Source organism: Bidens hawaiensis, unplaced genomic scaffold (genome assembly GCF_021521415.1).
Source record: "Bidens hawaiensis isolate Kalapana, Puna unplaced genomic scaffold, B.hawaiensis_p1.1 tig00025700_1, whole genome shotgun sequence".
Taxonomy (NCBI): domain Eukaryota; kingdom Viridiplantae; phylum Streptophyta; class Magnoliopsida; order Asterales; family Asteraceae; genus Bidens; species Bidens hawaiensis.
Window position 1 is genome coordinate 105913 of NW_027494109.1, and position 142652 is coordinate 248564.

At 35.8% G+C, this 142652-nt stretch overlaps 13 protein-coding genes, 1 non-coding gene and 6 pseudogenes across 15 annotated transcripts; 14 read left to right on the plus strand and 6 right to left on the minus strand.

The window, feature by feature from the left end:
• The first annotated feature begins 1061 nt into the window (after positions 1-1061).
• Positions 1062-2344, plus strand: LOC143572015 (pentatricopeptide repeat-containing protein At5g56310 pseudogene; annotated as a pseudogene).
• Positions 2345-3901: 1557 nt separating this feature from the next.
• On the plus strand, positions 3902-7904 carry LOC143572037 (uncharacterized). Its single transcript, XM_077057307.1, has 9 exons — positions 3902-4147; positions 5063-5178; positions 6102-6155; positions 6254-6278; positions 6361-6483; positions 6732-6898; positions 7014-7083; positions 7455-7553; positions 7663-7904. Exons 1-9 carry the CDS (start codon positions 3944-3946, stop codon positions 7717-7719), a joined length of 915 nt encoding a protein of 304 aa, XP_076913422.1. The 5' UTR covers positions 3902-3943; the 3' UTR covers positions 7720-7904.
• Positions 7905-8788: 884 nt separating this feature from the next.
• On the plus strand, positions 8789-10467 carry LOC143572036 (ribonucleoside-diphosphate reductase small chain-like). Its single transcript, XM_077057306.1, has 2 exons — positions 8789-9304; positions 9970-10467. Exons 1-2 carry the CDS (start codon positions 8800-8802, stop codon positions 10452-10454), a joined length of 990 nt encoding a protein of 329 aa, XP_076913421.1. The 5' UTR covers positions 8789-8799; the 3' UTR covers positions 10455-10467.
• A 990-nt stretch (positions 10468-11457) lies between these two features.
• Positions 11458-11538, plus strand: TRNAL-AAG (transfer RNA leucine (anticodon AAG)). The gene has a single exon. It is a non-coding gene; the product is annotated as a tRNA-Leu (tRNA).
• Positions 11539-24743: 13205 nt separating this feature from the next.
• Positions 24744-25988, minus strand: LOC143572017 (arabinogalactan O-methyltransferase 1 pseudogene; annotated as a pseudogene).
• Positions 25989-28744: 2756 nt separating this feature from the next.
• Positions 28745-30574, plus strand: LOC143572016 (large ribosomal subunit protein bL27c-like). The gene is made up of 4 exons (XM_077057287.1): positions 28745-28770; positions 28853-29147; positions 29917-30018; positions 30113-30574. Exons 2-4 carry the CDS (start codon positions 28857-28859, stop codon positions 30299-30301), a joined length of 582 nt encoding a protein of 193 aa, XP_076913402.1. The 5' UTR covers positions 28745-28770; positions 28853-28856; the 3' UTR covers positions 30302-30574.
• Positions 30575-31285: 711 nt separating this feature from the next.
• Positions 31286-32570, minus strand: LOC143572018 (protein transport protein Sec61 subunit gamma-like). Its single transcript, XM_077057289.1, has 3 exons — positions 32412-32570; positions 32198-32315; positions 31286-31450 (listed from the first exon to the last, which is right to left on the minus strand). Exons 1-2 carry the CDS (start codon positions 32503-32505, stop codon positions 32200-32202), a joined length of 210 nt encoding a protein of 69 aa, XP_076913404.1. The 5' UTR covers positions 32506-32570; the 3' UTR covers positions 31286-31450; positions 32198-32199.
• Positions 32571-37933: 5363 nt separating this feature from the next.
• On the minus strand, positions 37934-41772 carry LOC143572019 (uncharacterized). The gene is made up of 4 exons (XM_077057290.1): positions 41589-41772; positions 39956-40017; positions 38755-38953; positions 37934-38630 (listed from the first exon to the last, which is right to left on the minus strand). The coding sequence occupies exons 1-4, from the start codon at positions 41724-41726 to the stop codon at positions 38262-38264; spliced, it is 768 nt and encodes a 255-aa protein (XP_076913405.1). The 5' UTR covers positions 41727-41772; the 3' UTR covers positions 37934-38261.
• A 2203-nt stretch (positions 41773-43975) lies between these two features.
• On the minus strand, positions 43976-45530 carry LOC143572020 (UDP-glycosyltransferase 89B2 pseudogene; annotated as a pseudogene).
• Positions 45531-56109: 10579 nt separating this feature from the next.
• On the plus strand, positions 56110-58820 carry LOC143572021 (nuclear transport factor 2B-like). Its single transcript, XM_077057291.1, has 2 exons — positions 56110-56459; positions 58490-58820. The coding sequence occupies exons 1-2, from the start codon at positions 56163-56165 to the stop codon at positions 58562-58564; spliced, it is 372 nt and encodes a 123-aa protein (XP_076913406.1). The 5' UTR covers positions 56110-56162; the 3' UTR covers positions 58565-58820.
• Positions 58821-59629: 809 nt separating this feature from the next.
• LOC143572022 (uncharacterized) lies at positions 59630-60121 on the plus strand. The gene has a single exon (XM_077057292.1). It carries the CDS (start codon positions 59893-59895, stop codon positions 60100-60102), a length of 210 nt encoding a protein of 69 aa, XP_076913407.1. The 5' UTR covers positions 59630-59892; the 3' UTR covers positions 60103-60121.
• A 4765-nt stretch (positions 60122-64886) lies between these two features.
• On the plus strand, positions 64887-65663 carry LOC143572023 (uncharacterized). The gene has a single exon (XM_077057293.1). It carries the CDS (start codon positions 65429-65431, stop codon positions 65636-65638), a length of 210 nt encoding a protein of 69 aa, XP_076913408.1. The 5' UTR covers positions 64887-65428; the 3' UTR covers positions 65639-65663.
• A 2241-nt stretch (positions 65664-67904) lies between these two features.
• LOC143572024 (transcription factor TCP20 pseudogene) lies at positions 67905-68906 on the plus strand (annotated as a pseudogene).
• On the plus strand, positions 68880-70688 carry LOC143572040 (transcription factor TCP20-like; annotated as a pseudogene).
• A 4333-nt stretch (positions 70689-75021) lies between these two features.
• Positions 75022-80706, plus strand: LOC143572026 (actin-related protein 2-like). The gene is made up of 15 exons (XM_077057294.1): positions 75022-75063; positions 76116-76226; positions 76363-76497; positions 76566-76637; positions 76731-76809; positions 76906-76955; positions 77080-77183; positions 77281-77349; positions 77438-77501; positions 77599-77667; positions 77970-78053; positions 78236-78294; positions 78585-78651; positions 79118-79201; positions 80538-80706. Exons 1-15 carry the CDS (start codon positions 75022-75024, stop codon positions 80610-80612), a joined length of 1164 nt encoding a protein of 387 aa, XP_076913409.1. The 3' UTR covers positions 80613-80706.
• Positions 80707-81088: 382 nt separating this feature from the next.
• LOC143572027 (membrane-anchored ubiquitin-fold protein 4-like) lies at positions 81089-84023 on the minus strand. Its single transcript, XM_077057295.1, has 4 exons — positions 83957-84023; positions 83634-83782; positions 81860-82030; positions 81089-81319 (listed from the first exon to the last, which is right to left on the minus strand). Exons 2-4 carry the CDS (start codon positions 83761-83763, stop codon positions 81267-81269), a joined length of 354 nt encoding a protein of 117 aa, XP_076913410.1. The 5' UTR covers positions 83764-83782; positions 83957-84023; the 3' UTR covers positions 81089-81266.
• A 5071-nt stretch (positions 84024-89094) lies between these two features.
• LOC143572038 (uncharacterized) lies at positions 89095-94295 on the minus strand (annotated as a pseudogene). Its single transcript, XR_013142201.1, has 7 exons — positions 94113-94295; positions 93236-93483; positions 91520-91639; positions 91272-91422; positions 90259-90398; positions 90132-90167; positions 89095-90015 (listed from the first exon to the last, which is right to left on the minus strand). The product of XR_013142201.1 is annotated as an uncharacterized LOC143572038 (transcript).
• Positions 94296-107607: 13312 nt separating this feature from the next.
• Positions 107608-110173, plus strand: LOC143572028 (glycerophosphodiester phosphodiesterase GDPD1, chloroplastic-like). Its single transcript, XM_077057296.1, has 7 exons — positions 107608-107762; positions 107962-108122; positions 108633-108692; positions 108797-109075; positions 109166-109261; positions 109557-109753; positions 109835-110173. The coding sequence occupies exons 1-7, from the start codon at positions 107663-107665 to the stop codon at positions 110028-110030; spliced, it is 1089 nt and encodes a 362-aa protein (XP_076913411.1). The 5' UTR covers positions 107608-107662; the 3' UTR covers positions 110031-110173.
• An 11002-nt stretch (positions 110174-121175) lies between these two features.
• Positions 121176-124952, plus strand: LOC143572039 (uncharacterized protein At2g33490-like). The gene is made up of 10 exons (XM_077057308.1): positions 121176-121316; positions 122192-122264; positions 122388-122462; positions 122551-122612; positions 122696-122764; positions 122909-122937; positions 123019-123226; positions 123443-123664; positions 123797-123850; positions 124009-124952. The coding sequence occupies exons 1-10, from the start codon at positions 121197-121199 to the stop codon at positions 124675-124677; spliced, it is 1581 nt and encodes a 526-aa protein (XP_076913423.1). The 5' UTR covers positions 121176-121196; the 3' UTR covers positions 124678-124952.
• Positions 124953-132960: 8008 nt separating this feature from the next.
• On the plus strand, positions 132961-140659 carry LOC143572029 (putative inactive shikimate kinase like 1, chloroplastic). Its single transcript, XM_077057298.1, has 11 exons — positions 132961-133191; positions 134286-134332; positions 134481-134535; positions 134619-134691; positions 134766-134853; positions 135596-135678; positions 135783-135909; positions 136346-136424; positions 137149-137213; positions 137322-137512; positions 140624-140659. The coding sequence occupies exons 1-10, from the start codon at positions 132981-132983 to the stop codon at positions 137388-137390; spliced, it is 897 nt and encodes a 298-aa protein (XP_076913413.1). The 5' UTR covers positions 132961-132980; the 3' UTR covers positions 137391-137512; positions 140624-140659.
• The last annotated feature ends 1993 nt before the right edge of the window (positions 140660-142652 follow it).

Genomic DNA, 142652 nt, shown 5'->3' on the forward strand with positions numbered 1-142652 from the left:
TTAAATCGATCAGTTGGAAGGTCGGTTGAGATATGTAGTAAGTGTTGTTGAAATTGCTAGACACTAGTCGAACAATTTGCTAGACCAGTGATTAATGTATTTTTGAACGGCCAACAAAGCCCGGCTATTGGGTACACCTATTGACAAAAGGTCACCCACGCCTACGATCGCAAACAACACTGGTGACCCGCCCGGTCACCAATTCCGGGGAATATCACCGCCCAAAGGTCTACTATGGTAAAACCCCTGGCTCACGCATGAGACTTTGTCACAAGTAATACTCAAACCCACAACCTTCTATATATATAAAAAAAAACCATAAGACTACCATTAAACCGACTATTCTTGGGAAATTTCTCAAAATAGGTACTTTCATAAACTAATTTCTAGTTTTACATACTTTTCCTATTATATTCCAAAAAAATGTATTTAAAACTAGTCGAGACAAGTAGTATGTGTAACCGAACGAGTAGTTTACGAAACACCATTTTAAATGCACCACGAGCCATAAACCAACCGAAACGAGCAGGTTGCATACTCGTTTAGTCGCCACGAGCAAAGAAGGTGGATGTTTGGAAATAACGCCCACGACTAGTTTACGAAAAACCATTTAAATTACACCATGTGGCCATAAATCAACTAAAACGAGCACATTCCATACTCGTTTAGTCGCAATAGCAAAGAAAATGCATGCCTCGAAAATAACGCCCACAACTACTACATAAATGCTTTCATCAATACAATATTTAATGATCTACTCGTCTTGGAAAAAGTTGCCAAATCTAGTTATTAAAACAACATTCTAAAAATACAATCAAATCATTTACAGAGAAATACATCTCAAACATGACCCTTTTTTGTATTCAGACTTTCATCAAGCACCTTGTTTGTAGTGATGAACATTTTCGGTACTGATACGATACCGTTATTTCTTGAATTTTACGCGAAATACCGCCCGTACAGATCCCAATACCATCACGAGCTCATACTTACCTCTACCCGTATGCATCCTCAACTACTCACTCACCACTCCGAACACAACCCCATGGACCATAGAGAGCAGCCTTTATCACACTCTCCTCAACATGTTCCGGCGACTAGTCACCGGAAAACACCAACTTCCGTCATCACACACCTCCGTCAGACCAAACCACACACACCCACACTTATCTCTACTCGCAGACAAATGCAATTCAATCCGCCAAATCCAACAAATCCACGCTCAAATGCTCATCACCGCCACCATCCACGACAACTTCGCCGCTAGCCGATTAATATCCTTCACCTCTCTTTCCATCAACGGTGATTTAACCTACGCTTACAAACTATTAAACAGTATTCAACAACCAAATATGTTTATGTGGAACACCCTAATTAGAGGCCTAGCAATAAGCCCAAACCCACATGAAGCAATATTATTGTATAACAAAATGCGTCGAATTGGTGTTACACCGGGTAAACACACGTACCCGTTTGTTCTCAAGGCGTGTTCTAGTTTACGATCGGTTGAAACGTGTAAACAAGTGCATTCACAGGTTGTGAAAGTGGGTTTGGACTTGGGTTTGAGCAGATGGTTGGTCATGGGTTTGAACCGAACGGTCCGAGCTTGTCGTCTGTGTTGTCGGCTTGTGCGCACTCGGGGTGTTTGGATATCGGAGAAAAGATTCATGGATATGTTACGGATAAAGGACTTGAAAGTGATGTTATTCTTGGGACTGCTTTGGTGAACATGTATGCGAAAAATGGAGCACTTGTGATGGCTGGAAACTGCTTTGATAAAATGCGTGAAAAGAATATTGTAACGTGGAATGCGATGATTTCGGGGTTAGCAGTTCACGGGCATGCAAAGGAAGCACTTAAAGTTTTTCAAGAATTAGAGAAACGTCGGGTGGTGCCAAACGATAGCACGTTTGTTGGAGTTTTATCAGCTTGTTGCCATGCGGGAATGCTTGACTTTGGGAAGAAAATATTTAACTCAATGATGGATGTTTATGGAATTGAGCTGAAAATACAGCATTACGGATGCATGGTTGATCTTTTGGGTCGAGGTGGGATGATTTCGGAGGCTGAAGAGTTGATAAATAGGATGCCGTGGAAAGCTGACTTGAAGATTTTGGGAGCCTTGTTGAGTGCTTGTGGCAGTCATGGAAACATTGAGGTTGCGGAAAGAGTGGTGAAGAAGATGCTTGTGTTGGAGCATGATAACCATGGAGTTTATGTTGTCTTGTCGAATATGTATGCGGATGCAGGGCGATGGGATGATGTTTCGAGGTTGAGAGAGGTTATGAAAGTTGGGAGTTTGAAGAAAACACCAGGATGTAGTCTTGTTGGTGATAAGGATTAAATGATTTTGTATAAATTATTATTCTTTTTTACATGCGTATGCTATGTACATAAAAAACTATCAAGCCGATTGGAATTCTACATTAGTATCTAGTAACCATCGCTCCCCCCTTCACGTGACACGACTGGTGGAAACTGCTTCTAACAAACAATGTACTATTACAGGTAAATCACATTACTGTAAACAAAATTATTGCTCAACAGACACCGCAAACATAGGTTCCCGAAGCTCAAAGTGGACATGAACTCAAAAGTACGTGGGAGTGTAATCGATAAGTAAATTGTGTGTGAACCAGTATGTTATAGGAATGCGCAAACACACAAATATGTCCAGTGACGACATGTTCTTAGTCGTGGCAAACATGCCCAATGACAACATGTTGATGCCCCTGGGTGGCTGGATATGTGATTCTTTAGTGTTGTACAAGGTTAGAGCCTAGAGGTGAGGTACATGGCACTCATTACAAATATTATTGTGATACTAGAAAGAGGAGAATGTAACTTAACAAGATACAGATCCATGTTTCAACAATGGTAAACTTTAGCACTGGATAAGAAACAAATATCTGTCTTTTCGATGATCAATAGACAAGGTTACGTAGAAAACACACACAAAGGCAGAAATTGTGGGTCATTTCTCACGCCTCACGGTGGCTTAGAACATATCGGTTCAATATCAATATAAGGCATTGTAAGCTTAGAGCCTAGAGGTCTACAAATTGGTTAATGGGTCCAAACCAGTTCGGGTTATAAACAAGATCGTTGTAGTCAACAAATGATATAAACAAAATCGTTTTAGTCTAAATTGTTTTAGGAGAAAAAACGAATCACATGAGTACACATTCACATTAAAAAAAGTATATTTACATTTTCTTTATCCTTTTACCTTTTTACGATAATAACTGTCATTTTCGTCTATGTGGTTTGCTCATTTTTGCAATTTCCATCCAATTTTTTTTGCTAACCCAGTTAGTTTTATTTCGTTAAGTGAGGGGCTTATACCTCTCACTTAATCATGAGAGCATAAATTATGGTGGAAGGGGTGCAACCCGCCGGCCCACCAATCCTAGGCCACCACCTTAGCCACTTTCCTTGACAAACCGACGTCACATTACCCGTCCAACCCTCTTCTCCCTCTCTCCCCCACACGCACTGACGCACAAACATGCTCTCTAATCCGGTTTGTACCTGACAGGGAAAATGGAAAAGGTGACAACAGTGTATCCGAAGTAACAAGGGCATTATCTGCCGTCCACCCCACCCCACCCATGTTAAAAAACTGTTTTTGAATGGAAATGAAAATTCAGGTAGGGGAGAACGACCTTTAACCAAATAATTATGGATTATATTCTCAATTGAAACATTAGTTAAAATAAGTGAAAAAAAAAGGTTGTTAAAAAATAAAAGTTAAAAGAAGAGAATGAGCCTTTACTCTTTTTAAAAGATTTTATTTCTAGGATGTAACCCGGATATGCCTTGCAGACAAGGAATAACGGGTTTTGTTTAGTCACCATCAACCACAATTTCAGCATTTCATTTTCAATTTTTGCCTGTATTAACTACAAGCCCTTTCTACTTTCTTCTTCTTGACAACCAAACCATGGCGGGCGTCGCTATGACGCTGCAGATGAAAACAACCACCTGCACCGCCGCAGCACTGCTTCCACTCCGACGGTCTCTAATTCCTTTCACATCCAACGTCGTGTCATTCCAACTATCACAAAACACTAATCGTTTCAGAGTATCCGCTGTTGTTAAAAGAAGCCCTAAACGCCTCAAATACTCTGTTCCTCGTCTTCCCAAGGTAACCTTTATAATCTCTTCTTTTATCCCAATCACTTGTTGAAATTATTATTATTATTATTATTATTATTATTATTATTCTCGATTTTCAACGTTATCGCGTTATGTATACCGTTATATCGCAATTATTTATTTATGAATAGTTGACTGATTTAGTTGACAGTTGTTGAGTATATAAAATCATTAGCCGGAGGAGGTTTGTTCATAGTTTAGGTAGGTATGGATATTTTTATAAAAAGCTAACTAGCCGAGCCGCTCGCGAGCTATTTGAGCTTGCATCGATAACAAACTTGAAATGAGGCGATATTTTTTGAGCTCGAGCTTAGCCCAAGCTACAAATAAAGGTTGTTTAGTTATCGAGCCTTGTATGAGAAGCTCGTTGAGCCTTATCCAGCCTCGTGTACTTTTAAGTTGTACCTCTTTTAGACTTCTATGTATTAATTTTAAACTGCACAGCCGAGCTTAGGCCCGTTTAAGGCTTTTCTCAAAATGTATAAAAATAATTAAAAACATATATATAATTAATTGTTAATATATTATTAAACGACTCGAGCCCGACCTTGAAAAAACAACTCATGAGACGACCTCGAGTTTTAGAAAAATGGCTCGAAACGAGACGGGCTCGGGCTTGGCTTGGCTCGTTTACAACCACCTAAATCTGCTATTGTTGAAGCCCTAATTTTCTGTATGTTTCGGTGTTCATAACTGTTTCACCACAAACAAGAGTGATTATATTTGATGAACAATGGTTATTACTTATTAATATGATAGGATTTGGGGAATCAAGTTTTCAGAAAGTATGTATGTAAATAAGTAGGATGCAGTATATTGAAACTCTATTCGTGATTGTAAAAGGAATTTGTAAACCGTTTTATGCTCTACATGGAACTTACTTATGATATTGTTGAAATATCAGCAGGATGGATTGCTCTATATTGAAGTTGATCCAGAAGGATCAGACACATGGAAACTGGATTCGGCTGTCGAACTCCTTAAATGTGGAGCCGTTGGGGTCATTCCTACTGACACTGTGTAAGTTACAGGTGTATTCATCGATGATTCCACATATGTATTCACTAGTGAATTAAATGGTCCCTAAATATTTAGTAGTTCTTATTTGAGCCTACATGCAGTATATATGTTTAGCACATTCATCTGTGTACATAGGACTCATAGCTATCACATGTTTAGAAGCCGTGCACACATTCTGTTACAATGTTTGTGTTTATCAGTTACTTGCAGTATCTTATCCAAATGGAATGTGTAGGAAATAAGCTTAAGGGCGTGTTCATTTCACAGAATTCGTGGGAATTCAAAGGAATTAGAATTAAAATCCTATGACATGGCGTGTTCGTTTCGCTGGAATTGGAATCTTAATTCCATTTTGGTGTGTTCGGTTCAATGAATTGGAATTCAATTCCTTCAAATTCCTTTAAATACAAGGATTTCAAATCCTTCCAAAATGTGAAGGAATTCAAGGAAATTCATTGGAATCTTATCTTGAGTTGTTTTTTTTAACGAGGACAATGAACAAAACATTTTAGTTTTTTTTTTTACTTTTTTTGTTTTTAATTTATATTTTGAGTTATGAATTTTTTATTATTATTGTTGAATATTTTTTGAGGGGTTTTTTGATCTTAATAGAAAACCCATAAAAAAATTAAAAAAAAAAATAACGCAAAATATAAATAAAAACATAAAATCTAAAAAAACTAAAATGTTTTCGTCGTTATCATTGTTAAAAAAAAAAAAAAACCTTCTTGATTTCTATTCATTTGTCAAACGAACACATTAAGAATGTATTTGGATTTCAATTCCCCTCAATTCCAATTCCTATTCCATTCCATTCCGTAAAACGAACGCGCCCTAAGTTTTAAAGGTTGGAATGCATTCAGTTACATTTTAGAACAAAAGTGAAGTACGCCACTTTTCATGAACTTTTACCCTCTTGATAGGTATGCAATGGTCTGTGATATGACTAACCATGATGCCATTGAACGTCTTCGAAGGTAAATGTTTTTGTAACTCACCCGACCCCTCTTCTCTTTCACGTTACTGAGGAAAAAAATTAGTAACTGTAGTTTCTCTTTTCTATATATTAATGCAGACTAAAAGAAGTAGAAGCTACAAAGGCAAACATTTATTATATCATTCTTTTATTGTTTTCTGCTCATTTTGTTTCTTATGTTTAAGGCCATCTTACCATTTTTTCAGCCTTTTAGCATTTTGTGTCGTTCGCTACATGACATAGACACGTATACAACTGGGTTTCCTCGCGGGAACAGTAATGGCCTTTCAGACTATTTCCGGGCTGTTAAGCATTGTGTGCCTGGACCTGTAAGTATCATTTGATTGTTATTTTGAATATTTTTTATTTACACATAAGTTTATCCTATTTACAAGGCTTAGAGGTGGCAGATGGGTGGGTTGGGCAGGTTATGTAACAAGTCAACACAGGTCTGGGTTGGTTAACCCATTAACACTGTTATTGGTCCATTTATAAAAAAAGTTGTTGTGTTACTTCTCTTCGCAAAAACAATATCTATTAACATAAGTCTCTTTAATGTGTGCTGTTAATGTAACAGTACACATTTATCTTAACTGCAAGCAAAGCATTACCAAAACAATGTGTCAAATACGGGCCTAGCGTTCCAAAATACGCATCCAGAAAAAGTTTGGGTGTCCGTATACCAGACGATGTTGTATGTCAAGCTGTATTGGAGAAGATGGGTGCACCTCTAATTTCCACAAGGTAAGATTTCACTCTCATAATTCCATTTATGATTTATTACATATCTAATATTTTTAGCCGCTTATATCTGGTTGATTTCTATGACAATTTTTAAAAGACTTGCATGTTTAATCAGTGTCAGGTCACCACAGGAAAATCAATGGATAATCGACCCAGTTATAATTGCTGATACATACGGACCAGAGGTAGTTTCTATTTAAAATATCACTCTCATTTTAAAAATAAAGTTGACTATTTGGTCCCATATTTATATTGCGGAATCCATTATTTCATGAGATAGAGGTTGCAATTTCAACCCTTTTACATATGAACGGGTTTACTTTTATCTCAAATCGGTTAGAAGTTTAAAAGATTAAGCTAATGGGTGAACGAGTGAAAAATGAATACTATTATTTCATATAAAAGAATAAAATTTTTACCATATATCTTGTTTCTATGATCATCATTACAGTTTTCAACATTAAATATTAATATATTTAAGTGGACCATATAGTGTTTGTGGGTCAACCAAACTCGGACCAGTTTTGACTCACTAACTTCATCTTGGCAACTCCAGGGGCTTAATTTTGTGATCGATGCTGGTGTTAGAATGGCTAACCCATCTACTGTAGTGGACATGACTCATGTTCCCCCAACCATTATTCGTCAAGGGAAGGTAATTTTGACTAAACTCTGACTAACAATGAAGCATTGGTGTTGACCAGATAGAACAACTTTCGTAAATTTTACTGCAAATCTGACACATTTACGCTAATTGATTTTAGGGTCCTAAGCACCCATGGATGGCTGATCCAAATGACGTCGTTGAAGAAACAGATTAGCATCATCTGCTGCATAGCTAACAGTTAATTCCATGCTATAGTTGTAAAGTTTGAAACTTAGAATCAAAACCACCTCAGCTTTTGATAGGCCACAAATCAATTTTTTTGTTGAATGCTGGTCACTTTTTGTATATTCGGCCCTTAACTTCTAAGTGCAAAATATGGTTCTCATTGCTTAGTCTCTGTCTGGACCTTAACATTTTGCTTTGGTTCTGTTGAGGATCTGAAGAAACACTAGCCAAAATGCTTCCGTTTGACTATTATACATATTTTCAAATTTTCAAAAAAATTAATTGTTTCTACTGAAATTTAAAAGATAATATACCCGATAAAAAAAATATATATATACATTTCAATTTTCAAGTAAATACCAAATATTATACATAACTAATCATAAAATGAAAAATATAATGATAAATATAAATGCTTGCTTCAGTTTGTAGTCTTATAGTGTTGGCTCTAGCCATCTAGGTTTCCAACTCTGAATCGAACTGTTAAACTTGACTTTCTAACAACAAACGCCTTAAAAAGCTCAAACCGGCCAAAATGATCAATTCATTTCGATTCATGTTATTTTATCCGTCTATAAACTCTTAACCACACCTGATTTTCAAAACACTTTCCTTGAACTTATGGATGAGCTAGGTATCAGTATCGACCGCTACCGGTCCTGAATTTCCTAAAAACTTGGTACCAGTACCGTAGGCAGAAAACCGATAAATACCGATACTAATCCCAAATTTCTTGGTTTTATTATAAACTTGACAATCCCCATTTCAATATCAGTATCCGATACCATTTGCTCATACCTATTCAACCACATCTTTAAACAAACATGAAAATCCCTTTAAATTCAAGAGTTCCAATTTAAAAATCCCCATCAAAATAAGCTTCATTTTCAAACTCCCACCAAAACTTCATATCCTAAAACATTTCACCCCCATTTTGCCGCGAAAGCCCCCACCAAATCCCAAAAATCACCCGCTTTTAATTTCAAACACCGGCCTGCAAATGCAAATCCCCATTATATAACCACCTTCCATCAAACCCTAATTCACCAAATCCTCACAACAAATAACCATGCCTTCAATCCCAGAAGAGCCTCTTCTCGCACCAAACCCAGACCGCTTCTGCATGTTCCCAATCCAATACCCACAAATCTGGGAAATGTACAAGAAAGCCGAAGCCTCATTCTGGACAGCCGAAGAAGTCGACTTATCCCAAGACCACCGTCAATGGGAAACCCTAACACCCGACGAACGACACTTCATCACCCACGTACTCGCCTTCTTTGCCGCATCCGACGGCATCGTTCTCGAGAACCTTGCCGGACGCTTCATGAAGGAGGTCCAGATCGCCGAGGCCCGTGCCTTCTACGGGTTTCAGATTGCCATTGAGAATATTCACTCCGAGATGTATAGTTTGCTGCTGGAGTCGTATATTAAGGACCCGACTGAGAAGAGTAGGCTGTTTAGGGCCGTTGAGACCATTCCGTGTATTCAGAAGAAGGCCCAGTGGGCGCTGAGGTGGATCGATGGCTCTGAAACGTTTGCGGAAAGGATTATTGCTTTCGCCTGCGTTGAAGGTATTGTTATTATTGGGAATGTTAAATGTACAAATTAAATTAACGTGTAAATTATGAGAATCGACTAGTTTGATTATGTAATTACATCATAGTGTAATTATATTATGTTGTAATTACGTTATATTATGATTACACTATGTTTTATATATAATTATAATACTTGATTTTTACATGTAGTTGGTTATTTAATATGTATTTTATTTAAATTCTTATTATAAGTTGTTTAAAATTTTTTACATAAAGGTTTATGTTATTTTTTCAAGTTATGGCTTGCTATGTTCATAATATAATATTTGAAGTTAAATAAAATTACACATGTACAAATAGGATGAGCAAATGTATACTGTTACTTGTACTAAGTTTTTAAGAAAATTGGGCATGTGAAATTTGGTATTGTATCGGTATTTATCAAATATTTCCCTACATAATGCATCGAGCTGAGCGTTTTTGGTACCGGTAACAATTTTTTTTGGGAAATTTGGAACTCACAAAAATATTTGGATGACTTGCACTTGAATTTTGTTGGTTTGATTAATTTTATCAATGTGTTATGGTTTTATAGCCTTATAGAATATCATCTGCAATCGGTCATGGTATTTAATAGTTGAATGATATTTGATTGTGTCTATTGGTTATTTAATCCTTTGGTGTTCTGTTTGTACCAGGTATCTTCTTCTCAGGCAGCTTCTGCGCTATATTTTGGCTCAAAAAACGCGGTCTAATGCCCGGTCTCACATTCTCAAATGAATTGATTTCACGAGATGAAGGCTTACACTGTGATTTCGCCTGCTTGATTTACAGTTTGTTGAAAATGAAGCTCAGTGAGGAACGAGTAAATGCAATTGTGTCTGATGCGGTGGAGATTGAGCGTGAGTTTGTGTGTGACGCGTTGCCTTGCGGATTGGTGGGGATGAATGGGAACTTGATGAGTACGTATATTGAGTTTGTGGCGGATAGGCTGTTGAATGCGTTGGGGTATGGGAAAATGTATAATGTGCAGAACCCATTTGATTGGATGGAACTGATTTCGTTGCAGGGGAAGACTAATTTTTTTGAGAAGAGAGTTGGGGAGTATCAGAAGGCGTCGGTGATGTCGAATCTTAATGGGAAGTCTGATGATCATGTGTTCAAGATGGATGATGATTTCTAAATTGGGTTTTATTTAGTGTCACTTACACTTTGGAGTTTTTATTTTTATATGTGTAACCATTTGGTTAAATCAATTTGATCAAGTATAAGTATGTATTAATCTACCAAGACTATATGCTATAAATTTTCATATTACTCTGCATAATGTGAACTAAACAGAACATAGGCTAAAGCAAATATAAACACTCTTTCAATAAGTGGTATAAACTAGAGCTTAATCATGTGTGTATAAACATTAACTAGTGAATGTTTCTACAATACAATATAATTCATACTTACATTAAAAAGTATATAGTTAATTTTAAATAAATAGTGTATATTATGTTGAATGCACTATAATTATTTTTCAATTTATATGTGTTGAGTTCACTTTTTAAGTTTTAAGTACGAGTTTATAAGCTTAAACTCTTAACTGACACAAGGTAAACACAAGTCACAAGTAGTCAAGTACACAACTTTGTTCTGTCTTATCCTTACACCTATTAAGGGTATGTTTGACATGAAGTTTTTAGGAGCTTCAAGCTTTTAAGAAAAAACTAATACTCAATTAAAAGCTCTGTTTGGTTCAAGGAGCTTGAAGCTTTTAGGTCAGGAGAAAAAGCTTAAAGCTTCTACTAGTAGCGTTTAGAAAGAGCTACAAGCTTTTAGTATGATAATTTACTTAAATAACCTTCCAAAATAAATACATTTACTATTATTGATTTTAGTTATGCCCATTTTAGTAATTTTATACGTTTTATTAAAAGCTCCAGCTACTCTGCCAAACATCTAAATATGTCTAAAGAGCTACAGCTTCCAGCTAACAGCCAACAGCTTCCAGCTACAGCTACCAGTTAGTTTTGCCAAACATACCTTAATACTATGTAAGTCTTCTCTTTGATAAGTTAAATAAATATAAAAGTCCCTTTATAACTTACTTCAGTTTAATGTTAAGTATATTAAAAAGCAACATTAAAAAAACTGTAAATAAATAGTAGAAATAATTGTGAGTTAAATGACAACAAGTCGAGATGGCCGAGTTGGTCTAAGGCGCCAGATTAAGGTTCTGGTCCGAAAGGGCGTGGATTCAAATCCCACACTCGACAATATTTTTACTTTCTTTCGCAGTTATTCTGGCTAGCATCAATTTTCATACTATTTTTAGAGAGGAACAGTACATTTACCTCATAACGTTTAGAAATTTGGATCACAAAATTCTGATTGACTGTTTCGTTAAATCTTCATAAACCGACGTTTACAATCATGCTTGTTTCAGATTCAATTCGAGACTCGACAACATTCAAATTACGACGAAAGTTCAATCTGTTAGAATTATTTTACATGAAGTCTGAATCATTCACATTTAAGTGAACTCTATGTCTGGGTTGTTATTAGTTTAGGACTTAAGGTATTTAAACTGATGAGAGTATAATAATATTTTGGTTAAATGATTTATGAGTCACTTGTTTGTCATATTATCTATATAGATAACAAACAGAATGTCGGTGCCACAAAGTGTTGTAATAAGAATAGTTTTTGTTTATATAAGAATAGTTTGTGTTGATTATTAACTTTACCTCTTTGACGGGTTGGACGTTTTGTTAAGCTTAAGCTTTTCTACCGGTTGGGTGGCAGGGTTCGAATCATGTTAGTTGGTTCAAATTAGGCAATTTTCTAAATAAATGTTATTTATATGTATTAAACAACCATGAAGTTGCACACGGCTGACTGATTGGCGGTATTATATTAGAGATGGTGATGTGTGGGTTGGTGTCCGGCGGCACATGTTTTTTCGGTTTTTTCATCAAGCTCTCTCGGTGCTCTTGCATAAATCTGTAAGTAATTTTGGTACTTAATTTGAAGATTCCAAAGTTTAATATGATGATTTTTATACTTGGATTGTTCTTTATTTCAGGTCCATGCCCTAAAATCCATCATCTCAAATAATCTTTTGATAGACCATTTATTATATCTGTTGTAAATGGATTAATTATGGGTATGTTTAATTGTTTTTGCTTCATTTCTAGCTAAACACAAGTGATGGTACAACTCCCCATTTTGTTTCATATAAGCAAATATACATTAACATTTATAGCAAAGCACACATAGTAACAATGATAAGCTGGTAATTGAGAAAAACAAGATTTATTTTACCATGTGACCTAAAAGTCTTAACAATCATGAGAAATTAAGAGCAGCCATTTGCCAAAAACATATTGAAGAAGAATTACAAAGCTAAACAGATTAAGAGAAAACTAATTGGAGATTGCAATAGGTTTAGTCATATGACCTTCGCTATTTTTTCCTGATTTGTATGTGATGTTTAGGAATTAGGATGCAGGTCAATAATTACACACGAATACTTTTAGTGTAGATTTTCACCCATATTTTAATCCTATTTCTAAAGGCAGTTATCTTTACATTTGATGATGATATGTACTCATGTGGATAACCGGCTTCGTTTACCTTTTTTTTGTGGTGGTTGGTTTTTGCAGGTTCTGGTTCGAACAGATTTCTTTCAACGTTCTTTAGTATCCGCCATTGAAGGTATGGCTTTCGGATTTAACCAGTAGGGTCGTGTCAAAGGACTTCTACAATTCTTCAAGATCACGCCTTCGTAAGTGGCATCTTTACCAAGGTAATATTACAACAAAAGAAGCTTCCTTCTCTATAAACTTTATATACCCCACTACTGCATGTCAATCTTACCTAGCCTTTATGGCCTATCATAAAAACAATTTACCTAAAGCATAAATCTGAAATATAAGCAAGCCAAAAGCGCCAAAATCCTTACACCAACCATATCATGTGCTGCCTGCTGAACCCAAATGGGCCACAATATCGGACTATGCAAACGTTATTCCTAAACATATTACCCTTTGTCAAAAACGTGGTCGTAACTTTCTATGTTGGCTGTTGGAGTATTCTTTAACTGTACTGGCCAGAAAATTTAACTATACAAAAGTTATTCCTAAACAGATTAATTGCGTCAAAAAATATGGCGGATTCTTTTATTACTTTAATATATAGCTGGTAATTTTTAATGGATGTTGATGGGTTGGAGTGAATTGAGCAATTTTAAGCCATATAAGCCATGTAAATGGTAATGGTTTTGTAGGGGGTGTTTGGGATTGCTTATTTTCACCAACTTATAACTTATTAACTTTTTGAAAAGGAAAAAGGTGTTTGGAATTGCTTTTGATGTGAGATGAAAAGTTCCATAAGTTACACTTTTGTAACTTATTAACTTATTGAAAAGTTATAAGGAGGTAAATAAGGGAATCCCAAAGACCCTCGTAATGAATAAACATCATGAGTGTAAAGACTATTCAGATGACATCGAATGTAAAAAAAAAGTAGTTTATGTTTGCAAACAAGTTTTCCTTATTGCAATATTGAATCCACTTTTTACTACTATAGTATCTAAATCCTGTTTCCATATTGAATAGAACCTTTGAACTAACAGTTTACTACTTTTAATCCATGATCTGACATGATCCTCTATTGCATATCCATGCAGGTATTGCGTGTCAGTGACTCTTGTAGATGAAAATGTAACAACTGCCCCGGCGCAACGCGCCGGGTGAAAATCTAGTTTAGTTTATTTTTGTGTAGTTTGTTGCTCGCGCAACCCTGCGATTCAAAAGGGGATAGCGGCGCAGCTTGTTGCTCGCTTACCCATTATCCAGATGTAGTTCGGTTTGTTTTTTTTTTTTTTGAATGTTAATGCTTTCCTCCTATTATTTACATTAAACCGCCATTGCCAGGGATCGAACCCTGGACCTCTCACCCAAAGGCCAAAGCCTTTACCATCCCACCAAAGTGGAGATGGCAGTTCGGTTTGTGTTATATATAAAAGGATCAACGTTTATTTTTCATGTCAGAACTCTTCCTAAGTAAACATATGTTGAAGATTATAGCACAATTTAACGGATTTTAGCCTTACAACACAACTGAGAAGTGAGAACAACAACAAAGAATGAACTAAGAACAAAATATGCCAGGGCTTTACTTCACGAATCAAAAGCGAATGCAAGAATATGTATTGCAGTGAACAAAATGAAGGAACGAAGAAGAATAGAAAACTATTCGTTAGCATCATGCCTTTTATCTAACTAACTGGTTAACCAAATGTACACGATCACCCCTTTGAGTTTCAGTGGTTGGCAGAAACAACCTTAAACTTCCCTTGACTTTCTCCGTTGACTCCAGTTTAACACCCAATGACTTGGAATATATAGCCAATAGCACTGAGAAGAAAACAAATTCATCAAACTGAGCTAAATGAAACTCTTAATTAGAATCACCATGCCTTTATCTTCATCACACTTTCAAAAGATTGGAACACTATGAGTTTGCAACACAAATTACATATAGGAGGATTCCAAGAATCACACATAGAGAGGAGCGGATGTTGCGGACCTAAGTCTTGGCAATGGTACGTGGAGCCAAATTGTCGAGGGGTCAAGTGACACCAAAATTTGAATTTTTTTAGAGCGTGTAGATTGAGTACCAAATCGTTGGTTGAACTCATAGTGAAGAAACACTAACCGGACCCCGGACAGATTACTGGTAACCTGGGGGTTAGATAGGTGTTTCCCACGAGGGGTTAGACCCTTGGAAGATGGTTCTTCTGATAACCTGCAAAACAGACACCGTGAGCTCGTCACTGAGAAGGGGGGGTTCCTCCTTGTGACCACCCTCCGGCGTGAAAATCAGACTAGATTGCTCTTTAAATATAAAAGTATATTAAGAGATTGCTAGAGCAGATATCAGGTATAATATGATGATAATGTGATAAGATATGATAAGATGAGATGGTCATACCATTTGTGGTATTTATAGCCGAAGGTAGGTTTCCAAGGAGGTATGGCCGGCTGCAACAGTGTTCCTGTTCCACCAACAGTAGCCTACGCACGTGCCCTGCTGGTAGTTGGTGGGTAGGTAGCGGCTGATAGCGACCAGGCCTGCTGTATACTATTCCTTTTCTACCAACTGCCAGCTACGCACGTGGTATGACAAGAGTTGGTGAGTAGGCAGCGGCTAATAGTGACATACAGTGTAGGAGCATGCTGCTCGCCATACTGTTGTCTATAAGCTGTCGTATCTTTAGTCAGATCTTTTTCCCATACCTCGTCAGGTACAGTACAGAAGATCATCCCGTATCGTACGGACTGGCTTATTTGGGCGGGAGTATTCCCCCTCCCGCCCTTGTGCGGGATTGTTCCCGGCTTCGCTCATTCCTTCAGGTGACACTGAACGATTGAGAGCTAAGTGCCTTGTGCGTGTAGCCTTGCTGCGCGGGTGGCCTTCCCTAATGGCTTGTATCCGAGGCTGCGGGGACAGGCGGAGTCCTTCACCATTGGGAGACATTTCCTGCGGGACCAGCTTGCGTACTGCGCGTAAGGACGTCACGTCTCTGAGCATGGTTGGTCCTGCGGATCCAGTTGGTTTCTGCGCAGACGTCCCTGTTTAAGGTGAGTCTTGCGGGTCCAACTGGGCTCTGCTGGGACCTACCTCTTCAAGTCCCCCTAGTCCAATGTTCTTCTCATGCGTGTTTAATAAAGTGAGGTGAACTTTTGGACTTAAGCAAAGGGTTTTGAAAAGGGTTTTTTAAGGTTTTCCATGGGGATTCTTCCCGCGGAAGTCCTTGTCACTTGCAGAAATTCCCGAGTTTCCTGCTTGGTCTTTGAGTATGATGCGGGTAGGTCTGTAACCTCCTCGCAAGTCAGGAGCGTTGAGTCCCACTTGTGTGGATTCTCCATGAGGTTTTGGTAGTTTTGAACATAGTGATCAATTATGTTAAAACCACCAATTCCATCCTGGAGCTTCAAACAACGTAGTTCTCGACGTTCCCGCTATGCGGGGATGTTATTTCCGCTTCCGCAAGCATTGCCCAGAAGATCCTTCTTGGTTTCAATTCCCAGCGGAGCGCTAGGTATGTGAAGGGTTTTGCCTTAACACTGTACCAGCGCTCGTCTTACGGTTACTTTACTTCCAAGGTATTCCTGGCGTCAATTCCCTGCGGGTGCTAGGTATGTGAAGGGTTTTGCCTTTACACTGTACCCGCACCCGTCTTATAGTTACTTGGTTGCCGAGGAATATTTGGCTTCAATTCCCTGCGGGTGCTAGGTATGTGAAGGGTTTTGCCTTTACACTGTACCCGCATCCGTCTTACGGTTACTTGTTCGCCAAAATTTACTTGGCTTCAATTCCCTGCGGGTGCTAGGTATGTGAAGGGTTTTGCCTTTACACTGTACCCGCATCCGTCTTACAGTTACTTGTTTGCCAAGGTTTTACTTGGCTTCAATTCCCTGCGGGTGCTAGGTACGTGAAGGGTTTTGCCTTTACACTGTACCCGCATCCGTCTTACGGTTACTTGTTTGCCAAGGTTTTACTTGGCTTCAATTCCCTGCGGGTGCTAGGTACGTGAAGGGTTTTGCCTTTACACTGTACCCGCATCCGTCTTACGGTTACTTGTTTGCCAAGGTTTTACTTGGCTTCAATTCCCTGCGGGTGCTAGGTACGTGAAGGGTTTTGCCTTTACACTGTACCCGCATCCGTCTTACGGTTACTTGTTTGCCAAGGTAAGGGGTATTTTCCCGCTTACTTTTTAATATTTTCAAAATTTGAATTTTGAAATTCGAAGGGTTGGTGGAAAGATAGGAACAGTCCAAACCTCTGAAACGTCGTGCGACGGTTTCTTCTGACTGTGTCAGGACGTGCAGGAAGTTATGGTGACGTGACAGTACATGGTCATTCCAGACGCTTTTCAGGCGCGTGGGCGCGATTTTCGGGCGCGTGGCCGCGAAATTACTGGCACACGTCCTTTCAACAGCTGTTTCCAGCTTGCTTTTTGCCACGTGTCATAGTTTCATTGCACCTTCGTTTTCTCTCTCCTCCGCATTAAATTCACCGCATTAATTGCGATTACTATATAAAGGGGGAGAGGGTTCTTTGTAATCCACACTTTCACCCTTCTCTTCTTCTTCTTAGCGATTTCCGGCAAATACTCCCCTTTTCAGGCAAGCATTTTCCCGAAATCGTTTTCTTCTTCCTCTGCAATATGTCTTCCCATGATGCTGAAGCTGTAGCCGACGATAGGAGTACTGCTGGCGAGTGCCAGTGTGCTCTACCTGTCGATCAGTACCAGTACGTCGTCAGGAAATTCATGCTTGAGTCTCTTGAGCCTGAGTTTCCTGAACCCCACCAGACTGTGTACGATGCCCCCAGTGGCAAGATCGGGGTATATGCTGCATTCTTTGTTTATGGGAACATTAGGTTCCCATTGACAAAGTTTGTGTACCGTGTCCTGGAGAGGCACGGTGTGCACCTAACCGAGTTGCATCCGATGGCGATTGCCAAGATCCGGCACTTCGAGTGGGTGTGCCGGATTCTGGGTATTGAGCCCTATGTGGACCGCCTGATGACCTTCTATACTTGGAGGTGCATCCAGGGGTGGTACACCTTGACAACCCGTATTAAGGGTTTGAAGATCTGCGTGACCGAGCGCAGTCTCCGATCGTGGAAGCGGGAGTTCTTCTACGTTTCTGCCCGCGCCATCCCTATTGCCATGAAGTTTAAGAAGGGGCAAGCGCTTCCGAGCCTTCATGCTTCCAGCTACCAGGAGGCGGAATGGTTCGCGAAGATATCCCGGGTCCAATCTCCGGTTTACCGGTTTGCGGAGTCCGGGATGGTGATGCTGGGGATGAGCCGGGTATGGAAGGATGCGTCCCGGTTTCCCATCCTTCTCGAATACGGTTTGAACTCTATTCCTTATGGTATGTCTTGTCTTTCTTGCTGATATGAGTTTGTCTTCTAACTGTTTTTCTTTTCAGAGGGGAACGATTTGGAGTCGCTCCTGTACCCGCGGGAAGCTGACGGTCCTGTGCGGGTGGGTACTCGTGCTCTAGACGAGAATGAGTTGCCCATCCTGGAGTAAACGGCGGATCGGTTTGTGGAGGTCTATCCGCTGGGCCACGAGATCCTGAGCCAACGGCGGCCAGGTAAGGCGATACTCTATCCTCAACCCCTCAATGCTGTACCCGCTGCTGGGATTCCTGACATCCTGTCCTCTTCTGAGGAATCCGCAGATGGTCCTCCGCTGGTGCGGAAGAGGAAGGCTGCCGGTGGGAAAGGGAAGGAGAAGGTGGCCTCCACAGCTGATCCGGTGCTCCTATCTGACACCGAGTCAGATAGTGAAGAGGTGGCGGGGAACCCCGGTGGTGAGAAGACCACTGTTCCGGAGGCTACGACTGTTACCTCCGGAGAACCATTGACGACGACGGTGACCGGCATCAAGAGACCGGCTCCATCGGGCTCGTCCCCGCCCGTCCGTACGTTCAGGCTCAAGAAAACCCGTAAGTACAAACATCCTTGTTTTTGTGGATTTATCATACTTCATAAATTTATTAACACTTATCTTCTTGTGCAGGCGTGGATGTTGACGCATTCCAGGGTGGAGCGCAGAGGAGTACCTCTCCGCCGATGACGGTAGGCTCGGTCAGCCTACCTGAGGCGACGACCCAGGCGCCTGCGCCTGCTTCCGCTGGATCAGTTGCTCAGTCCCTTGAGCCGACTGTTCCAGCCAAGATGACGTCACCGCCGGTGGTAAGTGCGATTTTTACAGCATCTTTTACCGAGCCGGCGGTTACGATTGCTGCGGATTCTGCGGCAGCGACTGCGGCGGCTGCCACCATGCCCCCGCCACCGGCACCGACGGCCGGCCCATCAGGTACGCATGGGAGTACTCGCCAATCTTTGCCACCTTCCCATCTGCCTGACCTTTTGGATGGGTTTCCTTTGGGTTCAGGTGATGGGTTCGGCGGCTATCGGCCTGTTATAGACCCTACAGGTGCGTAGGGTTCCTTTGGCCCTTTTTCACTTTTATTTTTTATCATCTTTTCCTAACTGCTTTTTTGTTTTTGCAGTGTCGGATTCCAATGAAGTGTATGTTCCGCGATGGAACATACGCCGAGGAACAACCCTTCGTACCCCTGTGGAGTGCGTGGAATGGGCTCGCCACGCTGCTCCCCATGGTGCGTTGGGGGAAGCCATGGCTAGCTACCAGGAGGGTAGGCTAACCAATGAGCTTCGGGTTCTCCAGGCCCGGATGCAGCCACGCGTCGAGCTGCTTTGTCGTGAAAACGACAAGTTAAAAGCAGCTCGCGCCAAAGACGTATCTCAAGCGCGGGCTCTTCGGGAGGAGAACCAAAAGTTGGCCGCAGCTGCTGCGGAGAAGGAGAAGGCCTTCAAGGCCCTCGAGGTTGAGGTTCAAGCGCGACTCGAGGCCCGCTCCAAGGCTGCCCAAGCTGTTAACGAACAGCTTCGGCTGGCTAAGGAGACTGCGAGGAACGCAACCGAGAGGGCCACCCAGGCTGAAGCCGTTGCTGAGCCTTTACGCGTGGAGAACGAGGAGCTCAAGGCCAAATTGGAGGCTCTCCAACGTGCTCATGACGCCTTGGCGATGGAGGATGCCAAGAAGCTTCAAGAGATCCTGGACCAGAGGGGCGTGCTTGATCACACCGAGTGGAAGCTTAAGGGCGTTGAAGAGGCTGCTGCAAAGGAAGTGCTACTTGCCAACCTTAACAAAAGCGAAGCCGAACGCGCCCGTACCCAAGCTCAAGCCGCCCTCCAAGAAGCTCTGGTTGCCAAGGAATGGCTTCTTCGAGAAGCGTTGCCTCAGGTATGTTTAGCTTTGCGTCTTCACGCTTTCCTTTGTACATAGAAAAGGTGCTTGACACTTGTATATTTTCTTTGTAGGTTGTGCATCGGGTCTTCTCAGAGACTACTTACGATGATGCCATGAGCGCAGCCCTCAACGCTTCTCACGAGGATGGGGAACGGGCCGGCTTCCTGCTTGGTCTAGGGTTCGTTGAGAAAGGCTTCCCGCCTTCCAACTTCCCTTTGTACAATGTTGATACTGAAGCCATATACGACCAAGCAGTAAATCAATACGCCGCCTTCCCGCATCCAGTGGTGGAGAAGGTGAACCAAGTAGCTGCTGCTGATGATGGGTTAGCTATCCTTAAAGCCTTCCTCGAACCGCCTCGTTCTTCTGATGGAGCGGGTCCAAGTGGAAGCGGCCCTGAAGCTTGATCCTGAAGATCCCTTCCCATTGCTAGGATAGTCTTGTACAGATGTATTTTCTTTTCGTAGGCGGGTAGTTACCCGGCCATTCTTGTAATAATTCGTTTGTGAAATACAAATCTTTTTGCGTATAAGATTGTTATTTCCTTCTTTGGGTTTCTTGCTTTATAAACTTATGACTTGCATACTTAGTTTAAATTAGCAATTTTCCAAGTGTAGAATAAGTTAACCTGTTGAACGTGGTTGATAATGGGTTAAAGTTTTGCTTCCTCTTTCGTGATTGTGCGGGTAGAACCGTCACTTGCACTTAGTAGGATGGCTAAACTTTAACCTTCATCTGACCTGCGTGTAGGTTTTCCTCATCTTTTGAGGATAAGTTAACCTTTGAACGTGGTTGATAATAGGTGTGAAGTTTTGCTTCCTCTTTCGTGATTGTGCGGGTAGTACCGTCACTTGCACTTAGGGCAAAACTTTACCCTTATCTGACCTGCGTGTAGGTCTTCCTTATCCTTTGAGGATAAGTTAACCTTTGAACGTGGTTGATAATAGGTGTGAAGTTTTGCTTCCTCTTTCGTGATTGTGCGGGTGGAACCGTCACTTGCACTTAGTAGGATGACAAAACTTTACCCTTATCTGACCTGCGTGTAGGTTTTCCTCATCCTTTTGAGGATAAGTGAACCTTTGAACGTGGTTGATAATAGGTTATTGTTCAGTTTCCCCATTATGATTCGTGCGGATAGACCGGCACTTTCATTTAATGGGATAATTGAACTCTTCCCCTTCAACTGACCTGCGTGAAGGTTTGACACGTTATTGGGTTTGTGCGGGTAGGACCGCCTTCCCACGCAACGACTTCTCATAATGCCGTCACCAGTGTTGCATAGTTTAACCGTTCGACGCGCGGTTGTTTGATAGGTTATTGTTCAGTTTCCCCATTATGATTCGTGCGGATAGACCGGCACTTTCATTTTTGGGTGCTGAACCTTTCCCCTTCAACTGACCTGCGTGAAGGTTTTTTCGTGTTATTGGGTTTGTGCGGGTAGGACCGCCTTCCCACGCAACGACTTCACGTAATGTGAATGCCGTTACCAGTGTTGCATAGTTTAACCGTTCGACGCGCGGTTGTTGATAGGTTATTGTTCAGTTTCCTCATTATGATTTGTGCGGATAGACCGGCACTTTCATTTTTGGGTGCTGAACCTTTCCCCTTCAACTGACCTGCGTGAAGGTTTTTTCACATTATTGGGTTTGTGCGGGTAGAACCGCCTTCCCACGCAACGACTTCACAATGTGAATATCGTCATATTAGTGTTCAGAAAAGTAAAATCATCAGCTTCGATGTTCTAAAGAGAATCATTTCCATTAGAAGTGGCTCTTGGCCTTTTCTTTACAAATTGGAATTGATTTACATGCGAACTGTGTAAATGAGCTCCCTTCCATGTTGGGATGGGAGTGCCATCGAGCCGATACGCACCTGGTTCGGGATCTCGTTCTTTACGCAGCATGTAGTCTCGACATTGAAGCTGGAATTTTTATTCGTTTTCCCCAGCTGGGGTTCTACACGCACCCGCCTGCTCAGCCTTTATTGCGCCACGAGGTGCGCGAGCGTACCATCTCTGACAAATGCTTCAACCATGTCTTTTACGTCTATGCATTCTTCAGTGTTGTGGCCTTTTGTCTTGTGAAAGTCACAGTATTTGCTCCGATCAGCATCGTGACGTTGTCGGATTATTGGAGGCTTTGGCCACGGGAGCTCTTCAGTGGCGAATATCTCAGTGACGCTTTTGGTGAGTGGCGTCCATCTGGAGTTCCGGTGCGGCTGTACATTATCCCTTCCGCCCAATCGATGTTGCAAGCCGGATAGGGTGTCAAAGTTTACCCTTGACTGCCAAATGCCTAGCTTCCGCTTTTTATTTAGTCGGGCGGTGAGGACGTTGTCTTCTCTCGTCTTTTGAGTGTAGAGGTTTGTGCTCTGTGGGAGATCTCTACCCAGTTGCTTCTCCGTTTCCGCATAGCGTTTTGCTGCTGTCATGATGGCATCCCATGTGGATGGCATGCCATCTTTACCCGTTAGGGTGCGGATGAGCTCTGGGTCATGCGCGCCCTGGATGAAGGCAGCGCGAACAAGATCTTCACTGATATTGCCCAAACTTAGCTTCTTTGAGTTAAAGCGAGTGATGAAGTTTGGCAGAGATTCATCTTCTTCTCGTATGCATTTGAGGATTGTCCATTGCTACTCGGTATACTTCCGTTGCTGGCTGAAGTGTTGGCTAAACTTCTGCTGGAAGTCTGCCCAGTCGTAGATGTGGTTGACCGGTAGACGATCAAACCAAGCTCTAGCAGCCCCAACAAGCGTCATTTGGAACATGTAACACCACGTGGGTTCCGTCCAATTGCTGACGGTTGCCCCCGCTATGAACCTGTTCAAATGATCGTCTGGATCAGATATACCATCATATGTGCCTATGTTAGGCATTTGTTTGGCACTCTTTGGGGCGATTGCTTCCGCAATGTCCCTTGCAAACTTGGACGTTCCTGCATTTGCAATGTTTGGTCTGAACGTTTTGGAGAAGTCTCGTGGACTTCCACCTGTGCTTTTTGGTTTGAAGGCTTGTCCAAAATGCCTTTTCGGTTGGGATTCCATTTCCTTACGCTTCCCTTTTGCCCTATGGCGAGGGTTCGCGTCGGAGTCGGATTCCTCCGAGTCATCCTCCCAGTATTCGAATTCGTCGGCCTGTTGTATGGAACGCAAGCGTTCGTTCAACTCGGCCTGGAATTCTTTTTGTCGTGCCTCCGCCCATGCCTTGACTTCATCGAGAGTTTGGCGGGGGAGTCTTCGTTTCTCAACCTGGGTATCAGTGGATCCCAGTAGGCGATCATTTACTGCACCTGCCCCAGCATGAGTAACTGGGGTAGTGTTCGTAAAATTTACTTCACTTGCCCCGGCTTGGGTAACCGGGGTAGTGTTTGTAAAAACTGTGTTACCGGTATTCCCCCCAGTAGCTGGGGTTGTGGTTACCGGAATTTCTCTAACCATCTTTGTAGAAGTTTGAAAAAACTGGAGAAAAATGAAGTTCTAGCTTTATGCACGGATGGCGCCAATGAAGAAACACTAACCGGACCCCGGACAGATTACTGGTAACCTGGGGGTTAGATAGGTGTTTCCCACGAGGGGTTAGACCCTTGGAAGATGGTTCTTCTGATAACCTGCAAAACAGACACCGTGAGCTCGTCACTGAGAAGGGGGGGTTCCTCCTTGTGACCACCCTCCGGCGTGAGAATCAGACTAGATTGCTCTTTAAATATAAAAGTATATTAAGAGATTGCTAGAGCAGATATCAGGTATAATATGATGATAATGTGATAAGATATGATAAGATGAGATGGTCATACCATTTGTGGTATTTATAGCCGAAGGTAGGTTTCCAAGGAGGTATGGCCGGCTGCAACAGTGTTCCTGTTCCACCAACAGTAGCCTACGCACGTGCCCTGCTGGTAGTTGGTGGGTAGGTAGCGGCTGATAGCGACCAGGCCTGCTGTATACTATTCCTTTTCTACCAACTGCCAGCTACGCACGTGGTATGACAAGAGTTGGTGAGTAGGCAGCGGCTAATAGTGACATACAGTGTAGGAGCATGCTGCTCGCCATACTGTTGTCTATAAGCTGTCGTATCTTTAGTCAGATCTTTTTCCCATACCTCGTCAGGTACAGTACAGAAGATCTTCCCGTATCGTACGGACTGGCTTATTGGGCGGGAGTATTCCCCCTCCCGCCCTTGTGCGGGATTGTTCCCGGCTTCGCTCATTCCTTCAGGTGACACTGAACGATTGAGAGCTAAGTGACTTGTGCGTGTAGCCTTGCTGCGCGGGTGGCCTTCCCTAATGGCTTGTATCCGAGGCTGCGGGGACAGGCGGAGTCCTTCACCATTGGGAGGCATTTCCTGCGGGACCAGCTTGCGTACTGCGCGTAAGGACGTCACGTCTCTGAGCATGGTTGGTCCTGCGGATCCAGTTGGTTTCTGCGCAGACGTCCCTGTTTAAGGTGAGTCTTGCGGGTCCAACTGGACTCTGCTGGGACCTAACTCTTCACATAGTATTGACAATGACCACATAAACAAATATTTGAGAATAAAATTAAAAGAAAGTTTTCATGATATAGTGACTAGCTAGAAGCGTGTTCCATTAGTCAATCACTAGACTGTTTTAAGTTGTCCAACTTGAAACTAAAGGTAAGATAAAATCATCTTATATTTAGCATTTTTTTAACCAAAATTAACTATACTAACATAGCATTCTCATGTTAATAATATTAATAAAAACCTCACCAGACCCAAAAATTCTAACATAGAGTTGATCCAACCAAAATTAGAACAATGATTCCTACAAAAACTTCAAATTCATCTAAAAAAACTCAAAACCGAGTTTTTGATCTTTCTGCATTTGACAAATCCCAAGTACAATAGTTATTCCATTATTTCCACGTCCCCATGCCGCCAGTATGGCCGACATGGGCCCGAAAAAAGCAAAAAGATTTCTGTATATACGGCCAAAGCGCTCAACAATATCCATCTTAGCAAAACGTGAGGCTATCTTTACCCGCTGGCGGTATCTTAAAATGCCAAAGCCTATTCTCGGACGTCACCAAATAATTCTTACACAAAAACTCTAACGCATACTCCTTCTCCACCTTCCTATTAACATCATGCACAAACACATGCGTGTCTCCCGCCCTTTCTCTATTCCGCGCCATCACAGCCGCAGAAAATATGGCCGCCATCCTCCCAGGCGCCTCCCCATAATATCCCTTGGGACCATCAATTATTATAGCGTCCCATTCCCTCTTGTACACCTCCTCTGGCAAGTTGTGCAACGCCAACTTGCACCGCGTGTTTCCTTTCAGGAACACGCGGGGAGGTAAACATTTAGGTGATGTTTTGTAGGAAGTTAAAAGATAATCCGCGTCTGATAATTGCGTCGTGTATGCGATATGGTGCACGCGCAACGAGGGCGCGTCGTTGAGGGTTCTATGCACGGAGTTAAGGTCATCTTCGAGGAATAATGTGGTGCCACGTGGGTTGAGTGAGGCCCACATGACGGATTCGTGGCCGATCCCGAAAACAAGGAGGTTGCATGGGGCTAGGGTTTGGATGACGTCAGCGGCGACTTTGATCTCTGGAAGGGTTTGTTGGGGGGTGGTTTTAGTGGTGGCGTAGTGGAGGATGGCGGAGATGTGAGTGGCGGAGTGTTTGAGTGGTTCGGTGTGGGTTTGGGTTTGAGAATTGACGAATGTGCACAGGATGGAAGTCGGGTTTGCGCTTCCCGTGCGGTGGAGCGTGGTGATGGTGAGGCCCGCGGTTATTATGACGGCGATCAGGATGGAGAAGAATAGTGGCTTTTCGCTGACAATGATGCGGTTTCTCATTGTTTGATTGAGGATTTTGGATTTAGGGTTTGATGTAGAGTAAATAGATGCTAATGATATGTATTTGATAAACAATTATATAACTATTAAATGAAATAATTATTACAACCAAGTAACTAGCAACTTTTGAGTTGGATACTTTATTATATATGCCAGTGTTTTGAAAGTCGGTTTAAATCGGCCGGTTGAATCGGTTAAATCGAATTTCGCATAACTGGCCGGTATTTTGAGCCTCGTATTTTTAGACGGTTTGCTTTAATATCGTGCTGATGGTTTTTTTATAAACTACCGGCTTTCACCGGAAAACCGGTTTAAAATGCGATAAATTTTAAATATTTGCAACCAATATTTTTTTAAAATTAATTTTAACCCAACAATTAACATTTAAACATGTTAACTTTAGGACTATTTTTTTAAAATTGAGTGTTTTTGTATTGCTTTTTTTTATATGAATTAACTTTTGGATTATTTTTTTTGTAATGGAATCATTTACTTTTGGGTTATTTTTGAATTGAATTTTCCTTTATAAGAAATTATAAGATAACCTATTCAACCGGTTGAACCTTCCGGTATAATCCAGTTCAACCGGTTGTACAATTTTTAGCACAATCCGACACAGGTAAAATACCGGTTTTTAAAACATTAATATATGCACTAATTTTTTTAACGGCCAACGAGTCTTTCGAATGAGGTACTTTCGAAATTTATTACATCGGGATACACTCGTCTTTTGATCTGGAAAAAAAACTCACCTAAATGTGGTGAGATAAAACTCGTTCAATTCAAGAATTTAACTAGTGAAAGTCGTCTACTCTTATATACTCTTATCATCACTCTAGTGTCTCTGAAACTAAATAAAGATTAATGATTGTAACTTTTTTTAAAGTTATATTTCCGTTTTGCATTCTCTATTGTCACTCATTTGGACATATGTGAAGAACGACTCCGTTGGCTTTACACTCTTGATCTATATATACGTTAGTCGTTGCATTGCTTTCGGTTTCTTTACTTCATTATCTTCTTAATTCTACATAGGCAAAACCTATAGTACATTATACATATACATATAAAATGTATGTTGTGAAACTTTCTTATGGACCCTAATTTAATTTGCTTCTCTAGCTTTTATTCATAGATGGTTAACCAAACTCGTTTTCTCTCAAGATTCCCCGGGGTTCTTTAAGAACTTCCCTTTGGTAAGGTTAACTTTTTTGGATTTTCAAGATAATTACGATTAATATTATGTACAGGAAGTTGATTTCATAATGCAAGAGTTAGACTTCTTTAAACAGGGGAAACCAATATATTATCATTTATAAATACCTAGAATGGATCCTATGATCAATTTGGGTAAATGCATTAGAGATAGTAAGGTTATCAATGTAAGCATTGAACACCCATCTCTAAATAAAGGTTAGGCTCAGAAGAGTTATGGCAAAATGTTGTTTTCTGTAATGTATGCATATGGTGTGGGATATTGGTCAACAAATACCTAACATGATGCATATGCTAATAAATTAACATGACGATGAATCTAAATATCTATCATTGGTCATTGGTAAACAACAAAAGGATGGTAACGCTAATAAACCTAGTGAAGGATCTATAATGATGGTCACGAACAAAGTGCCATAATGTTGATGGAGAAAATATTGTTATTCCTAATGTTGGCCATGAAGAACAAATAGAGATCGTTAATCAAGATCATGTGGTTGCTAATTTGAGTTTACATGATTTTGATAACATTAATTATACTAAAGATTTTCTTATATATGATACAAATGGAGAAGATGGCGCGTAAAGATAATGAGGAAATGTTTATGTTGATATGGATGGTGATCATTATTGTGTTTGAGAGAGAAAAATTCTTAGATAGGACTAGTGAGGGTTTTGTGCAAGTAGGATGAAAAGATGATAACTAATATGATATTGTGTTGGGAGTAGATTTTTTTTTTGTAGTGTTAAGAGTTAAAAAGAGTATGAATATGAAGATTAGTGGGCTTCAAATGAGCTATCTATACCTATGTAAGGACTAAAATGCTGAAAAAGTTGCATGATAGGTGCAATAGGAAAGGAGCTATCTATACCTATGTAAGTATGAGTTTTAGCCACTTCAAAGGAGTTTGGGACTTGGTTTCTAATGTACTCATTAAATGCTAAAGATACAAAGCTAATAAAATATAGTGTCATGTTAAGAATATTTGAGATATTGAATAACTTATGTGTATAATTTTTCCATGTATTCGAATAAAAATATGATAGTTCATAGTTCAATCCTTAAGTTGAAAAATCAAGGCTTGTTTGATTTTGCTAATTGAGAATAACCAATGTCAACGATTTACATCGGGTATCTAATTTGTGCTGGTATTTTTCTTCATTCATATAATCCATATGTTAATTTTACATATAAATCAAATATATTACTAGTATGTTTATTGCGTTTTATCGTTGCTAATTTTACTTAAAATCTATTTAATAAAATTATAAAAGTCAATAAAAATATTAAAAAAATCATTAATGAACAAACATAAATATAAATAAACAAACATTAACCATCATAAACGAGCGTAAACGAACACAACCTTTCTTTACATTCACGCATCTAGTTAATCGTACGAAATTCCAACCTCATATTTATTTATTTATTTATTAAGCGAACGAACATAAACGAAATTACCACGTATAAACAAAAATTGCAACAAATGTGGCACGATGAGGGTATTTATACGCTCATAGACACATACATACATAGAGGATAAGGCAACATTCGCATTCGCATTCACATTCTCATCCTCCATTGAAGGCAATCATTCATCGTTCTCGCCGAGTAAGAACTTCACACCAAACCCTAACCTTGCGTTTAGTTGAATCAGTAATTGGATACTGAAATCATATTTACTTTGCAGCAGAATAATGGCGGCAGCTGTTAGTTTCAATCTAGTCGGAGCATTCAAAGGCCTCTCATTCGGTTCAAGCTCATCTTCTTCTTTCTTCAAAGGAGAATTCGGATCTGTTCCGTTGGCTCGCAAGGTTTCATTTCAATTACCGGCGAAAACTCCGTTAACTATACAGAATGCGCATAAAAAAGGAGCTGGAAGTACGAAGAACGGCCGTGATTCACGAGGTCAGAGGCTCGGTGTTAAGATTTACGGAGACCAGGTTGCGAAGCCTGGGGCGATTATTATCCGACAGCGAGGAACTAAGGTAATTGAGCTTTGGTTAGCTGAATTGTATTGTAATTTTGTGAATTTAAGTTAGGTTTGAATTTGAGAATTATGCCCTAATTTGAAAGTGCATATTGAAATTGAAATTGAATGAGTCAAACTGCATTATGTAGTGTAATTGGCTGAATTGAATTAGGTTTCCATATGTGATTATAATATTAATAGCAGCTGGTAAGAGTATATTCACAATTTGAGCTGAAATCAGGTTTCTTAGGTTAAAGACACCGAAAAGATGAATAACTTATGTTGTGGCTATAAGGCTATGATAGATGGTTCAGTTGACTGTTCGGATTTAGTTTGCATATTTCATATATTTATGATACAGAATCTACGTGAATTACTCAAATGGATCAAGAACAGTATGGTTTTTATTCAAACAACCTGAAATGAATGACTCGGTCAGCAAGCATCATGGTTTCTCTAAAACACAATCAAGTCAAAACTGAAAACTAAACAACCTTCAGCCCTGACTTATACTAAACGTAAAAGAGATAAACAAGGTAAACATAAAAATAGTAAAGGATAAACTAAAAAAGTTATAGATAACGTCCTCAAAATTAACAAAAAAAAGGGAAGAAGGTTTTCAACCACTCTGACGGGTCAGGTGGGGGTTCGAGTTTGGTTAGAATTTGATTCTCTTGTGATTTACATCACTATATAGTTGCTTGTTGCATGTACAAATTTAGTTGAATGCTTACGGTATGTGTTCTTGGGATGAATATATTTTGATTTCTTGTCAATATTTTCAGGTCCATCCGGGAAAGAACGTAGGGATTGGAAAAGATCACACCATATTTTCACTAATTGATGGACTGGTCAAGTTTGAAAAGTTTGGACCAGACAGGAAGAAGGTAAACTTAAGTTCTGAAACACTAAGGTTAATAGTTATAAGTAGTTATAACCACTTTGATTTGACACAATTTGTAAATGCATACAAAACAACAGGTAAGCGTTTACCCACGTGAAGTGCAGCCTGAAAACCCGAACAGTTACAGGAATAGAAAGAGGGAATCATTCAGGTTGCAACGTGAACGCCGAAAGGCAAGAAAAGAGCTTAGGGAAGGCGGGGTTGCTGAGCCTCTTTTGGTGTTGGCATCAGCTACTGAAGCAGCTGTTGAAAATCCCGATTGCTGATTCCTTTTCACGAATGTTTCATCAACGGGCTAATTAAGATTTTCACAAACATTACTAGTTTTTGTATGTTTATTATTTTTTTGTCAACATGTTGCCTGTAAGTACTGAAGTTCTTCTACCTTGAAGCAAAGCTGGCATATTATAAGTGAGTCTGTCATGTGAACACGATGAATGTGTGGCTTGTTCTAGGCATATTGTATTTTTGTTGTACAATCTTTAATGAGTTATGCTGTTTGATTCTTACTTGAAAAGCTGTAAATAAATCAAATTTTCTTGATAATGAAACAGGTTTGGGACATGCATTGACAATCCCAGTGATTGTAAAATCGTTTCACATACCAGTTAGATAAATGACGGAGTTAGATATTTGGCGGCATTGGGTATGGAGTTTGATATGTGACGGCATTGGGTATGGTGGTATACCTGTTTGTTAGAAAAAACTACCTGATTGGATTAAAAAACCAAATTTTAATGGGTTAGTAAATTGCTATACTATTCAAACAAGAATGTGTTTACGCGTACGGTTTCAGAATGTATGGAGCCAGTATCACCTAATGAAATACTCATCCTATACGGCTATACCTGCTATGTATGTTGATACAGTTGATGGAGCCTGAATCACCAAACAAAATACTCATCCGAACCTGCAATAACATTTAAACCTAACGCTATATCCGATCTACATACAGGATGTTTTGGGGATTACCCGTCAATTTTGGTTGGTTTGCATCCTTAATTATCAGGAGGTAAATTTGTTTGTATTAAAACAAACTGTAAAGATTTTGCTCGTTTATAAGGTATTAATCTTTCTTGAAAACCTTAGCTGCTTTTTCGCAGATCCATTATCGTCGAGGACATTTCGGTTACAAACCATGATTAGAACTTGGATAAAACAGGTAACATGATCAGAACCAATCCCAACTGTAATTGTAGAGTACCTTTTGAATACTAACCAACGTAAAAGCCAGAGAACGATGCAAGAAGTAAAACAAAAGGCACAGGACGTAAAACCAATTTAACTTCAACATTTAAGTATCAAACGACAAGTCTCATTCTATTAGAACAGAAAAACAAAAGTTCCCTAAATTACATCATTCTTCTCTTAACGATTTTGCACACGCCTCCATGCATTCCTTGCACTTGTATGACCTGATACACCCAAAACACATTTATTAAATTCACAGCTGTCAACGAAACCAGCAATAAGAGACAGTCGGTTCTAACTAGACGACACAATATTTGAAATCATATGCTCTAACAAATATCCTAAACACAAAACTATTAAAAGTCACTTTAGATCACAATGTGGTCACATGCAATATAACTATCAGTCAACGCCAAAGGCTCAAAATGCACCCTATGCAAGCAACAGTTATTTCTAGCTTATGCACTTAAAACAGGGAACCGAAAATCGCTAGGTCAAAGACCTCCTGGTGACTACACTTGATGTCAAAAGAAATTATACCATACTCAAATAACTATACAATTACAGGGCTTGAACCCAATGTAGACGCTCAACAATTTTCGTGTCAAATTCTGGTATATATGACAGTAAAATAGGTTAAAATAAAAAACTATAACGTGCATATAAACTTTGCACTCATCGAATATGCCGTGCTCTCTAAACTACCAAAAATCCGAAGACAGACCAACTACTAACAACTAGTTGATCCTCTTAGTTTCTAATGTGTATTTTGATTCTCTATTTCGACAAATATATACATGCAACAGCCTACATAATACAGATCAATATATAACACATCTACCATTTTATGCCCCAATCATTCGACTTAACCAATTCCTAACAAACACCAACAAATGCACACTAACAAATACCAGGTCAAAAATCAATCAATTGTAAATATAATAAAAATACACAAAAGAATCCAAATTTACCTCTAAACAGATCCAACAATGATATTGTTAATCGGAATAAAAATCAGCTTAACAAAAAACCCTACGAATCCCATCACCACGAATCCGATAGCCGTACGAACGGCCACCTTCGAAAACTCTGTAAACAATCAAATCAAACATTAGATCGACTAATTCAGATCAAAATCACGAACTAAATCGAGTCAACTGAAGCTGAAACTGTGTAATTTGTTACCTTTGCGATCAGGCTTGTGGCACCTCTTGACTAGACGGTAGCTGTCCTTTGAGAACTCTCTCAATGGCTCGAAAACTGAATCCAAAGCGTCCATTAGCACGAGAAATTGGACCTGAATTGGATCTGTGCAGAGAGTTAGGTTTGGAATTGAGATGATATAATGAAATTGTGAGACGAGAACAAGTGTTGTTATACATACGAGTTAATAAGTGTTGACTGTAGAAGCAATTTTAGATCCTTTGGTTATTGTGTTAGTTATAAATTGACCCTTGAGGTTTAAATATGTATAGTTATGATTCCTAGACTTTTGGTTTTGCAGTTTTGGTTTGGAGTGATCCCGGACAAATCAGAGGATAAAAAAGTATCGATAATATATGCATACTCGTTACTAGTTTGAAGTTTTAATTGTACAAATAAAATCCACTTTGTTGCAGGATATTTCTTTTTCATGTAGTAGATATATGATTTGTGGACTTACAAGCACATTTTGTGCAACAGCGATACAACCTGTTAATAGTTTTTAGCCTTCAAAAGTTGAGCATGTCTAAATACAGGTACTCGAAGTAGTAAAAAAAATGTAACCACTTAGTTGGAAATGATGCAAAACTTAATAAACATTTTTATGTATAATGGAAAAAATTTTAAGTATGATAATCTAACATTGTTATAGTTGATTTCATATTGAGATTTATATTATGTTATTGGATGAGTTGGAGCCTATATAAAAGAATGAGGGAAGAGAGAAAGTGCATCCATCCATACGCATACCCCTGAAAATATACGACTGCTGAAGTAGAGAGATATAGGAGGAATAGGAAAGGATGAGGGATTAATAATGATGCAGAAGTATTTTTTGACATCCTTGAGGATAATCTCGTATAGCCGTATGGTTTCAATCACTTAATTATTATAAAATGTATTTTCAACATAACAAAAAATATTTATTCGTGTATACTAAATGGACTCGCCAACTTTAATTAGTAGGGTTTGAAAAACTTTGAAATGAACTTATGCAAGTATATGGTGTATTATTATAAAATATGGATCAATATTTCCCCACACCCTTGCTTTCGTCTAGGATAGTAGTATATGAATGGAGTCTTTTGTATTGATTTAATTAATACTTTCCACTACAAACCAACATATTTAGACAGAGAAGGACTGAAACTGACAATGTGCAATAAACAGGGATCCTTTTGTAAGTCAGTTGATATTTTTGGGTGTTGAACGTGGATGTGAGTTTCGTCATCCAATCCTAGGTGGCAACTCCTGAATGGATCACAATGTACACTCACCACATTAACGACTCCTGTCTTGTTTTATTTCCTTACTAGGTTATAAACCACATTACACGAGCACGGGTACCAAACATTTTGAAATTAAGAATAATTTATAACAAATGAATACAAATTATATTTAACAATGTTTCATTTACGATTACATACTAAAATATTACATTAATGAAATTATTTTCATATTCTATTTACTACAATTTATCATTAACAAACTCCATTCATAATATAAACTGAAAATAAACCTTCTTGGTAAATAAAAACTTGAAAATAAATACAGTTAACATGATAAAAACACAAAGATACTAACTGAATTAGATGATTGCTGCTTCTTCCACCGGTCCAAATTGACCAAATATGCTATATTGATCGAGTTCATATTTATTCAACATATTAGAGGATGCCCATGTCACTATGAAAATTTGCATGGCCTATAAAAAGCTTGAGGGGAAAACAAAAGAACAGACAATAATAATAATAATAATAATAATAATAATAATAACAACAGAAATGGACATAATATTATAAATAATGATTTTCTTCAAAACATAAACAGTTAACTTTATTTTAATTAATTATTTCATAAAGAACAGAAAAACATTTATTATTGAAATAATATACCTAACTACACGAAAAAAATAAAGTGATCCATAGAGTGTGCGCGTGTCAACAATCGAATACATATATGTGTCGGTTCGAGTTCATGTGTGTGACAATTTTCAGATTAGTGTAAAATTACAGGTTTGACCCGACAACCCGCAAACACAGCCCATTTAGCAGCACTAACACTGCAAACAATATTAAAAATACATGATACCATTTTCACCAAGGATGATGTTGTCAATACACCATTCACATTCTTCAACATACTGAACATGAAGACCACTCCAAGTATCCCGAAGACTACCCAAAGAATTGTACATCACTGGATTCATATCCCTTGACTTAAAGGGATTTTGATGATAATTGGTAAGTCAGCAAGAAGTGCACCTGAATCAAAAGCACTACATGTCATGTCAAAACCATTAAAATATCAAAAATTAGTGATCATCATTTCCATTAGCTTGATACAATAGCACAACAGTCTAATTAGTTGAGCTGAGAAAAAAATCTACTTAAAGTTTCGCTGCTTTGTGATAAAGTGTTTCTACAAATTGAAGCTCTGAATATGTGGTCAACTTATCTAAAAAGCTTTTCAATTTGGGATGCGAGAAAGTCCGAGGAATACAGCATTAGATACAATTTTTCAGTTAACAATAGCTGAATTTAGAGGGGTCAATTTTGAGCCATTCAAATGGGTTAAATGGGTCAAACATGTGAAAGAGACACCCAAAGCCAACTTTCAGTTCAAACAACTTTGTAATTTACCTTATTCAAATATTTGGATTAGTGTTGTGACAATATAGTTTTTGAATTATAATATTTATACAAAATTTAGGAAAAGAAAAAAGGTTTTCAACTTGGGTTGTGTTAAAAGTTAACAAAAAGTCAAATGGGTCGAATATGTTGAAAGATACCAAAGTCCTATTTTTTTAATTTATGCGACTCTCAATTCCCGTTATTGAAATATTAAGATTATTGTTCTGACAATATAGTTCTTCTAATCATGACCAACTCATAATTATATACACAAAATTTAAAGTACGGACAAAGGTGTTTACGGGTCAACCCAGTCCGGCCATGCATTGACCTGCTACCTCTAATCAATGACTTTTAATAAGTACCACAAATAATAATAAAACTAACCTCAAATTTCTTAAAAGCAAGTCTATCAATTCACATTTGGTAAAGAAGATGATTTTCATCAGGCTTAAGAACTGCTTGTATCTCCTTAACTAAAAAGGATTGAATCCTCATGAAAGGTGCCATGGCAGCTGCATATGCAAAAAGCTTAATTTCTTCAAACATGGTTGCAAATTTCCAAGGAAAGTTTTTTAAACCGACACACCCGAGGCTGTTGCCAGCAAGAAATATGTGTATTTGATCATTGCACGATCCAAAATTTTCACTACTCGAAGATAAAATCCACATTCATGTGTGATTAAACCTCAAATTACTCGCATACATCTTTTGTAATTTAGAAACTGGAATTTGGGATCTTACTTGCACAATTGATCTAAACATTGTCATCATCATCTTAGCATTCTTTTGCCATCACAAACCTGAAGTTCACAGATTTCAAAGTAATCATATGAATGCTTGATAAATGAACTGTGGTGTAAGGTATGAAATTTCAAATCAAGTAAAAAAGTTAGAATTATTAGTATCATGGAATGAAGGAAATTCAACTCTAAGAGATCGTATGCTATTTCGAACATAAGATTTAATAAAAAGGTAGCAATAAAACTGAAGGATTTACATAATCACAAAGATGGACATCAATTTCAAAGGTGCTATCCACCCTAAGGCCAAACCTACCACTTGATGTAAATGTGAATAAAAGAACAGATCATCATCGCAACAATTATCACATGTAAGTCATTAAGCAATAGATAACACTAATAGCTAGAACTGAAGGTCAAGTGTAACATCATAGGATAAATTTACTTGGAATGCTTGAAAGAGATCATCCTTTGCAAATTTTAAGCTATCAACTGCCCAACGTCTTGTGAGCTTACTAGCATGTGCAAGGGCTTGTTTGTCCACCTAATCTCACATATAAAAAAAAACACAAAGACATTAAAATCAGCTTCATATGCAAACAAAATGTGATTACAAAAAGTACCTCATCAAAAGAGGGTGCTTCAACAAACCCTCTTATGTATGATGAAATGTGGTAGAATATCACTGAATTTGAACACGGAGAGAGAATTGACATAATACCATTGGTTTTGGAATTTCTGACTTTGTCCAGAATCCTCAAAAGCCGCACAACCGCATGAACCCTAATTTTGTCAATTTGACGTGTAAACCAAACGGATGCTTCTCTGCCGACGATACAGAGCAACTCAAATCACTGGATCAATCAGCATGTAGATATAAGAGAAACTAATTAATCGATATTTGGGATTACAACAGATCAAACTTACGGTGATAATGAGATGTTGAGATTAGAGAGAAGAGAATGAATGGGGAAAAGAAGGAGCGGTTCGATTAAGGATCAATTACAACTGATCAATTAATTAACTGTTCAGTTGGAGGGAAAATGTTGAAGAATAATTGAGTTTTGAATTATAGTCTCCTAAACTAACGATCTTCAACATGGTGAAGCCAGGTGTCTTAGTTATGGAGAGTGAAAATAAAAGGGGAGGTTGACGTATGGATGACTGGTGTCCAGAAAACCCTGTTTTATTATAATAGTAGATAAACGAACATACGACATCGTATCGTTAAGGTAATGCTGTCCGTCTTTCATTCTTTTGGAAGCTTTTTTAGGAGAGTTTTCTACTTGCAAACATATTCATAACCACTCGACAATTTTAAGATATTAGGGGTTGAACTTTAACACGCGTAAACAAATCCATATATATATTCGTAGAGGCCGAAAGCCGTTTAGTGACGAATACAAAACATATATTTGTATAGGCCAAAAAACAAATCGGTCAAAATAGGTCAAAGGGTTAGCGTTAAGACCAAGAAATATCCAATGTATTATAATGAAGATTTGGGACGGACCATCAGAATCCCTTGATCCCATTTAAGTTACCGTCCTTTTTTTCGTAACCGTGAGAATTTATTACTGGAAAATTCATGGGATCCCATCAATACCCTGCTAACCAACGAGATCATGTAAACTGTAATTTGTGCTAGGCAAATGTAAGGTCATCACTTTTACCCGAACTGTAGTAATTTGGGTCGGTTCGTGGGTTATTTATATGTTTTTGGTCAACCTGTAAAACCCAAATAAACTTTTTGTTTAATAATAAATGATATTTTATATATTTTTTTAATAGTATTTTCATCTGAAATTAAAACTTATATCCTAACTGTATTATACTTTATACATATAGTTAGCCATATGATTAAGATCTATGCTTCTTTTGACATTTCAGAATCTTTGCTGTTAGTAGAAAGCATTCAAACACATTGATTTTAATCCATTTAGTTGTGGAGATATTATACATAAAAGTTCTTGTTGGTAGTAGAAAGCATTCAAACACTAGTTTCGTTTCCCTTTTTTATTGATTAATGCTTTTATTCATGTTTTCTTTCCTACCCGAAACCCGATTAATCCAACCTGATAAAAACAATCAAATATTTGGGCCAGGTTACGGGTCTAGATTTAAACCTTTGAAACCCGAAGAACCCGACCCGAAACCCGAAAAATGTACCCTAGGCATATGCCATAAAGAGGCTATGGTAGAAAACCATTGAAGGCAAGACCTAACCCGATACATCTACTAGAGAGAATCAAATGCTTACCATCGCATCAGCCTTAAAAGTTTAAAAATAATAGATTGAAAACTAACATCTTTCCCAACATAATATCACATTGAGTTTCATTCCAGTTCCACTACATTTGAACTTCCTTTCGTTACAAAAACATTCACCGAACCAAACACTCCCTTGAAATCGTACTTGTCCTACCAAAATAGCTAGCTTAACATACTATAAAACATCATTTCTTGGTCTCACGCTGAACAGCACGAGGGACAAATGTCAAGCCACGAGTACGGCGCCGACCAAAGTCTACAGTCGAAGGAGTGGATGAATCAGATGTAGTTAATCTGGAAATACCTGAAACAAGGCCATCCAGAGTCTCCTCTTCTACTTGCATCACACTTGCACCGGATCCTTCTTCATTTTCAGTATTAAATGTTGCATTGTGTTGTTTACGTTGGTTTTTCTTTGATCTTTGTTTCTTTGACGGTTGGGCCTTTTTAAAGAAGTCGAATGAAGACGGGAAGTTATGTTTGTCAATTAGATGTTGATGCCGGCTTTTGTAGCTTTTGAGCTTCACACCACATCCTTCAACAAGACATTCATACTGTGCCATAAAAATACTACATTTAGAGGTTACAGCTTTAAACAGTATTGATCGGGTCAACCCGCTCCAGCCAGTTTAGACCCAAAAAAGTGATAGTAAAATGCAATAGAAGATGAAATGTTACCATAGCATAACCGCGCGCGACTTTGGCTTGAAAGAAAGAATCATGTGCCTCTGAAACGTGTATGCTAAGCAGGCGAGATGTAGGGTATACTCTTGAACAGACAGAACAAGAGGCTGTATGCCTTGCATTGTAATGATCTTCAAACTCTGTCAAGGATCTCAATTTGGCTCCGCAACCAACAATTGGACAGATCATTTCACTGTGCCAAACAACACAAGTAGATAAAACAATGTCTCAGATAATCATATTGATGTATAGTGATGATATGCATTATTTAGAAGATGTAGCAGTGTGTGAAACAGTTAAAAGTTAAGAAAGTGTGTAATGAATATATGAGAATAAATTGTAATCCATATCTTCTTTTACACCTCCGGAAAATATTATATGTAAAACACTATGATCATGCATATTTATTTATATATCCAAAATTAGGCTCACATTTGTGTTACAAAGTTCAATACATTAACAGATCATTCAATTAAAAATTTTCGTTGACTTGCTGATGTGGATGAAAAGCAACTTTCATGAAACATTTATATCAACTACTAATGATAAACAATCTGTCATGTATCCTAAGCTACATGGTCATGGGTCGGTTGTGTAATTGTGCTAGCTTAAGCACATGTTGGCAAGAATGAGTTAGCCATTTATACTTGACAACTTTTAATTGAGTTTTGATTCAATATCCCATAATATTGCATCAGTTTATTGTGCATATAGTTTAAGGAAAACATCTGGTGACCAACGAAATGCTTGAAATGTTCTACAATAATGAAAAATAATAGAATCTTTGGACCTGAACCAGCTTTTATCAATTCTAGTAATGACAGGACCAGCCAGATAAGTAATTTAGTTTGAGAACTTCTGAAACAAATATTAAAATTTCATTGGACATTCATAAACAGATTGCAATTTTCATGGGATCATATGCAGGTATGCGTGGGTCACCTAAGAATGAAACAGATACAGAGACGACACTCAAAACACATATTTGGCCAATCACCATTTTATCATAGTACTACTATTTTTGTAATTACTCTTGACGGACTCCATCAATCGAGTGATAGACGACCTAAACCAAGACTTGGCAGTTGCCAATCATACTTGTAACTTATTTGCACAACTTTTTGTTTAACTAACATGCCAGTATAGTTGAAGTAAAGAACAAGATAACAAATAATATAAAAAAGTCTGACAGTACCTGTCCTCATTGTCCAAATTTCTAAGCTCCTGTTTTTGCTCTTCAGTAAAATCCAATGCAACCTGGACATCAATAAGAAAGAGTGTTATCTTAGTCAACTTGGTCAACGAAAGATTGCAAACTAATTAAAGATGCATGGGTAGTTATGACTTTGTATTACAAAACAGGGGAAAACAATCAGATATAATCCATCTAAGCATTGGATTTTCAGACTGAATATGATGAGATATACAGAGGCAGTGCTTCCAGAAAGTATTCATCTTATAACTTAGTGGAATTGATCAGTACAATTGCACCCATAGTTAGGCTTGTAAATGAGCCGACCGTTCAACGGGAGGTTCATTTATTTAAAAAACAAATAACAAAACTTTTTGTCCGTTTATTTAAACAAACGAACATGTACAAACATGCTTAGTTCGTACATTTATGTTCATGAACGTCCATGTAATTACTCCCTCCTGTCGCAAGAGTCAGAGGTTGTTTCCCCGTGGCCAACTCGAAAGGGCGTTTGTTTATGTCCATTCGTTTATGTTCGTTTTAATGCCTATAGCAAGAAATTGGTCTAATCATGATCCATTTATTGGAATAAAGACATAACCCATGTACTTTTAAGTTTTAACAACCAATTTTGAAATGTTTTTTGGATGAACTAAGGGTCATTCCAAAAGACCCTCTCATCAGTCACCATTACATTCATTATCCACAACCACCATATTAAATATCACCTAAAGTCCTGAACCTACTAAACTCTGAACCTAAACTCCCTCAACTAAACATAAACCAGTTTATTCACATAATAAACTGGTTTATGTTTAGTTAGGGGAATTTAGATAAACTGGTTTAGGTTTAGTTAGGGGGGTTTAGGTTCAGAAATTTAGTAGGTTAAGGACTTTATGTGATATTTAATATGGTGGTTGTTAGGGGAGTTTAGAAATGAGTAGATTATTCACATAATATTAGGTACGTGAACTGTTGTTAGGTTAAGGACTTTTATTCATTTAGGTACGTGAACTGTTCATTTGATTTTAAACATAATATTATTCACATAATATTACGTGAATAAACCGGTTTATGTTTAGTTAGGGGAGTTTAGGTCAGGAGTTTAGTAGGTTAAGGACTTTAGGTGATATTTAATATGGTGGTTGTGGATAATGAATGTAATGGTGACTGATGAGAGGGTCTTTTGGAATGGCCCTTATTATTATTTTGGAATAAAGACATAAACCATGTACTCTGCGTTCATTCATTTATGTTAGCTAGTGTTCGTTTACATTTGTTCATATATGCTCGTTTATGTTTGTTCATTTAGGTTCATGAACTGTTCATTTAGATTTTAAACCAATGAACACGAACCAACACATACTACTCATTTCTAAAACGAAAGAACACGAACACAAATATTTATTCAATTAATTGTTCGTATTCGTTTAAAGTTACAAAACACGCCCTTGCTAGTGCTTGTTCAGTTAGTATACAGGCCCATACTGACAACAACAACAGTATACCTTTATCCTAGAACTAGAAATCAGTTATCTTTATTTTGTTATTATAATATAACAGAAATCGCCAGGTCATTCTGTATTTAACAAATCCTAATAAGTTATTATTAGATAGTATTAATGAAGGTAGCTACCTGTTTGGCAAGAAGCTCGCGTTCAATATTACCAGAAGCGAAAAACGGATCGTCGGGTCCGAATCGACGAAGAACTGGAAACCAGTACTTGAATTCGGACTGCAATTGCGTTTGCAAATGGTTGTCTACCATCATCATCGTATTTTGGATGTGAAAAAATTAATCTCCTAATATTAATATTAATTAATTTTTAGATTATTATTGGAAGAAACTGATGCCTCAAACCGCCTTTTATTGGGACGGGTCGTGTGGGTCGGGCAAAAAAACCCAGTCGTCCAACGGCTCTTTTCGTGAGATTAGTGGCTTGGTGCGATCCAGTTGACAGGTTATATGGATTACGAACCGGAATGATACCAATCCGAGAAAAGATAAACCTGAACCCGAACCAAAGTAATTCGGGTTGGTTCTTGGGATCAAATTTTAGGCTTCGGATCAACCTGAAAAATCCGAAAAAAATTTTAGTTTTAATACCAAATAATAATATGCTTATGTTGAACGTAGTCATTCCACCTATTATAGATAGATTGTTTGTTATTTATTGATGTTTTTGATTTATGAATAAAAGCAACCATAATCAAACACCCTAATCATAACATATTGAAGACGATTATATTAGCTTTGTTTATTATGGTTAAACTTTTTAAAATTTTACTCCTTTTTAAATTGTTTTACCACGTTATTTTTGTTTTGTTATTTGTTATTTACTTTACGAGTGAAAAAGAATACGTATCTTTTGTTTTAGTGTTGTATTTTTTTAACCTTTGTTCGTTTTTAGGATACTCGAAACCCGAGAAAACCTGAATCCAAACAACCAGAACCCGAAAAAACCATGACAGATTTGGGTTGGGTTTGGGGTCTAGAATTTGAACTTTGAAACCCGAATAGCTCGACCCGGAAACCTGAAACCTGAAAAACTAACCCAAAGAACACACCTAAGGGTAGTTAATCGGATATCATTTGTGGCATAGACAGACTAATATAGGCTTATACAAATCGTGTATGTGAATATTTTATCGGTTTGTGTTTATATGCGTAGATTTTTTTTTCTTTTTTGAATGGTTGACGAATCTTTTAAATAGGTTACTGGCTAAATTCACCACATCGGGATAAATTCACCACATCGGGATAAACTCGTCTTTCGATCTGGGAAAATCCTTCACCTATGGGTCGTAAATATTCGTCCTAAGGCACAACATGAGGTGAGATAAATTATGTTCTTTTCAAGGATCCAACTAGTGAAAATCAACTATTCGCCTAGTGAGCACCCTAGTGCATTTGAAATTAAATGTTGGGGGCGTGAATCAAACCTAGGTCTCGTGGAACACCAAGTCTCTCTCTTACCTAGGGTTGTTCACGAACCGAGCCGAATCGAACGCAGGCTTGCTCATACTTGGTTTGGTTTGAAAGCGAGCCGAACCGAGCGAATTAAAATTTAAGAAACGAGTGATATGTTTATGCTTGAACTTGGTTTGGTTTGAAACCGAACGGTTTGGTTTGGCTTGGTTTCGTACAATTTTTTTAATTTTAAATTTCTAACAGCAAAAAATATTATTAATCAAAGACTTTCAACTCCAAAATATCTGAACTTCCAACCCTAAAATGTCTAAAACAAGAAAACATATATAAACGAGTAGCTAGAGTTATAAATTGAACTTTAAAGTCAACACAAAATAGAGAATTTCCAAAAAAACTAAAAATACTTTATACTTTTTTATATATATACTTTAAAAGTATATATAAAAATAATAAATAAAAATAATTCAAGCAAAAATGAACCAAACCGAGCGAGGCTTTATCATGCTTGGTTTGTTTTCAAACCGGACCGAACCGAACCGAAATCGAACGAGCAATTTTCAACCGAGCGAGCGGTGAACGAGCGGCGAGCAATTTGGACATCCCAACTTTTATCACTCCAACACCAGCTCATTGAAGTTTATGTGCATCTTATAGCACACTTACTTTTATTTTCTTTTTTATTTTAATTTTGTAACATAATACAAAGGTAAACACATAACCACCATGGTACATATTATATCTGTATCAGTCAATCTACCATAAACTACTCACTGCAGGGCTATTATCTAAACTACATCATTCAAGACCATCACTTCATGCAGAAGACAATGTCACAATGATATTTTTATATTCTGCCAAAAAAGAATGGACAAATGATGCATCTTCTGCTTTTAAAAAACAACATGCTAGGCTGTTAACGCAAAACTACAAAAGTGATGTCTATATTCTGATTACTTGATTTTTGTACAACCATTGCATGGTAGGTTAATAACAATGCTGGGATATACTAACACATGCAATTTTTGCGTCTTGCAATACGAAGCCCAATAACAAAAGTCTAATGTATTACCGAACCGACGCACACGCGCAGGTCACAAATTCTAGTTTTATTTAATAACTAATTATTAAATAACCAACCAAATAACAAGATTCATTCTTGTTAATAGTTAATAATACTTACTTTAAATAGATAAATTGGCAACTAATCTATCCAATTCACGTACGGAACTCCCTTTCTCACCAACTGCCTCCTTTGCAGCCTTCCCAATCTCCTTGGCTCGTTCTCTCTCCAACCGAGTCACCTCACTCACTGATTTACCAAACAACTCGGCCAACTCGTCCGAGTCAGGAATTGTATTCCCTCCCTCACATACCTTTATTCCTACTTTCAACTCATGTAACAATGTGGCATTCGAGTACTGGTCGGCGCTCATCGGCCAAGTCAGCATTAGAACCTCGGTCGCCACCGCTTCCATTATCGAGTTCCACCCACAGTGCGTCAAAAACACGCCCACCGAGTCATGACTCAGTATCGCCACTTGTGGGGCCCATCCTCTAACCACAAGCCCCCGCCCCGCCACACGCTCCTCAAACCCCGCCGGAACCCTCCCGTAATCCGCCGCCACGTGTCCGACAGTCGGTTCCTTAACCGACCACACAAACTTAACCCGACTCTTTTCCAACCCGAGTGCAACCGCCTCCATCTGACCATTAGTCAACACCATTTGACTTCCAAAACAAACGTACACAACTTTTTCATCATCCCCACACTTGTCTAACCAAGACAGCACGTCAATCGAGGCGGGCCCACTAGACCCACCTCGATCAGACACCTTAACACCACCTAAAGGAAGCAGAGGCCCCACCGCAAACACGCGGTCATGCCCAAGCTCCCTCATTAAATACTCCACATAAACCCGTTCCAACTCTGTGAACGAGTTTATCACAAGCCCCCAGCTCGCTAAATTCCCAAAAAACCCCTCCTCAATAAACTCCGACTCCGGGTCACCTTCCACATAACTCCGGTACACCGGGGACACCTGCCACCACGGATACTCCGGCGAGTTTGGAATCTTCGGGAACTTAACCACCTCATTCGCATCTTCACAATTCACCTGACTCGGCCGGTTTCTCCACAACGAATAAATAACCGAAAGCGCCAAGGCCCCGGAAGGCGAAAACGTGTATCTCCGGATACCAAGCTCTCGGGCAAGGCTATTAGTCCACCCGAGGAAGAAGTCCGATATTATAGCTACCGGTGGATTATTATGACTCCGAAACCAGTTCATAACCGGGTTATAGAGACCACCCAAAGCAACCATCATGGCTTTGAAGGCGTTGGCGGGAAGGTCTTTGACGTTTTCGATGCCGGAGGGGATGGCGGGGTGCGGCGGAAGAGGGAGGACGAGGGTGGTGACGGTGGTGGGGTGGGCGGCGAGGAGGGTGGAGAGAGTGGGTAGGTTATTGGGGGTGATGAGGATGGTGATGAAGAGGTGGTGTTTGGTGGTGGTGGTGGTTAATAATTGGTGGGTGAGATCTAGGAGTGATAGCATGTGACCTTGGGCTGGGTATGGGAATACGAGGATGTGGGTTAAGGAGTTGTCTGAGGAGATTGTTGACATCGTTGGTGGTTGGTGGGAAATGGGAACGAGAGATTGGCGGAGAGTTGTCTTGGTTGGTGTATGTAGATACTAACTATTTAACTAATTTGGTCGGGGTGGATCTAGACCGTTGATGATTGTTGGGGGTTTTGGATGGATGATACCTAAATATCCCTTCTGAAAAGAGAGAAACACAAAATAGCTCGCTCGTGAGATTTCGTTTTCCTAAAATAGCCCTTCAAATCCAACTTCCACGTTACATTGGGAATTTCCCCATGATATTTCGTGGACCAATAAAAAACTGCCATTTGTCAAGCATTCCCACCTACCACACGAGTTCCATCTCAAATCCTTCTTAAACGTTACTTTTCACATCAAATCTAACCTGATAAAAACCAACTTTAACGTGATGTTTCAACCTGTTTATGTCTCCATCGTGAGTTTTCAAAAAAGTTGATTTTTGAGTTTTTTTTTAAATTCATTTATAAAGATAAATTTCAAATGAATTTTGTCTATTTTAAAAAAAATCACCTTCTTCATCTTCTTCATCAAACTCCCACCATTTCCTCCGCCACCTAACGCTGCCGGACACAACCACCACAACCGCCCACCACCACCATATCGACACTCTCAAATCAAACCCTCATCTTCTTCATCTACTTCAGTTCAACCCCCTGTTACAATTAACTTCAAAATTCTTTTTCAGTCAAATATTGAACCGGACCTACAAATATTGAACCGGACCTACAATAGTAGGTATACATAATTTGTTTTTCAACTTGTAACATGGCTGCTGGTAAAAACTCACATTCCAATATTTTCCTTCTACCTACAAATGTCCTTGGAAGTAGCTTTTTCTAGTGGCAAAGCACCATGGTTGGTGCTTGTAATTTTTAATCACCATTTATATGCTAGAAGGATACATGTGTTAGATGAATAATCATTACAAATAAAAAAAAACAATAATCATAATAACAACGATGAGTATGAATAACCCGAGTGTTCACCACAACAACCTCTTACAACTTCAAAATCAAGAAACCGGGCCGCCGACACTGGATCCGCTTCTAATTTAACAAGCGAGTGAACTGAAGTAGAAGAAGAAGATGAGGGTTTGGTTTGAGAGTATCGATATGGCGGTGGTGGGTGGTCGTGGTGGTGGTGTCCGGTTGCATTAGGTGGCGGAGGAAATGGTGGGAGTTTGATGAAGAAGATGATGAATATGATTTATTCTAAAAAGACGAAATTCATTTGAAATTCATCTTTGGAGATGAATTTCAAAAAAACTTAAAAACCATAATTTTGAAAACTCATGATGGAGACGTAAACAGGTTGAAATATCACGTTAAAGCTGGTTTTTATCAGATTAGATTTGATGTGAAAAGTAACGTTTTAGACGGATTTGAGATGAAAACTCGCGTGATAGGTGGGAAGGCTTGACAAATGACAGTTTTTGATTGGTCCACGAAATATCACGGGGAAATTCCCAATGTAACGCGGAAGTTGGATTTAAAGGGCTATTTTGGGAAAATGAAATCTCACAGGCTATTTGGTAGTTTCTCTCTTCAAATGGGCTATTTTAGTAATTTTCTCTTATTTATGGGATATTGTTTGTGACTTGTGAGAGTAACGGTTGGATGACTGTTACCAACTCACGTTGAAATGTCAAGGGATAATAATAATAATAATAATAATAATAATAATTCTATACTACATTTTTTACGTCTAAGTTTATGGATTAAGTGTTATACTCTCCGCTTCTATTGAAATGTCATAGTTTTAGTATCTGGTTAGGTCAAGTCATGTGTAGCCTATACGGCCTGTATAGGCTTATACGAGTCGTACAAGCATGTCTAGTCAGCATGGGGGTGGTTAGGCCTATTCACGAGCCCGAGCCAAGACGAGCTCGGCTCGATATTCAATCGAGCTGGCTCGGCTCGAGCTCGAATTATTAATCGAGCTAAAAATATGAACTCAAGCTCGGCTCAGTTTTAAATCGAACGTATACTGATTATTGAGTGTGTGAACTATGAAATCCCATCTCTCAGTTACTCAGCATATGAAATTATGAACTATGGAGTGAGAAAAGAAATTAGGTTGGATTAAAGGAAAGCCAATGAGTTAAAAGGGCTCAATAACTATATGCATGTATATATATATACTAGTTTTTGGCCCGCCTGTCACGCGGGTTACTTTAGACTTTTTTAAATAAGATTTATATGAATATATAAATTCACTGTTTTCTTCTAAAATTTGAACACACTCAACTTTAGTTTTTCATTTTTTTATCTCCTGTTCATATATTAATCTGCTTAAATATTGACACCTCTAACAAACAATCATAATCCAGAAATTCATATTCATACAATAAAATATACACTCTATAATAATCATTTTCTTCTTCGTTTGTCAAATGTGACAATCATTATGTATAGTAATTCAACCCAACAAAATCCATTGAATTTCATGTTTGTTGTTTTTATTGTTGTATTTCATTTTCATTTTGTTGAGAATTTTAAATTTTTTTAGTTCTATTAAGTTTAGTGAGTTTTTAACACGTTTGTATGGCCTTGTGGCGTACTTGTTTTCTCCTTAATTTATAGTTGAGTTGAAATCTAAGTATAGTTTTTAGGTTTATTTATATTAATGAGTTATATATTAATCTGCCATGTAATAAATTAATTGACAAAAGATCCATCTCTCTGAATGAATATATCTACTGAATATGAAATCCTCAACTGATCTATAAAAAAACTACACGTCCAAACTTTGTTAACCAAAATCATTCACTTATTTTTACATAAATCGACCAAATAAATATTATCATTATGTCAGCATCACCACAAGTGTCGTAAGTCATTCAGTTGGGTTATCAACTGAAATACGTTATAACCCGTTTCATGAAAACAGGGCCTAACCTATGTGAGACCTGCGGAAATTAACACTTAAACGGGTCAAGAAGCTAAAATTCAACCTGTTCAATTACACAATATTTCTTGGTAAAGATGATACCTTTACTTGTAATATATCAACACTTGAGCATGGTCTGTATTCGCTTCTGTATACACATCATCTAAATCAAACAAAAAAAGTCATTTGAAACTCATGAAGCTTTTTAAATACTGGGTTCAAGTCATAAGTCATAAGTTCTTTGTGAACATTATACAAAACCATAAAGGATTAACCAATCAAAGTGGGTTCAAATACAACATTAGTATCAACATACATAAAATTTAGATAATATATCTGAAATATGTGAACCTAATTCAAATGAACATGTTATCCTTGCATGCAAATAATCTTACTCGAAACTCTTCTTCTGGTGCCTAAAATCCAGATCCGACACTGCCTTCTAGTGGTGCGATACATGGATTAACATATTATAAAAAGTTGTAAGTTTCAAAATTTTGGAGTTTTCTATGTTGCGCTGCGTGCCGCCAAATTAAGTTCCATTGTTTCTATTGTCGTTGTTCCGCCTTCAACCTAATTTGCAACATGAATTAGTGAATTTTCACTTTATACATGCATATGCATTATGTATTATTGTAATTTTACAAAATGTCACACCTTTTGTCCTTTAGGCCTAACCCTGTTAAAAAATCTCGTTAAGTTGTGTCATGTGCTGCTCATGTGGGGGTATTATTGTAATTTACACTATTAAAAAAACATTTTAGTTTTATCCCAAAACTCATCTTCTTCTTCTTCTTCTTCTTCATAATACCCCTTCTTCTAACCTACCTGCAACCAAACACCAAGCCGACCCTATGAATTCAACCACTGCCACCATAGCTTCACCTCCGGCGAGCCACCACCACCGTCTTCTCCGACAAGCCACCGACACTGCCACTGGAACCACCATACACCTCTCTCTCTCTCATCCACCAACACTACCACCACCACTGTCTTCCGATCAAAACGAAACCCAAATTAAAATCCATTATCATATTCTGGTAAATCTGAACCTAATAGAAGCTCATTCATCATCCTCGGCCAAATCGGAAGCCTATCGAAGTTCATTCATCCTATTCCGGCCAAATCAGAAGCCTAATAAAAGTTCATTCTTTCGACTCCGGCCAAATCGGAACCCTAATTAAAGCTCCATTAAAGTATTACGACTCGATCTACCTGAAACCCACGTTCCGTACAGTCACCAGTATTTGGGGATTGAATACGGGTGATTTTGTCGCCGACGGTGGTAGTTAATAGGTGGTGTTTGCAAGTCTTCACCGCCGGCGGTGGTCCACGTTTTTCCGGCAATAGAGAGAGAGAGAGAGAGAGAGAGAGAGAGAGAACGATGGTGGCCAGTGGAGTTTGGCAGGAGACGCTCCACGTGTTTCCGGCAAGACCACATTTGGCATGTGGTGCTCCCCGTTTTTCCGGCAATACTAGTGGTGGGGTTCGGCCGGCGGTTGCTACTGCTAAAGATGGTATGGACAAAACCCGCAAAGCAAGATTGAACTTAGATTCGGTGGTGGGTTTTGGTTGGCAGCATCCTTCTGAGTTGGTGGTGTGGTGGTGGCGGTGATGGAGGTGGAAGTCGGTGGCGGCGATAGAGGGTGAAGTACGGGAGGTTGGAGATGATGTAATTAAATTATTAAAAAAAATTTGTAAATAAATGGGTAAAAGGACTAATTTGCCCTCATGTGCAATGCACATGGCCAGAGTTAACGAAAAAAACTAACTGGGTTAGGCCTAAAGGACAAAAGGTGTGACATTTTTAAACTTAAAGGACAACAATCATCAATTTAAAAGATAAAGGACCACCAGTGAAATTTGGGGTAAACATAAAGGACAATTCCTGTAATTCTGTCTAATATAAATATAGGATGCAGTTATTGTACGCTAATGCCTTAACGTACGGTAGGTACGCGAGACGCTCAAAGACAAAAAAACAAAGACAAAACCCTAAACGCTCACAAAACTTAAACGCTCAAAAAACGGTCTTTGTGAAAAAAAGTGAAAAATTGATCGATTAACCACCCAAAACTGTTTTTTTCGGTGAACAAATGATTGATTGGTTATGTATTGACAATTCCGAGATGTCTGGATGTGATTTCATGGATCGATTCGTGAAAAAATGGATTCGCGTACATAATGTACGTTAAGAATTAGTGTATTGGATATTTTCACTATAAATATAATACTACATTTTTTACGTCTAAGTTTGTGGATTGAGTTAGTGTTGTACCCGCCTGTCAAAGTTATTGTCTCATCCGAACACTTTATTTTACGTGAGTGATGTTTTTATAATTTAAAAAGTGATTTAGGGTGTTGTGAGTGACGCATTTTTATATTTTTGAAACATAGTGATTTTTCTATATACTTGAAAAACTAATGTTCATCCTCTATAATTTTTTATATATCTTTTGAAAGTGGTTGTGCATGAGGGAAAGGTGTCACACCCCGATCAAAGGCGGCGGAACATGCCGGGGTGCAACGATTGCTCATAAGCGCATGACACTATTTAAAGCGACAATATTTAACAAACTCATTTCATTTCACAACATCGAAAATGTCACATAACCAAATATTCATAACTCAAATACAAAAAAATATAACAAAATATAGCAAATCAAATATTGTTCATTTTTGCTAATATCCTAACGGTATTTGTGATGTTTTCTTCACCGAACTCCATAATCAACCTAGATGCAAACCTGTAACATTTCATAAAATAAAGTTTATAAACAAAAAGGTTGGTGAGCACCTCATAAGTTTGAACAATAGATATATACATGAAAAGCCACAAAACTAGTATACAAAACCATAAATAATAGCTATAAACTTGGATAAATAGTTATCGCTAACAAGTTAGCGACACCCAACTATAAGGGGTTGCCAAATAGTTTAGGATTTTATATTTATCGTTAATTGCATTACGTTAAAGACACCTTGCCATGAGGGGTTGCTAAATGGTCTAGGATTTATAGTTCCACCATCCAAAAGCGATAAACACATAGTCAAATAAGCATAGAACACCAAATCGAGCAATTATTCAAGTAAGGTATACAACAACGTTTGTGGTTTAAGACCCCAAGTATAAAACATTTAGTTTAGATAAGTTGAAATGTCACCCCCAAAATAAAAGATAGAAAACGGGGTATGAAGTTACTCACGTTCAAGTAATAAACTTGAAAGATTGATTATTTGGAGATTTGTCGGAACGACGAGTTTAACGTATGAAGCCTAAATAAAAGAAAGTCTTGGATTTAGAAAGGTTGTCTTGAAGATCTTTAAATAAAATAATTGTTGCAAAAAGTAATCAATTAAAGTTCAAGGTTTAAAATGTAACTATTTAAGAATTTATAATAATAACCCTTTTAAAAAATGTAAGTTTGCTCAAAACCGGGTTAAAGTATATAACCTTAATATTTACTTAACCAATGTTAAGTAATAAGGTGGGGAAAATGCTAAAATGCAAGTTCCATTAGGCTAAAGATACTAAAACGGGTTTTTAACGAGCGTTCGGGTTGTCGGTTCGGGTCTTCACAAATGGTCAAACCCAAAGTCAACTTTCCAAAATATTAATTGTTATGAGATAACTCATTAAAACATACTAACACTTAACCAAGTATGTAGATCTATTGTTTAGAACTAACAACGCACATTAAGCGAGTGTTCGGTTTTGTCGGTCCAAACTATGTTATGAGATCAAGTTGGATCCAACTATTCCAATTACTTAAGAAAATAATTAAAATCAGTTTGTAAACTATTTTTTAAAGAAATATACAAGTCTTGATAGCTAAAAACACACTTGTGTGTCTTAAGCGAGTAAAAGTCGGTATAGTTCGGTTTGGTTCGGTCTCCATCTCACAAATAGTTCATAGATGGTTTCTACATGCCCAAATATCATAGAACTTGTATATTGGTTTATAAATGAAGAAAACTTAAATTTTACAACAAAAAAAGTTAAATACAAGTCTTTTAAGCAAAAGTTTCGGTTTAGTTCGGTTTCCATCTCCCAACGAGTTCATAGATGGATTCCATATGCTTAATATCAAAGAACTTGTAAAAATGATTTTTGAAACTCAAATCTAGCAACAAACATGTTTAAACAACTATTTTAACAAAACTAGTAAACAAAAGTTCGGTTTCCGGTTTGGACTAGTTTCGGTTAAACCGAGGTTAGTCTTATACAAACCCACACCATGGAACTTGTAAATAAGATGAACAAACTAAAGGGTTAGAAGTTAGTCATAAGTGATATGTATAATAAGTTATGTGTGTGTAAATATATATCAAGAACACGAAGTCCTCCATGAAGCCTTGCCTTATGACATTCGAAACTTAACCAACTAAAGTCGGTGAAGTAACAAATAAAGGAAACAAGGGGTGTGTATTATATATATGTTGTACTACCATATTCAAGAGTTAGTAATGTTAGATGAACAAGTTAGAATGAAAGACTATAGTTAGTTTGACTTGAGAAGTCAAAACTTCAAAAATACATAAGAAATAACAACCTTGAATCTATGGAGTTTGAGAGAGTTTTTTGGAGATGTAGCAAGAGTAAAATGAAGAAGATGGGTGTGTATATATAGGGAATGAGTGAAGGGTTGGGTATAAAGATTCTTTTATGGTTTGCATAAAAATGGGTATGTTTAAATAGTCAAACAATGCATAATATAAAAAGAAACAATATTTTATATATTTTATATATTTTAAATGACAAGATCCAATATTTTATATATTTGAAATGTTCGGGTTACAAACGGGTCGGGTTTACATAACAAAAGTGACCCGAAATTGACGAATGTCACAAAAGGGAACATATAATGATAAAGATATAAAAAAATATTATTTAATTAAAATGGAGAGAGAAAACGTAGTGGGTTTTAGTATAATTTTTTATTTAAGGATAGAGGGTGGAATGAGAATGCTCTTACACTAACAGTTTTAGTACCAAAAGTTAGATCAAGTCATGTTTGTTATTTTTTAGCTATATTTCTTAGTTTTGTTGTTTTTTCATTCGTGTTTTTTGGTTTTGTGGTTTCCTTCAATGTTCATTGACTTTGAGTCAGTTTGGATGATAAAGGCTATGATGATTACATATTCGAGTCTATTTGTGATTCAAATTCTGCAAAGAGCTTTGATTGTTAATTGAGTTTTCTTTCGTTTGATTTATGAGATGTTATGCCATTAGCCATTAGTATGCCAAAAGGACAATCTTGCTGAATACATTAGTCTATTTTGGTAGGCATTATGTGGTCAGTATTTGCAAAAGAATGTCGCTGTTGTTCATGATATTTTTTTGGTACTTCAAGGGTAAATTGTTCTTTTTCTAGCTAATTGTATGTAACCCCATCATGTAAATCATTCTATTGTTGGGTCAATTAAAGGTTGTTTTTATTGTCACTTTGTTTAGGCACTTTTTAGTTATTCAAACATGACGTGAAATCAGTGGCGGACCCAGGATTTTTTGCCAATGGGGTCCCATATTTTCGGTGTTCAAATTTTTCGGGTCGGTCGTTGTTCAGGTCGGGTCGAGGCGAAGAACATAATAAAAAACAATATCATAATAAAACTTTCTTTTCAATCATCACTACCTAAACGGGTCAAAATGGGTCGGGTTGACACATAACCACTTTGTTTTCCCTTTCTTAAACATTTTTGAGATAGAACCTAGATCCACCCTTTCATAAGCATGTGTTGAAAACCATTAACTTAAACTAGTGAAAAATAAAACTGATATTTTAAAGTGTTTGAATGTTTCTAAAGAAAACCATGCATAAAGTTGAAAACAATGATATGTATTTTAGAGGTGTTTGAATGTTTCCAAAGTTATCATTGCAACATTAGCAATCAAATGATTGATTAACACTAAAAATTAACACAAAAAACCAAAAACTGAGCCTTGTAAGACTTGAACTCATGACCTTTCAAAGATAAAACAATGGACTTTCCACCAGACCACATCAACATTAATAGTATGGGTTCCAAGTATTAAATCTTATGGGGTCCTCAAAAAATTTAATATACCGCTTCTAATAAATTTTTAAAAAACATTGGTGTCCCGGGACCCCGATCCACACTATGTGGGTCCGCCCCTGCGTGAAATCCAGTTCAAATCCAAAATCACTAAAGGACTCTTTGTTGGCACATTTTTGAAAGTTTAGTTTGGACAACTCTATGACATGATAAATATTCATGTATTATATACTCATATATTTTGTAGTTTACACATGTATTTACACATTAGTGTATTGTTGTCTTATATTGCTCGTTAGATCATGCTATAGGTGCAAAGGTATCATCATGCTACATGTGCAAGGTAATAATCATGTTGCTAGCTCGAGTGAGATGAAACCAAGGAAAATAATAAAATGAACAGTAAAAAGGAATATCCACGTTTTTTTAAGGGGTTGCAGGCTCTAATATTGAAGACAGTTTTAAGCTCGGCTTTGCTTCTCATGAGATAATAGAAGGAAGTAATGGTGAGAACATAGGTACTCATACTTGCGGTTAGAAGTTATGATGTCACACAAGGAAAGTTAAAGAGATCAATAAAGAGGTAAGCATAAAAAGGCATGCATAGTTGACTTTGGTTAGATAAACTGAGTTAGTTCAAGTCACTAGAACTTTGGTATATTAGCATTAACTAGACGTTTGTTTGTGGTTACTCAATTTTGTTGGCTTTGTTTGGCTTACAACGCGTGTCATTTATAGTTGTAGGTTTGTATGTGTTTAATTACTAAACGTTTTAGTTTAAATAAGGTGAGTGTGAGTGTTTCACACGGTTGAATTACATTATCACAACATAGAGTTTGAAATGCCATTCGACTTAAATGAATTCTCTTTCTTATAGGCTTGGCTTTATATTGTAGAAGTTTGAGGTGAGCTCAAACCTGTTGTTGATGCAAGTATAACCACTAATCATATTCTTTATGTTTGACAACTGCAAATTGAAATCCTTGATCACAGTGCATAAACAAACCCTAAATGACATTCAAAATGACGCCCCGGCAACGCGTGGGTCAAAATACTAGAATATATATTAACTGCAACTTCTAACCAGCTTCTAATATGTACTATTGGATTCTTTTTGTTATACTTAACTCTCTTTGTTGTATATGCAAAACTACCACACCGCCCGCCATCTCCGCTATTTGGTTACCAACCACTAATACCACCGCCTATGGCTGCTGTGTTTTTTCGCAGACAGCGATGTGTTGACGGGTTCATTTTGTAAACCCTTGGCAACGGGATCTTTCGATTGTTGTTGTGCGACGGCCATGGCTGAGACCGATGACTTTTAGTTGTCTATGGTTCTAGCATAATTAAGAGGGTGATGTTATCCATCGTGTGTGCTCCAATTATGATTGTTGTAGGGTTCCGTTTTGAAGTTTAGTTTGTTGAAACGACTAGACTTATGAGTTTGTTGTTGTTTTATATGTCACGACGAAGATGGATTTCGATGGATTATTAATGAAAGTTTTGAAACTTGTGTATTGTGAAACACTCTCTATTCAAACAGGCTGTTTGAGGAAATTTCACCAAAATATAATTGAAGTATGAAGGGCCCTACAAGAAGGTGTAATGTCACGTCACATACATACCCATCCCCAATCCGTGTAGCGTTATATATCAGCTAAAGCATTTAGAAGTAATAATAAATACAACACCACCAAGGGTTCATTCATTTATTCAATTGAAATCAACTCACCACACCAGCAGCCAAATGGATCCAGACGGTCTGTCAAAGGCATTCGTTGAGCACTACTACTCCACCTTCGACACCAACCGAGCTGGATTAGCCAACCTCTACCAGGACTCTTCCATGCTGACTTTCGAAGGCCAGAAGATTCAAGGCTCTCAGAACATCGTCAACAAGCTCACATCTCTACCCTTCCAGCAGTGCAAGCACAGCATCACCACCGTCGATTGCCAGCCCTCTGGTCCTGCTGGCGGTATGCTTGTCTTTGTCAGCGGTAATCTACAGCTCGCCGGTGAACAACACGCTCTTAAGTTCAGTCAGGTATATCTCTGTTTATATATATATATATATATATATATATATTGATTCAGTTTTGTTTGATTTATTATTTATATTATTTATATCGATACCTGTTGATGCGTTTAATTAGTTTAAATCTGGTGTTTGAGTGACATGTGAGTTTTGAGCCCTAATTATGTGATTGGGAGATTTGATTACGTGGTGCTGGTGAAACGACGTCGTTATGTGTATGGTTATTTAACCTAGATTCGTTTTTCAAACGCGTTTGTGTGGTATTGAGTTAAAGTTGTTTGTACGAAGTTGAATTGTGTATTTGTTTTGAAATTTGAGATGCATATGCTTGGTTACTGGTACCTGTTTGTGAATGAACATGAGACTTTTGTGTTATGTATTTGATATTCCCTATAGCGTGGCACCGACTATTTAGTGTTTATACATTATAGATCTCAAGTCGGATTCGGATCAATTGGTTATTGAACAGGGGTTGGTAATGTTTATGTAAAGACTGCACACTTGTGATAAATTGATACATGGACCTTGGAGGGATTTTTTGTGGTTTAGATTCTTAATTGATTGTAATTTGTTGAATACGCTGTGAAGCTGACTACATAGTTTACATTTTGGACTTGCTTTATATTTAGTTTCTGATCTTAAAGGCTTTGGAAGTCATTGTTTTATATTAGAGTTCTTAGTTCTTACAGGCTTGTTGTGGATGGAAATTTGTAATGATTTTAGTATTGAAGTTCTTGAGTGTTGTAGTTGGTGTTAGACAGATAGTTTTCAAAAGAAAACAATCGCAGTTGCAGAAATTCCAAAAAGTGGTAACACCTGACTTAGATACTTGAACGTTTTCCCAGCTTGTTACCTTTGAATTCTAAAGTCAGGTAAAATAGTTAAAAATGTAAAGTTTTCCACGCATGTGGTTGGTTTTATGAAATTTCTGCAACTATAAGGGCTTTCTCAGAACTCAGAAGCTAAGGCCTAAGGCCAAGTATAGTTATTGCAAATGTTGGCATTCATTAGGATGACTGCTGTTTACCATCTACTAATACAGTAACATTCTGTATGCATGAATGTTTGACTTATTTATACATGTTTTTTATTTCTTGGCCGTGCCCATGAAATCACATTGAATTTACCAGTTATAAAACCTCATGATATCCATCTTATTTTATGATCTTGTAGATAATTTCAGTGCCTCCTGATCTTTAATTTTCATATCTAATTTGCTTAGCATTTATGCTTTTTTATTATCTTGAGTGCATCAATAGGCAATGGCATGCATATTTTGATATCAATTTGTTTAGCATTATGTTTTAAGTTGATATGCAATATGTAACATATTGTTTTCTTTAATTGAATGTTTCTGTGCAATTTCTTCTTTTGTTAGCACGTATGTGAAATAGATATTTATAATGTATTTTTTTTTGTTATATAATTTAGGAGGAACTATGCACTAAATATACACTTTGGGCGGCTTTCAATCCATTTGAACCCACATGTATTTTTTTTAAGCTGTTTTTTGATGTTTTGATATCAATTTGTTTGGCATTATGTTTTAAGTTGATATGCAATATGTAACATATTGTTTTCTTTAATTGAATATGTCTGTGCAATTTCTTCTTTTGTTAGCACGTATGTGAAATAGATATTTATAATGTATTTTTTTTAGTTATATAATTTAGGAGGAACTATGCACTAAATATACACTTTGGGTGGCTTTCAATCCATTTGAACCCACCTGTATTCTTTTTTAAGCTGTTTTTTGAAACTCACTTTTTTTATCTTCTCGAATTTGGAGATAAAATACTACCAAATCAATTCATGCTCATTGCTCATGCATAAGTAAAATTGGAAGGTGCAAGTATTTTGACATCATACAAAGTTTTTTCTGGTTCTGTCTGGTAAATACTTATATGCGATTATTTTTTCATGGAATATATATGGTCTTGAAAAATTGTGGTTTATATACTCTTGAAAAGCTTATACAAATATTTCTTTCGCAATTATGAAACGGCAGTAAAAAGAAGTCTCGGCTTGTTTGTGTGCAGATGTTCCATCTGATGCCAACGCCCCAAGGAAGCTTTTACGTGTACAACGACATATTTCGGTTGAACTATGCTTAAAACAAGGTGCTTCTGGAAGCCAGACATTGGCTAGTTTAGCATTCAGTTCTGAATATTTTGCCTATCAATTCTGTCTTTTATACTGGTTTGCCTTATTCTATTGTTGGAAGTGGATCAATTTGTGTAAAGGTTTCTGACTGACTTGCTATGTTGTTAGAAAACCATCATTTGCTTCTAGGGATACCAGTGACTGTTCTGAATCTATTGTTTTTGGAAAATAATCATTCAATACCTTTGATGTTACATAATCACTTAACCCAGGATAAAAACATGGTATAGTAAGTTTCAATCTTAATTTTGCAAAGCGGTGCAAGGCGTTAAGGCCACACGCTTTTGAATGCTTGAGGCAATTATGCAAGAGGGCAGAGGCTCAAGTAAAATACTCATCCCTGCGTCTCTAAGATTTTACAAATATAGCCTTTAGTTTAACATGTATGTTATTTTTACACATTTTTGTTACGTGGTGGTATAAACTATGATAAATATAAAAAAAAATGTTATATTAATAGTTTAATACCTCAAGTGTCAAGCTTAAACAGAATAATTACAAAAGCTGTTTTTTTTAAAAACAAGGCTCTAATAAAGTTTCATAAAATGACTATTTAAACGAAATAATAACCAAACTTATTCTTTTGGAACGGCAGAAAATATCACATGTAAACCTATCATTTTGGGGTGAGATCGTACTCTTTGATGCGTAAAAACCGGATGGAATCTGTAAACCCTCGCCCCTTGTTGGGTTCAAATTCGAGATTAAAGCCCTGATTTATCCCTTCACCTAGATGTCCTTTGAACTAGTCTAAGTGAGAATCGAACCTGCGTCACCACAATAGGAGGGCATGTCTCTTACCACTAGACCAACTTCTCAGGATATGCGTTCCCCTCGAAACCAGATTACTATTTAGTTTACGTTTTCATGTAAACTAGTATGTTAAATTTGAAAAGAATAGTCTTGGAAAAGGAGTTTCATTATTGTAAAATTTATCAGTGTTAAAATTTCAGTGATTTTGTAATATCCGTATGTATAAAATAATGCAAGTTAATTGATTTTATTTAAATTCCACCTAAGTTTATATCCGTATAAGTGCATAACATTTTTATGATATCTATAGCTTTTTGATACCCAATAACAAGTGGGATTGATTTGGAATGAGGATAACTTGAGCAAGCAAGCAATCAAGGTTCACTTTTCTTCTATCACAGTCATACCTATCTTGTCTCTTCAACCTTCATTGATCCTTAAATACAACTGTACATATACTATTGTCACACACTCATAACTTGTACAAAAATATTGATCAATCAGAAGCTGTGACTTACAAAACAAAATGTCGGATTGGGGACCCGTGTTCGTGGCTGTGATGCTCTTCATACTGCTTACTCCAGGGTTGCTTATTCAAATACCCGGTAACACCAAAATTGTGGAAATTGGTAATTTCCATATGAGTGGTGTCTCGATTTTGGTTCATTCCATCATCTATTTCGCTCTTATGTGCATCTTCTTGTTAGCGGTTGGGGTTCATATGTACCTTGGTTAAGTTATCGTGTAATGCTGAAAATTTTCATGTAATTCTGTCTTCTTTCATCACTGGTTACTTATGTAAATCTTTTCCATTATTTGAATTGGATATTGTGCTCTTCTTGTGATCTAATATTGCGTTTTCGTTTAAATGTAGTTATCGTAATTAATAAACTACTTCAATCGCTAGAAATTTCAAGTTGTTACCAAGTTGTAACGACGGACTCATCATCGTCATATTGTTATGTAGAACCAATAAGCATGGCGCGACTTGAGAGGCTAACCAAGGTGTTCACTATTTGAACTGGATCAACAAAACCCGAATTTGACTAATGAATTTGAATCCGGGTTCGAATAACTGAACAAGTCCATATCCAAATCAGATTCTGAAAATGTTTTTGAATCTATGTATTTTAGATTAAACAAGTCATTTTTCGTGGGTATGGAATTAGGTGATATTCGAACTGATTACCAAAACCAAATACTTGTTTACCCAAACCATAGACGGATATAACTAAATTAATACCCGAAATCTTTTAATATAATTAATCCTTGTTTATTAACGCTTCATTTTAGTAGGTTTATTTTATGGAAAATTATTATTATTATTATTTGGATATGTATTTGATGATATTATTTATACTTTGTATGTTATGAAATATATCATAATTTTACAAAAGTTATAATGATATTATATATTTATGATGACGCTTATATGTATGTAATGGACCATGTTTTATTTTGTAGTAGTTGTTACATAATTAAAAAAATATATAATAGTTATAATGGTAAAAAGAAGACAATATACTTTGAAATTCAATGTACATTTTTAACAAATTAAAGGGTATACTGTATACCCGATACATGACAACTATCCGACTTACATTTAGAATATGGAAGTCTTTATTATTCGTTCTTTGACAGTGAGTGGACGGATATGACTACGTGTTGTGTATCTGATTCTGTTATAAAAAGTTACATAAATAAGTAAATAACTACGTTACAATAATATTATATTATTAACTTTGTACCTGAAATCTCAAATACACGCAAAGGGAATCAAATCACACATAATATCACATTCATGGAAACCACGTCACGTGAACACACTTTTTCAAGCACTACATTACTCGTTAATCCATGTCACACCCAACTTAAGTTCTTCATTTGCCCAAAGCATCTAAATTGTGCACCTTTGAAGAAATAATGGCTGACTGGGGACCCGTACTCATTGGTGTAGTACTCTTTATTCTGTTACAACCAGGCCTCCTGTTTCAGTTACCCGGTAACGCCAAGCCATTGGAGTTCGGTAGCATGAGGACCGACGGCAAAGCCATCGCGGTTCATACGCTTATCTTCTTTGTTATCTATGCTATTCTTGTGCTTGCCCTTCATGTCCATATCTACACTGGCTAATGTGTCTTGGGTATCCATGTAGACCGACTTTGATGAATCGTTAACGGGTTATGTGTTTTCTAATTTTTCTACTAGTTAATCCATGTAGCAAGGAATAGTAATTGTTGTTTGATTTGAATGTTGAATCGTTTTCTAATTTTTCTATTAGTTAATCCAATTACATAACCACTAGTTCACTTGCTGGTATAGTTCATTCCCTTTGATATTAAACATTTTTTTATATATTTTTAGCATAATATAAATATTGTCCTTTTAGGAAACTACTAACCAGTTAGTTTTTCATACTTTTAAATGTGTTTTGGTTGATGGTTAGTTCATTAAAAGTGACGTTCTACAGTGGCGGCCCAACCTTTTCGGAGGCCTAAAGCAAAAAAGAAAAACTCGAGGCCTCTTTCAAATTCCGTTGTTACAAAACGCTACTAATTTTCAGGTTTTAGACCGACAATAATAAGCTCTTTTAGAACAAATGTATTATTTACATGTGAAACATCTTCTTGTTATGTATTCATAGCTACCAACTTCATAAAATTACATCATAATAGTTATGAAGTCATATAACAAAAAACCTAAGTTACGTGTATTATTAGCAAATCAACGTAAATCAAAGGTGTTATTTTCAGTGAACACCGATAACTGATTGTAAATTTGCAAGATAAATTAGAGAATGTATTTTGATTAGTAAGTTAATCATAAATTAGTCGTACTAACAGTTTACTTGATGAAAGTTAGAAAGTGATGAAATTATAAAATTATAGTATTTGATTTTTTGTTGTGTTTCATATATAAAATTTACATTTTTTTCTAATCTGGAGTTCTATATCAACTTAAATATTTATATTTTTGTTTAGCAAGTGAGAGTTAGAAAGAGATGAAATTATAAAATTATAGTATTTGATTTTTTGTTGTGTTTTATTTATAAAATTTACATTTTTTTTCTTATCTGGAGTTATATATCAACTTATATATTTATATTTTTATTTAGCAAGTGATCGTGATGTTTCGAATATAAAATTAGTAAATTCTGATTTTTTTTTAAGAAAAAAAAACAAGTGTGATTAATTTAAAAAAATAAAAAAATAAAAAAAATTAGCAAATATAGGCCACTCATTACTCATAAGATAATCAAATAGTGGGGAAGAAAATGATTACCAAATAAACAAATATACAACATTTGAGTATCGGGGGAAGAAAATGAGAACCAAATAAACATCTATACAACATTTGAGTTTCGAACTCGGGTTGCAAAAATCCATACGGAGTGGAATCCACTGGGGCAACACACGGAATTGCTGTATAAACCAATTTTTCACTTACTAACATATGTTTGTTTAATATATAAGTAATAACAAATTTTTAAATGGAGGCCTTATTTTGTTAGAGGCCTAAAGCCCTAGCTTTACCTAGATTAACTATAGGGCCGGCCCTGACGTCCTATCACTGCGAAATAGGTGGAGAGACATTTAACTGTCAACTAACCACTCAAACTTGTGTAATTGTTTGTTTACTTAACTAAACAATTACTAGTATTTAATCTTCTTTTTATACAAATTCGAATTGGTTAATTTGATTGGTTGGGTTTTTAGCTGACCCGACATTTTAAGTCATTTTCTTTGTTACTATTATGGCACCTAGTGGGACAACTTTGTGTTTGGTGCCCATTAACCATTTGATGAAATGGTTTAATCCTCAAAAGATGGTGAGTTGTCAAGGAGTGGTGTCCTCCGTCTCACCACAACACATAGTCTTAGTAATAACTTAATCAACGATATATAAAAAAGTACACGCTTCTAAATCTTTCTCTAGATGAAAATACTACTTCGTGTTTGCTCAACACATTCACCCTTGTTATTATTGCAAAGCAAGTGACGAATGATACCAAAAATTCAAAAAAAAAAATCAGAATTAAAAAAATAAGTATATCACATAAATAAAGTAGATACATTAACAAAAGAAATATATATGTGCGAAAAATATACTTAATACGAAATATAGTAGAAGCGTGAATACCAAGTAAATGGTAAAAAGTGGGAAGAAATTTTAAAAAAATGAATTGTACCGATTGATTAAACTAAAGTCACAAGATTTGTTTACGTGCTCCATAGAAAACAAGTTGTCACGTGAATCTAACATATCAATTTATAATCGAAATTAGAGATATTAGTAATTTTCTATTTTAGTATATTATGAGTTTATGAGCGTTACTTACTTTTTAAAGAAGAGAACGTGGTAGGAAATTTACCGTTATGATTTGTGTAAAGAGAAGTAGGTGATGTGTAAAGCTCATGGATGTGGATGGATGACTTGGAAGAAGAATAACACATTATCTAATTTCTTATTTGGTTTATACTTACTTGATGAGCTAAGAATCAGTGTCATATAACATGGCCGGTTAGACTGCAATTCTATAAAATTCTCTTTAATCTTGTTACTTGTTAGTAACCTCTTATCACACAATACTCTAAAACGCCACTTGCACTGACTTGTTTGAACACGATGGGCTACATCACCATTTATGTATCTATCACTCTAGACAAGCATTCCTAGGAAAGACGTTTAAGAGTTAAAGACCTACATATGTGTAGACAAAAGTAGTTTAAGAGTTAAGACCTACATATGTGTAGACAAAAGTATTATTAAAACATACAAATAAATCAGTTTGATAGATTTTTATATAACATATGTATCTTTTTATTATGAGCATAATTTTTTAAAATATAATTTTTTGATCGAAAAATAAATGACTCAGGTTTTTTTTTTTTTTAATTTAGTATTGTGTAATAAACTTCACCATATTAAAACATAACAAATAATACATATATACAATTTTTAAAATGATTTTGTACAACATGAGAATCATTTTGTCACCAGTATCATAAGACACGATGTTTATAAAATACTTATTTGCATATTCCTTTTGAACAACTTTTTTCTATACAAATAACCCATCTAACCTTATACAAACATCATTGATTCTACCAGTAAACCATTAGGCTTGGCTCATCCAACGAATTCTGGAGTTAGAGCCTTTAGCTCAAGATAATTTCATGTGGGATAGGACTATGTATGTGATTGGTATGCTGTGCACTTAATAATATTTAATGTTATGATATTGCTCTAAACCTCTAACTAACAGTTAATTCAAAGATGACTAGAAAGTACCTATGCATTTCACAAATCAAAAGCACCCATTAATCATTACTAGATAAGAAATTAAAATATGCTTTATTATGATTCAAGAAAAAGCAAATGGCCTTTTGACTGGTGCGAGTTCGAGCCCCACAGGGTATACAATAAATGCATTTTAAAGTATATTATATGAGGTGCGTGTTCGTTTTCAATCAATAAATCAAAGCTACAAGCCTCGACGTGTCCCATGCACGACCTACTTAAACAACCACTCCACAAACCTAGCCACAAAAGATTATGACATCTTTATAAAACTAAAATAAGTTTAAAAATCATATACTTAATAGAAGTAAAGTAGTCATAAACCATAACTTTATTCAAGTTAAAACATATAAGATATGTTAAGTTTAAGTCAGGCATATTTGATGATTGACACCTCTATTATATCCATAACATATTGTAACATTCCAACTAATATAACTTAATTTAAGTTAGCCGACCACTCCTATTTAATTAGTTAACTTGACAAATGGCACCAACCATTTGAAAGCAAAATAATATTAATACCTCTAGACAAATTTCCCGACTTGATATCACTGTCACACAAAAAGTTAGTATCAACAACAATCGACGTGCACGATACTTCACCTGCGAAGTTTGTTAATGTCCTTTATCACCTGGCCGAATGTTATATATTATCATTTGTCACATAGTCAAGGGCTCAAGGCAGTTTCTATATCTTCTGCACCATTTATATAGATTTGACTAGATCATTTTAGATACAAAGTAAAGAAAGAAAGAAAATGGCTGATTGGGCACCGATTATAATCGGGGTGTTGCTATTTGTGTTGCTGACTCCTGGTTTGTTGTTTCAGCTTCCAGGCAAGGGGAGAGCGGTTGAGTTTAACAACTTCCAGACTAGCGGGGTCTCGATTTGTGTCCATACTATCATCTTTTTTGGACTCATAACCATTTTACTCATTGCAATTGGCATAAGCATCAACATAGGCTAGCAACTTCTGTATTGTATTTGAATACTTTACAAGTATTCATTTTTTTTCATAATATAGATGAATAAAATAGGACAAAAAAATATTGTAATAAGGGCGGACGGGGCACCGCGTGATAAGCCACCCATCCCGCGTGATGGCTCTTAGCACACCGACGCCGGTCCTTTGTCAAGCGTGAGGGGGGAGTGTTGCGTGATGGCCATCACGCAAGTGATGGGGTGGAAATCGAGGAAATGGAACGTTGGAAGGGAGGAGCCGTTGGAGGGGAGAGTGTTTGGCCGGAAAAAATGGTTGGTTGGTTGGTGTTTGGCCGGAAAAAGGTCCGTTCGGGTGATTTTTTCTTGTCGGAGCTCCGGTGATGAACGGATCTGGTGGTTGGTAGTGTCGTCAGGTACGGATCTGGTGGTTTGTTGGTTGGTGTTTGGCCGGAAAAAGGATGAAGGTGGCCGGAAAAAGGTTGGTGTTTGGTGGTTGGTGTTTGGGATGAAGGTGGCCGGAAAAAGGTCCGGTGAAGGTGGAATGAAGGTGCCCGGAAAAAGGTTTATCACACCACACCACCACCCCTACAAAATTCCATCAAAATGTGATGGATTTGGAGTTGGTGATGTGACACATTTTGATTGAGTGGGGTGTGTGATGAGTTTTGCACCACCCCTCCCCCCTAATAGGTCTCACATATAATTCTATAAAAAACCATTATGCTAAGGGTATAGGTAGAGGTGAAAAAAAAACCGTACCTGGAACCGGACCCGAAAAACACCCGGAACCGATTTTTATATACCCGGGTATTCTATACCCGAAACCAGAACCGACCCTACCCGTAGGGTATGGATAGGGTATGCATTTTGAGGTCAATACTCGTACCCGATTTATACCCGTAAATACCCCGACCCGGTCATACCCTATACCCGATACCCGGTTATACCCGAAAGCCGATACCAATTTTCTAATACCCGAAATAATACATGAGTTTTTATAGTATATTTTTATGTTTACTTTACAACTTTTATGTTTAAGTTTTGTAAAGTGCGTGTACTAAGTAAATAATTTGTAATTAAGTGGATTTATGGTTTTTGTAATATAGTTTAATTATTTTTGTAAATTACAAAGCAAATTTAAATTTTAAACAAATTAAAAAATGTATAAAAAAGTTACAAATTCGAAACCAGGTATTAATACCCGGTCGTACCCGGTTCCAATACCCGAACCGATCATACCCTACCCGGGCACATAGGGTTGAGATTTTCTCCTCAATACCCTACCCTAACCCTACCTGATTTCTCTTAATACCCGATTTTCCAATACCCGATCATACCCGAAACCTGTTCCATACCCGAACCCGGGTATTAGAAAAAACCCGATTCGTGCTACTCCAGGTATATGTAGTGGGGCACGGCTGGTCTGGCGTGGCCGATGTGGCCGTCGCACACACCACTACACCATTCTCGTGATAAGGGGTGCGGACGAGGGGATAGCAAGGACCGCAGGGCGGAAACTAGCCGTTGGCTAGTGTGGTTTTAAAAAAATAGTCGTTGGCTATTATTAAAGTAAAAAAAATACATATTTTTTTTTATTACAAACACATTATAAATAACTACCCCATTTTATAACAATAACATACCATTCTCACTACATTTCTCTCTAATAATTTAAAAACCTCTCTAAGTTTCTCAAATTTAAAACCATGTCGGACTCGGGTTACAGTAATATCAACACACAACCGGAGCCGGCTAAACCCGCAGAATAATCGCATAAAGGTAAGGAGAAGAAAACCGGAGAAGCGGGATTGGTGAAGCTCGAGATACAATTTAACGAATTGTCAAGTAGCCTCCTCCCGATTGGTGAAGCTCGACATACAAAAAATCGGTTTAAGAGTTTGGCATTTCTAGCCAAAGACTTTAGCCACCTACCGCTATCCGACCAAGCGATAATGGAGGAAGAAAAGGATCTTATTCGAAATAAATTGGCGGAAAAAAATAAAAACGCTATTTTTATGTATTTTAAATTTATGTTTTTATTTTCCATTTTATTTATGTTTTAATGAAGTATTTTAATTTATATTTGTGTGTAACAATAAAAAAAATTCAATAAAGCCCCGGATCACCTGAACCGCTACACCTTTTGAGGCTTGATTCAGGAGGGCTTGATTTTGTGTCACGTCAGCGCCTACGTAAGGCAAATATATTGGATCATTTGGGCTTGGATTAAGCCCCACAATCCTTAGCATAACGCACAGGATAAAACTTTCCAATACATAGAAGACAAAAAATAGAAAAAAAAATAACCCATTAGTCAAACCCATTGTTAAAACTTTACCATCATTTAATAATAACAGTAATTGAAAATCCCAAAGAACAAAATCACCATCCTCATCCACCAAACGAGGTTACAATTTTCAAACCCATCTGAAAACCAACCACCACAACTGTCCACCATGGCTGACAGCAACAACAACAACAACAACTCTTCATTGATCAGAGATGATTTACAGATTGTACTATCTGAAAAAGAACAAACCATAAAACAACAATTACAAGTCAAACGAACCTCAAACAAAGACCGCCACACCAAAGTTGACGGTCGTGGCAGAAGAATAAGGATGCCTGCACTTTGTGCTGCAAGAATCTTTCAACTCACAAGAGAATTGGGTCACAAATCTGACGGCGAAACGATCTAGTGGCTGTTACAGCAGGCCGAACCCTCGATCATTCGGCGATGGGGTTGCCGGTACAGGTGCAGCTTCCCTGGCGGTTTCAATTTCCGCGGGATTACAAGTGGTTGGTAGGAATCTTGGGACCGTTAGACCCACCAACCACTTGTCTGCACCTGTTGCTGGTATGGCGAGTCTGTGGCCCGCCATACCAGCAGCAAGATTTGGGTTTCAGCCTTCTGGTCCCACTGGAAACAGTTTGGGCACAGAAGGCTCGAATTACTTGCAGAAGATTGGGATTTCGGGGTTTGACTTACCCGGGATGAGTTTCTCTTCAATTTTGGGTAATAATCATAATCATAATCATAATCATAATCATAATCATCCGGGTTTAGAACTTGGGCTTTCGCAAGATAATATTGGGGTTATGATTCAAATGTATCACATGGGTCAGGCAAGAATGCATCAGCAACAACAGTCTTCAAAGGATGATGATTCTCATGGTTCGGAGAGTCGGTAGAAGCTTTAGATTATAATTTTGAATTTGTTATGAGAATGAATTATGAAGCCCTAATCTTTTAGCTTTATGGGATAATGTGGTTTCTGTTTTGTGTTGTACAAAAGAAAGTAGAGATTGGTGAAGATGTTCAAGAGCTTCATCAGTATCAAAACAGTTGTAAATTGCAGTTGCATTTTGTCTATGGTAGTGATACACACACATATATACATACATATTTGTTAACAACATATGTAGTTTACTTGTATAGTTTTGTAGGACCTATGGATTAAAGACCTTTCTTGTTTGGGTTGAGACTTTAAATACAGTGGCAGTGTGTTATGCTTTGAATACTTGTTTAGTTGTTTACGGTCAAATCACTTACACAGATTCTTGAGGCGTTTATGGTCTTATTTAGGCTGAGGGGTGTGGAGCGTGAGAAAGGGCGCAAGAGGACAGCCGCTCGCGCCCCGGGGCGCGAGCACCACACCACCGAGGCGCGAGAGGGGCGCGAGCGCGGAAAAAGAGGCAGGCGCAAGGTGGGTAGCGGCTGGGGGTAGCGTGAAGGGTTCTTGGGTTGCGTAAATAGAGCCGTTGGCTCATATAATGTGTATTAAAAAAAAAAAAATTTAAATAATTTACGATAAAATGAACCGTTTGAAGACGACACCGGTAAAAAAAGAGACCCACTAAGGTAGAACATCGTGATGTATATACGTTGCCGGAGATGGAATCCCGTTGACGGAAACCAATCTACCACCACCACCGGAACAACAGCCCAGACACCATCTCCATCGCCGTTGCTAAAGGGGGCTGCAAATATCGTTCAAGGAGGTGATGACCAGGTTTTTTAACATAATGGGTGGAGAGAGGGTCAATCACAACCAAGTAATCTGTAGTACAATCTTTACTTCATAATGTACAAGTGCAACTGCATTACAAAGTTGCCTTTTGTATATATATATTACTTCATAATCTGTAGTACAATCTTTACTTCATAATTTTTACCGTTGGCTCAAAAAAATGTGTGTTTTTTTAAATAATTTCTTGTTTTTTTAATAATACGTTTTTTTAATACATTTATAAAAAAATAAAAAAAAAACCGCTCGCGCCCCCTCTCGCGCCCCTCCACACCATGTCCCGGGGCGCGAGCAGAAGAATAAGGATTACAAGTCAAACGAACCTCAAACAAAGACCGCCACACCAAAGTTGACGGTCGTGGCAGAAGAATAAGGATGCCTGCACTTTGTGCTGCAAGAATCTTTCAACTCACAAGAGAATTGGGTCACAAATCTGACGGCGAAACGATCTAGTGGCTGTTACAGCAGGCCGAACCCTCGATCATTCGGCGATGGGGTTGCCGGTACAGGTGCAGCTTCCCTGGCGGTTTCAATTTCCGCGGGATTACAAGTGGTTGGTAGGAATCTTGGGACCGTTAGACCCACCAACCACTTGTCTGCACCTGTTGCTGGTATGGCGAGTCTGTGGCCCGCCATACCAGCAGCAAGATTTGGGTTTCAGCCTTCTGGTCCCACTGGAAACAGTTTGGGCACAGAAGGCTCGAATTACTTGCAGAAGATTGGGATTTCGGGGTTTGACTTACCCGGGATGAGTTTCTCTTCAATTTTGGGTAATAATCATAATCATAATCATAATCATAATCATAATCATCCGGGTTTAGAACTTGGGCTTTCGCAAGATAATATTGGGGTTATGATTCAAATGTATCACATGGGTCAGGCAAGAATGCATCAGCAACAACAGTCTTCAAAGGATGATGATTCTCATGGTTCGGAGAGTCGGTAGAAGCTTTAGATTATAATTTTGAATTTGTTATGAGAATGAATTATGAAGCCCTAATCTTTTAGCTTTATGGGATAATGTGGTTTCTGTTTTGTGTTGTACAAAAGAAAGTAGAGATTGGTGAAGATGTTCAAGAGCTTCATCAGTATCAAAACAGTTGTAAATTGCAGTTGCATTTTGTCTATGGTAGTGATACACACACATATATACATACATATTTGTTAACAACATATGTAGTTTACTTGTATAGTTTTGTAGGACCTATGGATTAAAGACCTTTCTTGTTTGGGTTGAGACTTTAAATACAGTGGCAGTGTGTTATGCTTTGAATACTTGTTTAGTTGTTTACGGTCAAATCACTTACACAGATTCTTGAGGCGTTTATGGTCTTATTTAGGCTGAGGGGTGTGGAGCGTGAGAAAGGGCGCAAGAGGACAGCCGCTCGCGCCCCGGGGCGCGAGCACCACACCACCGAGGCGCGAGAGGGGCGCGAGCGCGGAAAAAGAGGCAGGCGCAAGGTGGGTAGCGGCTGGGGGTAGCGTGAAGGGTTCTTGGGTTGCGTAAATAGAGCCGTTGGCTCATATAATGTGTATTAAAAAAAAAAAAATTTAAATAATTTACGATAAAATGAACCGTTTGAAGACGACACCGGTAAAAAAAGAGACCCACTAAGGTAGAACATCGTGATGTATATACGTTGCCGGAGATGGAATCCCGTTGACGGAAACCAATCTACCACCACCACCGGAACAACAGCCCAGACACCATCTCCATCGCCGTTGCTAAAGGGGGCTGCAAATATCGTTCAAGGAGGTGATGACCAGGTTTTTTAACATAATGGGTGGAGAGAGGGTCAATCACAACCAAGTAATCTGTAGTACAATCTTTACTTCATAATGTACAAGTGCAACTGCATTACAAAGTTGCCTTTTGTATATATATATTACTTCATAATCTGTAGTACAATCTTTACTTCATAATTTTTACCGTTGGCTCAAAAAAATGTGTGTTTTTTTAAATAATTTCTTGTTTTTTTAATAATACGTTTTTTTAATACATTTATAAAAAAATAAAAAAAAAACCGCTCGCGCCCCCTCTCGCGCCCCTCCACACCATGTCCCGGGGCGCGAGCACCACAACCAACACCCATCTTATCAAGTTTCTCTCTCTGCCACACGTCACAATATTATTGGCTGGCGCCCCCACTCGCGTCCCCTCTCGCGCCCCCCACACCCCTCAGCCTTAGTTGATTATTGACCAAACTGCTAATTGCGAGTCTACGATTATGTAATATGACAAAACAAGCCAACTTGGTTGGATTGGTCTGTCGGACCAGCTGGTTTTACTAGTTTAACGGTGTAATGTTTTAGTCTTAGGTTTCTAAACCGTTTTCTATTCTAAGTCATTAGTTTGTATCAAAACAGTTTAAACGATAAAGATGGTCAATGATTATAATAGATATACGCATCTACATATTTCAAAAATTAAAATCTATCTATTTTAATAAATAACTACTCATTTTTGCCACTTTTCACTCTCATAGCTCTCTTCCTCTTTCTTTTTCAACATTTCTATATTGATCTTTATATTTTAAGGCATTTCTATATATGAATTGAAGTTTATTTTTCTTGAATGTAAATCCTATTTGATTCATTCATTAACATTAATGGTTAAAGATAATAAAATAAGAAAATATCAAAATTAAAGTTACAGACCTATTAGAATAAAATTTTAAAATCATAAGTAATTAAAATCAAGGTAAACTATAACTTGTTTTTAAACTGGGATTTGAGCAGCAATGCATAATTTTTTATATAAGATTTGTTTCAAATTTGGATTTAAAATTTTCTCATATGTATTTGAATTTAGGAAAATATGTATTTTCTTTATTTTCTCCAACCATTTTATATAATTATTGCAAACATGAAGAATACATTTTATATATATCTCGGTGTTTAGCATTAAATCACTGAAGTTAAATATTATAGTTATAATCCATACGAATAACGATTAACTATATGAACTATCTATCATTTATTTATTTGTTGTTTTTTTTTTTGCATTATAAAAGGTTAGCAATAAGAATATCAATATTTAGTTTTCAATATTTTCTTTCATAACTCAAGACAAAAATGCTCCAGAAACATATATTTTATGACTTGATTTATACTTTTTTTATACATTCAAATATATTAAATTTAATATACCTTATAAGACAAATTACTTAATTAAAACATTCAAATTTTTAAACAAAAAAATCTGTTTCAATCTCTTTCCACTATTTTCGCTTTCCAAAAATCATTTAGGATATGAAAACCTAGAATATCGTTTTCATCAGTTATTCATTCAAATCATTTCAATATTATATTACTTAGTAATTTTAATTTTAGACAAATACAATGATTTGAGGTTATGTTAGTGTTACTTGTTGGGTAGAACGTTATTAAAATGTCTATTATAGTTTATATTCAAAATAATAAAGCTATACACAATTTTTTTTAAAAAAAACTTACTGTTATTTGAACATGGCTTTAAGGTTAGTATGTCTTTGTCATTTTCCATTCATATGAAATGAAACAACTCATTTTGTTATATTTAAATTTTGGGTTTTACATGTTTCTTGATTATACAATTGTTAATTTTAATATATAGAATTAATTAAAATTTGTCATATGCAGAATATTAATAACTACAGATAATTTATCATGATCAATCAATTTCATATTCTAATGATGATTATATCATTAAAGTTCAGGTAATCTGTTTTTTGGGATAATCATGTTTTTTTTTGGATAAACATAAGTAAATGATCTCAAATGACATTATATATATTAATTGATCAAAATGTATGTTATTTTGTGTGTATGAATATTTTTTTGTTAGTTTCATGGATATATATTATAATTTATCTAGAGTTGCGGTATGTACTTGAATAACCTTATTTGTCACACAGACAACTATACATGGCTATATCAAGAGTTATAAGCAGACATATATGTTACCTTATAAAGAGTTACAAGCAGACATGGACTAAAGATTTTGATTTTTGATAAACAATATATACCAACCAATACAATCACAAATGTAATGTACAAGGATGGAGTAGTGTCAATGTTTCTTTTTTTTGTCTGTCCAATTACAAATGTCCACTTTCAAAATTTATTAGTCAATTTCCAAATTTACCCTTAAACACACACAATTAACATCAATAACCAATATTGATGGACCCAATTTCTAAGGACATTATTGTCATTTAATAAGCAAGAAAAATAATCATTCAATATACCTTAAACTTTGTATTTTTCAAACCATGATACTTCTAATAGGACGGAGTGACTACTTATTTGTAACATATTTGTGTTATCTTTGTTATGTAATTTTTGTAATTTTCATATAAATTGTAATTGTATTAACAATATATGATCATTTTGTTGACTGTAATTCACTTAATGGTTAAAGTTTAAAATTTTTATCAATTACCCGTATAATACACGAGCCTCAATCTAGTAAATACATAAATAATAAAAGGTCCAACAGCTTACAGCCGGTTCGGTTTATACCGGTTTGAAACCAGCCAACTTGTTTGGTTTAATCAAAGTATTCTTTCCAAAAAATTTTTAAGTTTAAATGTATAACAACTTTAGAAAACCTTTAGGATGAAGACCAAGTTATCATTTTTACTTAGTTACTCAAACAAAAACTTACGTAATGCAATTTCATTACTATAATTAACTTAATATTTCCTATTAAAGCGTAATTCGCTTTCAAAAACACTTTCTATAACTAAGTTGATCGACTAATAAAATTAACTCGTTATGCAACACTAAACATAAACTTATTTTAAAATAATGTATAACTGGATATAAATTAATCTGACACTGTATCGTTATTTGTAATGATTTTGTTTTAACTTCATTCTGAACGGTGTTTCCTTCAATGAAAGAAAAATCATTGAAAAATGTTCTTGATGCATAATAAATAATACACCCGGTAAATAACGAGTAAATTGTGGCTTTCGTCTATAGAGTATGTTAAAGTAGTTATTTCAGCTCAATAGTTTAAGATTCACTTTTCAATCCCCCATATTTCATTTTTCTTACAATCAGATCCAACCCCGTTAAATTCCTTCTGTTAAGTGAAGGTCATTTTGGTCTTTTTATATTAGATGCACGATATAAAAGCACTATGTAAAACTAAACACTAACGATGTTAACAAGATTTGGTTCTAATTGCAACGAAAATGTACTAAGCTATTAGATTGAAATAACGAACTTAACAACAAACCGCGTAGACGAAAACCGTGATATAACCAGATTGATATTTGATCCATTTCCCGGGTTAGGAAGTTGGGCGGGTATTCGTCCGGTTGAACGGACCGCATTGACATTAAAAACAAAAGAAATTTGCAATAAACAGAATTCATGGTTTGTTAATAATATGGACAGCAAGAAGGTCATCGTTTGCGACAATGGCACTGGTGTAAGTAATTAATTAAACACTTTTTTTTACTTTTACTGATCTGGATCTGTTAATCGAGATCTCTACCATGTATCTATTGAATATTCATCTGCATTTCTTATATTTTTTAACCATCAAATTCTTACCAGATTTTAATAACTGATTTTAATTCGGTTTTGGTTTTGCTGTAATAAAAAACATTAACACCTAACGGGATTTCTAAATTTTTATTTTTTATTTTAATTAATTTATAATTTAGAACAGTAGATATGATAGGCGAAATATTTTAGCCCAAATGTATAATAATGAATTAATTATTATTAGTTAACAAAATTATTTAGGCGTAAATTCATTATTTTGGGCCTTTTTTTTTTCGGGCCCAAAAATTTCAAACCTCACTAAAACCAAAACGAAAATAAGAAACCGAACTGTTTTCATAGGGGCAATTCGAAGTTTCAAAAATGTTTCAATTAGGTCACTCAACTTTAAAAAATGTTTCAATTAGGTCACCCAACTTTCATATTTTATTAAATTAAAGGTCTTTAACATGTTTTTTAACGTTTTTATTTTTTGTTTCACATAGGAAATCTTTTTATCTTCTTTTTTATGTTGACGTTGAGTGGCAACGTGGATTTTTTTTTTGAATTTTTATATAATTACTGTTTTTTAATTTTTTAAAAAATAACTACATATATTGCAAATACCCCCACGTCTTATCCTCCATTTTTTTCTTAACAAACAAAAAAATTTGTGAGACTCGATTTGTAATTTTAATACACTTCTTGTTTTACTATTCTATGAGATATTCCCGTTTTCGAAAAACCAAACACTGAAGTTTTGGTTTTAGCCCAAAACCGACGCAAACCGAACTGTGCACACCCCTTTTTTTAATACACCTCTTGTTTTGTTTTTTTTTCCAAGCAAAAAACCAATACATATTTATACTAAAAAAAAAGGATCCAATTACAATATAGAGGCAGGTAAGCGGGCAACAAGCTGCGCTGCCACCCCTCTTGTTTCGAAACAAGATATTGCCATATTTTGTGATTTTATGATTGCGATTTTCGATTCAGTATGTCAAGTGTGGCTTTGCGGGAGAGAATTTTCCGACGTCGGTATTTCCTTGTGTGGTGGGTAGGCCGACGTTGAGGTACGAAGAAACGCTCATGGAACAAGAGTTGAAGGTGAATATATATGTATTTGAATAATGCATTGAAATATTTGATGAATATAAGAGCTTTGTTTCACTAGTGAATATAACTGAGGAATTTCAATTGATATTAGTTATGTAGATGTTTCTTTTGTCTGCGATTGATACAGGATATTGTTGTTGGTGAAACCTGTTTGAACTTGAGGCATCAACTAGATATATCGTATCCCGTCAACAATGGCATTGTGCAAAAATGGAATGATATGGGTCATGTTTGGGATCATGTTTTCTATAATGAACTCAAGGTGAGTATATGATGTGTGTTAGTGAATTTGATGTTATAAGAATGATATCCACATTTTATTTTTGGCAGGTGGATCCAACAGAATGCAACATATTGCTTACGGATCCGCCTCTTAATCCTTCTAGAAACAGGGAAAAGATGGTTTGTGATTCTTGAAACGCCGTTTACTTTAAGGTCCTCAAAGAATGGCATCGTTCGTTCATAAACTTAAATTGGGATTTATGTTGATTTTAGGTTGAGACAATGTTCGAGAAGTATAATTTTGCTGGCGTCTTCATCCAGATACAAGCTGTTTTAACTTTGTATGCTCAAGGTGCTTATAGGGTAAAGGTTTATTTTACAGTCAGTCATTGAGACCTATGTTTGAAGTAAATTTTATTCACCTTATGTTAACATGATGGTGAAACAGGCTTACTTACCGGATTAGTCATTGATGCTGGCGATGGTGTAAGCCATGTGGTAAGCAGTTTAATATTCCGTGTGTCTAATATTATGACTGAGTGACTGACCTCAATAGCAGAGATTACTAATAAAATAAACAGTCATCATGTGAATATTATTAACTACTAAAAGTTGTTTTTAGGTTCCCGTTGTAGATGGCTACTCGTTTCCTCATCTTACAAAGAGAATGAATGTTGCTGGACGCCACATAACATCATATCTTGTTGATTTACTGCTTAGAAGAGGGTGATTTTCTATGCTTTTTTCAGAAGGTGTTATATTCGTTATATAACTGCGCTTTTGTATGTACTGAAACTTGGTAATTGACTTGTTACATGTTAAGTTATGCAATGAATAAGAATGCTGATTTTGAGACTGTAAGAGATATCAAAGAGAAGCTCTGCTACATCAGGTAAATAAATACATGAATTCACATGTTTAATGGCTGTTATTATGAACTTGCAATGTGAAACTTATGTTTGATGTATGTTGTTTTTCAGTTATGATTACAAAAGGGAATATCAATTAGGACTTGAGACCACCATCCTTGTTAAGAACTATACTGTAAGTTATCTCTATATAGTGTATGTTTGTATTGTTTGGATATAGGGCTATTTTAATTTGATATATACTACTTCTTGATGATTTTAAAATGCATCAGCTGCCAGATGGAAGGGTTATTAAAGTTGGTACCGAACGGTTTCAGGCCCCAGAAGCTCTTTTTACACCGGTGAGTGTTGGTATATTTTGACTTATAATTCCGGATCATTATGATATCTTTTTTTTTACTACTTTCTGCTTTGTATACTGGATAAATTCACTTGCCCATGTATGTGTTCTCTTACATGCAATGCTTGTATACTTTTGTTACGAATCTTTGAATATTAAGATGGTTTGAACATTTGTTGTGCTGCTTTCTTCTCTTATTTACATAATCAAATTTAAGTGTTTTTTCAATAATTCTATCATTTTTCATTATATCATTTCTCACTTATACCACCACCAATTGTTAAAGTTTTTTTCTCTTTTCAGGAACTCATAGATGTTGAAGGAGATGGAATTGCTGACATGGTATTCCACTGTATTCAGGAAATGGATATAGACAACCGTATGATGGTAACACTTTTAAAGCATGCTCAAATGAACTATGTGTTATATTTGCTGTCGAGTTGTTCGTGCATCTATCCTTAGGATTCTGCTTGCCATGTCAATTTCATGTTACAAAAAAATAAAAATAAAATCATTTTACAAAAGAAAACTTCATGTTATTTACTGTTATTATGTTTATGTTTTTGCAGCTCTACCAGCATATAGTTCTGAGTGGAGGGAGCACAATGTATCCAGGATTACCTAGTCGGTAATACATTAGTATCTATTCACTTTAGATATTCTCTTAACTTTTATGTGATTTAAGCTTTCTATTATTATTATTATTATTATTATTATTTTGGCTAATTTCTTAGTTAAGGTTTGGATATTTTCAACACTTTTAAGTTTTAAGAGCCCTTTTACTTCATAAAAAACTTGAGTCACCATGTTTCTTCTATTATCAATTTCAAACTTAGTAACCTTGAGTGTTCATTATTAGTTTTTTTTTCTTTTTTCTGTTTCATTCAAGGCCTTACTGGAGTTGTACTTCTTGAACAGGCTAGAGAAAGAAATCTTGGATCGTTATCTTGATGTTGTTTTGAAGGGAAACAAAGTTGGACTGAAGGTAATATCTGAAATTTATCGATCATATGCACACAACCCATTTCCTCTATGTTTTTTTTCACTATTTATAAGGTGCAAACAAACGTTCATGAGAACATACTGTAGCTTCATCATTACTGTAGAGACCCAATGAAGCAATAATAAAGTAGATTGGAATATTTGGAAATTAATAAAACAGGTGAATATTAAAGATATACCTAGAAAAATAAATATGAGATTTAGATGCTAACAAGCTCTAAAATGTTCACTGCGGGCATCGTAGTATACCAGCATATACGTTTCTGTCAAATCTTTCTATGGATTAGCATAGGATGTGTTTTTTCTATTTTCAGAATTTCATGCATAAATCCTATCTGGCGGTCAATAATTTTATAAATGACTGTATTTTCATTCATTCTGATTATTTTGTATTTCTGTGGTCAGATTCAAGTTTATACTTACTAATTTTCTGTTTATTTATAATGTAGAAATTGCGGTTGCGCATCGAAGATCCACCACGAAGAAAGCATATGGTGTACCTTGGGGGTGCAGTACTTGCAGGAATCATGAAGGTGTCTCTTTTTTTCTTTTTAAAACGGGCCAGATAAAAAAGTGTGGCCAAAAAGGGAAGAGGGTGGGGGGGGGGGGGGGGGTGAGTAGGTCGAAAGGGTTAAAACAAGTTGAAAGTCAACCAAAGTCTATTTTAAATACACAACCTCCTAAATCTTTTTTGTTAACAATTTAAATTATTTTAACTTGATACCTATAACTCACACATTGATTATTATTATAACGAAAATTAGAGAACAAAAGAATAAAACTGTGTTTGCAAGCAACCCAGCAAAATATACAAAGTTGTCCCTTTTATATATAAAGAAGCCTAAAACTAAACGAGTCAAAAATCGCCCATGTTGTATTTTTAATGCATAGAATCTCTGAAATCACTTTATTTGAATTATTAATGGAATCATATTTGACACGGTCAGGGGCGGACCCACATAGGTCCGATCGGGGTCCGGGACACCGATGTTTTTTAAAAATTACTTAGAGACGGTATATTAAATTTTGTAAGGACCCCATAAAAATTAATACTTGGAACCCATACTATTAAGATTGAACTGGTACAGTGGAAAGTCCCTTGTTTTACTTGTGAGAGGTTGTAGGTTCAAGCCCCATCATACTCCTTTTTTGTTGTTTTTTTAATATCCTAGTCTTAGTTATTCAGTTAGGGTATTTGTGCTTTTTGTTAGTTTCTCTCATATAGTCATTATCACCATGCAACATATATAATGTTAACATGGATTTTGCATATTCTTTTATTATTTACCTTGTGTATGTATATTATAATTAATCATTTATTTGTGTTAGAGTTATTTTTTCATGTTTTGGTCAATTATGTAAGACCATATATATAGATTACGTTCATGTTTTTCGGGTATGAATTAAAAGTGTATGTTTCATCTAGTTTGTAATTTAGATTCTTTCTACTTAATCGTTTCCAATGACACCATAGTTCCGTGTTTTATTATGTTCCTCGCCTCGACCCGACCCGACCCGAATAACGACCGACCCGAAAAATTTTGTAAACCGAAAAAATTGGGACCCCATTGACAAAAAATCCTGGGTCCGCCACTGGACACGGTGACTACTTATAATAAAAGTAAGTTAGGTTTTATGGGCAAAGTGTTCCGGGCCCACGTGACCTGGACCAAAAGATACATGTTTGGCCCATACCCAATTTGACCCGTTACCCATCCCACTGATTTTGCCACTTCTGGTCATAAAGGAATCATTGTTTGTTTGTTTTACTATGTGCAGATGAATGTTTTCTGTAAATTATGATTATCTTCATAACATTAGTTTGTGAAACACTGAGATACCATATATGTTTTTGTTGAATTTTTGCAGGATGCACCTGAGTTTTGGATTAGCAAACAAGATTATCTGGAGGAAGGTGTTGGTTGTCTTAGCAAGTGTGGTTAGGCACGAGTTTACGCTATATTTTCAATATGTTGTTAAACAATAAAATATGAAGAGCTAATAAGTGGAACAGCTTTAGCGGTTTTGGTCATTATGTTGATTAATGTTACTGTCTAACAACGTTAGGGGTTTATATACTCGCATGCTATCTAAAACGTCACAAATCGGATAAATTGTTTTGAGTGCACGGCGGGAGCTGTGGCTTCTTTCATTTGTACACCATCATAGTGAACACACAAAGATAAGCATGTTTTAAGTTCACCCTTTGTAAATAAGGATTATTAGATCAACATGGTAGTGTAATTTTTTTCCATCAACTTTGCTACATTAATTATCGTAAAACGCAAAAAAACAAGCCAAAACGTAATAGTTAGATCGACCGAATCTGTTTTCACCGGTAAATTGAAAATGATCAATTGGTTATGGTGCAACCTTCGGGCATATGTTTGAAACTATAAAGAGAAGGCGTTGCCTTTCAGATATGGATAGGTAAGGATAAAACATAGAAACATTTTACAAAGGTAGCAAAACTTAAAAGCAACAATTCATGCATGATAACAATTAACAAGGATGTGACCACCTCTACCAAACACATTATTTTCTCCGCTTGGTTTAACAGCCTCAAACTGAACGATCTGAGATAACTTTAAAATCTTCTTACAATATGGTACATGTACAAACGTTCTTTGGATCATCGATGATCTCCTTTTCTGCAAGTTTAAGAAAAGTCAGTGTGTGCGTGCTTGTGTCTGCTTATTCCATTTTCATACAACGGTTGGGATTATTTATCTGATTACTAGTAAGTGGAAATAAAGTTGTGTATTCCAACCTAGTTGTTCCAAAAAAGCAATCCAAAGTTCTAAACACCCCGTATCAAAAGATATTATAGATACGATATATGCATGATTTATCAAATGACTTTGGTCAGACGCTCTATTGCAAGAGACTCATGACAGTAGACAACAATATTGACAGATTTACCCCCACCCCACCAGGAAATACAATAAAAAGAAACAAGAAAAACTGGTTCTTCAAAACATGAGATTCAAATTAAAGAAATAAAGTCTGAACACCTTTATTTAAATTAGATGAGATAAAATCCTGTTTAGCATTTGTCATTGTTTTATCATCTTTTATGGGAGCTCTAGAGGCCAAATCATGACATTGCATTGAAGAAAATGCATAAAAGAGCAGAAAAATACAAGAAAAATATAGCACATACACATTGATGAGAAAGAGGAAAAAATTACCTGTTTTTGCTTTCACTAACGACATTTGTACAACAGCATGCATGGTAATTACCCCTTTCGGAAGCTCCCCAAAAGGTGTTCGGCACTGCCCAACAGTTTTACTGTTTTCCAATATCTTCCCAGCATTTATCAACTTAACATCATTTGCTGATTTGGGTCCCCCTTTTTTATCTGAAAAATTGTTCAAAGATGAATTAAAAAAAAAACATTATAAAGTAATTCTGGAAGCCATCTTTGACGGATGTAAGCAAATAAATGAGGGCTAGATAAACACAGAACATAAGATAACCGAAACTTGTATTCTAGCATATAAGAAACCACTCCAGATTGAACATAATTACACCAAGATATGATTTAACACATAACATAAATCAGTAACCTCGGAACAGATGCAACTAATCGTCAAGCATTCATTTTGATAAAACACATTATCAGAGATTGGAGCTGGGGTCTCTCTGAAAGCAACCTCTCTATTCCTTTGGATAGAGGTACGGTTTTGTAAATCCCACCTTCCCCAGACCCTGCTAATGGCTTTGCTTTCGGTGAGATTTTCTTACTGGGTATGGTTGATTTATAGTATCAGAGATTACTAATCAGAAAAAAGAGTCCTTGTGCATGTTTATGAGCCCATAACATTGATGACTTTACTTTTCTCCTATTTTATAAATGATTTGTTATGAGAGTGGTTGTGTATTCATCAAAATACCATTTTATTCTTTTGTTATCTTGGAAGATATCTCTATTATTAACATGGACAAATTGCAGAACAAACCTTGACACTAGGTCATAGGCCCGTAAATGAACCGAACGTTCGGTGAACTGTTCGTTTATTTAATAAATGAACGAACATGAACAAAAAATTTGTGTTCGTTTAATTAACCAACGAACATGGACACATCATTTATGTTCATGAACTCGTTTATGTTCGCTTACTTATGTTCGTTTATGTTTGTTTATTTATGTTCGGTTATGTATTAATTGAAAATAACTAAATATTATCTGGATGAGTCATCTACTTAAAAGGTTTTATATTTGTTAATTTGTGTTCATTTGAGTGTTTTCATTTATGTCCGTTTATGTTTGCTTGTGTTCATTTACACTTGTTTATATATGTTAATTTATGTCTGTTCATCTTTGTTCAGTTATGTTCGTTTAGATTTTAAACAAACGAACATAATCGAACAAAAATGTTCATTTTTAAATAAACGAACATGAACATAAATATTTTTTCCATCGAGTATCCGTGTTCGTTTAAAGTAAAATAAACGAACACGGACATGCCCTTGGTCGTGTTCGTTCGATTAGTTTACAGGCTTTCGTTATTCATATTGATGAATACACCAGTCTCAATCCCCAAGCTCTAGGCTCTGCTGATTTTATTTGAGTTCGTTTGTGTTTGTGAACTGTTTGGGAACACATTCATTTTCTTAATGAACGAACACGAACATAAAATCTCGTTCGGTAAGTGTTCGTAAACACATTATTTCCTCAACAAATGAACATGAACACGGCCTTGTTCGTGTTCGCTCGGTTCGTTTACAGCCCTACTAGGTCACTAGTCCATACTTTACAGCTTGGCAGGCTGCCATCGACTTTTGGACGATTAGCACCGCCTAGCGCGATTAACTGTCCAATTAGATTAGTCCCGAATTAATCGGAGACTATTCTCGATATTTAGAGGTATGTAATTGAATTACTAACTTATTACAAATATATGGATGAACTTTTAAAGCAAAAACCATGTAAACACAAAAGAAACCTAAATCTGGCTAACCTTTGGGCCACTCGGCAACAATTCGTTCCTTGAGCATGGCAACGGTGGAAGCGGGAGAGTATCGAAAGGGACCGATATCCGATCCATCAAGCAGTCGAAACTTGAGCTCCAAAAGATCTTCCTCCGGCATTTGCAACAACAACAACAGCCTATAATATAATAATATCAGCTTAGTTACTTAAAACCCTAGGATCACACCTTTCCACAAATCACAATAATACTGTTTCTTTCAAAATTAACACAAACCTGCAGCAATAAGTTAAATTACAACAGGAACAAATAGATAAAGTAAAAAAGTAAAATATAAAAGGTGGATGAGATACCTTTGAATTGCAGTAGTAAACCTAGACCCGATATCGAGAGGAGGACACTGTTGATGATGAATGGGAATTTAAACACACTTTCTTTTCATTTTCATTTCAACTTTTTATAACTTATGAATTTGAATACGGTCAATTATATGCTTCTTCTTCAATTAAAACCTCTTTTAGTTATATTTTAATTAATTATAAAAAAATTTGGATTATTATGTCCGTTGAACTTCTGTTAAGTTTATTTTAAATTTTAACTGATGTTCAAGGATATTTTGATTAGAAGAAGGATATCAGTATTTTGATGTAAATTTTTCCTTTAAACGGTGATTCAAATGACAAAACGGAACATTTGGGTATTTAAACTTTCAATTAATAAAAATCAAGCAGTTTTGAGCATAGTTTCGAGATAGTTTTACATCAATCAACTTGAATCATCATTTGTTAAAAACCCTAAGACATCAATTTAAAATTTGTAAAACAATAAACAAAAGTTTTTTTTAACGAGATCCAATAAAAAAATATGTTTTTAAGGTGTTACTATTATCAATTAACTACAATAATATTATTAAATATCTAGTTTGCTTATTAAAATAAATTTTATGTGGGTCAGATTTATGAGTTTAGGTTATGCGTGTTGTGGTGGGTGGGGGGGGGGGGGGCGATTTGGGGCGATTTCTTGGAGGAACACCGCCCCCTCCCGGCGATAAGAGGGGCGACAAGAGGGGGACGTCTTTTTGTCGCCAGTATGTGTTTGTTTGTTTATTATTATTATTATAAGTTTGTGATGTATATATATAGGGGATGGATCTTGCGAGAAGTGATATTACAGCGAGAAGTGCGAGAAGTGAAGGTATAACTCCATTAATCCTTAATTTCACTCTCTTTCATATGATGTTACATACATATATGTATGTTGGTTGTATTTATGTCTTAATTACACATTTAAACCTACCTTCAAACATATAAATGTACCGAGCTACATTCAAACCTATGTACCTACACACATACAAACATACATACACATATACAAACATACGTACCTACACACATGCATATGCACCTACACAACGCACCTACACATAAGAAAGAGAGTGAAATTAGGGACTAATGGAGTTACAACTTCACTTCTCGCACTTCTCGCTGTAAAAAAACTTCTGAAATGATCCAATACCTATATATATATACACACACACACACACACATATAGAGAGAGAGAGAGAGAGCTACAATACCATAATACCCTTAAAACAAAAATATACAATTTACTGACTGGACGTCACATGACAAAAGTCGCCTCATTTTGTAGTCCCTCCACTACACGTAGCTTTAGACCCTCCGTATGGGGGGCTTTGAGCCCCAAAGCGCTCGGAAACACCGCCCCTGAGACGCTTTGGGCTGAATTTTGGTGATGACCGTTGTGTGGGAAGCGTTTGATGGGGGAAGAAGGAAGAATGTGATTGGTGGATTTTTATTTGTTTTTTTATAATTAATAATAATAAATTTATAATAAGGTAATGATTGGCCACTACACTAATTTTTGTTAAAACGCTTTTATGGTGACGTGATGTCATCTGACACAAAACGTCGTCATAGATGTTTCATCCACTACACACACGATTATAGGGAAAGTGAGTTTTGGCGGTGAGCGTTGTCAGGAAATGACGTAGTGGAGTCATGAGGGTAACATGTCTGGCCTGCCAACCGTTAAATACCTTTGACTAATCATTCCACCATCCACCTAAAATGCATTACTCTTTTTGCCGTTTTTGGAATTAATTTCAATATAACCAATAATATATATCGAGATTATTATTATTACTACTACTACTTCTGTATTAACATAAAAATTTAGTTGCTTTTTTTGTTTATTTTCTTTATTTAATTGATAACTTTTTATTGAAAACAGCTAGCAAAACGCTATATACCAAACAAAAAAATTACTAACATACAATTACATCAATATTTTTATAATAGACTTTTGTAAAGAAATCAATTCTTGGTATATGAACACCGTTTTCAAAAAACAAGCTCAATGTTTTGAATAGAAAGCTTTCTTTACTAGTTTTCCAAATACACTAATAAGGTGCGAGAATGACCCCGTATAATGCTTTGTTTTTGCGTTAAACAAGATTACTAATTTCATAAATCTAAAGTGTTACACTAAAACACATATATAATGAGTGACTTTAGTAGATTGGAACACTAAACAGAAAGTGTGACTTTAGATGGAAAAAAAAGTGATTTCAGTAAACTTGAATGGAAATTTCTTTACTTTTTATATATTTTCTTAATATAAGTATTTAATTCTCTAGTCATAAAATATTAAAATATATTTTATAATTGACAACTTACATTTGAAAGGTTAACTTTTTAATTTTACCTTTTTGTAGTGAATATTTTGTCGGTAGCTAGTCAGAATTGTAGATTTGAAGTATTTCTCACATTTTGCGAAATATATAAAATACAAATTGAATACATAAAACTAATTGATTATTTTACATGTGTAAAAATAAAATGCTTTGAGGAAGACAACGTCATATGTACACGGTAATAAACATACCTTAAATTTCTCTAATGTATGATTTCAAGTGAATGCATAAACTATTTTTAGTTTTTGGTTATTCTACCTTTTAGGTTATCCATTTAAGTATTTGGTTTCATTTGTAACAATTTAGACAAAAATATACTATATATTAGAAAATTAACATATACTATAACTTTTTTTACATAAAATCATTATCATTGTATTTATAAGAGCACAGCTTATTTCCTACCATATATCCATATATATCATACAACATAAAAAATCACTGTATTGTCTCTCTACTGTTTAATTAATTAATACTTTTTATACCTTTATCATTATCATTTTTCTCTGTTTCACTCACAATCACTTTTAGAAAATATTAAAATATTATACGGTATGAACAGTGGAATCCCAAATTTAACTTTCTCATATAATATTTTCACTCTCCTCTACTCACAACCACTCATAATCATATTATATAATTTACAAAACCTCTTCATACAAATATAAGAAATAGGCTGAGAATGCTCTAAATCGTTATACGAGTACTTGGATCCGACCAAATTTAATATAAACAAAAGGTTGCATATATTTAGATGTTATTTTATTAATAGTATATAAAATATTAAATTAAATGCTCACATACATACCCTTTCTGACAAAAAAATACTATGCTTTTTCCCCCACTAGGAAAAGGGCGACCATAATTTGTGGCTCGTGTTTCATTCTCAAAAGCAATGTTTTCAACCGAAGCCGTTATAGACTTCAGGGTCATATATACCCTTGAATTTAGGGTCATACATCCGGGTTCTTTATGGATAATTTTAATTTTGAGTTAAATGTCATTTTAGTACCTGTGGTTTGGCCAACTACACAATTTTAGTACCTATTCTTTATTTTGTGCAAATGGCTACCTCAGTTTCAAAAACCTTGCATTCTTAGTACTTTTTTCTAACCCGTCTATTTTTTCCGTTAAGTTAGGATAATTTGGTAACTTTGTTATTTTTCTTTGTTTTTTTTTCTTTTCTTCTAAACGCTTATATCTTGTAAACACGAAATCCACAAATCATAAAATCAAAATCCAAATCCTAAATCCCCAAACTCTTTCTCAATATCATCATAGGGTTTGAATTTTTACGATATTTGGAGATTTAGTATTTGGATTTTGATATGATTTGGGGATTTAGGGTTTACAAGATATAAACGTTAAAGAGAAAAGAAAAAAAACAAAGAAAATAACGAAGTTGTCAAATTATCCCTAACTTAACGGAAAAAATGGACGGGGTTAGAAAAAAAAGTACTAAAAATGCAAGTTTTTTAAAACTGATGTAGCCATTTGCATAAAATAAAGAATATGTACTAAGATTGCGTAGTTGGCCAAATCACAGGTACTAAAATAGCATTTAACTCTTTAAATTTTAACATTCAAAATACACATAAAACTTAATACAATAAAATAATAATGACCAACAAAATTATTTTTTGATGGAAATTAAAGTGTCAATAATATATAAAACTTGGAGTGAGTTAACGTACAATAATCGCTTAACGTACATTACGTACACGAAATACGTACAAGGTTAAAAACACTAAAACGTTCAAGTTAAAATCCCAACCCTAAAACGCTCAAGGTTAAACCTTTAAACGTTCAGGCAAAACACTTCCAGGCAAAAAAACTTAAGCGTTCAGGCTTAAATCTTGATACATTAAAGGTTAAAACTTATCACTCAAAACTTGAAATTGATCGATTGAAACTTCAAATTGATGATTAATTGGATCAATTTCAAGATTAATTGATCAATTAGGTTCAACAATTTCAATTTCAATTGGTCAATTTGATCAACGGACCTATGAGCAACTCGTGACGGAAGTAGATGGTGTTCGCGACGGTACTGTCGATGGTCGCGACAAAGGACGATGGACGGAATCGTTGGAAGGTGACGGATTGCTAAACGGTGACGGTGAAGGTGGACGGAATCGATGGGAGCAACGGTGGACGAAGACCGGCTCGCCGTTGTTGCTCGCTATTCTGATTGGAGAACCCTAGATCTCGAATTGTAATCAACCATTTCATAGCCTCGCATATGTAATGTACGACAAAATAATAAATTATTGTACTGAATTCTTTATCTATAAAACTTATATAAATGAAGAATTAATGTTTTGAAAGTAGTAAAGAAAATAGCAATCCTGGCCCCATCCCACATAAATCCGATTTAAATAATATTTCATTTTCAAACAGATTAAATGAAAACAAAAAAACAAAAAAAAAAACAAATGACATATTCAATATTTCTCAAAACCAAATTGTTTTTCTTATTGGTTTCAGAAATATGGATTTGAAACAACTTATTGGTTTCAGAAATATGGATTTGAAACAAACTGGATGAACCAAATACCAAATTACGGTAATTTAAGTTGCCATTTAGCCCAATTCAGTCACAACTTTAGCTTACTCGTATTCAATCAAACACAACACAATAACAATATTAACAAATAGTAAATGAACTTTAAAAAAAATTATCCGGGTTTATAGTCGAAAACTATAAATCAAACCAAATTCAGTTTCTTATTTGGTTTTGAACTTCCCATATTCGGTTTGAGTTGGTTTTCATTTCCACCCAAAAAAAACTTGAAAACAAAGAAACTGAACCAGTTAACATTGAATCCACTTCAACTGGTTACCCTCAAAAGACATTGAACTACACTACGATACAAACACAAGTCACTACACAAAAACCACACAAAAATCTATTCAACTATAAAAATAAAAAACAACTCCAAATCTCATCTATTTTACTTATGTATCAAACACATCTAAACAATGTGCAAAAAGCTATCAGGCATTAAACTCCCCATTTCTCCTACATATCCGGTTTTGTTCTACTGCCTAGACATAGGCGCCATCGGCATGGCTGATTGCTGACTGTAGAAAGTACCTTCTATCTGATAATTTTGGTAACCCTCTGGCAGTGAATATGCGGACACACCATTAACTGGCGGCCCTGCAGTTGGAAATCCAGACATGGGAGGTGGTGGTGGTTGGATTATGCTATGTCCATACTGTATTCCCCCTGTCCCTGTCGTAGACTGCATAAACTGGGTAGCTGGATATGGCTGCACGGGCGGCATTGGCTGCTGAGGTGGCGGAGATGACGGTGGTGGTGGTGGTTGCTGGTCAGGTGGAGGCGGGTGGTTGAGCATTCTGAGAAGATGGAATGTAAAGTTGAGGTTGGTCGTTATTGATCTTGGGTTTCTTCTGTAATGGGTAATCATTTGCTGGCGAGTCTTTGAGTGAATTTCCGATTACACCCTCGGATGCGAGGGATGAGAGGACATATGTGAGCATCTCTGCAGAGGATGTGGATGCTGTCAGCTTTGCCGCCATTGCAGCCGCCGCGGATTTAGTATCATCGGATTGAGATGCCTGTCGGGTGTACATCACGGGAGCAGACTGTTGCTCTGGTTGAGACTGACTGCCATCAGGGGTAAGCAATTGCCTGCAGATGTTATCGGCTTTTTCTGATTGAGTATGTGCGGCCTGAAAACACAAGAACATGATATTACCAACAAAAGTTACGGCTGATACGCCTGAAACACAAGATGACAAGAACATGATACCAACAAACTTTAGAAAAAGGTAAAAGGGTAACCTACCTTGAGTTGACTGCGGATTAGGTCAAGCTTCATTTCCTGAAAACAGATTATAAAAACTCAATTTTAATTAAAGGAAAAAAATTAAATACATGTTCTGAATAATACTAATTTGAGGCTGGCAACAAACCTGCTCTTGAAGGGCATCTCGCAGATAAGACATGAGATTTGCTCTTGATGATTCAACAGCTGTCAGTTGCTCTATACAATCCCTCAATGTAGCATGCTGCCCCTTTAGCTCATCCACGACACCTGGTCCATTTGCTTTTGCTGATTTGAAGAAAGAAAGAAAATACCACACATGTTACTGTTTCCAATTTGAGGAGTTGATAATCAACAAGTAAGAAAAAGCAACCAAACTATTCAACCATTTTTATTAAGACCGCCCAAATATGAATCTATAGTCGTTTACTCGTTTAAAACAAATTCCAGCCAGAAACATGTTGGTGAGTGATGACAAACATGCCCTTAAAAATGTATATTCCTTCTTGTGGTAAAATGTCAAAAACAGGGGGGGGGGGGAGAGATGTTCTGCTGGATTTGAATTTAAGTCCCTCAACTTTGTTTTTCATGGTTAAGTCGCTAAACTTATATCAAGCTCAAAAAAGGTTATATCATATAAAGTTTTAAGAGACTTAATCATGCAACAAAGAAGCTGTTTTTTTTTATTGTTAAGTTTAGAGACTTATTCACGCAAAAAATGACATATATGTAAGCATTTAAGTCATCTGGCTATTTTATTGAGTTATTAGAAGTTCAAAGAGGTAATTGTGTAAAAACAAAGTCAAAGGATTACTGGTAAATTCAGCAAAAGTCCATAGGGTTTTTTCCAACATTTATCCAACATGTAAAACGGTTAAGAGCGTTGTATACTTGTATTTTCAAAAAATTTAAGGGCACTTTCGTCATCAGGCATGTTTTTGGCCAGAATTAGTATAAATTAAACCTACACAACAATTTCGTTATATGGACGGCCATAACAAAATATATTGAATATTTTGGTAGCCTCCAGGCCCTCCATAAACAATATCCCAAAAAGGGTAAAAGGCTGCTGGTAACATAATTAAAAAATAAAATACTAATCATATTCAACAAGATATAATTAGAAAAAAACTGAAAATTAAAAATGGGAGAGAAATTAACCAGATTTAATGTCCCTGGCAATTTCCTTGACCACTTTTTCAACAGAGCCACTGGCATTCCTGCATTTGCTAATCACAGCATCTTCATTAACTTGTCCAGCAAATATAGTTTGATACCCAGAAACTATCTTATCCAATGAACTTCAAGCAGGCTGTTTCAGATTAAACATAATAAAATTTAGCATAAAAAAGTACTGGAACTTTACTATTTCATACAGTGATATGCAACAAAAAAATAAAACCAATTACCAATTTTGATCCTAAATGCTTCCCATTTCTGTTATTAGTTTCGCGATGCCTTCCTACAAGCTCTTCCTTGAGAACTTGCCCTCGAGAACCAAAAACCTTTCTTTCATCCAAAATGTTGACCTGCGTGCAGTTAACGATAAATTTACATTAAATATTATAAGCAATGTTTCACTCCTTTTTAAAGAATTTACAGAGTGAAAGCAAGATGATTAGGAACAGAATATAGCTAAGCATCTATTAATCATCACATGTAATTGTAAGTGGGTTGGTGTGGGATAAGATCTATCACTAACAGGGTAGGTGGGCTAAGCTAAAGGATGTAACCAGAAAAGAGAAAAATGTGTCAAACAACTTGCAAGTCATCCAAATTTGAAGCAAATTCAAATACATAAACACTTCTTAATAAAAGTTGGAAAAAAAGTTGAAATTATTTTTGTAATAATAGAGCTTTTGTCATAGTGTAATACTGTCTATGAAATACATTAAAGAAAATTTGTGGGTCAACCCAACCCAGCCCAGCCCAAGTTGTGTTTCGACCAGCACAAATTACATATTTTAACCCACCCACTAAAAAATAGATTTTCAGCAATTCAGCATACAGAAAAGTAGATTGTCCTGCATTTTAAAGGAAAACATTTCTTTTTCATCATAAAAACTCTAGCATTCATCAAAGACAGATACATGGCCCCGGAAACGAAAAGTTTATAATAAAGGATTAAAAATATAAGTTTTTTTCCTATTAAACATTGGCAAAGATATAATACACAAACTAGAGATATATGCATCAGAAAAAGGTGCCCTACATGTTACATGAACCGCGGCATGGCACTGTGGCCTAAAAACATTAACATAAAACTGCAACCCATACCATATATCATTAATTCTTCCATTTGCTATTGGGGCCACAGCTTACATTTACACATTCACAGAATTCATATAGAACCCAATAAGTTAATTAAAAATGTATGCTTTACATATTGTATATATACATAGAGATGTTCTTCAGCATCCAAGTCATTATAAATTTTCTAGCTTTGGAAAAACAAGAAAAACACCAACATTTATCACCATACTTTCATTTGTACATCTGAGTCGTTAAAAAATGGAAATTTGTCCCATCTGGGTCATTACTAGGGGTGTGTAAACGAGCCAAGCTGCTCGTGAGCTATTCAAGTTCGGATCGCACAAAACTCGAATTGAGTCGAGCTTAAACGAGTCCAGGCCTAAAAATAAGCTTGTTTAATAAACGAGCCCAAGCCCGAGCTTTACATATCAAGCTCAAGTAGGCTCATGAATCTACATGAGCCAAGTTACTTGTGAGCTACTCAAAAGATCGGCTCACTAAAAGCTCGAGCTTTATAAATAGAGCAGCTTGAGCTTTAGAAATAGAGCTCGAGACAAGTTTGAGCTCTCATAGGTTTAACCAGCCAAGCTCGAGCTTAGGCGAGCTCGGACTTGGCTCAGCTCGTTAACATCTCTAGTACTCATTACAGTAATACAAGGTACATTAATGATGAGCCAACCAGAACAATAACTAAGTTTTAGGTCCACATAATGACCCAAATGGTAAAATCACTATAAACTAAATAAATCTTTCGATGAAAAGTACAGTGGCTAAAAAGGAACAAAACTGACATGACATTGGTATTTTACACCAAAAAAGAAAAACTTAATATAATTTTTAAGATGACGAGCATGGAGAATAAAAGTGCATACCAGGCGTAATGCAGAATTTCTTCCAGATTCATCCCCATTATCAATGACATCACGCAGTGCATCTGGAAGAACCTTCCAGAATTCAGCAACAAACTCCGAACCCTTTCGCCTGCTATTCTGCAAAATATCATTTGCAAGGTAGAGAAAAGCCAGGCGCTGATCACGCGGGGAACAATGAAACTGTCTAGCCCATGTTTCCACAACTTGTTTTGCCTTGTTCATATGAAAAATACACCAGTGTGACAGAGCTATATTTCATTAAGGATAACATAAATCACTTCTACACATAAAATGAGTTAATAAAAGTCACAGTTTTGACCCATTTGTAACAAATCAAACAAAAAAAAAACTTGAAAGGCAACTCGTCAGATAAGTCAAAAGTTGCCCAAAATGTAACGTTATGCATAAAAACATCTCCAAAAAGCATTAAATCAAAAAGGCAGATTATTATTGAAACAATATAAAGTACAAACATTATAATCATGTTTGACACGATAACCATTCGTAGAGAAAAAAAAGCTACGGTCCAACCCAGCCCGACCTGTTCTGCCCATACCATTTCCCGTACTGGCACGCCACCTGACCCACCCATTTTCCTATTTCTAGAATCAAACAAAAACCAAAAACCTATTAATACCAAGCCAAAAACATTGAAGATACTACAAAACAAACAAACAAACAAACAAAAGGAGAAAAAACAAATAAAGTTTTTAACTTTTAAGTTTTAACTGCAGAGCAGTTATATATTTCAGTAGAACCATACGCCAATATAGAGAAACCATCAGTTCCTTAAAATAAGTTAACAACAGAATTGCATTGATAGAGTAATTTAAAAACAATTAAGGTAAAAGAAAATAAATAGAATTGAGAAGGATACTCTCAATGCTTTGCTGTGAGCTGTTGAGCTTGCTCAGCTTCTCAACCAAAATCTGTGGATTAAAAGTACTCCCCATTGTTTCTTCTGATTAAAAACTCCTCCTCACCTCAGCTAAATATATAATAATGAACAAACAAAACCTTCAAACACAATAAACAAGGAACCTGTAATTCATATAGCAGTTGAATCCATACTTAATTAACAATTCAAAAGGCACATAATTGAATTCATATCCATTGTAATTGTAACTAAATAACTGCAATTTGGGCCAATTTGAATAGGATGTGTGGCTAAAGCGTAAGCATAAAGAATCAATAAATTGAGAACGCAACAAGAAGGAATAAAAGAACAAGTTGCAGTAACTTGAAAGAGTAAATAGTGCTAACTAACTAACTAACCTGATTATTATTAAAGAAGAAGAATGGATTAAGCGGTGATTCTGAAGGAAAGATCGTCTAGATTATTATTATTATTATTATTATTCTCCATAAAACGAGCGAACGAATGAATTAGGGTTTGAAGGATTGAACGGTTTTATAACTAAAATTGAATTGGGGAAATTGAGGGATTGTCAGGAGAGAAGATAAAAGAAAAGAAGGCGACCGAATGAGAACGAGGTGCGAATTTTGGGGTCTTATGACGAGTTTTATGGAGAATGGAGATAACCTCCACGACGATGCTAGGGTAGAGTTGGCAAAATAACCCGAACCGAACCGAACCGAACCGAAAGTTAAACTGAAACTGAACTTGTTTGAAACTAATTATGTAGAATCAATTAGGTGAATAGGTTCGGAATTGATCTATAATTCTCTCAATTGAAACCGGCTAAACCTGCTCAAAAACTGATCGTAAAGAACCCAGTTTTAGTTTCAGCCTGAACAAAGACTGATTATAAATTGGTTTTGAATTTTGTTAATCAAACCGATCCGGTTTAGGGGTTGCAACAGGTGAGGCCATTCAAAGTATAATAATAAATATGTTTATTTTTCAACAATGTAATTTAGTTGATTTATTGTTCCGTTGGTTAAAAAAGGTTAAAATCGATGCGGCAAAACCGAACCGAAAACTTGGGCTCGAGAATGGCTTGTTTTACACTGAGTTGGCTCGGCTTGATTTGATTTGGCTCGGTTTAATATACGATTAATAAATTTTAACCAAATACAAAATAAGTTCTTAACGAGTTCAACCGATAAAAAATACATAACGACTTTAACCGAATACGAAATAAGTTAAAGATAATAATAATCACATAAATTTGATTACTGGTTAAGATCATTAACATTTGAACCAACCCACAAAAACAATAATGCAATGTGTCAACATTCAATACCCTGTTAATGAAGTAAAAACTCGTTAGTAAATCATAGACATGAATGTAATTTTATGATTATGATTATGATTATGATTGCTAGAAATAGGGTAAAACTATTGATGCTTTGGTGCATTCGATAGAATGCGAGTTCATTAAATTGATGTCAAAATCAAATGTTTTTCGTACCTTTTGATGTATGGACTTTCCATGTGTTGTCTAAGAGTTGATGTGGGCAATCTGGAATTATATATGCGTGTTTTCTTACAAACAACACATAGTTGTAACGGTGCCAGCTAGAGCATTCAAGATAATACGTATATATTGTATCAACTAAAACCTATGAACGTAGACAAACGTGTATACTTGTTTTTTTATGGTGTTGTATTGTTGTGAGTCAAGTTCTATGATTGACATAAAGATATAGATTTATTAGAATTTGATAGCGTGTAACATCCTAAAATTTTCGTATTTAATAAAAGAAATTCGTGTTTAGTTATTGGACCTAAATAATTAATTAGTATTAATAAAGATCATGGACTTGGACTAATTAAGATGGATTAAAGGGAATGGGCCTTAGGTCCATGGGCTTTAAGGGATATAAATATCTTCTTAAACCACCCTAAAACCCTAAATCCTCATTTCTTTCCATCATAATCTCTACACACTCAAAAACACACACATACACTACACCATATACGGCCGAGAGAGAGAGAGCGAGATCCGAGTCCAAACGAACGCTAGTCGGGATTAGATCGTTAGTACACGAGCTATATACAAGATTGAGAGTTCATAACCAAGTTAAACGAGATCCAAACGAGTATTAAAGGTATGTCTTTTACCTTAAAGTTTACGTTTTTATTAACGTTTAACCTTGAAACTCAGAACGAGGTTAGATCGAGTGTAAATGGAACGTAAAGTTGTAAACTTGATGTTAGAGACGAACTTAACGAACTTACGGCTGTTATGGCTCGTTTAAAAATAAACCCTTAAACCTAGTATTGAACGTTTTAATCTAAATGTCCAAACTTTACGCACTTTCGGGTCATGATTTATCCAAAAATGGCTAAGAGAATGTTTGCGAGAATTATTAACATCTTATCAATATATTACACATTGAAAACGGACTGATTATGGAGGTTTTGGGATGAGCCGTAGTTGCGGCTGGATAACTTCGCTAAGCACAACAAGTTTGCCCAGTAAGTTCGCTAAGCATAGCAAGTTCGCCTACTGTAAACTCCGCTTAACGATAAGTTCGCTGTGATTCAAGTTCGCTGCACATAAGTTCGCCTCATTCAAGTTCGCCTGCTACCAAGTTCACATACTGTTAACTTCGCTGATGATAAGTTCGCCAAGTTAACTTCGCTGAACGTTAAATTCGCTTAAAGTGCTAAGTAAAAGTAATCCAGTAATAGACCACGAATCGGGCTAACGAATGAGTAGGTGAATAAAATAATAACTTAAAATCCTAAGGGAAAATGCGTTAAGACAATTAATGAAAATGAAATTTTTCTAGGCTGACCTGACAGCTTAACCCCAGCCAGGGGCTCTGCCCCTTGGACCCCGCTAGGGGCTGCCGCCCCTAGAACCCCGCTGCCAGGGGCGCTGCCCCCGGACCCCCGTTCGTTGTGGGTTATATAAAGATAGAAATGCGATATGAGTAGTAATAGTAAATTGATACATGTAAATATTATACAGTTAGCCGTGCACAGCTCAAGAAAGGGATTACGATTAGCGGTGAACGTAACCGCATTCAGGTGAGTTTCTAGCCCCATTTATGTGTTATGTTTTCGGGGTTGTGTGCATACTCGATGTGATTGTTAATACATTTATCCTAAGTGATAAGTGTATGTCTTATGTGATTATGCGAAAGGTAAGAATGATTGCTTGCCGGTACGTGAACGATCTTCGGATATTGCACGTACTGTCAAGTTATAATGCTATGTACGAAATATGAATGATATGTATGTACGTTATGAAAGGTAAGAATGATTGCTTGTTGGTACGTGAACGATCTTCGGATATTGCACGCGCTGTCAAGTATAATGTCATGTATGGACTATGAATGATATGTATGTATGTTATGAATAAATGTAAGAGTTAGAAAGGTAGAAAAGGGACTGGACCCTAATAATATCCAAGGCAGAAAAGGGACCGAGCCCTTTAATAATCTCGAGGCAGAAAAGGGACTGGACCATAATAATATCCAAGGCAGAAAAGGGACCGAGCCCTTTAATAATCTCGAGGCAGAAAAGGGACTGGACCCTAATAATATCCAAGGCAGAAAAATAGACCGGACCCTAATAATATCCGAGGAATAATAGAATAGAGCAACGTAGAATTTGAGTTATGAAAGTATGAATGAAAGAATGTATGTATGGAAAGTATGTGATGTCATTAACTATAACTCACTCAGCATAGTTGACTTTTAGTATGCACGCATGTGAGTAGAATGAGACAGCTGGCTTGAGCGGCAACACATGGCAGAAGAATAAGAGTCTGGCATCTGAAGACCTGTTATATTTTATAAGTTATGTTTTGATTTTGAAAGACAAGAAGGATGTTTTAAAACATGTTTATGATTTGATATGAGATGTTTATGAAATTTTTATGTTCTGCGTAAAGTTTTAATTAACTCTGATATAAAGAACTGCGTTTATGAGTAAATCAAATGTCCAATGTGAGGCACCGGTAACGGGGCCTTACATAGTGTGTGAAGATGGCGTTCTAAAAGCGTTGTTTTATTTTTTTTCCTTTTTGTTAAACTACTAACTTGTACATATCCAGTAAAAACTAAACGTTTTAGGTTGTTTAGCACAAACTTGTTACCTGGTGTTACATGTGTATGTTTTTCAACCGAATTTCTATTTGTTTATGAGAAAATTTTATAAGTATTAAAAAAAAGCAAAAAAAGTCATAAACTTGTGTGATATTATAATCACTATAATCGTCTATAGTAATGTAATTAAAATAATATATAAAGACTAATAGCTCAACATCTTTTGAATTGTCAAAATTTGATAAAAATGGAATTTATTTTTTTTTTGTTATTTTAAAAAGCTTATATCAGCATGTTTTAACGAATTTAAGGTGTAACGAGCCATTATCTTATTGAAAAAGTATAACTACGTGTATTCTAAACAAGTGTAATAACTTTGATGTAGCAAATATTTTTACGAAAAAAAAAATCAATGTTCTTTTTATTTGTTTAGAAATTGTGTTGAGTGGCTTTTCATATAAAACTAAAGGGTGCGGATCCCATTTTGTTTCTCAATTTATATTGTCAAATCAACATCACATCATATCATACTTCACTTCATTATTTTCTACAGAAATGAAAATGGTCCACAATTCACAAATTCATCACTTCTCTCTTTTCACATAATAATTAATATAACTAAAATAAAACCATGTGAATAAAAAGCGGAACAACAAAACTCGGATTGTCATAATAAAAATTAATTAAAGGTACAATAATTGAAAATTTATAAACGTACAATATTCACCAAATTTACGGGTCCAAGCAAGTGTCAAAGTCGTTTACAAGACCAAAAAAATACTTTTTCAAAAACAAATTTATCTTCTTTAAAGTTTATACCTGAATGTTTAGAAAAGAAAGTTATATAAACCAGTGTATTTATTTTTTTAAAAGTTCTAAACATATGAGTTATTAATAAAAAATCATTTTGGGTTGTAAATTAAATAGGTTAATGGAAGGGATGAGTGGTCACGGAAAAGGAAGAAAAATAAGATAAAAAACAATATTTCATAAGTTTGAGCGGTAAATTAAACGGTGAATATTTCACGCTAGATTTAATGCGAGTGGAATTTACAAAGTGGGGTGGCGTTTCATGGCGGCACCAATTGCCACCTAGGATGGAAATCGGGAAATCGACATCCACACCTTATTGTCTAAGAACAAGAATACATGTTGGTTTTTATGATAAGAAAACGGATTTTGTTAGTCGTTTGAAGAATCTAACTGTCTAAAGTCCAAAACGAAATTTATAAAATTTGAAGAAAAAACTTTAAAGAAGATGTTGAATAACTGAATAAGTGTAGGTTGGGGCCGGCTTCAAGAGGAGGGAGAGGAGATATCTTGTGACTTGCAAGATGAAGAGTGGTATGATAACCGGTTAAGCGAACCGAGCTAAAACTGAACTGAAACCGAACCAGTTTGAATCTGATAATGTAGAAACCGGTTTGGAACCGATTGAAACTGTAGGTTCATAACCGATTCCAAACCAGTTAACAGAACCGAAACCGGCTAAAACCGATCAAAACCCGTACCAAAATCGATCGTAACTTTGTCAATAAACCGGTTTAAACCCGAACCAAAACTAATCATAAACCAGTTTTGACTTTTATTGACTAAATCGAACTGGTTTCAACACAAACCGGTTTTGAGTTTTAAATCGATTTATGCATTTCTAGTCAAGACTCAAGAGTAGAGGTGCACAAAAAACCTGAAACCGGAACCGGACCCGAAATAAAAACTCGGAATCGGTTTTTCTAATACCCGGGTTTTTAATACCCGTACCCGACCCTACCCGTAGGGTACGAATAGGGTATGCATTTTGGCACTAAAACCCGAACCCGAACCAGACCCGATTTGTACCTGGTAATACCCGAAAACCCGAACCCGTTCCATACCCGAAACTGGGTATTTCAAATACCCGATGCATACCCGAAAAAATACCTTAAAAATACCCGAAAATACCCCTAAAAAGTGCAAACTTTTAAAAAAAATTCAATTTATACCCGAAAAATACCTGGAAAAATCCCTAAAAAACCACTAAATAGGGTTTTTTCAATACCTTATAATAGGGTATTCAAATACCCTGTTTTAGAATACCCTGTTCCATACCGGACCTGAACCCGATGCATAGGGTATGGTTTTTAGAGACAATACCCTACCCGAACCCGACCCGATTATTACCAATACCCGGTCATACCCGTACCCGGTTATACCCAAACCCAGGTATTTAAATAACCCGATTTGTGCACCTCTACTCAAGAGTATTGTAGGCTGGTCCAGCTAATTAATAATAGCCCAAAACATAAACCACAAGTCCACAACTATTTTCAGCCCAATGTTTAATTTTCTTGCAAATAAGTCCAGTTTCTCTCTTGTGATGTCCATCCCGTAACTAGTTTTATACCCGTCCATGCCATAATGTAAATAAATATATAAATAACATTTTCCCATCAAATGGATCAACCTCCGATTGCACAAGCATGTTGACTGTACCAATTATTTGTATAACACAACATATAGGCAAAGCTATCTGAATAACAATTATAGAAACACTAAAAGGCTTAAAACATAAAATATTTAAGAGACTGATTTCATCTATAATTCCCAGCTTCATCATAGATTCTCAAAGCTTGAAAAAAGTCAGTAGTTGCTCATGCCCATTGGCGTTATTCCATGTGCATGTTGTCACCAACGCACCGAACACATGTATGATACCCATGGTCTTAGAATTATGCCCATTGCTGGTAAGTCCTTTTTGATACAGTTGCGGTAAAAAAACTGTTACATGCAATAATCGTAATGCTTTAAAACATATAACATATAATGAAGCATAACACTAATATTAAAGCATCTCAGTTTAAGCTTTTTGTTGTTTTCTTCTCTGTGTACTTTTGAATCTCAATTGCATACACTTCAACCAGTTCTTTCACTCATTATTTTTGAATCTCAATTGCATACACTTCAACCAGTTCTTCCACTCATTATTTAGTGCCCTTAAGTTGAGGATCACAAAACATATAGTAAAGATTAGAGCATTATCATACATAAGTATATTTTTTAAATAAAAAGATTCCATTAATTACAAAAAAAAAAAAGTTAAAACAAATGATGAAGAATGTTTGCACGACAACCCAACCCGACATTTGCCATTGAAAAATGACAATTACAAACAGTTACCCCACATTGTTTCTAGCAGAATAAATTTTGTGCTCAGAGTGGCTGGTGTGATCATTATCTACATGTAATTATTGTATACGATTTAGGGAAACATGGCTTTGTACCTTTAACCAACATCAACTCCAGCGAATTGTTAAATAAAGAAGTGAACTTTTATTTAGCAAACAACTACTGGTGTGCGCGCACTCACCCTGGCCACAAAATCAACATATTAAACCTGGGTAGATGGAAAAATGTTAGATTATATAATCCAATTAAGGACATTACAGAGACGATTATATAACAATACCAATACCAGTGCAGGAAATCGTCATAGTTGATGTGTGAATGAAACGGTGAAGTTGAAGATGAATGAATGATGTCACAGATTGATGTGGGATGAACACTGGTGCGTGGGACGATGGGTGAATGAAAAGGTAGGTTTTTTTAACAAAACTCATGATTGATGATAATATTAAATGAAGAAGATTATTATTACTATTTGTAATCTACGGGAGAGAAGAGAAGCCGAGTAAACAGGGAAGTGGGGGTAGATTTACACGTGAATCCAGGGTTTAGGAGAGCGGGTGTAAAACCTCTCTCAACTTCCCCTTCTAGAAGCTATTTTAGCAATTTGAATGGTCATGATTTAAAGTTGAAGAGTTTAAACGGCTGAGATTGTCTCAAAAGTCAGTTGAATTTAAGGGGAACAATATATTATATAATTGATACTATTGTTGCATTTTTATTTTCTTTAATTTCTTTTGATGCCAGGCATAATCACATAGGGGAGTACCCGATTATATTGCAATAGGGTTGGTTCTCTGGTCTTGAAAATACCATTAAACGGGTTAGGGTCGGGTATGACGAGTAAGACCTGTTTGCTCCTATAGGGGTGAGCATAAACCGGGTAAGACCCGAGAGGCCTAAACTAATCCGACCATGTTACTTACTATACAGTCGGTTCCTGGGTACCGAGATTCCAATAATACCATTAAACATGTCCAGATTTAATATGGTGGGTAATACCCATTTGCTCACCCACTACCCACATATAAAGAATGGACGCATCTATTCTTTATAAAGTTTCGGTAAGCCTCATGGTCAGGCATGCACTATTCTGTTATGAATAACTTTCAAAACATTCTTGACCGCATAATCATCTTTGTATTTTTAATCTTGATTACATGGGGTTTATTCTAAATCATAACTTCAAAAGACTACATAAGTACAATATATTATAACAATGCGAAAACATCGATCATCAAGATGGGTTTTAATCAAGCCATGTTAACACACCAATCATTTTCATAAGCAATAATGGAGCCGATCCACACATTTTGAATCACTTGTAGGCTTGTAGCTTTCTTTTTAAAAAAAGGTAAAACCGTAACGTTCTGTTCCTAAGTTAATTTAAGGGTGAAAAAAAATGAAATGGAAGGAAAGAAAAATATTATTACGTTTTAGATGATTTGTTTAAGGAAAGAAAAGAATTAAATTTAGAGTAAATTGTGTTCATGAATTCATTAAATAGAGGGAAGAAAAACAGATTAAAGGAAAACAATGAGAAATAAATAAAAAGTTAGAAAAATATGTTTTCTTTCCGATTTGAAAAGAAATATAAAGGAAAAGAAGAAATAATGAAAACAAAAATTTCCGTTTATTTTTTTTTTCTCTCGTAAAGTAAACTCGGGAATGGAGCTTAAAATTAGTATCCTGAAAGACTCAAAACGAAATGAATCTGATTGATGGCCTCTTGTACCGAACACTACTTAGTACATACGCGTGCGTGTTAGCGTGTTTGCCGTTCCTTAAATGGGCCAACATATGGGCCCAAAGAGTTCAAATGCATCACAGTTCAAATTCAAATGCTTGGATATCATGAGTTACAATGGGCCCACACCGTATTTAATGTGGATGAGATGATGAGTCGCCATTAGTCCATTGTCAACTTTGTGGTATGTGGAATTGTGGATCTACTACTTGTTTTTTTTAACGACCAACTACGTAACGCCGAGTACTCTGTTCGCGGTCCCCGTTGATTAAAGGTAGCCCTAGCCGGCCACGAGTCCAGACGGACTGAGCCCCTAGCGGTCCACCTATTGAGAGATTCCCCGGATAAAACCCGACCCCCACACCCGCCAAACGGCACAACAACGAGGAGCCGGTAAAACCGGGTGAGATCAGAACTCAAACCCTGGCAAGCCAGGGTCATTCCTCATATCTCCCATATAAATTGATAATAGTGAGGTTTGCCCCTACCTATCACTAGCAAAGTGAGTGTTATACTATTGAGTCACATCCAATTTATTGAATCTACTAGTTTGTAATTCTGTACACATGTACAATCAGGTAAATTGAAAAATAAAATACATAATATAACTACAAAATTAATTAATATATATAAACATATACTATCTTCAACTTAAAAATCAATGACATTTTGTTTGTTGAAATATAAAATATAAAATATGTTTCATATTTTACAACCTCTCATCTTTTTGTTTATCAGTTTCTCTCGATATTGTAAGATTAAAGTTGTGAAAAAAGGAAGTAAAGTAATTTTTAAGGTAAAAGTTTATTTTATACATGTTCAATTAATGCTATTAAAACTTTTTAGTTACTATAACATTACTCGACTTTTACCATGTGTGCAAATGATAAAAAACCTTTTTATAAGTAAAAAGTTACATAAAATAATAACAAAGTTTCACAACTGTTCAATTTGAGTATGAGATAGTGTGACCAAGATATGTTCAATTTAAAGAACTTAATTTACAAAAAAATATCTTTATATGAAAAATTCACAATACTAAAATATGTAACGTAAGCCTAATGAGTATAGATAAAACTTTATTAAGGGGTAAATTTGTGAAACTTGAATAGTATTTTGTTATTTTTGAAAAACATACACAATGGTCAATGGTGTACAAATAACCTTTTTCTAGAAGATGTTGACAAATTTTTCTGAGCTTTTATTCAGGTAATAACTAATTTATTTATATGAAACCAAACTTGGTTGTATTTTGTAGATAAGTAAAACAAAATAAACGTATACATAAAGTTTTGAAAATAAATATTTTGTATTAATAAGAAATGTATGTTCTCTCAAACTTCAAAGATGCATACATGCATAGCATATAAATTGCTTATTTTTATGAATTATGATTTAATTTAATTAACATAATCCACCGTCACATTTAAATTTTTCTAGTCAGGGACAGGAGATAGAGGATGCACCTGCGGTAAAAATGGATCTATGATAATATCTTTGGCTTAAAATATTCAAGACTCAACGTGTTGATTGTCTCACTAGAATCGTCCACATATGTTGAATTTGTAATAAGTATTTACTAAGAAAATAATTGCAATGAAGGAAAAAAAACATGTTTTCAACCTACTTTATTTCATTAATTAATTAAGGAGAACTAAATACAAACTTTCTAGACTAAAAGTAGTATGAAAATTGGAAAACAAATAAGTTAAAACGTTATAACATTTCATTGTACTATGTGTTTCTTTTTACAACGTACTTTCTTATTTGAACTAGTAAACCGTTAGGGATTGTTTAACAATCTTGTGAGTAATCATTAAGATATCTGACTAATTGAGAGGTAATTACTGAATAATTCAATATGCCGCTGCAACTTAACAATTAAGAGACTTTATAAACCATTAAGAGGTGCATTTTTAGTTAACAAAACACATTCTAACTTTGCCTGTTAAGAGGTGCCCATTAAAAGACTATCAAACCCTTAATTTAATTATAAGATAATTTTAATCACAGTCAAAAGGACGAGTACAAAGTATAACTGCTACACTATTATCTGAAGTCGACCATAGTATTGATTCAAATGAGTTATTGTCTAATATTGTATATGTTTATGTTTGGGATTAAGTTTGAAACACCTTATTGGGTTATTAACTTTTTCAAAAAGTTAATAAGTTAAATGGTGTTTGGCAATTACAAAAAAAAATTATTTTAGCTTTTTTTAAATGGTTAAAATACACTTTTTTAAAAGCCTAAAATCCTGGCTTATTAAAAATACCAATAAGACAATAAGCGGTTTTCAAACTTAATCCTAAACATGCTCTAAAACCCATAATAATTTTGTAAACTAATTTTATACGGTCTCATACATGAATATATGTTTTATGATCAAACTTGAATGTCATTCTTTTATTTGCAATGGAAAGCTGAAAAACATGTGTATATAAAAAATTTACTTTTTTTTATATACACATTTTTTATGTGTAAAATAAAAGAATGATAAAAATAAAACTTGAATGTCATTCTTTCATCGAATATCATTTTATCGAATTTTCATGTTACATGCCTTTGTACAACTTTCACGACTACAAGTAGAGTGTTACATTGTTTAATACTTATATGGGCAGTCTAACCGTGTACAATCACATTTTGTGTATGTTTCATCATATAATTCCTCATTACTTTGATTTGGCTAACTCTTGTATAGTTAAACAATACTTGTAAGTTGTAACTATGAAACGCAGATATTATCCAACTGAGTACTAATACTAGTGCATCTGAGAATGCACTAGTATTAGTACTCAGTTGGATAATATCTGCATTTCAGGTAAAAAATGATATTCTCATGTTTAGAACACACATTTGAGCACAAACTGATCGACTCTTTTTAATTATCGAAAAAGAATTACAATGACTTAAAATTAATATAAACTTACAAGTCTCTTGTCAACATGCTTAAAGCACACTAAACATTTAAATTAGAAAGTATAATTCTATCAAACCTATTTAAATAACTTATAATAAAAACATAATTAGGCACCAAGTAGTTCAACTTGACCCCTAACCTTTAGATCTCCTTCATAACAATTAACCAACCTTTGAGATCAACTGAGTCGATGACTATTCATTATGATTACCTTGACACCAAAGAATAGTTCGACCCAATAAAGTTAAAAGACTCAAATCATAATAATGAAACTATCAATGGACTATTCATACAACTTACTCTTTTCTAATGTGGTGTAGTGACAGGAAGTCTGAGTTTCTCAATGGAGACTGAGGTTCAATCCTCATAAACAACACTTTGGAGATAGAATGAGTGGCTCAATGAAGGAAGACCAGGATCTTTGTGATCTCCGGTTCGATCCCGAGGACGTCTAGGTTTACCACAAGTGGATAGAGCTGTCACTTTTACCTGAAACTCGAAACCCAACCCTAGTAAACACGTACCCGAACCCGAACTAACCCGACCTGAAAAACCCGAACCGAAGTAATTCGGGTTGGTTCTCGGGTTTTATTTATAAGTTTCGGGGCAGCCCGAGTAAACTTTTGGTTTTGAAACTAAATATAATTTTAGGTATAATAGGCTTAGTCTTAGTCACTAACGTTATCAGAATATGGTCCTAATCGATTGTTGACATTACAACTATTATAGATCGATTGTTTATTGTTACTTATGTTTTCCGTTTATTACTATAGCAACCGTAATCGAACAACCAAATCACGTCCGATTGAAGACGATAATGGTTTGAGTTAGTACTCTTCTTTTAGATTGTTTTATCAAGTTATGTTGACTTATTATTTGATTATTTGCTTACGACCAAAGAATAATATGTTATTTTAATTTTAGCACTGTAGTTTTTTAAATTTGTTTGTTTTTTTGTTTTGTTTTATAGGATACTCGAAACCCGATTAACCCAATCCGAAAAACCCGAACCCAAATTACCTGAACCCGAAAAACCCGGGAGAGATTCGGGTGAAGACTTAAAACTTTGAAACCCGAATAACCCGACCCGAAAAACGAACCCGAAGAACACCCCTACCAGTGGATGTTCGGGCGGATGAGTTTTCCTCGAAACTTGAGATAACTTGAAGGCGCTTAAGAGCTCTGTATTAGTGAGTTGTGTAAGCTGGCCGTGCTCATTTGCCATTGAGTCATTCACAGTTTAAAAAACAAGAAAAAATGCGAACGCTAAAAATCCGTTAAAAACAAACGGAATATGCGGGCAGTTAGTTAGATGCATAATAAGAATCTTATTAAAGGCAAGTGCATTGCAAAAACCGAATATCCAAAGCACAAAGAAAGCATAAACCAATTCTAATAATCATAAAGGAAAAGCGGTAAGTTTTGGAAGAGGAGAGGAATATTCCGTGAGAAGATCCATTCTCGCTATATTCCCCTCTGCAATGCAAATGGTGATTAATATTAATAATAATCTATCCTCATTGCTTATATATCATTCCCAAACCCACTTCTCCTTAACTGTATCCTAACATACATCTTTCATTTCATCTACACCTACGTACCTAATTTCAATTCAAATTCATTAACTACAATGGCTACCAAGGCTGTTCATGTTTCCGACGTACCGAATCTTGATCACGTGACGAAAAACAACGCGTCGTTAGCCGTCTACGCCACACGAATCCCTACCGGTATTTTAATATCTTTTTATGATTGTTTTGCGTTTACCTGTCTTTTTATTGTAGTCGTTTGAATTTACTGATAAAAACCGTCTTTTAATATAGTTGTTTTATATTGAAATACAAGGCAAGCGGGAAACAAGCTGTGATCTCTTTTTTTTTTTTTTATAACGTGACTAATGTTGCTTTGTTTGTTTTTATGATGAAATAGGGTTGGATGTGAGGAAATTTGTGGTGATCGGTCACAGAGGTCATGGGATGAATATGTTACAGTCGGCGGATCGGAGAATGAAGGCGTTTAAGGAGAACTCTATTCTTTCATTCAATAATGCGGCGAAGCATTCGCTTGATTATACTGAGTTTGATGTTCAGGTATTGTTGTAACACCGTTTCGGCTCCATTGATTTTGTTTAGGGGGTGTGTATGGTTCGGTTTGGGGCGGTTTTAAGTTAACATAGAACAAAAACTGTAACTTTGTTTTTTAAGTTTTTTTACAACCATTTGGTTTCTGTTTTTTCGTTTTTTGGTTTGGGTATGTTTTTTTCGGTTTTGCCACTAGACAATTTATTTTGTTAACTAGTAACTATTTTATTGTTAAACATTTGAGCTAAAATATAGAGTTACATAATTATTAAATTCCGATAAAACATAAACGAATTAAAATCAAAAATAAAAATCTATAAATTCGGTTTTGTGTTTTGGATTTTGGATTTTATTACATGCAAAAAACCAAAACCTAAACGTAAGTTCGATTTTTTTTTACAAAACGCCAACCGTCAGTAAAACTCTTAAGCAGCTTATATCGTAATAATTCATATAGATACTCGATCTATGTTTTCATTTATGGAGCTAACATAAATAGTGAAATTGAATCCTTTGCAGGTCACAAAAGATGATGTAGCTATCATATTTCATGACAACTTCATCCTCCATCAAGAACATGTAAGTTGCTTAATAACGGTTTAATTATTCGTTAATTAAGGCTTAATTAGTTAACCTTAACCGTATTACATCTATTTCATACTAATAGACCTAATTATTTTCAGGGTACCATAGTTGAAACTCGAGTAACCGATTTGACACTTAATGAATTCTTTACCTATGGGCCGCAAAGGGTAGCCGGTAAGGATGGGAAAACTCTAGTTAGAAAAGTAAATGGCAACGTTGTTGGATGGCACGTTGAAGCCGATGATCATTCGTGTACTTTACAAGAAGCATTCGAGAAAGTGAACCCGAAACTTGGATTCAACATAGAGTTGAAGTTTGATGATGATATGGTTTATGAAGAAGACCATCTTGCTCATGTTCTTCAAGTCATCTTGAAGGTATACACATAAATACATAATCCATTAATCAATAAATTAAATATTTGATTTAAGTAACTATGGTTTAATCAACTTGCTTTTAATATGTAGGTGGTTTATGAGCATGCTAAAGATAGACCTATAATATTTTCAAGTTTTCAACCCGATGCAGCGTTACTTATGAAGAAACTTCAACAAAAATATCCCGTGAGTATATATTAAATTTTATTTTAAGTAAATATTACTCCGTTCGTCTTATTAAAAGTGTCTATATTTTCTTTTTTATTTGTCCCGTTATAAATGTCAACTTTAAAAATTTATTAGCCAATTTTCAATTTTACCCTTAAAAACACTCAACTAACATTAATAATTTCCAAGGGCATTATTGTCATTTGGTAAGCAAAAAAAAGAACTTTATGTTTTTCAAACCATGACACTTTTAATGAGATGAGGAGAGTATTAATTTCTATATGGGTTTGTTTTTAACTTGAAAAAACAACAGGTTTACTTTTTGACGAATGGTGGAAACCAGTTATACGATGATGTACGACGAAATTCGTTGGAGGAAGCTAAAAAGGTGGCGGTGGAAGGCGGGTTGGATGGAATAGTTTCGGAAGTAAAGGGTATTTTCAGAAGCCCGTCGGCTGTAAGAGAGATCAAAGAGTCAAATCTCTCGCTTCTCACATATGGAAAATTAAAGTAAGTCGAAATCTTATAAATACTATAAATAAATACACGAACATATTATTTTTACAGTACTAACATTTGTATTTTAAACAGTAACTTTCCTGAGACGGTGCATGTACAACACCTTATGGGCATAGACGGTGTGATCGTTGATTTGGTAGAGGAAATCGCAAGAGCCGTTGATGAGATGAATACGAGAAAGGGTGTTGGTGATGTAAAGGGTGAAAGTGGTTATGGCATTGACTTGTCGTTTCTACTAAACTTGGTTTCTCAAGTGATACAACATTAATAGATTTGGTTTGTGTCTTTTGGATTGGACCCATATATAGAAGTTTTGTAAATAGGGTCAACTCCGTTTGTAATGCTATTGCCACCATGTTTATTGTTATGAACATGATTAATAACATTTCAAAATAGGTATTACCTCTAATTGTTTTTGTCGTTTCTACTAATCAAGATAATAGTGATAGAAACCATGACAACCGATACAACTTCCACAACCGATACATGCACACCCATGTACAAATCTCAAAATTCAATATGAAAACGAACACCATTTTTCTCAATACACCCCTCAATAGTATATATATATATCAATATCAAATATTGATAGTAAATAATATACTAATAAGATAATATGTTACCAAATAACTAGAAAATAGATGTGGTATACAAGTTAGGTCTCTTGTATTAAAAGTGCATGCTAACATGCTTGTTATTTTGCTTTTCGTACAAAATAAACGTTAGTGCTTTAAAAGGCCCGTCGTTACTTTTATAACACGTCTAGAAAAAGAATCACTAGTTGTACCAAGGGAAACAAATATTTACTATACCTCATTGTATAGTTTTTTTTCTTGATGTTTCTTCTACACCATTGGACATTTGGGCCCAATAAGTACAGGGCGTAACATTGACCCATGATCATTTATTTTGTTACAGTGAACTTAGAAATAACATGCTCAAACTGAGACCTGTTAGCCATATTGCTTCATGTGGTTTCTTATTATTTCGAACCTCTATTTAAACCTTATAAAATTCAAGCTTTTAGCAAACCGGTATTTAGTAGTTTATAAGTAGTTTGGTCTAAATATACACTTAGTCCTCACATAATCTATTTACTTATAAATATTACATGATTATATCATCATCATTATCATCATCGTACTCAGTATATCACATCAATAGCAAAACTATGGTAGTGTCTGAGGAGGGTAAGATGTAGAAAAGCTTACCTCTACCCCGTAGGAATAGAGAGACTGCTTCCAGTGAGACCCCCGACTCGATAGTAGTTTTGCATTAAGTCTTGGACATAATGTACAGAACACTCAACCATTGGGACACCCACCGATTGGTGCGTGTACCTTTTGTCTTTCGGCCATCAACACCACCACATGATGCTTGATTAATCTTCCGCAATTTTAACGTTATTTTCACGAAGTTAGTAAAAAATAATGTCAAAGTTATTGCAATTTCATTTTTGTCCATACGAGGGCCTACATATATATTATATGCGCGCACCATAACCCACCAGAAAATATTACATGATTATCAAATATGTAATAGGAATGACACAAATAAACGCGTGATAATAAGTCTAGATTTTATAAGATTGAATATGAAGGGAGGGGAGGCAGAAAATGCAGCATCTGACATTTGACTCTTACACCAAAAAATCCTTGCATCTAAAAGTCATCGCTTCTAAAATAAAATATTTGATATTATGTGGTTGGAACTTGGAAGTTGGAAGTTGGAACCCCTAATAGCAAACTGTTTATTTTCAATAAAACGTAATTAAATACTTCAGAATATTTATTATTAGTTATTAAAGTCATGATATAATTTGTCTAATTAGATATTATTAAAGAATTAATTAAGTGGTGCTTGATTTATAAATGAGATCGCTCCAAATAAACAAAGACAATTGGCCATGCCGTGGCTGCATGACTTTTTTTTTTACTAGAGATTGAGGGTTCGAGTCACGTCTAAAGCAATTTGTTTCAGATTAAACCAAAAGGTTTTCCATTTGTGGCCTTACGGGTTTCCCGTTGCCTCCTAGATGGGTCATGGGTGAGCCGGGACTGCGTTCAGTTTTATGACGAAACTATGATCCATTTTACCAGGGGTGATCATAGGTATCCGGTTTTTTCTTTAATGTCAAACTAACCCTCATATAAATATTTCTACAAACCATCAATGCCTACATTAAAGCCTACCAACTGAGCCATGTTATAATTTTAAATTTATATGCGCTTGGATATGATTTATTTAAGTATAACTCGAAATTGAATCTTTATATTGGGCCCCTATAATATTTGGGTTTTGTCCGATGGCATAGCCCGCACATGTTACGGGGCGACCCTTGTGGTGATTGTGACTGTGAGTCTGTGACTGTGTTGGAGCGGTAACAACGGTGCTAGCATGTGTAATTATGGTAAAGGTGGTGATGATGGCAATTAATTGGGTTGCTCACATTAGGCTGTCCTCTATGGTGAGGGGCTTCGAAGTCCCTCCATCGTGTCACGTCAGCGCCACGTAAGCACCGAGGGCATCGAAGCCCCACCCAAAGATGCCCCGCTATGGTTTAATGCCCCAAGGGCGCCCCTATTATACATGTATATGAATATGTATGTATGTGTGTGTGAGAGAGATGTCATCAACGGCGCCGACCATTGGAACGGCCATTTCTTCGTCGCCCTTGGTTGGACCGCGCCCCACGGTGGTGTTCCGCGTCCACGGCGCCCAAAAAAACCACCCCACCGCGACCCATAGCGGGTGGCCTTAGGTTGGTGATTGTTGGTATGTGTGTATTTAGTTTTGATTTGTTGGTTGTTGGTCTATTTTGATTTACTAGTATGTATGTATGTATGTACGCATGAATGTTTGTTTGTTTGTTTGTTTTAACAAGTTTTGATTTGTATATATTGTTTAAGGTGTGTATTTTCATGCAAGTATAATATGTGTATGCATAGTACGATATATGCGTTGTACAAAAGCTGTGTATATATTGCCCATATATTTGGATTAAGTTTGCAATTTTTTCATTTCAGGGGGCTAAACATGCAATATGATCAAATTACACGGGCCATTTGTGAGGTTAATTACTTAACCCCAAAAGCTTATGTGTTTAACGTTTGGGCTAAACATGCTAATTGTTCCAAATGATTTATTGTTTGGGCAAGTTGTAAGCCGTGGATTACCTTTTCAACAGACATATTTGTTTCATGACTCATGATATGCCACAACTGAATAAGGCAACAAGTGGTGATGAAGGACTTAGATTATGTTGAAATTGACATATGGACGTTGGGATTGAATACATGAAAAGCTTTCTTTTTCTTTTTTTTTTAGGAAATTTTTGTGAGTGTTCATAAATTAGATTTGAATACATTACAAATTTTATCTAAAGGTTACCTTTTTAAGTGAAAGTATAAATAATTATGTTACGTTAAAATAAAATCTTTGTTTAACCTGTATACAAAATTTTAAAACCCAATGTAATTTAACTTTTTTTATAAAACCCGATACCATCTTAAACAAATTAGCTCATTTACCAAATTTGCTTACAAGAATCTCAGGGACGGCCCTACTAAACTACTTGAATTTGTTCCAACAAATCACAACACGCACATTCATCAAGTACTGAAGAGTGGAGACCACCATCAGAAAGAAAACCACTATATGTGAGAAAACCCTCTGACCCAACCTGAAACCCTTATTTTTTATTTTTTTTTTCACATATGGGATTTGAATGTTTGTATTACTCTTTTTTTGAACGGACCCTTGTATTACTTTAACTACGGTTTATAAGATTCTTATATAAACGTATGATCATTTTATAATCTAAATACATATTGTCAGCAACATGCATAAGTCTGTGAACTACGATTTATGAGGAAGTCTGCTAACTTTGGGATTTCTAGACTCTCTCCATGGTAGGGTTTTAGGACATGAGAAAAATGAGCGGAAGTGGAGTCTTGAGGAAAATGGTTACTCACCACTAAGTCCTATCCGAGTAATAACGGGAAATAGTCGTGATTAAATACGGATTTCATCTTTGATTGGACCAGTGGATACCCTTAAAAATGAAGTTATTTGGGTGGAAAGCGGAAGTGGGGAGAATTTCAACATCAGATGAACTAAATAAACGTGGCGGTTCTCGAAGGTATAAACACTTGCCATTTTCACCTCAGGATATGTTGCATCGGTTGTATGGCAATTCATTAGTAATTGGTGTGGTATACCACCTATTTATGCTTTTACAGTTAGAGGCCTTTTAAAAATTCAATTAAACGTAAGAACCCAAGATGGTAGAAGGAAGGCTATTCAGTCGGTTATCCTTACTGGCATGTTGATGCTTCTAGAAGCCGTGGAATATAACGTTGTTCAATAATACTAAAGTGTAAATCCGTAGGTTAAAAGAAGATATCAAACGATTCTCGTCCGTATGGGTGGAGATTGGCGGGCCTTAAATGGAAGAAATAATCGCGTTTCCCTGCCTTGACTATTATAATAAAACAAGGTTTGATAGGACACGTGTTATTCTTACAGCATCTCCCCTTTTAATTTTCACTTTCTGTAATGGTGACACCTGGCTTCACCACAGTGCATAATTTAACGGTTGGGTATTACAGTTTTACCAGTTACATAAATCTCCTACTCCCGCGTCCGGCCGTCCCTGTATTTTAGAATCCTTCCAATCTTCCTTCCCACAACCTGCAAGTGAAGGATTAATCAGTTAAAAGATATGATTTTGACTTACCAGAACGTCTTCTTCTTCGCCGCCGAGCTTTTGTGACGATGCCTCGCTTCTTGACGGGTTTTCCATTTCTCGATGCGGTCTTTCATTCCTTGTCTAGATCACCGTCAAGCTCTTTTCCGGTAACTACATATGATACAGTGGCTGAATAATCAATAATTTTGATCGTGTTTGCGAATAAATATGTTATACTTGCCGTTTTCGATGCCCAAGAAAATCTGAGTTTTCGGATTTGTGCTCGATTATTGATTTAATTTTGTGAATGCAATTAGTTTTTTGTGTTCTTTCCTTGTGTTTGTAGACCTTATTTATATATTTGGGGTTAGTTTTATGACTTTATCTATTTGTACGATTGAATTAGTTTAATTCTTCTTTTTGTTTTGATTACAAAAAAGTATTTAATTAAAATCATATCTACTACTATAATAAAGAATCGACAAATCCCTATTAATTGTTCAGAGTTTGATTGATGAACACCTTGGATCCTGTCAATTAACCGACATGCTCGATTCTGCACCGCCATCGTGTTCGTCACGCGTCCCAGTCGTTCTGCAACTACCAGCATTTGGGTTTTCCAAATTAATACAATTAAATTTGAGTATTATTAATTTTAATAGCATTAAGCGGTGACTTGATGAGAACTCAAAAGTAAGTTTTTACTTTAATATCTGAAATCAATATGTTACTTCTGTCACCATGGCTATTGTGATATGGTTTTTCTTTTGATATAGTTAAATTGAAGAAGCAGATCTCATGTTCCATACAATTGACGACCAAAACGAACAATCATGTGGCGTTCAAGGTACTGTTATTGTGATTAGTTCTTTTTCTTTTTTTTTTTCTCTGATTTTGATATGAACCTCAATTAGACACTGAAGGTAGATATCTAAAATTCTTAGGTTGTAAAATAAGAATATAAGATTTGATTTAAGTTGTTTCGATACAGTTTTCAATTTTTAGATCTTACTATGGAATTTTGCATTTTTTTGTTCAAAAAATCCAAATATACTTTTTGTAGTTTGTATCTTTAACTTATATGTGTGTATATATTTGTTGAATGACTTAGTTTTTTTTTCTACCAACTACACTCTATTTATAACTTTGCCAAGTAGATGATTATGCAGTGAGATGGTATAGAAGTTTGAAATCTTGATTCCAAACTAAGAGATGTAAGATAGATAATATAAGAACTGTTATTAAACTTAGAATAGATAAAATAACAGTTCTAATAATAACTCTTCCATTATTTTTGGTCTTTTTTATATTGGGTTTTAAATTTATTTATCTGAAATTGATTGAGAAAAGGAAGATAATTTAATGAGTTTTGAGGTACTTGAGTTTGTATTTATAAGTTAATCAAACAAGGGCGTTTTAGTCATTCAACATATTTGTCGCATTCCCTTTTAAAAACACTCGAAAACACAATTTTATAACGCCGGTTCAAATTTAACCCAGTAATGGGTCACCCTTTTGCTTCGTTAACAGTAAAAAAAGGTTTAAAATCTGGTCAAATTTAACCCGCTAACGGGTCAATTTTTGTTTAATTAAATGGCCAATTTTATAAACTTGATTGGCCAAAAAAAAGTTTTTGCTAACAGGTTAGTGTTTGGTTTAACAGGTAAAAAAAACTGATTGGTTTTTTAAGATAATATGTATTATGGGAACACGACAGGTAATGAATACAAAATTAATTGTTTTTTTGGGCATTAACGTCCATAAGAATGATGATCTGGATCATATAATATATATGATTTGAATGTATTTTAATGTTACGATACCCAACTAATCAAACCGGTTTTGACAATTACATGGTTCAATAACTCGATGGGACTAAAAACGAGTGAGGCTGATGAAGCAAAACATATAGATCCCAATGTTAAATCGGTTTATTTTCTTGATTCTTGCACAAAATTGACATTAGTCATTCTTGCAGTATCTCTTGTAGTCTACAAAGCAGGAGCTAGAGTAAGAAATATTCCCCTGTACAAGGTAACTTATGTTATAATCTAGAAAGGATCTAATTATTTAATCTTTTGGCTGTTATCAAATATCAAGTAAATTGATATGTTTGATTTGGGAACTTTGTGCAGCATATTGAACATTGAAAATTTTAGTAAATGTTTGTGCTTCCAATGTAATTAGTGAAGAAAAGAAATTGAGTGAGTTGGCTGCTCAAGTGAGATTAGTGCTGAAAGACTACCCAAACCTCTCATGTTTTAGTTTTTTAAGTGAAATTAATATGTAATTCAGTTTTTTAGTAAAATTAATATGTAACTGTATACCAAACATTGTTAAATATATTTTCTATTTATTTTTTATAAATTATTTTTAATTTTAAAATGTTTGGTATCAAGGCCCGTGTAGTACACGGGTTATAACCTAGTACATTATAAACTATTTTTTGTTTGTATAAATAATGATGGCTAGAAGCTCATTACCTCTATCATTTTGGGGTTTCGCTATGATCTCCGCTGCCCGTATTTTAAATATGGCACCAACCAAGAAAGTGGATAGGACACCTTTTGAAATATGGCATGGAAAGGCTCCAAAATTTTCATATTTAAAGGTATGGGGTTGTGAGGCTTATGTTAAGATCTACACCCCTGACAAACTTGAATGTCGATCCACTAAGTGTATATTTGTAGGATATCCCACGGATTCGATGGGATATTATTTCTACAATCCAAGCGAGCATAAAGTGTTTATAGCTCGAAAGGCTAAGTTCTTGGAAAGAAGGTTCCTTATGGAAGGAACTGATAGAACTGTAGAACTCGAAGAGGATCAAGAACTACAAGCCGATACACGTTTGGTTGACACTAGCAATCAACAAGAGGTTGTTGAGGATGATCAAATGGTTGATCAAAACACACAAAACATTCGCAAATCTGGTAGAGTTAGCACCCCACCTGAGAGATATGGATTTTTCATGGATGGATGCTACGTGGTAGATTTGGATGAACCCACCACATACCGAGATGCAATGTCGCAATCTGATTGTGACAAATGGCTAGAAGTCATGAATGTTGAGATGCAATCCATGCATGACAATCAAGTATGGGACTTGGTAGCTCCACCTCTAAATTCCAAACTCGTTGGAAGTAAGTGGGTTTTCAAGAAGAAAACTGATATGCATGGAAACTTGGATACTTATAAAGCTAGACTTGTAGCAAAGGGTTTCACTCAAACTCAAGGGGTTGATTATGATGAAACTTTCTCGCCCGTGGCGATGCTAAAGTCTATTAGGATATTGTTTGCCATAGCAGCATATTATGACTATGAGATATGGCAAATGGATGTCAAAACTGCTTTTCTAAATGGGCATCTTAATGAAGATGTTTATATGGTTCAGCCTGAAGGTTTTGTCGATCCACAACATCCTAACAAAGTATGCAACTTGAAGAAATCAATCTACGGATTGAAACAAGCATCTAGAAGTTGGAATCACCGTTTTGATGATGAAGTTAAGAAATTTGGATTCATCAAAAACGCTGATGAAGCTTGTGTGTATAAGAAAGTTAGTGGGAGCATCATAACCTTTCTGGTATTATATGTCGATGACATATTACTGTTTGGAAATGACATTCCAACCTTGGAAGGTGTAAAAACCTGGCTTGGAAGCTGTTTTTCCATTAAGGATCTTGGTGAAGCCGCCTATATTCTGGGAATAATGATCTATAGGGATAGATCAAGGCGGTTGATAGGTTTGAATCAAAGTGCATACATAGACAAGATCTTGAAAAGGTTCAAGATGGAAAACTCTAAGAAAGGTTTGGTACCTATTCAAAGAGGAACGATGTTGAGTGCTTCTCAATGTCCAAGCTCAAAGGATGAGCAAGACAAAATGAGTGGTATCCCATATGCATCTGCTATAGGATCCATCATGTATGCCATGATTTGCACTAGACCGGATGTGTCATGCGCCTTGAGCATGACAAGTTGATACCAACAAAATCCGGGAACTAGCCATTGGATGACTGTTAAGAGCATATTGAAATACCTTAGAAGGACTAAGGATATGTTTCTAATATATGGCTCTGGTGAGGAGGAACTCGTTGTAAAGGGTTACACTGATGCGAGTTTCCAAACTGATCGAGATGATTCTCGATCACAATCGGGATATGTTTTCGTTCTCAATGGTGGTGCTGTCTCATGGAAGAGTGCAAAACAAGATGTGGTAGCCTTATCCACCACTGAATCAGAATACATCGCCGCCTCATTGGCAGCTCAAGAAGCTGCATGGATTAGAAAGTTCATTACCGATCTAGGGGTAGTCCGTACCATTCAGGACCCTCTAGAAATCTTTTGTGACAACGAGGGTGCGATTGCTCAAATCAAGGAACCCCGCGCACATCAAAAGACTAGGCACATTGAGTGGAGATTCAACTACATAAGGGATGAAGTTGAAAAGGGAAAGATATGTATTCGCAAAGTTCACACTGATCAAAACATTGCGGACCCACTCACGAAACTCCTTGAAAGGCCGAAGCATGAGGGTCATACTTGCGCCTTAGGACTTCGATATTCTAGTGATTGGATTTGATCAAAATTTGTATTTGGATATTGGAACAATTTTATTTTAACTCAATCATATGGTTTTGGTTATGGTCATGTTCTTGAGTTATGTTCCATTTTAGTATGTTTAAATCCGTGAATAATTTGAATTATTCTAAACGTCCGTAGTCGTTCATATTTGTGGGAACAAATGTGAAAGTAAGACTATTATGAACTTGGATTGGTAGATATTCATGAGGTATGGATATAGCAAAGGGTTGCTGCCAAGGTTCATAGATATTTATGGGATAAATATTGGACTGACCCGCTCTCATTTTTACTGCATGGAATCCTTGGGATTTGTGATCATAAGTAAATTTGAGTAAAGGCGAACTTCATAGTATCCTCCGACCTGAGATACATATTGGGTCTTGATATTCATCGACTATTATGCTTTGACTTAGTTCTTCGCTGCTCTGAAATATGTCAGTACGTAAGGCTAAGCTCAAGTATAGTACAAGGTGATAGTGAGAGACGTATGTAGTCAATATGGGATTTGTCCCTCTTATTCGTTGAGAGTTAAATGTCTAAGGCCTGACAAGTTAAATCAACAGAGAATGATCACTCTGTGTCTCTGGATTTAACATGACATTTGTGGCAAAAGGATAAATGATAGTTTCACCTAAATCATTTTCAAGTATGGGACTTGAAAGGGATGATGTTATTGAATGGCACTTCGTCATGCGTATTAGGGGTAGTAAACCGTAGTTAGGCGGTATTTGCTACTTGCATCAATCTTCTATGTATCTTGTGCAAGTGGGAGATTGTTGGAATTGATCTGCCCAAGACACATATTAGAGTTGATGTGGCTAGTACGTATTGATCCAAGTCGGGTCATATCCAATAACAAGCTAGACAAACACCGAGAATATTTGTTTATGTATGATATGATCATAAGTAAATGAATATTGACACTTGAGTTATTTGGAAAAGGGTTTCTAAATAAAAATGTACTTGTGTAATAAACAAATCATATGGATGATTTATGTTTTATGAGAGAACATTACATGTTGTTAATTAAGTTGGTTAAATAACAATATGTGAATAATGGTTACTAAGCATGTCACCCAACATGTAATAAGTTTTGTTATATTTTATAAATATATATATGGATATATATTTATGTTATAAAACAAAATTAATAATATTAATAATGTAAAGGAATTTCTTACACTTGATATTATTTTATTATTAAAGTTGAGGTAGTGGAGACATGCAATGGATATCATTGGTGGAGAGAAAGATGCTTTTGAATAAAACCAAGTCTTTCTCTTTCATTCTTTCATAACACATAATTAATTATACACAAGTAACAAAGGTTTCTCTCTTCTCTTTTCCTCTTGGATTTTCGGCCAAGGAAGAAAGGCAAGGAAGAAAGGGTTATCAAGTGTTCAAATCCTAGCTAGAAGTGGTGTCTTGTTGGAGCTTGGGGTATACTAGCTTGAGGAGCTTCCATATTCAAGTTCTTGCCTTTCAATCATCATCCTTTTCACACTTCTTTGGTTACTTGAAAGGTAGTTTAACATGCATGAACTTATAGTGACATGCATGTGTTTGATAGTGTGTAATTCGTATTTGGATCCGGGTTTGGGTTTTGCATGTATTGAATTAAAACTAACAAGATTTAAAACTTATATCCGCTGCGTTTTTTGTAAAATAAGGATTTTATCACTTTGATAATCTTGTTAAAACCCAACAATGGTATCGAGATAACAATAAAAGATTAGAACTAAATTCCCGTATGTATATTGTATATGTATGAAAGGTACAAATAGTCAACGTTGAACGAACGCCGGAAGTACCGAGATTCCTCCTCAGCAACTTCCTTCCATAATAATAATAATAATAATAATAATAATATTATTATTATTATTATTATTATTATTATTATTCTTATTCTTATTCTGTTAATAATAGTTGAATGAAATTGCGGAAATTTCCATCACCTTCCCTCATTCCTAACGCTAGAATAGAATTCCTCGATTGCGACACCAATAATAATATAGAAATACTTAGTATTTTCTCCTTCCATGAATTTTCAACCACGCGCATAAGCCTACGCCTACCAATCTCCTCATAATATAATAAATCACAGTTTTCTCTACATGTTACCTGCACTGTAATTATTATTATTATTAATAATACCAAATGAAGTCTTCGTTTGAGAAGTTTGGGCGTAAATTGAACATGTTCAAGCACGATAAGAGGAATCATCATCAGCCTTCTTGTTCTACTACTCATTTCGATGACCTGGATCACGCTTCTAAGGTACGGTTTATTTAGGTTTTGTAACTTTGTTTGCTTCTATGTGATGCTGCATTTGGTTCTGTATACTTGAATTTTATGTGCAAATTAAGTCACAGTCTGCTAGGATTTTTGTTGTGGATTGTGCTAACAATTAGTTTAATAGTTTAATTCAACAATTAGGGCATGTTTTGTGAAATATGGAAGGTTAAAGTTAGTTTAAGCTTTACTAGAATGACTCGGTGTGATCAGTTTTACCATTGTGAGAGTGTAAAATCTGGTTATGCGAGCGGAGCAACTTTGATTTTCAATATGTGAGTGTAGAATATCTGGTTATCAGTGGCTTTGTTGGCGTTTGTGGCGAAGCGTGGCCGAAAACGCGGAGGGGGGGAGGGGACCTCAGTACGTATAAAAGTTTTCATAAACGAGGGCCGTGGTCAAATTCTCGGACTAAATCGGGTAAATTTAGGCTACTGAGCAAAAAACAAGGAGAGAGAGATTAGGGGGGGGGGGGGGGTCTTTGGGCCTAAGGGAAGCCTCGCCACTGGTTGGCGTGTTGGGGAATTTGGAAAGTCAGAAAAACTTGATTTTCAGTAAAAAGAAGGCGGTGGCTAGTTGCATTTTCCAGGAAATTAAGGCGCTAGGGTTCTTTTGGATCAATAATCAGTCAAAGTTTGAGTCAGTAGAGGAGTCAAATCAGTTATCTTTCAATTTTGGATAGAGTGGTAGGTTGGTTGGTTTCGTTGTTGTTCGTAGTGCCTCACTAGTTCGTTTTGGTCTTAATGAAATGCGACCTTTAAAAGCAAGAGAGAGAGAGGAGCAGTATCCAATTGAGTCAATTTTGCTGAAAGTGTAAAGTTAGTTGCCCGGACCAATAGAATTTACCTTTTCTTTTGCAGGATATGCAAGATATTAGAAACTGCTATGATGGATTAATATCCGCTGCTGCAGCAATGACAAATAGTATATTTGGTAGGTGGTTTTTTTTTGCATCCAAATGTTGTTAGATGCAATGTTTTGTTGCACCTAAGTTATACTCATAACAAGAAATTTCCGTAAGCATATAGATAACTCTTTTATATTTTTATGTCTCAGAATTTTCAGAGTCACTACGTGAAGTGGGAGCCTGTTTGTTGGACAAAACCATAGTCAATACTGATGGTGAATGTGGTAAAGTAACGTTTGATCTTAGTTATGTAATAAAAAAATATGTAATTTTTGTATAAACTTTTACTTGACACGTTTACTCTTTGTTCAGGAAGAGTGTTATCAACTCTAGGAAATATACAATCAGAACTCCAGAAAGTTGCTGATACTTATGTAAGTATGTTGTTACTGTTGTGTGACTGTGTCTGTTTTTCTTATATTTCAATAGCACTGACAAATTCCTCTTTGTATGTTAGCGTTCATATGTGAGCGCGACAATTACAAATCCATCAGAATCTCTGCTATCTGAGCTGCGGAAAGTGGAGGTTTGTCTTTCTGGATCCCCATATAACTAACCGTTGTTATCCGTTAATGTTTTATTTATGTATGCACAATTTGGTCAGTAGTTTAATATCATTAGTAGATAAGCAAAATGAGGCACTTATCTTGTTTCTACATTTCTGATGCAGGAGATGAAACTTCAGTGTGATGAAAAAAGGTATATTTTGTTTTTACTATTTTTTAAAAATTAAAGTCAGCGGGGAAGCTTTCTTAACTTGACTGCATGCATTATTCTTAGAGAGGCGTATCAAAACATGATGTCACAACAGAAAGAAAAAGGAAAGTTGAGAAATGGAAAGACTGAAACTTTGGTTGCACAAAAAATACAAGAAGCTCAAGATGAGTATAATGACGTAGCTAGATTATGTGTATTTCGGGTCAAATCACTCAAGGAGGGACTATTGCGTATTCTTTTGACACAGGCTACTCGCCATCATGCAGCACAGGTGTCATTTCTATTAATAGTTTTTAGGTGTATTTCGATCCATTTACTTAACTAATGGCCCAAGTTCATATATGTTATAACGGGTCAGGCGGGTAAAACAATGGTCAAAGGAGTTGCACTTTTGCACCTCTAGCTAATATGACAGTTTATATGTCACTTTCTTTTATGTTCGTCTGAGGTGGATAATAATTTTTTTTTTCTTCACTCCCCTGAGCAGTTGGATTTCTTTCGCAAGGGTTGTAAAGCTCTTGAAGCAGTTGATCCCGTCATAAGAATTGTTGCTGAGAAGCAGCGGATTGATTACCAACTCAGTGAACTTGATAATGGGGATTCTGGGGTTGGTGAAGACATGAATAGCTATGAGACAATTGATGACGGGGAACTGAGTTTTGATTATCGACAAAAAAAGTCAGGGCTTAAATCATCGTATCACTTGGAGGTAATCTGTTTGCAGCACAAATCAGACATGCCAATTGTGACTTTTAAATCTTATAATAATGGAAACTTTTATATATTTGCTCTTTAGCATATCAGTTTAGTAATTTGGTAAGTTGTATATTCAATATTGCAGGTAGACACTGTAGATATACCGCATCTTCAAGTTCCAACATTAGGGAGTACAGAGGTATGCAAGTTAAATCACTCATATACTGCCACTTTACAATGAAATCAGCCATCTTTTGCTAGATTGAGGACCCTTTGGTTGACTTTGCTTGGCCAAATTCTGATGAACCTGTTAGTGAACTTATCATGTTTTTTTCACACAATTCTTGTGTTCTGCAGATGAATCATATGCAAGCCCGGGTCAGCAGTTATTCCACACCATTATACCCCGAGAAGATAAACTCATCCGAAAAACCAAAGGAATCACAAACCCCAAGGAAATTTCACTTGTATGTACTACCTTCACCCGTCGATGCTAAAAGCCCGAATCAAAAATCACCTTCGCCAGTTCCTTACACTAACCCATTCAGCAAATCACCAAAACCATTGACCGTTGACCACGAGAAACCCGAAAGAGATTTTGATAACAGTAACACATCAACTTCTGTTTCCACCTCTATGCAGTTACCCACTCCTTCACATAGTGGATATGATAGTAAATTAGTTCAAAGACAAGCTTATTCTGGCCCGTTACCACCATCTAAGCCGTTTTCGGTTTCACCTCAGCCCCTATCTTCACCTAAAATAAGTGAGCTTCATGAGCTTCCTAGGCCTCCTGGCGGTGTTCAATTCTCCAAACCGGTGGTTAATTCTGGTGGTGGGACCGGAGCATATTCGGGCCCCATAGCGACCCGTCTTCCACCACCGCCATTAGTTGTTCCTCGAAGTTTTTCTGTTCACTCTACCAACCCGAGTCCACAAATAACAGGTGGCAGGCCACGAGAAGTGTTTTCTCCTCCGCTCACTCCTATTTCACTTTTGAATACGAATTCTATAAACCGCTCCTAAGGTAATTTTGATACCAGTATCTAGGGGTGTTCTTTAAGTTGAAACCAGTCTAAAACCGGAAAGCGAAAAATAACATGACCGAAACTGGTCCATTCGCTCTAAATCGGCTGGTACCAGTGCTGTTCTCGTTTAGAACAGGTCCAGTCTTAAATCGGACTGTGAACCTAACACGGGCTCGGCTTTGTTTCCTGGCCGGATTTATCCGAGAACTGCATCTTTTGAAACAATGAAAAAATAAATTTTCTTTTGTTTTAACTACTGATTAAGAAATGGCATTATACATTTATAACTATTAATATTTTGATTATATGGGGTTTTGCAGGGTAATTAAGCTGATTTGTGTTGAGCTTGAACATAGGTGTTTTCATTGTTGGGAGATACATCTGTAAATATAATGAAATTCTTGTGGCTGCCTTGGTTATTGCACATTTGCACATAATAGAGATTCCTGGATTTTCCAGATTCACTTGTTTTGTTGATTAGTTTTAGTTTTGTATGTGGTTATTGTGCAAAGTACTTATGGATCATAAACGGACACTAATGTAAGAATAATTCGATTTTGGATTGTAATGTATATCTAACATGTTTAATGAACGGGTTGTGTTGACGTTGACTTGTTTAATTAAACGTGCTTTGTTGGGTTGACCGGTTAAACATGTTTAATTAAATGTGTTGTATCATTTAGGTTATTGAACTGGTTACATGTAATCATGTTAAACATGTCTTGTTCAGATTGAATAGTCGTGTTAAATGTGTCATGTCAACCATAACTTGTTTAACCCAACAAGGTTTTGCCAGCTCTAGACTATGCAACGTTGCAAACTGTATTGTTGGGGCCTGCTAAGAGTGTCCAAAGTATTAACTGTTGGTTGATATGTCTATCCTTACTATTTGTCATAAGTTAAAGGTAGAAGGCACGATGTCAATCTCACAACGTTTAATACCCTTCATTTTTTCATGATAAAGTGCTTCAAAGCCATGACTCAATAGCATCGGTTGACCCGTAGTTACACGCTCGGAGTTCTATAGCCGTAACTCAACGTTTTTTTTTAAATGGTGTATATTATAGAAAAAAAAAGATAATGGGAAAGTCAAAAAACAAAAAGGCTTCTATTTAATCTGTGTTTTGTAATAGCGGATTAGGAGGAGAAATACAATGGATACGCCATTGGTAACGTTGGATCAATCATTGAACCCCTTTATGTCCAGTTAACCAAACAAACGAAAAAACTAACCTCACTAACGAAACTACTAACCCCAACTAACCTAGTTATGTTTTCTACCAACTTAATACTTCCCAACTAACCAATTTAATGTATACTTCTCAACAAACCAATTTAATGTGCAGCTTGCATGCAAAGCTGCTCACATGAGCCAGATTCGCACGATAGCTGCCAAAGTATGATAAAAGCAAACATGTATTATTAAAGTTGTTTCAGATTCGTATCAAATGTATTATTAGAGTCTGGCTGTATATCACATGAATTATTGTTCAAAGCTGTCGTGGCAGTGTTCCTTCAAGACCCGTGAACCAGGAAAAAGATGAACCACGTGAGTTGTAGGGTTACGGAGGAAGAAGATAAACAAAAAAAAAATACTTTTTTCCCTAATCCGCCATTGAGAATGGCGGATTAGGTTTTTCAAAAAAAAAAAAGCTTCTCCTAATTCACTATTAACAATGGCGGATTAGGGTTTAAAAAAAATAGTTTCTCCTAATCCGCAATTGTCAATAGCGGATTAGGAGTTCTTTTTTTTATGTATCCTATCTTTTTCCTTTTCAGTATTTAAATTATCAATCATAATATATCTTGCACGTCGCTGGTAGCCTAACTGGTTAAGAACAATTGTTACGGAATGGGAGGTTGCGGGTTCAAACCCCGGCCACCCCACCATCCTGAGTTATTAAAGCTATCACATGAATATAAGATGAATTATTATTAAAGTTGTTAAAGTTGTATCATCACATGAATTATTGCATGGCATTGTTCCTTCAATACATGAATTATTGCATGGCAGTGTTTCTTCAAGACATAAAGCTGTATCATCACATGAATTATTGTCATGGCAGTGTTCCTTCAAGACCCGTGAGTTGTAGGGTTACGGAGGAAGAATATGAACCAGGAAAAAAAATATTTTTCCTAATCCCGCCATTGAGAATGGCGGATTAGGTTTAATCCGCCATTGTTAATAGCATATTAGGAAAAAAATAATATTTTTTCCCCGTTCAGCTTCTTCGTCCATATCAGGGTAAACAGGTGATTCATGTGAAGCTTTGATTGTGTAGACATGACATTTCAAAATTGGTAGCTTTAAACATTCATTTCAATAGTGAAGGAATCAGATGCTTTGAAGTATGACAGCATTGAACAAAGAATGCATGTGAAGCTTTCAACAGAGGATGCTTTGAAGATGCTTGGTAGAAAACAAAACTTTGGCAGGTTTGCATGCAATACACAACAGCTTTGCATGCAGTGTATTAACTTTGGCAGGTATGAAATATTAAGTTGGTAGAAAACTTAACCCGTTAGATAGGTTAGTAGTTTCGTTAGTGTGGTTAGTTTTTTCGTTTGTTTGGTTAAGTGGTACATGACGGTACATAACGGGGTTAAATCAGTTGTTCTCCTAATCCGCCATTACCAATGGTCAATAGCGGATTAGGGTTCAATGATTGATCCAACGTTACCAATGGCAGATCCGTTTTATATTTCCTCCTAACCCGATATTATCAAACACGGATTAACTAGAAGCCTTGTTTTTGACTTTCCATTATCCTTTTTTTTTCGTAAATATACACCATTTCGAAAAAAAAATCTAGCTCAATTTAGCCTAGAGCTTACATCTCGAGTGTCCTAAATTAAGGCTTACGATCTTAATGCACACAAAGAGAATGTTAATATATAGTACATATAATAGTACTAAACGGATGCCCGCACGATGCAGCGGGAAATACATACCTAGTAGTCACGTAGATATATTGGTGCTTGTTTTGTTTGTAACCGTGAAACCATTTATTGTTATAAGTAGATTCATAGTTCTTATTTTAAACTACATTTATTATTGAAGTACAAAAGAAACCGAAACCTAACCTAACCATTGTTAATGGTTTGGTGTAACATCCCAAATTTTAAAATAATAATATTTTACATATTATGTTACGGAAAAGTTTACTTGGGTTAGTAAATAATAATAATAAGAGAGAAAGATAAGTAAGTAGATTAAATGGATTAATCATGGACTAAAAAGGAAAGATGAGCCTTAGGTCCATGGGCTTAAGGGAGTATAAATCCCCCTTAAACCCTAAATCTTTCCATTTCCATCCATAATATCCATCTTATCCTCTCTCTAAGCCTAAAACCCTCACCCATCCTTTCCATTTCGGCCGCAAGCAAGAACTAGGAGCCGAGATCAAATCCAAACCTTAAATCGATCATAAACACGTTAGATCTTCAACCATACAAGCTAGACAACGAGTCCAAGACCCTATATCAAGCTAGCCGTAACCGAGAAGCATCAAAAGGTATGTTCTCTATGATTAAAGGTTACGTTTTTATGATCGGTTAGCCATGAAACTTGACCCTAGAGTAGATTGGACCTTGATATCTTGTAAAAATGCAAACTTGTTGATTAAAATGGACGGTATGGACTCATAGGTATAAACGGCTCAAGATGAACCCTAGATCTAGCCTAGAACGTTTTAAATTTATAAAGGTCCGAACTTTATGCCTAAAAGCGGGATAGATCTTGAAACCATGATAGTAATGGGTGTAATCGGGTAAGAATGATGATGAATGATGATTAAAAGTTCATAATATGAACCATAGGACATGTTACGGGGCTGTTAGAAATGAAAAAGGATTGAAGGGTGAACTGAGCTGGGGGTTTTCGGCCAAGGAGGAGAATCCATGGTCAAACCTCGTGGTTCTCGGTCAACCATCGATTTCGGTAACCATGTGATCTCGGTCAACATGGGTGTTCGGCTAAGTGGAGTTCTCGGCCAGGACCAGTTCTCGGTCAAACTAATGGTTCTCGGCCAACATGATGTTCTCGGCTAACCCAATGTTCTCGACCACTTAATGAATTAATATGGTCTGTGGGCTTGGCCCAGTTGGACCCAAAAGCCAAACAGTGAGCCTCAAACGATCTAGTTGGCCCATTTCCATAAGTTAAATAAATAAGCCCAACTTAGAAAATGTTTTAAAATGTTAATGGAAAATGTGTTAAGGCAGTTAATGAAAATAAAAATTTTCCAAGCTGACCTGGCAGCTTAACCCCAGCCAGGGGCTCTGCCCCTTGGACCCCGCTAGGGGATGCCGCCCCTAGAACCCCGCTGCCAGGGGCGCTGCCCCCGGACCCCCGTTCGTTGTGGGTTATATAAAGATAGATGTGCGATATGAGTAGCAATAGTTAATTGATGCATGTAATTATTATATAGTTAGCTGTGCCCAACTGAAGAAAGGAATAACTATTAACGGTGAACGTAACCGCATTCAGCTTAACCCCAGCCAGGGGCTCTGCCCCTTGGACCCCGCTAGGGGCTGCCGCCCCTAGAACCCCGCTGCCAGGGGCGCTGCCCCCGGACCCCCGTTCGTTGTGGGTTATATAAAGATAGATGTGCGATATGAGTAGCAATAGTTAATTGATGCATGTAATTATTATATAGTTAGCTGTGCCCAACTGAAGAAAGGAATAACTATTAACGGTGAACGTAACCGCATTCAGGTGAGTTTCTAGCCCCATTTCCTTGCTATGTTTTCGACGTGATTAGTTAATACACTTACCTTAAGTGGTAAGTGTATGCCTTATGTGATTTATGTATGAATGAATGCTTGACGATGCATGAACGATCTTCGGATATTGCATGTGCCGTCGAGGGATAGTATAAAGTTATGACTGACATATATATGATGTATAGATGATGTATGGACGTATGAAAGTTATAATTATGAATGTATAGAAAGGTACAAAAGGTATAGATAGAACAAGGGAGCCGACCCTAATAATGTCGGCGAATGTAGGGAACCGACCCTAATAATATCGGCGAAGGTTATAGGGCGGAAGGCTCTTTAAAATGTATGTGTATGAATGAGAGTATGTATGTTAATACGAAAGAAAGAATGAAAGTACGTAAGTATGTAAGACTATAGGAAGGTAAGTACCCTCGGGTGCATATGTGAATGTGTGAATGTATTGTACGTCGCCTGATTAACTAGAACTCACTCAGCGTAGCTGACTTTTAGTATGCACGCAGGCTAATCGACTGAGACAGCTAGCTTGAGGGAGACACATGACAATGCTAAAGAGGCTGACATCTGAAGATTTGTCGTGATGTTTTGACACTATGTTTTATGTTATGTTTTAAAAAGACAAATTATGGATGATTGTATTGAATGGTTGACTATTTTATTATTCCGCGAAAGTTTTTAATTAACTCTGATTTTAGAACTGCGTTCATGAGTAAATCCAACACCAAAGTAGGGCTACCGCTAACGGGGCCTTACATTTGGTTTTGCTGGGTTTCAATCTTCAATGGTCTAGTTTCCGTTTCGGTGACCAAAAACCGTTTATAATGGCTTGGCTCATAGTTTAATATAAAACCATCAAAATCGGACGAGAAATGCCAACACGTAAAATTAAAAACTTATGGATGAAGATTTGTCGTGATGTTTTGACACTATGTTTTATGTTATGTTTTAAAAAGACAAATTATGGATGATTGTATTGAATGGTTGACTATTTTATTATTCCGCGAAAGTTTTTAATTAACTCTGATTTTAGAACTGCGTTCATGAGTAAATCCAACACCAAAGTAGGGCTACCGCTAACGGGGCCTTACATTTGGTTTTGCTGGGTTTCAATCTTCAATGGTCTAGTTTCCGTTTCGGTGACCAAAAACCGTTTATAATGGCTTGGCTCATAGTTTAATATAAAACCATCAAAATCGGACGAGAAATGCCAACACGTAAATTTTTATATTTTTAACTAAAAAGAAACTATAACAATATCATACTCAAATTAAAGAGAATTAAATGCTCGTTTTTTATGGTGCGATTTTTTAAAAAGATATTAACGTACGAAAAAGACCGTTTAAATTTTTTTAGAGTATTTGGGTTAAAAATGAAATTATAAATAATAGATGGTTAAAATATGAAAGACCACATTTATAACTAGTTTTTAAATTTATAAAAGTTGATTAAAGTTAAGGGGGCAATGTTGTAACTAGATAGAAGGAAGGAAGCATATTTGTGTTAACACTTAAATCAAAATATCGAGTTTTTTACTTGCAATTTTGCAAATATATAGAATGGTCAAATTATTATACAAAGGAAACAAAAATGAGAATGATTTGTATCCACATAAAAAAACCTTTAAAAAAATTTGAAAAAAATAAATAAAAAAAATCATAACTCAAAATTTAATAAAAACGAAAAAAGTAAGAACACAAAAATGTTTCCACCGTCTTTCTCGTTATCATAAAAAAGAACAATGGTAAGTGAAAAAAGTCGCTGTGTCTTTTTGTTTATCATTGTGTTTTGTGTTTATTTCGTCATTGATTGTGTCTTTTTTCTTTGACATTGTGTCTTTTTTTCTTTATATTGTGTTATATTACTCAATACCGTGTTATATTTTGTTCGGCATTGTATTAACTTTTGCGATCTGTTGTGTCTTTTTTAGTTATAATTGTGTATTTTGTTCATTTTCGTCATTGTGTCTTTGATCTTAGCATTGTGTCTTTTCGTCAAATTTTTTTTATTTTTTTGTATTTTTTTTTGAACGAGAATAATGACGGAAACATTTTAATTTTTTAAATTTTTTTCGATTTATTTTTAAGGGATTTTATGTGTGATAATAAATACTTCTCACACTTCACATTTTTGTCTCATTTTATATTTTAACTTTACCCTGCATTAAAATAGCATTTAAGGAAACTTATTATGTAAATTAATTAGGATTATTGGATTAAAATAATCTCACATTTTAACGTGTTGGCCAATAATAATCTCACCTGAGTTATTTCCCTCTGCAGTCCCACATTTTTCATGTTTTTTGTTTTATGATCCCCCGTTAAAAAAATTAACGTGGTTAAGTTTTTGCTGATGTGGCTAATGACTTGGCATTTTAAATATTTTTAATATTGTATTTGATATGACTTGGCATTTTTGCTGACGTGGCTAACCCAACCCACCTCTCGTCTCCCTCTTCTTCCTCCTTTGCCACCATCACCGTCCGTCTTTTCCGACGAAAGAAAGCCACTTCCACTCCCACCGGAAACCACCACCAACACAGTCGGCTCACACCATCTGCAAAATCGGTGGAATAACCCTACCTTGGAAAATCCCTGAAAGCCCTAATTTCCACCTCAACTTAATTAATTAACCAAGTTTCATTATGGAGCTGCAAAATTCCAAGGATAAGAGCTCAAACCTTGAGCAGAGCCAACGGATATGGAAGACGGATGCGCGGTAGAGTGTTGATTGTCGCAGCGGAGGAGGCAAGTAGAAGTAGAATAGGTGCTACTGCAGGTAATGCAAATGGAGGAGCTTAATCGGAGATGGAACTTTGCTGAGTAGATCTGAAATTGATGTTTCAGACACTAGCAAGAAAACAAAGTGTATATCTTCAAGTTGATGAACATGGAGGTGGATTTTGGTGAGTAGCAATTTAGGGCAAAAGTTTTGGGTTGGAAGTATGTTGTGACAATGGAGCTTGGATGGTTAAAGTAGCGAAGATGAAAATGTCGGTGGTGGTTTCCGGTGGGAGTGGAGTTCCATTCGTTCATCAGAGAAGACGGACGGAGGTGGTGGCCTGCCGGAAATGAGTTTGGTGGCAAAGGAGGAAGAAGATGAAGACGGGAGGTGGGTTGGGTTAGCCACGTCAGCAAAAATGCCAAGTCATATCAAATACAATATTTAAAATATTTAAAATGCCAAGTAATTAGCCACGTCAGTAAAAACTTAACCCCGTTAATTTTTTTTAACGGAAATCATAAAACAAAAAACATGAAAAATATGAGACTGCCATTGAAAAATAACTCACATGTAATTATTATTGGCCAAATTATTTTAATTCAATAATCCAATTAATTAATACCTAATTCCTATACTGTCACTAACAATAACATCATCTCCTTCTAGCAGCCATGTTTAACAAAACAATTTATGATCACTCATATTTTAACTCTATAATAATTAATTATTGATAGAGAAATAAATAAATAAAACGTGTGTTTATAGCATTGGATTGAATTGAATTGAATTGAATTGAATTGAATATTGAAGAAAAGGATTGGATTGGGGTTGACGACAATGGCGATAATTCAAGCACCCACCGGTTGCTGCGACCTTCTTCTTCTCAAAAAATCATTCAATTCTCACTCTACACGCATTCAAAATGGAAGCTCACCCCTCTTTCAAACCTCCATTAACACTACTACACCTCTGTCTCTCAATAATAATAATAATAACCCTCGCAAACGCCTCACGACCTCCTGCTCCCTTCTCGACGATGGTATCTCAGGTGACCCAACACTCCTTCAATATTATTATTCAATTCTGTCTTGGTATACTTGTCTTTGCACACCAAGTGTTCGACTAAATGTCCTTCATATGAATTTTATTTTGGGGTGTTTGGCCTAGCTTTTTTAGCAAAGCTTATAGCTTTTTTTTAGCTTTTCTTTATAAGATAAGCTTAACTTGGTGTTTGGTTTAGCTTTTTTAGCTTATGCTTATAAGCTTATATAAGCTAATTTGAAGAAGATTTTTTAGCTTATTTGAAGAAGCTTATTTGTTTAAGGGGGTAACTTACTCATTTTCCTTCAAATGGTGATGGATTAATAATATTGAAGCAACTTATTACTAAAACAATTTAAAGAATGATGGATGTAACAACTTATTAAGACGTATAACCAACTTGTAGAATATAAGCTAATACAAACACTTAAAAAGAGCTTATCAAATAATAGAAAATAAGCTATAAGCTACTTTAAAATATAAGCATAAGATAAAAAATAAAAGCTAGGCCAAACACCCCCGAATCAATCATCTGCGCCTGACTTTGATAAAGGTTACTGTGTTTTAAAAACAGTTTATATCCACTCTAGTAACTTTTTTATTTGATTAAACTCAAACTTACTAGGATAAAGTAGCTGAAAACTTCGAATTTTAATCAAAATATGACATGTATACATACACTTGTGTTGCCAGAGTATCCAGTCTTGTCTTGTGTGTGCATTTTGCCCAATATTGAATTCGTTGGACGGTCTAAAAGCTGCCCGATAAACCTGAAATTGTATTGCATATTGTATTACATTTTTAGGCCTCTGTATATGGAGAACAATATTACACATAGATACCTTTTATATACGCTAACTAACTACGTTAGGTAACTAATTAGTCTAATAATCCTCCGCAAGCTAAGGACGGGACCGATCGAAACGTAAAGAGAATATTCTTTTATGTTTTTCTACTTTTCATGGTTGACTTGAATTTGAAAGCCTTTAAGGATTAACCTCCGGTGTTCAACATGTAAATGGTTTTGTATAAGAGTTGTGTATAATTATGAACATTATCCATGTTTCATTCTACTCCTAACATCTTCTTGTTGTGCTAAAGGTTCTGCAGTTCAGGCTCTTGAGATTGATCCGGTGTTGGCTGTAAAGGTGATTTCTAGCCCCTTTATGACATGAATTTCAATGTTCTTATTAAAGATGAATGATTATAACTAAAAATTGTAGATATATAAAGCAACACCATTAGTGTATTGTTTTTCATAAGATATTGTTGTAACTGTTCAGTTTCTCTATTCAGAAGAAGGCAATGGAGATATCGCCTGGATTGAAAGGAACTTCTATATATCTTGTTGGTAAGTTATGTGTTCTCGTACTATGCTGTGGAAATATTTGTTTATACTGAAACATGCTTTTGTTATTGTTGAGAAATTATCAGGTATAACCAGCACTATGAAAACAAGTTTGGGGAAGCTTCTGGCAGATTCACTTCGATATTACTTTTTTGACAGGTATTTTTGTTATATTTCAACTTTGATTTATCTAAAAAGATGATTTTCCTGAAGACATGGTAGCTTGAATGCAGTGATAATTTGGTTGTGGAAGCTGCTGGTGGTGAAGCTGCAGCAAAACAATTTCTAAATACGGATAAAGCTGGGTTCCGTGCATCAGAGGTGATTCATCGTATTTTATTAGTTTAGATTTTACCAAGTCTTCCAGTTAGCAGTGGGAAAACGGGTGGGCTAGGCGGGTTGGTTTCGGATCAAAACAGGTGTTGGGATGGGTTGACCTGAAACACTTTTTGTTGAATTATTGTATATGTGCATACATATAATTGGTGTCTAATATGATTACAAAAGTTGTGTTTCTATCAACAAAATGTCATATTTTAAAGACTGATATAGGAGTTTTATGCAATGTCACTATTTGACTTGTTTGTATTTTAGCTAACTTCTCTTGTCCGTTTGACCTGTTAGAGATACATGTAAAATGAATTGACATATTCCACTATTTAATATGTTAGTATCAAAGTAAACCAACATACTTACTAATTTTGCTGGAAGAAATCCTTTAACTAGCTTTTTGTATGTTAAAGTCCGTGAACTTGTTTAAAATACACGTACTTGTGAAATAAAAAAAAAATACAACTATTAACCCTTAAGTGGGTCAATGTTTGATAAAGTGATGTTCCAAGTGTTCCAAAAGGTTGACGTGTATATAAAGTGGTAAATTCACGAATTGGGGTTTCACGTCAGCGAAGAGTCAACATGACATCCATGTCAAATAATGCATAATCTGTATATTCCTGAAACCGTGTTTTTTTCCTTTTCCCGTGGGCCCTTACTTTGGGACGGAGGGTCGCTGTTTGTTTCTTGTAAATGAAATCTCGTGTAACTGATAAAAGAAAACTTACAGACTGAAGTATTGAGGCAACTATCATCAATGGGGCGCTTGGTTGTTTCTGCTGGAGACGGTGCTGTTCAAAGCTCAACCAACTTGTATGTCTTTTGAGCTTTTTATTTTCTCACTGCTAAAACAAAGCTTTCCAATTGTACTTTGGTTTCTTTCATGATTTATTTGACTTAAAGTTAAAATGTTATAGGTCATTTTTGAGACATGGTATCTCAATCTGGGTAGATGTTCCTTTAGAAATTGTAGCCAAGGAAATTGTAGAAAACGGGGCTCAATTGTTTGGAACAGAGATTTCACCATCTGCATCTCATTCTGAGGTACGCCTGCATTTCAATGGATGTATAAATTTACAAGAAAGCCACTGAAATTTGTAAAAGGTTTGATTACAGTCCGTAAATGAAACACGATATAAAAATCAGGGGGTATTTTTGCAAATTTTTAGAAGTTAATCAAAATATTATTACTTGTGCAACAAGGCAGTCTTCCATTTTTTTTTGACAAATTTAAATCTTTATGTTTTGATCACAAATCGAATTTAAGTTAGGTATATATCATCTTTTTAGCCACTTCAATTTGAATGGTCTACCACATATTCAAAAGTTGGATGACCTTTCATGTTGTGAGTGGTCTGTTTGAAACGTTTTGCAAACTTTGTTGACTTCCTGTTTGTTATCCTTTAATAATAAAGTAGCAAAGTCTCCACCTTCAACAGGATTTGGGCTTATAGTCAACCTTTGTATGAAAAATAAGCAGGTGTTAAGTCAATTAACGACGATATATGAGGAATTGCAAGGAGGATATGCCACTGCAGATGCAACCATTTCACTTCAGAGTATGTTCCAACTAGACTAGTTTTTTAGGGTAAATTAAATAATCGGACAATAACTGATAAAAGTGTACTGAAATAACTTAAAACAATGGTCTGGTTATGATTTTCGCAAACTGAATTTATGGTTTGGTTATGCTTATAAGTGCATAATTAACTGAATCCGGTGGACATTAATACCAACTCCTAGTAATTTTTATAAATAATATGCTATATGTCTGCAAAGTTTTGCGATACTTTTTTGTATATAACATATTAGTTAGTTAGTTACCATTTGTTCATCTTTTTAAATTAAAAAAATGTAACATTTTTATTTGTCCTAAGATATAATTGGATTTATTACTTGAAATCAGCTTAAGTCCACTCATGTCCAAAGTCGGCGGTTAACATAATTAATGAAAACACATTTTCATTAAAACAAATTAACCTAACCGTTTATAACCAAAAGCAATCGGTTATGAAAAAATAAAGCCCGAAATATCGGTTTTATTTCGTAACCGAACCAGACCATTCTCACCCCTAACTATACACATGGTAAAAAAATGTTTTTTCATACTATATGTCACATATTTTTGTTTTTTACTTTTTATGATTGTATGTTCTATAGCAGTAAATTAATGACATGGCAATAGTTTATGACACGTCGGATTTTTATCTGTTACTTGCATACAATGATAAACTGTAACATTTGTTTCTACATGCTAAAGCATTTGTTTTGTTGTGTTAACAGAAGTTGCTGGTTTGTTGGGTTATGATGATATAGAAGATGTCAGTACTGAAAACATGGGCTTGGAGGTAAATTTGTTGGTTATGATTATAGTTTTTGTTTGAGCTGAAAATAAAAATATAAACTAATAATAAAATGATTCTATTATTTTCATAATTTATTGGTGTATTTTGTAGGTATTGACTGAAATTGAGAAACTTATAAGAGTAAAGAAGATGATGGAAGAAGCTGCCAGGCCATTTTAGTCATTCAACAAAAGCTTCTTGTGTTTGTGGTGCATGGTGATGAATACAATGTAATTAAGCATGTGCCAGTGTCTCATTATCATATCTTTCAAAAACTTCAATTATATAAGAATTTTGGAAGAGTAAACGGCAGTTTTCGTTCATGTGATTTGTTCAAATATGCGGTTTTAGTCCAATAGTTTCAAATTTGCGATTATCGTCCCTGTGGTTTCATTTTTGTTGCAATTAACCCGAATTTACTAATCCCGTTAAGTCTAGTCGTTAAACCCATCATCGTGCCCAGTTTTGTTCTTTCTCACGTGAGAGGCTGCGGTGTATTTGGGGAAAAAAAAAGGACAAAACAACCCCTCACGTGAAGAGCACGCGTAGGGCCGTCAATTTATGATACGAATATGTTAATACGACACGACACGGGTTTTAACAGGTTTGGGTTTGAGCTTAACATGTTTCGTGTCTTAAACAGGTCGACATGTTTAAATTCGTGTCCTAACAGGTTAAAGACATGTTAACCCATTAGTAACCTGTGTAGATTTTTATTTAAAAAAATAAATATATACACGCTCCTAAAGTTTTAAACCTAAAGTCATACTTACGATCTGTCAGAACCTTATATTATATTTTTTATGTGTGTTATGATTTGCTTCTATGGTTTTTTGTCGTCTTTTGTTTCTAGCATGTTATGGATTTGTAGTTTTTTTTGTTTCAAATATGTTATGGATTATCTATTGATTAAGAATTTTATGCTCGTTTTGAAAATTTGGTTTCGTTACACATGTATTATTCATTGTCGTGTTCGTGTTTAGCACAACAGGTCATCGTATCTTATCGTGTCCGACATGTTATGACAGCCCTAAGCACGCTTGTCACACCCCAACCTAAGACGGAAATGTCGGGGCATGAACTGATTGTCACAGCTCACAAGGTTACTATCATGTAACATTTAAATGACAATATCTATTAATTAAATTCAATTATCAAATACAAACAGATACATAATTCATACAACAATACGAATTTTATATTTCTTGATTACAATATTTTTCTAACTAAAGTCTTCACTAAGTCTTCACCAACCTGCATTAAATTTCTACGATAACCTGCATATGCGTATAAAATAGAATATTTGTCAACAAAACATGTTGAGTGAGTAAAACACCAGTTTAAGACACAACAATAATAATATATAGTAAATAAAGAAAGATGCAAACTGTTCCTGTGAGAATAAACAGTTAAGCCATATCACATACACAAATAATTAATCATAAAGAAAGCAAACCATAAAGAAATCAACCATAAAGAAAGGGCTTAACCAATCCATATAAATGGACATTGGTTACCAAAGCAAGGACTAAACCGTTGCCATAAAAATGGACATCGGTTGCCTAAGTAAGCATACAACGTTCAAATAAAGCAAGTAAGCAAATAGCAAGTTAAACATAAACTGATATACACACAAGGATTACCAGTTGCGTTTTTGAATACTAGATAATAGATAAATATATAAGATACGCATAAGTCCCCAAAAAGGTTTAAAAATAAGTAAAAAGGGGAGTGATTACTCACCTTAGTAATTAAGCAAGAGATACGATTCGATAAGCTATAAAGGTAGATCAAGCTCTTCGGGACAAATACCGACAAGATATCCTAGTAAAGAATAATTGCGGAAAAATAAATATAGATTGAACAATGCTCATAAAGCTAGATAGAGGTTCGGGATTAGATGATCAAGTGCATTCTAACGAAAGTTAAATATTACCTTAGTTTACTATTAATTTTATTAAATAGTATATTTTATTATCCAAGTTTTATCGTAAATAACATGATTATTTAAAAAGCATAAAAATACTTAAATAAATATTTATAAAAGTTTTATAATCTACATAAAGAGATTTGCTTCGTTAAATCTAAAAATATGTTAAATGCATTCATATATATATATAGTGTTTAAACAAAATTGAATAAAAGATCAGTTTATACGTCGGTTTTGGTAAAATATTGTTTATTTTATATTTACTATTAATTATATTCATTGCATAAACCTTTAAACTTGTTTAAACAAAATTGAATAAAAGATCGGTTTAGGTAAAATATTGTTTATTTTATATTTACTATTAATTATATTCATTGCATAAACCTTTAAACTCTAATAAAAAAAATCATAAACAACCGCATCCAGGGGGGCTTGAACCCGCGCCCCTAGCCAGTTCAGTGAGTTTCAAGACAGACACAACACCTTCTGAGCAAGGATGATTGTTGGTAATCAGACGCAAACAAATATAAACATACGTACGGAACCAGATTCATCCCCAAATCCGTAAGAACCCTAGAATACCCAATTGGTTCATCCAGTTTATAATTGATCGATTAAGGTTAGGGTTAACGATTAGCGACACCAGACGAGCTTAAACATATAACTTGTTACCTGTAACGACGTAGCTTGATGGGTCAATTGCTCCATATAGCCGTCGGCCAAGAAGGGATAAAAAAAGGTATTCAACAGCAGCGGAAATTTAATTATATATGGGTGTTTGATTAGCGATGGACATAAGAACGTATTGATGAGTTTAATTGAATTATGGTGCACGGTATAATGTATTTTTATAAACGATTATCGAACGGTGTGGTATACGCTAATACGTATCATATACGATACAATTTCCAAATTAAAAGGGTCGGTTAGGCCGAATATGGCATGGTAAAAGATTACTCTAAATCAATTTCAAATTAGACGCGAGAATTGTGGTTCAAGCAAATCAAACGGGTCACGGTTAGGGGTGAAACGGGTTTGGGTAATTGGGTCTAAATTCATAAGATATTTTTAGTATTTGCAATTTAATCCTTGGAGTTTAAGGTGGGAACAAAGTCGGACAAAAGTTCGAGTTTGGGTTAATTTTGCCATAAATTGAGAGTTATAACTATATTTTACACAAACTATTTAAACAATAATAAAATAATAATTAATCTTTTCGATAAGCGTGTTATTTTATTTAAATAAATAGCCCAAACGTCGAAACGATTCGGGTATTTAATAAAAATATATATATACAAAAACCCGAGTTGTTACAACGCTGATGGGTTTAACGACCATAATTAACGAGATTAGTGCATCCAGGTTTAATTGCAGGTGAAATGAAACCACATGATTAAAAATTGAAAAGTTGAAACTATTGGATTAAAACCGCAGATTTAGACAAACTCCAGAAACAAAACTACAGTTCTCTCATTTTGGGAAGTCTTTGTATTTTATTTTTATTATTTTGGGATATTTTTTTTGATTATATACCAAAACCTATAGCTTACTCATGTATTAAAAAACAAAGAAATTTTAAATTGGTTTGTCAGGTACGCTGTTGTATTTGGTACGTTAAGACATTAATGCTTTGTTCTTGAGTTTTTTAACCAAGGAAAGAAAAGAAAAGGAGAAAGAAGGATAAGGAAGTGAAGGGAGGGAAGGAAAATTTTTTTAATCAGGTATATTCTTGAGTTGGAAGGAAATTAGAGGAAATGATAACTATGTTTTAAGTTGGATGGAAAGAAAAGGAAAATAACATTTTTACAATTTTACCCCTCATCCTTAATAAGCAATCGTCTCCAAAAACAAACACACACTTTTAATAAGCAATCGTCTCCAAAAAATAACCAACTAGTTTTAACAAGAAATGCAACCAACTAGTTCCAAAAAAATTCAACTCGGAACCATTTTGGTCATAACCCAGTGTGTATTAATTTGTTAAAAAAAATGTTAACAATTCTTAGTCAATCAACAACCTTTTCTCCTAATTTCAATTTTCCTCCATTACTTACTAATTTTCAGGTCCAGCCTTTGATAATTACAAAAAAACATATCACAAAGATTTGCAAAATGATGAGTGAACCTGATAACTAAGTACAGTATACCCCTCCCCTTTAACTGAATAGCTTCCAATACTAACCAGGGGTAATTCCATAATTGTACAATAAAAAATTGAGCATGCTTACTAGTTACTACCATGCTAATTTGAGCTTTTGTTATCATCTGTGGTTTCAAAATCCCAATATTCAACACCAAATACCTCCTCAATCATTGAGCCTGTGGGCAAGAACTCGGTTTTAGTTCCCGCAGACGAGAAGTACCCGACGTCCCACACCCGTGCGTCCAGGGGTTCAAATGTAAATTCGTGGTTTACCCATGATTTGTTGGCTTTAATATTACACGGTGTGCCAACGGTATCAGATGACCAAAAAGTTCAACTCGGAACAGCAGAAGAAGATGAGTTTATTATGAGTTTGATTATGGGTAATATTGTAATTAGGTTTTGGTATCCTTAGTAATCAGCCCAAAAATGGAAGGATAACTTATTGGAAAAATAGATCAATTTAATCCTCATAACTCCTTTTACTCATTTTCTTTCCATCATAAAAAAAACTCAAAAACACCCAGTTTTTAACTATATTTAGTTTTCCTTTTCTTTCCCTCCTTAAAAAAAACTCAAGAACAGGCGTAAGTACCTTTCAAAATGAGAAAAAAAATTAATTTATAAGAAACAATGAAAAAAGAAAAATGTTATTCCAAAGACGTGCATTGTCATAGTTTGCTTTCAAACAAATAATAACTGTGGGTCGTCTGAATAGCTGTCCCTATCGTGTCATTGCCACAAAGTCTTGTACCAAACTATGGTAATTTAAATAAATGGAGTTTTTATATACCTTTTGATCTCACAATTAATTGTATATCAATCCTATTAGATACTTTTTATAACATATAGAACTAAAAAAGCTATTTGTTACATTGAATTCATCATTTATTATTTATATGCAAATTTTTATACCAAATTTAGTAATAAGGTATTAAGATTGTAACATGCATCCGATCCGTTACATGAACACTTATTAAGAGGTTTCCTATTCTCGAATTGCTCTCAAGTCTCACCTAATCATATTTACCAAAATAGTTTTTCTTTCATCCACAATCAGTAAACCCCAAACAAGTTTATTCTAATTAAGACGAAACTTTTTCTATAAGCTCGATGCCTCGATATATCTCATATCCGAAACTGATTTGAAAAGTTTTCAAGAACAAGAAATTTTTTCACTCTACCCTTTTTTAAAAAAAAAAAAAACCTCTTTCAAAAAGAATTGTATAATGCATACAATAAACATATTTTTAAAAAAAGATTTGAGAATTTTCATCTAACAAATTTAATTTTGTCTTTAGATATCTTATCAAACACTCAATTTCATTCATCAATATTAAATTTCTATAAAAAAAAGTACCAATAAACA

What these genes read in the sequence shown, in the direction of transcription:
- LOC143572023 (XM_077057293.1), top strand. Translation starts at nt 65,429, where the DNA reads ATGGCTGATTGGGCACCGATTATAATCGGGGTGTTGCTATTTGTGTTG.
- LOC143572021 (XM_077057291.1), top strand. Translation starts at nt 56,163, where the DNA reads ATGGATCCAGACGGTCTGTCAAAGGCATTCGTTGAGCACTACTACTCC. An exon ending in ACGCTCTTAAGTTCAGTCAG is followed by an intron (nt 56,460 to 58,489) that starts GTATATCTCTGT and finishes GTTTGTGTGCAG; the next exon opens with ATGTTCCATCTGATGCCAAC.
- LOC143572039 (XM_077057308.1), top strand. Translation starts at nt 121,197, where the DNA reads ATGAAGTCTTCGTTTGAGAAGTTTGGGCGTAAATTGAACATGTTCAAG. An exon ending in CTGAGCTGCGGAAAGTGGAG is followed by an intron (nt 122,765 to 122,908) that starts GTTTGTCTTTCT and finishes TTTCTGATGCAG; the next exon opens with GAGATGAAACTTCAGTGTGA. An exon ending in AATCATCGTATCACTTGGAG is followed by an intron (nt 123,665 to 123,796) that starts GTAATCTGTTTG and finishes TCAATATTGCAG; the next exon opens with GTAGACACTGTAGATATACC.
- LOC143572037 (XM_077057307.1), top strand. Translation starts at nt 3,944, where the DNA reads ATGGCGGGCGTCGCTATGACGCTGCAGATGAAAACAACCACCTGCACC. An exon ending in GTCATTCCTACTGACACTGT is followed by an intron (nt 5,179 to 6,101) that starts GTAAGTTACAGG and finishes CCCTCTTGATAG; the next exon opens with GTATGCAATGGTCTGTGATA. An exon ending in CTGATACATACGGACCAGAG is followed by an intron (nt 7,084 to 7,454) that starts GTAGTTTCTATT and finishes TGGCAACTCCAG; the next exon opens with GGGCTTAATTTTGTGATCGA.
- LOC143572018 (XM_077057289.1), bottom strand. Translation starts at nt 32,505, where the DNA reads ATGGACGCTTTGGATTCAGTTTTCGAGCCATTGAGAGAGTTCTCAAAG. An exon ending in CCACAAGCCTGATCGCAAAG is followed by an intron (nt 32,316 to 32,411) that starts GTAACAAATTAC and finishes GATTGTTTACAG; the next exon opens with AGTTTTCGAAGGTGGCCGTT.
- LOC143572027 (XM_077057295.1), bottom strand. Translation starts at nt 83,763, where the DNA reads ATGCCGGAGGAAGATCTTTTGGAGCTCAAGTTTCGACTGCTTGATGGA. An exon ending in TGTTGCCGAGTGGCCCAAAG is followed by an intron (nt 82,031 to 83,633) that starts GTTAGCCAGATT and finishes ACAATTTTTCAG; the next exon opens with ATAAAAAAGGGGGACCCAAA. An exon ending in GTTAGTGAAAGCAAAAACAG is followed by an intron (nt 81,320 to 81,859) that starts GTAATTTTTTCC and finishes TTAAACTTGCAG; the next exon opens with AAAAGGAGATCATCGATGAT.
- LOC143572029 (XM_077057298.1), top strand. Translation starts at nt 132,981, where the DNA reads ATGGCGATAATTCAAGCACCCACCGGTTGCTGCGACCTTCTTCTTCTC. An exon ending in ATCCGGTGTTGGCTGTAAAG is followed by an intron (nt 134,333 to 134,480) that starts GTGATTTCTAGC and finishes TTCTCTATTCAG; the next exon opens with AAGAAGGCAATGGAGATATC. An exon ending in CGATATTACTTTTTTGACAG is followed by an intron (nt 134,692 to 134,765) that starts GTATTTTTGTTA and finishes GCTTGAATGCAG; the next exon opens with TGATAATTTGGTTGTGGAAG.
- LOC143572019 (XM_077057290.1), bottom strand. Translation starts at nt 41,726, where the DNA reads ATGATGATGGTAGACAACCATTTGCAAACGCAATTGCAGTCCGAATTC. An exon ending in GCGAGCTTCTTGCCAAACAG is followed by an intron (nt 40,018 to 41,588) that starts GTAGCTACCTTC and finishes ATTGATGTCCAG; the next exon opens with GTTGCATTGGATTTTACTGA. An exon ending in AATTTGGACAATGAGGACAG is followed by an intron (nt 38,954 to 39,955) that starts GTACTGTCAGAC and finishes TGTTTGGCACAG; the next exon opens with TGAAATGATCTGTCCAATTG.
- LOC143572036 (XM_077057306.1), top strand. Translation starts at nt 8,800, where the DNA reads ATGCCTTCAATCCCAGAAGAGCCTCTTCTCGCACCAAACCCAGACCGC. An exon ending in TGCTTTCGCCTGCGTTGAAG is followed by an intron (nt 9,305 to 9,969) that starts GTATTGTTATTA and finishes TGTTTGTACCAG; the next exon opens with GTATCTTCTTCTCAGGCAGC.
- LOC143572022 (XM_077057292.1), top strand. Translation starts at nt 59,893, where the DNA reads ATGTCGGATTGGGGACCCGTGTTCGTGGCTGTGATGCTCTTCATACTG.
- LOC143572026 (XM_077057294.1), top strand. Translation starts at nt 75,022, where the DNA reads ATGGACAGCAAGAAGGTCATCGTTTGCGACAATGGCACTGGT. An exon ending in TTTAACTTTGTATGCTCAAG is followed by an intron (nt 76,810 to 76,905) that starts GTGCTTATAGGG and finishes ATGGTGAAACAG; the next exon opens with GCTTACTTACCGGATTAGTC. An exon ending in TCCTTGTTAAGAACTATACT is followed by an intron (nt 77,502 to 77,598) that starts GTAAGTTATCTC and finishes AAAATGCATCAG; the next exon opens with CTGCCAGATGGAAGGGTTAT.
- LOC143572028 (XM_077057296.1), top strand. Translation starts at nt 107,663, where the DNA reads ATGGCTACCAAGGCTGTTCATGTTTCCGACGTACCGAATCTTGATCAC. An exon ending in CGCCACACGAATCCCTACCG is followed by an intron (nt 107,763 to 107,961) that starts GTATTTTAATAT and finishes ATGATGAAATAG; the next exon opens with GGTTGGATGTGAGGAAATTT. An exon ending in AACTTCAACAAAAATATCCC is followed by an intron (nt 109,262 to 109,556) that starts GTGAGTATATAT and finishes AAAAAACAACAG; the next exon opens with GTTTACTTTTTGACGAATGG.
- LOC143572016 (XM_077057287.1), top strand. Translation starts at nt 28,857, where the DNA reads ATGGCGGCAGCTGTTAGTTTCAATCTAGTCGGAGCATTCAAAGGCCTC. An exon ending in TCCGACAGCGAGGAACTAAG is followed by an intron (nt 29,148 to 29,916) that starts GTAATTGAGCTT and finishes CAATATTTTCAG; the next exon opens with GTCCATCCGGGAAAGAACGT. An exon ending in TTGGACCAGACAGGAAGAAG is followed by an intron (nt 30,019 to 30,112) that starts GTAAACTTAAGT and finishes ACAAAACAACAG; the next exon opens with GTAAGCGTTTACCCACGTGA.